This window comes from Netta rufina (genome assembly GCF_964035555.1).
Source record: "Netta rufina genome assembly, chromosome: 26".
Taxonomy (NCBI): Eukaryota; Metazoa; Chordata; class Aves; order Anseriformes; family Anatidae; genus Netta; species Netta rufina.
In genome coordinates this window covers 5,686,010-5,820,082 of record NC_140150.1, presented here as the reverse complement: position 1 = coordinate 5,820,082, position 134,073 = coordinate 5,686,010, and the positions used below count along the sequence as shown (strand labels likewise).

The 134,073-nt window shown below is 43.4% G+C and overlaps 7 protein-coding genes across 26 annotated transcripts; 3 read left to right on the top strand and 4 right to left on the bottom strand.

Annotated features, from left to right (window-relative positions):
• The first annotated feature begins 13,024 nt into the window (after nucleotides 1–13,024).
• Nucleotides 13,025–23,698, top strand: LRIF1 (ligand dependent nuclear receptor interacting factor 1). 3 transcript variants are annotated; one of them, XM_084302077.1, is made up of 4 exons: nucleotides 13,025–13,324; nucleotides 17,932–19,447; nucleotides 20,921–21,199; nucleotides 22,523–23,698. In XM_084302077.1, the coding sequence occupies exons 2-4, from the start codon at nucleotides 17,945–17,947 to the stop codon at nucleotides 22,985–22,987; spliced, it is 2,247 nt and encodes a 748-aa protein (XP_084158203.1). In that variant the 5' UTR covers nucleotides 13,025–13,324; nucleotides 17,932–17,944; the 3' UTR covers nucleotides 22,988–23,698. The 3 variants fall into 3 exon arrangements, with proteins under 3 accessions (XP_084158203.1, XP_084158204.1, XP_084158202.1); XM_084302078.1 differs by having other exon boundaries at nucleotides 13,042–13,157; XM_084302076.1 differs by having other exon boundaries at nucleotides 13,200–13,324; nucleotides 20,921–21,094.
• Nucleotides 23,699–33,401: 9,703 nt separating this feature from the next.
• Nucleotides 33,402–48,946, bottom strand: DRAM2 (DNA damage regulated autophagy modulator 2). Of its 3 annotated transcripts, none has more exons than XM_084302074.1 (10): nucleotides 48,602–48,946; nucleotides 47,342–47,483; nucleotides 44,790–44,882; nucleotides 42,170–42,328; nucleotides 41,398–41,465; nucleotides 40,696–40,835; nucleotides 38,073–38,250; nucleotides 35,271–35,353; nucleotides 34,141–34,233; nucleotides 33,402–33,704 (listed from the first exon to the last, which is right to left on the bottom strand). In XM_084302074.1, exons 4-10 carry the CDS (start codon nucleotides 42,298–42,300, stop codon nucleotides 33,597–33,599), a joined length of 801 nt encoding a protein of 266 aa, XP_084158200.1. In that variant the 5' UTR covers nucleotides 42,301–42,328; nucleotides 44,790–44,882; nucleotides 47,342–47,483; nucleotides 48,602–48,946; the 3' UTR covers nucleotides 33,402–33,596. The 3 variants fall into 3 exon arrangements, with proteins under 3 accessions (XP_084158200.1, XP_084158199.1, XP_084158201.1); XM_084302073.1 differs by lacking the exon at nucleotides 48,602–48,946 and adding an exon at nucleotides 47,918–47,973; XM_084302075.1 differs by lacking the exons at nucleotides 44,790–44,882; nucleotides 48,602–48,946 and adding an exon at nucleotides 47,918–47,967.
• CEPT1 (choline/ethanolamine phosphotransferase 1) lies at nucleotides 48,079–78,759 on the top strand. Of its 2 annotated transcripts, none has more exons than XM_084302072.1 (9): nucleotides 48,079–48,137; nucleotides 49,590–49,991; nucleotides 53,570–53,717; nucleotides 54,698–54,839; nucleotides 69,539–69,623; nucleotides 74,282–74,413; nucleotides 75,275–75,433; nucleotides 76,712–76,837; nucleotides 77,832–78,759. In XM_084302072.1, the coding sequence occupies exons 2-9, from the start codon at nucleotides 49,596–49,598 to the stop codon at nucleotides 77,949–77,951; spliced, it is 1,308 nt and encodes a 435-aa protein (XP_084158198.1). In that variant the 5' UTR covers nucleotides 48,079–48,137; nucleotides 49,590–49,595; the 3' UTR covers nucleotides 77,952–78,759. The 2 variants fall into 2 exon arrangements, with proteins under 2 accessions (XP_084158198.1, XP_084158197.1); XM_084302071.1 differs by lacking the exon at nucleotides 69,539–69,623 and adding an exon at nucleotides 62,373–62,457.
• A 9,228-nt stretch (nucleotides 78,760–87,987) lies between these two features.
• NFYA (nuclear transcription factor Y subunit alpha) lies at nucleotides 87,988–104,011 on the bottom strand. 13 transcript variants are annotated; one of them, XM_084301855.1, is made up of 10 exons: nucleotides 103,909–104,011; nucleotides 100,871–100,992; nucleotides 99,037–99,123; nucleotides 96,626–96,772; nucleotides 95,217–95,348; nucleotides 94,474–94,579; nucleotides 93,811–93,977; nucleotides 92,834–93,007; nucleotides 92,354–92,455; nucleotides 87,988–91,525 (listed from the first exon to the last, which is right to left on the bottom strand). In XM_084301855.1, exons 2-10 carry the CDS (start codon nucleotides 100,943–100,945, stop codon nucleotides 91,472–91,474), a joined length of 1,044 nt encoding a protein of 347 aa, XP_084157981.1. In that variant the 5' UTR covers nucleotides 100,946–100,992; nucleotides 103,909–104,011; the 3' UTR covers nucleotides 87,988–91,471. The 13 variants fall into 13 exon arrangements, with proteins under 13 accessions (XP_084157981.1, XP_084157989.1, XP_084157990.1 ...); XM_084301863.1 differs by having other exon boundaries at nucleotides 93,811–93,971; XM_084301864.1 differs by having other exon boundaries at nucleotides 93,811–93,959.
• Nucleotides 104,012–104,293: 282 nt separating this feature from the next.
• On the top strand, nucleotides 104,294–107,834 carry OARD1 (O-acyl-ADP-ribose deacylase 1). 3 transcript variants are annotated; one of them, XM_084301801.1, is made up of 6 exons: nucleotides 104,294–104,505; nucleotides 104,771–104,838; nucleotides 105,374–105,518; nucleotides 105,667–105,725; nucleotides 106,106–106,218; nucleotides 106,572–107,834. In XM_084301801.1, the coding sequence occupies exons 1-6, from the start codon at nucleotides 104,379–104,381 to the stop codon at nucleotides 106,672–106,674; spliced, it is 615 nt and encodes a 204-aa protein (XP_084157927.1). In that variant the 5' UTR covers nucleotides 104,294–104,378; the 3' UTR covers nucleotides 106,675–107,834. The 3 variants fall into 3 exon arrangements, with proteins under 3 accessions (XP_084157927.1, XP_084157926.1, XP_084157928.1); XM_084301800.1 differs by having other exon boundaries at nucleotides 104,294–104,580; XM_084301802.1 differs by having other exon boundaries at nucleotides 104,366–104,501.
• Nucleotides 107,835–108,555: 721 nt separating this feature from the next.
• Nucleotides 108,556–118,276, bottom strand: APOBEC2 (apolipoprotein B mRNA editing enzyme catalytic subunit 2). Its single transcript, XM_084302004.1, has 3 exons — nucleotides 118,023–118,276; nucleotides 109,773–110,320; nucleotides 108,556–109,200 (listed from the first exon to the last, which is right to left on the bottom strand). The coding sequence occupies exons 1-2, from the start codon at nucleotides 118,148–118,150 to the stop codon at nucleotides 109,780–109,782; spliced, it is 669 nt and encodes a 222-aa protein (XP_084158130.1). The 5' UTR covers nucleotides 118,151–118,276; the 3' UTR covers nucleotides 108,556–109,200; nucleotides 109,773–109,779.
• A 6,966-nt stretch (nucleotides 118,277–125,242) lies between these two features.
• Nucleotides 125,243–130,031, bottom strand: TSPO2 (translocator protein 2). The gene is made up of 4 exons (XM_084301717.1): nucleotides 129,941–130,031; nucleotides 128,153–128,356; nucleotides 127,573–127,711; nucleotides 125,243–126,625 (listed from the first exon to the last, which is right to left on the bottom strand). Exons 2-4 carry the CDS (start codon nucleotides 128,323–128,325, stop codon nucleotides 126,443–126,445), a joined length of 495 nt encoding a protein of 164 aa, XP_084157843.1. The 5' UTR covers nucleotides 128,326–128,356; nucleotides 129,941–130,031; the 3' UTR covers nucleotides 125,243–126,442.
• Between the last annotated feature and the right edge of the window lie 4,042 nt (nucleotides 130,032–134,073).

Genomic DNA, 134,073 nt, shown 5'->3' with positions numbered 1-134,073 from the left:
GTTCTTGCATCTGTATAAATAGTTTTAACAATAAATACTAGTCTTTCCAATGTGACAGATATGTGCCAGTTTAGGAATATATGTACACTGTGTGTTCACATACTCATGTTAAAAGCAAGATTTGCTTGTCTTATATAGACAGAGATTGAGGGATTTCAGGTACAGTTTTTGTTTGCAGTCCCCCATCTGGGGAGATACAGGAGAATGTAGCCCATTGTAAAATTGTGTGTAGTTCTTAGGACTTAAATAAGACTTCTGCATTTTAAAGGCATTATTGCAAAGTTTCTCAGTGGATTAAGGCTGATGTAAACTTCACCATAACTGTCCTTCCTGGCTAATTCCTCTAGAACTTTAGGATAGGTATTATATCTATCACATACTGCATGTGATAATTCACCCATCCCTTGAAATGCCTCCTTGTGTTTCACAAGGCTGGATTAGTCAGTTTTCTTTGTTATGGTTGGGGTTTTAGTGGACGTGAGAGGAGTGGAATGGGCTTTTAACCACTGTGGGTACTACTTTTGTTTTTAAAAGAAATAAAAACTATTTCTGACATGAAAATGTAAGGTCTGTAGAGCAATCTATTGTGACAATTGGCATCCATCTGTCCTCTTTGGAACTCTGACAGCAAGACAACCCTTGCATCAATCCAGTGCGCCCAGACTCCCTCGCTTTGAAGGCATCCCATGACCCAGTGCAGGAGCAGCACACGAACCACATGAACCAGAAGGAGGCCAAACGCTGCTCCTACGCAGCATCTTCCAGTGCTGCTGATGACCTGCAGGACACCTGCTGCATTTACAATCACAGTGACTGTCAGATGGATTTGAGAGACTGGTCATGTCCTCCTGCTGTGCCAAGCCTGAACTGAGCTCCTGGAGGTGCAGATGATACTTGGGATGCTCTTCTTCAGCAGACCCTACTGACTGCAAGGATGACCGGCATGAAAGGCAGTTACCCAAACCCTTGATGAGGGGAAGAAGGCCAAAGTAGTGCTTGTTGCTTAGGCAAGATGACTGCTGCTCTGGAGTCTTCCTGGCATCTGTAATTTTTTATTTATTTTTTTGCTGTGCTCAAAGGGATTTATTGCATCAGTGTCTGAAGCATTATAGCCCTGTGCAGGTGGCCACAGGAATGCAGAACTGGTTTCTGCCTCACATTTCAAGACATAGTCATTGCCTTCAAGCCCTAAATGGGCTGAGCTGTGGTTACCTAAACCAACTCTACCTTGGGGTGCTTTTTGCCACCTAAGGTTCACCATCAGCCTTGGGAGCTCTCTGGTGCAGCAAAAGACAGCTGTCAGCAGCCATTGAAGGTCTTTCACTGTTCAGTATCATGTCTAACATTGCAGTGCAGGCGATGATTTTGGGTGCTCATTGGTCATGAATGTGCATGCACCAGAGTGGTGGCCTCCCTAGAAGAGACTCCCAACCATGGAGGTTCAAGGCCTCTTTGGGACTCCTTTTGTTGCAAGGCAGCTGCAAGATCTGTCTTTTGGCTGGAAGGAGTCAGCTTTGTGCCTGTAAAGAAGCTGAGTAGGAGCTTGAGCAGGAAACTTCAAGGGCAGCTGAGCTCTAAGACATCTCTTTCTGGGTAGCAAAGTAGCAATGAGGAAGCTCCTGTGGAACAGAAGGACCAAGGTCTAGCTTATGACCTCACAGTAAAAAGATTTGCTCAGTAAAAATGATTTGCTGAAAGAAAATATTTGTTTGCATCTTCTCTGCTGTTGGGAACCTGACCTTGGAGTCAACTGTATTTGCAGGTGGAATTGGTCAGATTTTGAGGTGTGGAAATGGCATGGAGATGAGTGGTGGTATCGTTGCTGTTTGTGCCTGGGGTTAGGCATAGGTGCTGCAGCTTGGCAGTGGTAATGTCTGAATTTAGGTCATCTTCAGTGCAGTTACTACTGTAGGGAGAGGTGCCTTAAACCTGATGGTGATTGATCTTGCTAGAGTTTTTGCCACTCCTGTCCCTCCCTGGGCTCCTTCATTCCTCTCCAACATGCAGAAAACCTGCTCTGCATTTCCAGGTGATATTTCTTCCTCCCTTTTCCTTACTTGAGGCTTAACTTTTAGGTGGCTTATGTTTCAGGGGTTGTGAGTTAGGGCTGAAGTTGTCTTTTCTTAGCTCATTTCCTTTGGTTTGCACCACAGCCGGCGGAAGCAGGCACCTACGCTGTGGTGAATCACGCCATGGGTAGGTGGCCAAAGTAGGTCATCCGATTGCCTCTGGTGGTTTCCGCTTCAAGGGGCACCTTTCCAAAACAGAGGCAGAGTTTTTTTTAGAGCTGCTTTAGCCTTATGGGTGTTGATAAGCCAGCTCCTTCCTTGCTGTTGAAGAAACCTTCACCTGCTAATGCTGTTCACCAGTTCAACCAGCTTTACCGGTTGGCTTGAAGGACTGCAGCCACTCGTGCTGAAAACAGGAGGTTCATGAACCTAATCCCAGAGGACCCAGCCCCAGGTGATGCTGAGTGGGAGTTTCCCACTCCTGGGTTTGCAAGGAGTGGCAGCAGAGGGCAGGTCCCTGCCTCACCTCACCAAGGTCATCCCCAAGGCATGCGGTCAATGGGCATGGGGAGCATTGTTGTGATTGACCCAGTTTGTCCTGTGTTTTTGGTGCTGAAGCATTTGCATTCCAATGTCTTTACTGAAACAAAGCAGCAAGAACAAACACTCCTAGCTTTAGTGTTTAGTTTTTTCTTTTTTTGTTGTTTAGTTTTAGTGTTTAGTTGTTGTTGTTGTTGTTGTTGTTGTTGTTGTTTTCATTGCTCTCTGCAACTGCCTGAAAGGAAGCTGTGGGGAGCTGGGGGTTGGCCTCTTTTCGCAGATAACCAGTGACAGGACCAGAGGGAATGGCCTCAAGTTGTGCTGGGGAGGTTCAGGTGGGAAATGAGGAGACATTTCTGCTCAGACTGAGCAGGCAGGCATTGGGAAAGGTTGTCCAGGGAGGTGGGGGAGTCACCATCCCTGGGGTGTTCAAGGAGAGGTTGGACGTGGTGCTTGGGGACGTGGTTTAGTGGGTGACATTGGTAGTAGGGGGTGGTTGGACCAGATGATCATGGAAGTCTCTTCCAACCTTAATGATTCTGTGATTCTAGTCTATAATTCTAGCTGGCCGAGGGCTTTGTTGCAGGAAAGAACCACCACACGCATGTTGAACACAAGCCTAGAGCTCACCCTAAATGTGGAGTCCCCTGTTTGTGCTTAAAATGACTGATGCTTTTGGGATGGGAGGTATTTGCTGTGGACCACACAGCGTGTTTTAGTTTCGCTGCAGGTCCTGTGTCACAGCTAAGCCTGTCAGGGAGCTGAGGTCTGGGCTCTTTGGGCCATGCATCTTCACAGGCTGCAGAGTGGGAAGAGCAATGTGCCCCTTCCCTGGACAATGCTGTCTGTGTTGTGGATGCCACTGTCTGACTCCCAAAACACAGCAGGGGCCCAGACGTTGGGTGGTGGATGAAGGACCAAGCAGGCTGCTGTGGACAAGGCCCAGGCTGACAGTCCGAGCTTGGAGATGGCTTAGAGGAGAAACGCCAGGTTTCTAGACTGTGGCTGGGTTTTCCTGGTTAGCTAGGCTATGATTTCTCAAGCTTCTGCTAGTTGGGGAAGTTCTGGATATTAAGTTGAAATATAAAAGCTTTAAGTCATTCTCATAATTTTGGATTTTGGTGTCTGAGTTTAGTCAAAGTGCCTTTGCAGAACCAGACCCCCAGAACACAGAAATCTGTCACCTAATGCCTTTCATTATTTTAAATTAGTAAGCAATCAGTCGCTTTTTAAAATCTGATTTAGAATTCTTATTTACTTCTTGAATATTTTATGGGGTTTGTTATCAGGATCAATCGTTATTTTCCTGTGTGTTGTAACCACTGGTGGAAGGCAGTGGAGTGCCCACTCAAATGTAGAAAACATGGCTTTTATGCAATATTTACTCCTCCCAAGCTCTGAATTGTCCTGACAAAATTGTAGTTTACCCCTCTCTTCTTTCTTACTCACCTATATATCTATTTTTTAATCTTGAAACTTTCTACAGTTGGTCTCATTAGAAAATATTGCTGTTTAAATTAATCGAGTTTTTAACAAACCATTCACCTGTTCTAAAACAACCGCTGCTTATAAAAATGATGGTAATGGATTCTCAAACAGCTCACTGGTGTTTCAAACTTTGAATTTTGAATTTTAATTCTTTGTGGTTGTAATTGTACAAAAGAACAACAGCACAGCACAAACTCTAACAAAATAAAACCTATTAGTGAAGATTTGGTGGACCAAAATCAATGTGTAAAATTTGTAGAATTTCAGGCATTTGTTTAATGTCTAGAAATCAGAAGAGCTGAAGAAATTCTTGTGAACCCTCATGAAGCCGTATTTTTATTAAAATTACTTTTTGCCGTATCTAATGCCGTTTACTTTTCCAAGCTGTATAACTGGCAGTGAATTTAGATGCTTACCGCTTTATACTTGCAAATTTGCTTTTCATGGTTGAAAATATTAATTTGGCATGCATTATATAGAGTGGAACTGAGCCTTTGTAGGGCATGCACAGCTTTGACTTGCCACTAAAAATTCCATTGAGAAGTAGAAAAGATTTTGCAATTTATGTAGCATGGACTGAATAGGGAGCACATGGCAAACTCTCTGGTAGCATCATCTTGTGCTGTCACAAGTGTTACAAGACTCCATATTTATTAGGGAATCAGTCGTTACAAAAATCTGCCATCTTGTGATATCTCAGTGGCATCAAGTTTGGCAAAAGCAAGTCTTATGATATGGTAATTGAGGTGTTAGACCTACAAGCCAAATAATCCTTTTGAAGAGAAGACTGGGCAAACATTCAGGAAATAAACAACTTGGCAGTTTTGTGCACAAGTATGTGCTTTCATTAGGTGTGTTGTAAACTCAAAGTCAAAAATAAATGATACTGTATGAGCAGGCAGGAAAAGAATACAAACAGTTGAACTGGTATCTGCTAAAGACTGCATCAAAACTGATGTTTTGGCAAAATCTGTGTGTCTGTTTTCCAGTTTGGAGTAAGCTGAGTTACACCTTACATGACACATGTGAAATTAACCTGAGGAAAAAGTTATAACTATGAAAAAGTCTTTGAGGGATTTTTTTAAATCTGGCTTCCTGTAAATGAAAAAAGTAAAAATGTTTCTCATAGTTAACAGAGGCTGGAATATCTTGCCAATTCAAAGGAAGCTTGAAAGATTTAACAAAAATTGCTCAAATCTGAAGGAACTGTAATTTTCCAGAAGCCTAGCTGGCATCTTCTTGCAGCAAGAGCTGTACAGTAAATATCACTTGGAAATGGTGATCCTGCTGTGGCCAGAACTGCACTGCAGAGAAAACAAGTGCCTCAGACCAGCTCCCATCTAACTGGACAAATCTGCAGGGAAGGAAAGCCACTGGGTCGATAACTAAATTTTAGATCGCTTTTGAGAGACAAGCTTCCTTGGCTTTTAAGAAATGAAAAAATCAGTTAGTCCTAAAGATATGGGTCTTTGAGGTATTCAAAATTAAAAACCAACTTCTGATTTCAGCGTAGCGGCCACAACATTGCAGGCTGCTGTGAAATAGGGAAAATTTATCCACAGACCTTTTACCTGGCAGCCCTGGAACAGGGATGTGTCTGGAATGTGTCAGATGCAGCATTCCCAATTCAGTCAGATGCTGTCCCTCGCTTATTGTGATATCCATGTGGGAAGGGAAGGAAAAGAGGGGAAAAAGCTTTTGACTGGGTAGAGTGGTGATTTTTGGTGAACCCATTGGTGATTAAATATTGACCTAATTCCTATCTGGGGACATACAGAAATCATTGCAAGTAGCTTCAGGTAAATTCCTGCTATTGGTATGGCATGGAAGGACAGGAAGAGCTATAAACTTTGCCCTTTATTTGAGTTAAATATGTCCTTCCCTTTAAGGATATTGAAATGTGGGGATTATTTCCACTTTAGCCTGAATGGATTAATGCAGGTTTGGAACTTATTGGGCATATTTTCATTAGAGTAGAAAAACAACTTCATGGGTTAGGTGAACTTCCAAGATGGCACCTGCATTAATTTGGAAGAATTGTGCAGTGGTTCTTGTTTTGTTAAGGAGACCAAGTTCCTCCTCAAACGTTCACAAGCTAGCCCCTGGAAACCTCCACGACAACTTCATTTCACCTTCCTTCTTCTTCTAGCTCCTAGCCTCCATTGAATAACATTGCTAATGACTTTGGAACTAGAAAGTTCGTTCTCTACATCATCTCTTTGGGATCCTGAGCTGATTGTTATTTCACTATCTCCGAGCAGTGAAGGAACTGCATTGCTAGTCATCAATATTAAAAAATAAAACAAACAAAACAAAACAAAACAAACAAACAAACAAAAACCACAACACAAACCACACAAACAAAAAATCCCCCAATAGCAATAAACTTATTTCTTGTTTTCGTTTCAAGTATACAATACATTATATGACATTAACAATCACGGTTTATATTCTCAGGTCATCTTCAGAAAACAGGAAGACTCAAAACTGAAGGGAATTTATCACACGACTTCAGGCTGGTGTGCAACTGAAGTGTTTATTGAGTATACATTCTTGCATTTATACCCTTAGCACCTCTGCATGTGCCAGTTGTGCTACTTGGCAAGCATGCTCATTAGTGGCTATACTAGTATTCACGCGACTATCACACTCTTATTCTGCTCGTTGATTTGTTGTCATGCAAACGTGACAACAATTTGTTGCAAACGTGACGCCCATCTACAAGAAGGGCCGGAGGGCAGACCCGGGAAACTACAGGCCTGTCAGTTTGACCTCAGTGCCAGGGAAGCTCATGGAGCAGATCCTCTTGACAGTCATCATGCAGCACTTGCAGGGCAAGCAGGTGATCAGGCCCACTCAGCATGGGTTTATGAAAGGCAGGTCCTGCTTGACGAACCTGATCTCCTTCTGTGACAAAGTGACGCGCTGGGTGGATGAGGGAAAGGTCATGGATGTGGTCTACCTTGACTTCAGCAAGGCTTTTGCCACTGTTTCCCACAGCATTCTCCTCAAGAAACTGGCTGCTCTTGGCTTGGACTGGCGCACGCTTCGTTGGGTTAGAAACTGTCTGGATAGCCGGGCCCAAAGAGTCGTGGTGAATGGAGTCAAGTCCAGTTGGAGGCCAGTCACTAGTGGCGTCCCCCAGGGTTCAGTGCTGGGGCCGGTTCTCTTTAATATCTTCATCGATGATCTGGACGAGGGCATCGAGTGCACCCTCAGTAAGTTTGCAGATGACACCAAGCTAGGTGCAGGTGTCGATCTGCTCGAGGATAGGAAGGCTCTGCAGGAGGATCTGGAAAGGCTGCACCGATGGGCTGAGGTCAACTGCATGAAGTTCAACAAGGCCAAGTGCCGGGTCCTGCACCTGGGGCGCAATAACCCCAAGCAGAGCTACAGGCTGGGAGAGGAATGGTTGGAGAGCTGCCAGGCAGAGAAGGACCTGGGAGTGATGGTGGATAGTCAGCTGAATATGAGCCAGCAGTGTGCTCAGGTGGCCAAGAAGACCAACAGCATCGTGGCTTGTATCAGAAACAGTGTGACCAGCAGGGCTAGGGAGGTGATTGTCCCCCTGTACTCGGCTCTGGTGAGGCCGCACCTCGAGTACTGTGTTCAGTTTTGGGCCCCTCGCTACAAGAAGGACATTGAGGTGCTTGAGCGGGTCCAGAGAAGGGCGACGAAGCTGGTGAGGAGCCTGGTGAGGGGCCTGGAGAACAAGTCCTATGAGGAGCGGCTGAGGGAGCTGGGCTTGTTCAGCCTGGAGAAGAGGAGGCTCAGGGGCGACCTTATTGCTCTCTACAGATACCTTAAAGGAGGCTGTAGCGAGGTGGGGGTTGGCCTGTTCTCCCACGTGCCTGGTGACAGGACGAGGGGGAATGGGCTAAAGTTGCACCAGGGGAGTTTTAGGTTAGATGTTAGGAAGAACTTCTTTACCGAAACGGTTGTTAGACACTGGAACAGGCTGCCCAGGGAAGTTGTGGAGTCACCATCCCTGGAAGTCTTCAAAAGACGTTTAGATGTAGAGCTTAGGGATATGGTTTAGTGGGGATTGTTAGCGTTAGGTAGAGGTTGGACTCGATGATCTTGAGGTCTCTTCCAACCTAGAAATTCTGTGTGATTCTGTGATTCTGTGATGCAGACCGCTCATGCTGGTGATTTTCTCAACTCCTCAATTGTTACTTCTTTGACTTTGTGCTATTTGTTTTGTACCTTATCTTGCATTTTTCTACTATCTACTTTATTTCTGTGTCTAGCAGGTTCCACTGGCTTCCAAACTGAGCTCCCATATAAAACTATATTTTGAAGTGGAAAATCAGCTAAAATTATATGGCTTATGGAGCTTTAAAGAAAAAATCAATAGAGATTACAGGCCTCGCAGAAGAATTGCAAGAGATTCAGAAGTGCTAGCCATGGTACAAGCAAGCTGTTCATGAGTTCTAAGCTGCTGGGCAAGAGGTATACATGGGAGATGACACAGGCTCCCTTCTGGGCTGAAATTATGAGGTCGTTTTCCAGACAATATCCTGAAGCAGTGCAGGGTTAGGTTGGCCCTGGTCCTTCTCAGAGAGGTGACACAGATGGCCTCTGACCAACCATGGTGCCTCTGTCTGGCTTCACCTGCACTGCTGTTCCAGAAAGTCTCTGTCTTCAAGTGTCTTCATGCCACATCCATCCATGGAGATGTCGCTGGTTTCATGCTGTACAGTCATGGCAGGTTCCAAAGTCAGTCTTCTTACTGGTTTGGCATGTTGTAAAGAAATAGTAGTTCTTAAAGATTATGGTTTCTCAGGTCTAGCAGGAGCTGCACAGATCGGGAGATGGTCTAGATCTCTGTAGCAACATGCCTTGAGCTATCCTAGATAAGAGGTAGGGAGGAACAGACCGTCTGTTCATAATTTGACTTTAGATGTTATCGCAAAGGCTATTTCTGCCATTTTCCAATCCCTTGTCAAGTTCTTTTTACTGCTCTGAGTTAGTCAGAGAAGGGAATTTTCTGTTCTGACCTGAAGGTGATGCTGCTCATGGTCATTCTAACAAAATAATGGAATAGTTTAAGTTAAATGTCCAACCCTTCCCCAAAGCACAGCTGACACCAAAGGTAGGCCAGCTTGTCGGAGCTTTATTGAGTTAAATTTTAGTATTTACAAGGAGAAGATCTCATAAACTCCTCGGGCCCCTGTACTAGTGCTAAGCCACCTACATGGCAAAAATTCTATTCTTCTACCCAGCCAGAATGCAAAGAATTCCCTTGGCTGTGCCTTGTGCCTCCTGCCCCTTCCCTGTGCACCTTCCAGGAGAGTCAGGGTGTGTCTGCTCTGCTGCCCCTCAGTTAGATGCCTGCAGGCAGCACTGCTCTCCTTGAGGCTGGTTTCTCAGTCTCCCAGCATAAACCATGTGCTCCAGTCCCAACAGCCTTAGTGGCTCTCCTTTGGACTCGTCCCAGTTTGCCAATGCCTTTTTATACTGGGCGCCGGGAGGAGTGCAAAAGTGGATGACGTGCTGCAGATGAACTCTTGTAAATGCAGTTGTGGTGGGAATTCCTTGGCTGGCTGTCAGACACCCAACCAGCCACTCTCTCACTCCTCCTCCTCAATAAAGAAAATAAGAAAAAGCTCATTCATCAAGCTAAAGACAGGAAGATCGCTTACCAGTTACCATCACAAGCAAAACAGACTTGACTTGAGGAAGATTAATTTAAAATATTGCCAAATAAAATAGATTTGGGTGATGAGAAAGAAAGACAAAAATTAAAATACTTCTCTCCCTCCCTTTTTTTCTTCCTAGGCTCAACTTCAGTTCTTCATTCCCAACTTCTCTACCTATCTTCATCCCAAGGCAGTTTGTAGGGTGGAAATGGGGGCTGTGGTCAGTCCACAACAGCTCCTCTCTGTCACTCCTTTCTTCTTACACCTTTCTCCTGCTCCACTGTGGGTCCCCCATGGGCTGTGGTTCCTTCAGGAAATACCCACCTGCTCCAGCATGGGTTCCTCTGCCCCTGCAGTGCTCCTGCTTCCAAAATGGGACATGTACACCCAATACAGTAGTGGTAGTGGAATTTTGCTTTCAGATTCACAAATCCTGACACTTTTGACTCATTCTATTGCTTGGGAGGGGTGGAATTAATGAGAGATAATGGTCATGAAGCAAGAGAGAGAGAGGAAGGAACGTAAGAGGATCTGTCAACCTGTTCCCAAAGAAGAACTTCAAACTCAATAACAAGACTCTTTCAAATATAGATTTTAAATCTTCATTGATTGTATGATGTCGAGTACCATATACCACATTTGGCAACATTGGTAATTATCAACTTTTTGGCTGATGAAGTGAACAAAGCATTGTGAAGATGGGATTTGGGTTGATGCCAAGCAGGTTGTACTTCATGCCACTGAGAGATTTAGTCTGTACTCAAGAGGTGTCTTAAAATCTGACTAAATGCAGATTCCTAGCTCTGAGGCCCTAAATTAGAGGTCAGCCTCTGTCTCACCCAAGGCTTCTGCTGACCATAAAGGGAACTAAAGTCTTGGGAGTGACTGAGTTCATCTCAAAATGGATGTCTAAAATAGATCAGAAGAACCATCCTTGAAAACAGTCAGTTTTTATATTCTGGCTGCAAAGGATAATTAGCACAGACAGGACCATCTACCCTGCAGGTATCTGAAGAGAGGTGGAATGTTGCTCACAGTTTTCTATGTACTAGTCATACAAGTTAAGGCCCCATCAAAGAGAGAGAACAGAATTCTACCAAGCTGTTCTCCCACACAGGACAAGGAATCCAACATGTGCTCCAGGTTTCACGTCGCTTTGACAACCTATGGTTGGTAAAAGCAAAATTGTACCAGATTATTTTGAAAGTTTTCCCTTTTTTGAAAGTTTTCATGAAATACAACGACTGTCTCTGCAAATCTTGGAAGTTGTATGAATTTATTTATTAGGACATGTCATGGAAAGGCATTTGTGTGGCAGGATACCTCTAAGGAATTGAAGGGGAGGTGATTGAACAAAAAAGATGAGAGAAGTGAGTGCTGTGGGTAAGGTGGAGTGAAAAGGAGTGAAGGGATTGGTGGGTGGATGAAGGACTGAGAAGTAACCCAGTGTGTAAGTTTATTTGGGTGAGCTAATTGGATAAAGCAGTGCCTCCCGTTGGAGAAAATGTAGCACAAATGAAAAGGTAGACAGTACCTAGGGAGGCTGTGAGCGTAGGGAAGGGATGCTGGTGAACCTGTGAAGACTCATTAGCAGGAGGAGGCTGGAAAATCTGAGTAAGTATTGCTCAGTGATGTTGTGAGCTGAAGAAGTCGGTTGATGGGATGAAGGGAAAGTCCAGGAGGATAATGGTGACCCATGGCTGTAGACTTTGAGTGGGGATGAGTGTGGGGAAGAAGGGAAGACTGTGTATGATGGGATGACTACATGGGGAACAACAAAGGACTACTGAGATCCAAAGAAAACCAGGAAGTCACATTTGCCATGAGTGTTACTCATCTGCTGTACTGCTCTCCCAGATTTTAATGATCTGTGGATCAGGAATTTCCTGAGAATGCTGTAGGTTGTTTGTTCACGGGTGCCAAGTGCTTACCTGGTCTCGCCTCAAACCCCTTCTGAAGGGGGGGGGGAAACTGGCAAAGTCTATTCAGTGGCAGAGGCAGAGCAGATGTAAGTGGGCAGTGACTGAAGGATGCCTGGCAATGAGATGACTGAGAAGGAGTTTCAGTATGAGCTAGAAGATGTAGTTTTGAGGCAGTTAAAGAAAATCAGAGCTAGGAACATGGGGTTGTAAGCACCGAGGCACAAGCAGAGCTTCAGGAGCAGTAACAGATTCATACAAGCAGAGGATTCCTGGCGAGGAAAAGGTACGGGCAGATAGATGGAGCTCGTGAGAGAGCCGAGGAAAGCGGAGCCAGGCTGTCCTCCGCACACTGCCACCCCTGGCAGGACGCAGAAGCGCCATGGAGCTGTGAGTGCTTCACAAGCTTTGTTCCGCCATCGCGCCTCCCGCAGCAAGGTGGGCTGCGCGAGGAAGCCAAATGGACGCTCGCTGAGGGCAGCTGTTTAGATGGTGTCCCCATGCCAGCAGAATCGGGGGGAAAATACATCGGAGCATGGGCAGCTCAGTTCTGCCTTCATAAAATGCATCAAGAGTCCAGCTCAGCGCGGATGCTGTTTGTGCCTACAGCACAAGGACTCCAAAGAAGGACACGGCAACATCTCAATCACCCTTCTGGGCCAGAACAGCCACGCCGGGGGGTCAGTGGCCTGGACATGGCATACACAGTGCTCAGAGCAGGGCAAGAACAGCATGGTAACCCCAGCCCAGGAGAGCAGACGTTCGCCTTGTCAGGGAGATGTCCTGTGAGAGAGCTGGGGTCGTTCAGCCTGAAGGCTCTGGGGAGAGCGCACTGGGGTCCTGCAACACTTAATGGGGGCTTATGAAGGGGTGGAGAGGGGCTCTTTACTTGGGTAGATAATGACAGGAGAAGCGGAAATGGTCCTAAACGCAAAGAGGGGAGACTCAAAGTAGACATTAGATGGGAATTCTTTAATCAGAGCGTGGTGAGGCACAACACAGGTTGCCCAGCGAGGCTGCGGCTGCCCCATCCCTGGCGGTGCTCGACGCCGGGCTGGCCGGGGCTGTGGGCAGCCTGGCCTGGGGCGAGGCCTCCCTGCCCCGCCGGGGCTCGGTGCCGGGAGCTCCGTGAGGCGCCCCCAGCCCCCCCCCACCCCCACGGCCCCGTCCCAGGGCTGCCGGGAGCCGCTTCCCGCCTAAATCCCGGCCGCCGGAAGCGCGCCTTCCTCGCTTCCATCTACTTCCGGCGACCGCCGGAAGCGCCACCACCTCCCGCCGTACCCTTAGCGGCCGCCGGGCGGCGCCAGGCTCCACTTCCGCTCTCTGCCGGAAGCGGCGGCGGACGGAAATGGCCGCCGGGCGGCGGCGGTGCCGGTGGTGGTTGCGGTAGGCGGGGCGGCCGGAAGTGACGCACACGGCGCCTCGGCCCGCCCCTGCCTCCCTCCGCTCCGCCGCCGCCGCCGAGCGTTGTCCGCCGCCGCCGCCGCCGCCGCCATGTCCCGCCGCCCGCTGGGGGCCCCGCGGAGCCGAGAGGAGCGGCCGGGCAGCGCCGCGCAGTTGTGAGTACCGGGCCCGGGCGGAGCGGCGCGGGCCGGCCCGGCGCTCGCCCCCTCCTGGCGGAGGGCGGAGGGGGGCGGGCAGCGCAGCGCTGCCGCAGCCGCCGCCGCCGCCGCCGTGTTCCCGGGCGGCTCGGCAGGGCCCGGCCGAGCAGGGAGCGACCCGGCAGGTACGGTCCCGCCGCCCTCCAGCCGCCCCCTGAGGGGCCCGGCCCGGTGGGGGGCGAGGCGGCGGTGCGGGGAGGGGGGGGGGGGGGGAGGCCGCCGGAAGGAGCGGCGGGGCCGGGAGCGGGCAGCGGGGCGTCGAGGCCGCGAGCACGATGCTGGGCGGCGAGGCTGGGAGCGGGGAACCGGGGCGTTGGGGACGGGAGCGGCGCCGGTTGTGACTCCAGGAGCGGGGCAGCGGGGTGCTGAGGACGGGAGCGGGGCCGCCGCCGCCCTGCAGAAGTCTTCACGCCTCCGCCCGCCCCGCTCGACGCCCTCCCGTGAGGCAGTGCTGCGGCAGACAGCGGGCAGACGCTGAGCGTTGGAGACGCTGAGGCTGAAGGTCGTCCTCCTCCTGCCACACTCCCAGTCCGTAACAGCACGCGGCTGTCCGGCCGTGCTGAGGGAACCGGGAGGTGCAGCCACGCTTCTACGCCGCGGGCTCCAGCTGTGGTTGAGCTCCCCGCACATCGCGTGGCCTCTCTGGAGGTGTCGGTGCAGCGAGGTGTTCCCGCTGGGCTCCTCAGAGGCTGTGGCCATGGGGTGGGCACGTTGGCTGCGTTCCCTGTGGCACTGCCGGGCGTTTGTGGCTGGAGGGCAGTGGTCACTGATGGGCAGAGTGGCGCTTCACAGCCTGCGGTCTGCTCCCCGGCCATTAGCGTGCCCTGCAGTAATTATTCCTACTATAGGGAATATTCTGCAGGGGGTGGAAGCGTTTTTGTGCCAAGCGTAAAGTGTTCCTTCAGCCATTACTGAGAGCTGCTGGATTACAGGAAACCCCCATGCCTTTAGCAACGGCTTGTGCCTAAATTCTGGATGGGATTCCTGGCGTTGTGTGCAAACTCAGCATCGATTTCTAGATTTTGCTCAGATAATAACAAAATTACTTTATTAACGTATTCAAGTAGCACGTAGACAAAAGATACAGCTATGTAAAACGCAGTCTATGGTCACTTCATTTTATCTTGTCTCTAGGTGCATGCTTCCAATTCAATGTTATTTTGCCGCTTCCAGGATTTGGCTGTACCCATTAAAATAAATGAAGTTGGTTCTCTGGCATTTGTAGTGCTTGTGGTCCCTGGTTGATTTATTGATGTTCAGAGGAGGTGAAAGCTGTCTCTAAAGCATTATCTGGGAGTAAATGCAATCTGGAAAGTAGCTGACTGGAGTTGAAAGAGAATGTTTCTTCCAACAACTCTGAAGTGGAACTGAAGCTTGAGCAAATCTTTCTTTTTATCTCCACCAATATATTTTTTAGGTGGCAAGATCATGATTTTTGTTGCCCTAGTGGCTACAGTGGATTCAGCAAATGGTTTTATTCACTGAAAATGTGCTAAGGGTGTATTGGTATGGCAAAAATCAGGGACAGAAGACGAATCATCGTCGTCTTGTTCTTTGAGTCTGGTGCTTAGTAAGAGTAACAAACAATATGGGATGAGAACTTGAGGCAGTCTTGGACGTCAGATTGATGTGGCTGATTGTGTGAATGAATACAACAGGAATTCTGTTTCAACAGAGGAAGGATGTGGGGAATTCTTTTTGTTTTTCTAGCTTAACGGAAAAATAGTAATTTAAAAACCAACAACTTCCTGCTTCCTTCTGCTGTCTCTGTTTTGTAGGTTGCTTAACGCCATGCTACTAGTTGAGTAGGAAGCTTTTGGTATCGCTATGCAGACTGTCTATGCAAGGAAATAATGACTGGTTTTGGTCAAGAAAAATGGCATGTAGACATCAGTTTTCTCTGAATATCACAGATTTTTTTTTTTTTAAAGGAAAGCTGGCTACCTAAATTTCTGTTTTGATTTTTCTGTTTTGATTTTTCTGAAACAAAGTTTCTGTGGAGAGAAGATTACCATCCACCACTATTATTTCTTCTAGTTTATTGTCCTGAAATACTGTTCAGGGGTCTGCCTTAACGTTCAGGCCTTGGGCCGAACTAAAATCTGATGATGTGCAAGAACGGAAGTATTTCTAAGCGTTAATGTGGGAGTTTTGGGAAGTTCTATATTTGTGAAGAGTAGGGAAGCGGAGGAGGACAAAATGGAGGAAGAAAGTTCTACTTCAGCTATTATGGAAAAGACTCCCCAACTACAATTCAGTACATTTCCTGTATTTATATAATTTAAGAAAAATTTACCCATTTCCTTAACAAAATTAATCTGACATCCTTAAAGGGGGAAACTAGTGGATTTTTCATTCTGCTTAAGGAAATCTCAAAACATATTCTTCTGAAAAAAAAGGGCTACAGAAAGCAGACAAGTAGGTTCTAGATCTCGTCTTCGTTATCCAACCATGTATACAAACAAGCTGGAAATGCTTTGTTCTGGTAATATACAAAGTGTCAGTCCTGGCTATTTCTTTGTTTCTCCTGGAAGAGTCTTTAGTGAAGTGAGATAAATACCATGAAGAATTTTCAACTTGCATCTGAAATGGGGAAAGTGTTGTAGTCCCCTCCAGACAACAGTGTCTGAAGTCATTGGCAGTGACGTCTTCCCTTCCTGTTCATAGATACTGGAGTAAATACGTGTGAATGACTTCTTAGTATCTCATCTGAATGGTTCCCTTCCTTCTTTCTTATCTGTATTTTACCTTTTTCTATTTCTGCAGTCCTGTAAATACCTGCTACTTGTTTCAGGCAAACAAATGCTGTTTTCTAGAAAACAGTTATTTGGGGGTTTCCTGCTCTTTTTGCATAGCATGTGAAGATAAAAAAGCTTCATTTCTCTTCAGTGCTAGTTTTTCTCAGCTGTCCTTTCAGATTCCAAAGCATCCAACTCCATTTTACTACTAAAACCTCAGACAGCAGCATCCATCCAGAACCACGTAGTGTGTTGCCCATGTTGTCCTTTCCAGTATGCGATTATTTTTAAAACGTATCACAGAATTTCCTGCCCACTGCACTGACAAATCACATAAGCCTCTTATTTTTCACATCATATGCTTAGGAATGAGGCACTGTACCCAAGCATTGGACGTGGGAGTTAATTTTACGGTTACAGCAAGGAAAGTCATGCGTGTCTACAGCCTTTAGACAAGCAGTAGCATAGTTTTTATATCAGCTGTCAAGGAGAACGCAACCTCAGACTGTGCCAGGAACTGTCCTGCTCGGGGCGTGAAGAGCATCCTTGTGGCTTCTTACTTGTTGGAAAAAGACAATGTCTTGGCTGACTTCTTGAGCAGATGCAACGGTTGGATGCGTGAACGGTATCCGAATCGCTCTGTTCCGAGCTGAGCTGGAGGCCCAAACTATCGCTTTGCTGCCAGAAAAGCTGCCGGTGTTCCCCATGCTACTTGACAGTAAACAGAACCCAGCACTGGGAAGCACCCTCACGGCCATGTTCGCAATGGATTTATCCATGTAGAAAGTCAATAGGACAGAGCTAGAGTGCTTTTGGTGACCAAAAGTGATGCTGGCAGTTCTGCCTTTTAATCATTCTGGATCTGATGTCAAGACCGTGAATCCTGCTTCATCTAGGGAGGGATCCTGGTTTGTTCGTGTGTCTCAGCCTGCCATGTCGCCTCTGTGGGGCTTCAGGTTCTGCTGAGTCCAGGAGGTCTTTGGGAAGATGCCTGCCTTCAGGCAAACTCGCTCCAAGTGGGGAAGAGCCTCTCCGTCCTGGAACGGACCTAAGTCTTTTGTCATTCCTATCTTGGCGTTTGAAGCAGTCAGAGCTGACTTTTGGATGGACAAGGTTCTCTCTGTCTGTCTGCTGTTCAGAATTTTTGTCTTTGCAACTGCATCTGCTCTTCAGATTTCCCTGGTTCGGACTCCATGTATTCCTTCTAGTTCTTGAGGCCCTTTTCTTCCCAGATTGATGAGTTCTGTTTTCATCAATCGCACAGAGCTTCTGTACGTTCCTTGACCACATTTAATTTTGTTCTCTCCTTGGAGATGACCACCTTTGTAGTCTGTATCTGTCTAAAGAATGAGCGAGCAGGTGAGATGTAGGCAAATGGCTTGGTCACTGTTCGTCCTGTTCCACCAATGGAATGTATTCTGCATCTTATTTTTTTTCTTGTGTATGTGTCAGAGGTAATTTCTGTTTCCACCTTGCCATGCAATTAATCTGCCTATATTTTCCCAAAGCTTTCCTGAAATTCATACTTCTTAGTGCTAAGTAGGGGTATTAAAAGCAGCAGGTGGCAAAAAATATGGCTCCTCTGTGAAATTTGTCAATTATGTTTCTTCCATTTAGAAGGAAAAGGAAGGGCTCTCTAAGCAGAAGAGAATATTTCAGGTGTTTTCTTGGGTCTTTTAAGTATATATTTTTTCAGTCTGAAAAGGATGCTGTTTCTTGCCTTTCTGATGTGTAATAGTTGGATGTTGTTTTTAGACAGTCTGTGGTACTCTGAAATGCTAACCCAAAATGTACAGTAAGTAGATCAGAGTTATTTTTGCCCTGAAGTTCCTGAAGATTAGGTCTGGAATTTTTCAGTAGTTAATCTGTTTCTAAGGCATTGCAGCGTTGGGTGTACAATTCACTGATGCACATTAATTAAAATATCTGTGCTGTGTTCACTTACACTTTCTTTCTTTTTTCTTTTTCTTGTCTCTTTTCTTTGTTTTGTTAAGCATTGCAGGCTGTATGTACCGAGTAGTTCAGACGACGGGACCAGATGGAAAAAACCTTCTGAAATTACTTCCAATTTCTAAATCTTCTGGAAACTTTGTGCCAATAGTTCAGTCTTCAGCCATGTCAAATAATCCTAAAGGGAATATTTCTAGTCCGGTTCATCTTACTTTTAAGACACAGCTTGCCAATACTACTGCACCTTCATCTGTTAAGATACCTGTTTTTCAGTCTCCTAATCCTGGAAAGATAATTCTTACAAGGACATTAGACAAACAGGAAAGCGTTAGAGCAGGTTCTGAAACAGAAAGCTTAACTGCAAAATCAGCTGCTAACATCCAGAGCAGTTGTGTTTCAGTTGATAGACTGTCTTTGCAGAACATTGCTGTAACAAGTTCATCTAACCAGAGTAACTCTGCGTACATGTTGGTAAACACAAAGAATCTTCCCGCTACTATGAAGTCTCCAGTATTGCCCTCTGACCACCACCTCCAGATACCAGCTGATGCAGAAGTGAAATCTGTCCCAGCTTCTTTTTTACCGCCTGCAATACAGCAAAAAATACTTGCAGCTGCAGCAACAAATGTGTCTGGAGGAGCTGACAGTACAAAAATGCCAACTGTTATTTACGTGTCACCTGTGAACGCGGTGAAAACAGTACTTCCCAAGCGGTTGCAAACCATTTGCCCCAAAGCCGCCACAGACGTTTCAAAAACATTAATAATGACAGCTACACAAATGGCAAACTGTTCTTCTCCTGAGACAGTAACATCTGATGATCAGAAGTGCCAGCAAACACCAATGAAATGGATTGTGCAAGAAAGTCCGCAGTTATCATCGCCTTGCCTTATTCCCGTGAAGTCATCAAATAACGTGGCTTCTAAGATCTTGAAAACTTTGTCAGATATGAAGAATGTCGAAGTTAACTCTGCGAATATTTTACCGCTCTGTTCTAGTGGTCCCGGTGGAAGCCAAACAAAAATCACACCTTTTAAAGATAATGCTCTGGTCATGTACAGTGGGAAAGTCTATTTGTTGACCAAAAGAGGTTCTGATGTTCTGTCAGCCCACGTTGACAAACAAGCATCTTCCTCTTCTGATGCTTCACTTAAAAAGGAGACATCCAAGCTAATTGCTTCTACTGAAGTCACTAAAATAACCAATAAAGTGGTGAATCTGGTATTGTCAAAGAGCAAAGGAATGGTGCTGTCTCAGAAAGATCCAAAAACGTGTGCAAACGCAAAAGTTTCTCCATCAGCTGGTTTAAAAAGTGACTTAAAATCCGCACCTGCAGCTCTGGTGACACCAAGTGTTAAGGAGCACAGTTCTGCTGTAATCCAGGGGAAGAGTTTGCCCCTGACCATGAGCATTTCAAGTGGAGCGACCCCTATTACAGCAGTAGGGACACAGGAAAATATATGCCAAGGTGGCAAAGAAATGATTCATTCCCCCAGAGCAGCAAGTGCTGTTTTACCTCAGTCTAAACAAGAGTGTGCTTTCAGTGAAGACTGGCAAAAGGTAACTCTCTCCAATAAACATGCCAATCTCAGTGTCTGCTAAATTATTATATGCTCCTGGTTCTGTTGGAATAAAATAGCTGATAGTAAGTTCACAGATTGTTGTGACCGTTCTGGTCACCAGAAATGCTGGTCTGAAAGTGTAGTTCATTGGTTCAAAAATGGAAAATACTTTTTTGTTTTGTTTTCCCTGCAAAATTGCACTGGAGTGAGTGCAAGTGAGAAAAGGCATAAAGAAAAGGGCAAGGAGAAGACAATTTATCTTGTGAAGAAATAAAAGTTATGTACAGCACGTGGAAAGTACAGGAAAGCTGTTCATCTGGTAGCTCTCTGCTCTCAAACACTGATGCTGTGTTTTCCCAGCAGTTGACCGTGCTGTAGGAGTGATGTCAAGTAGAGAAGCTTAGAGCTACGTGAGAGGAGAACAAGGCGGACAAGCAGGGATTGTCATGTTAGGACGAAGGCATTACAGCTCCAGTTTCTGCTGTCTGAGAGAGCCTAAGGCAGGAGCTGCATTCCCTTCTGTTCATGCTGTGGTGTAGAGGGGTTTTCTTCCTTTGTGTCATGGCTGATGTCAGGCAGATGGAACTCTCGGGAGCTTTAATGGCAACGGTGCTTTCCCCTTTCAGGCTGTCTACATGTTCTTCTAAAATTGTAATGTAGGAAATATCGAAGAGAGAACTTAGCTGAAAATTGCACAAACTCTATGCCCATGAAGGATTGCAAGTCAAGCTTTCGGTTGCCCAGGAGGACAGAATGAATTTGTCTGCAGGTGAAAAATTGGTCTGAAGCAAGTATGTATTTGCTTATGTTGACCAGGCTGAAGAGGAATGTCAGCTAAGCATATTTATGCACATTTGAGGCATTTAATCGTTGCAGTAGGGCCTCTTTTTTTGATTGTTCCTAACCTGACAAAACTGTTCAGATAAACATTTTTTCTTGAGTGCTGTGTGATGCCAAGTGGTAGCATTTTCATTTGCCTTAGTTGTTTATAGTCCATAAATTTGCAAGGCTATGGGTGCCAGACATAGTGATGTCACCTTGGCCTTGCAGTTGAGGAGCAGTTCAGGTTACAGTGAGATTAGGTAGGAAGGCTGGTTAATAGTGCTTTGTTGGTATTATCAAAGTGGAGTGTTTTCAACAGCCTGAAAGTGACTCTGTAAAGAACACCGTCTGATCTTTCATCATCTTCCTTTGTTACTTCTAAGCTTTAGTGTAGGTTACTTTATATGGCTTACTAGTTGGACTTTGCATTGTCTGGATGTTTTACAAGACGCTTGGTGTTTTAGGTAACTCAAATAATGTTAGACCTATGATAATACGTCATAATTCCTCAAAATTGGCTTACACGTGTTAAATGCAACTCTTGTGAAAAATTGTTATTTTCCCAGTGTTTCTAGTAAACTAAGGCTTCTGTATACATGGAAGGAGAGGGAGAGAGATTCATGGTTCCCACCCTGTTTCTGTATTTCAGGTCCAGCATGAAAAGATGGATTCACAGGGAAAAGTTAATCAAATCAAACACCAAGAGAAGCCACATTGGAAACAATACTTGGAATTAAGGAGAAAATTTGGTCTCACCAAGGAGGAGAGAGTCTACCTTAAGAGAATACCATTGATAACCTCCAGTGAGAAACCAGATGAAAGGGTGTGTTCCAGTAACAACTTGAAAACGAGAAATGACTCTTGCGTTTCATCATCATTAGATGTGACAATAACAAATCAACATCAGGAATGTGTTACAGAGGAAAAGGTATCTTGAATGTTTTTGGCACTAAAGTATGTGTACTGCAAACACATTCAGAAAGCAGTATGTGTATGATCAGTACAGGGCTATGATTTTTGTGTGGACCCTTCCACCTTGGGATTCATCGGGGGAAGCCAGTAATTGTTACAGTCCCTGTGAGAATTGTTCCTACTTGGTTTTGTGCTGCTATAGAGCTGTATGATTTCAGTATGACTCGAGTGCTCTTTTTTTTTTTTTTTTTTTTTATTTAATCCTCATTTCTGTGTTCAGCTGGAGGAAATAAAAAGAACAAATGCTTTGAAGCACCCTCTAGTGGTGGATGAACAGTCAAAAGGATAGCCTTTATTGGAATAGGAACTCTGTGATTCTGTGATTCTGATTTATATTTAGCCTTCTGCAAATAGTTATGTATATCCAGTAGTGTAGTGAATACATGCAGAATAATAGAGGAATGATTTGGGAAGCTTTACCCGTGAATTCAAAATCAGGCAAGTACTGTTATTTCAAGGCACTTCAGACATTCACATGACAAAATGTGTGACTTCCAAAGAAAAGCATCCACTTGGTCGCGTGCAGTGTTATTGAAAAAAAATTGACTCATGTACCTGTCTGGTCGTTAGAGCTGTGAATGTCTTTATAAACTTAGCCCTTTGTCGTTGGCTATGGGTGTTCTTGAGTGCTTCTGGAAAGGTTGCCCTTAATGTAAGAATTTCTGTCTTAACGCATGAAATTGATTTTAGCTATCCAAAGTAGTCCTGTTCAGCTTTAGTGTTCTAAACTTTCTTTTGTATGATTCTACTCTACCCAGTCAAAAGCTTTCTCAGATTTTAATAATTCTATGTTGAGAGCCCAGCTTTAGGCAGATCTACTGCCTGCTCATAGTAAGGTACATCAAAATTTAAATAGCAAGGTAGTTGAGAGGAATGTGGTTTTGTAATGGACTTCATCTCTAACATTTAAGCTTTCTGGAAATGTCAGCCTGAAGAATGTTATGCATTTTTCCACCAAGTTAGATACAAAATATGTGGTTTACGCTAGAGTTAAAGAGGTGATAGCATGAAATGATAGGCAAGCACAGGAAGGGCAGAAGTGGACTATTGGGTGAGGAAGAAAGTTAACGTTCTGGAGTTGTTAACCAGGAATCTTTGCTAGAAAACATTAATGAACATGGAAGTATGTTTGCTCAAATTGCTAAAACAAACATCTTCCGTACAGTAATTCTAAGAAGCATACAGCAATATGTGTAATATGTGCATAATGAGCTGTGAATAAGGTAGAATGATGCTCAACTTAACAGAAGGATGTTTTGTGTGTTTCTTGACTATACAGATAATTGTGGATCTGGAAGATTCATCTAAGAAAAGAAAAATAAAATCCTCATCGGTGTCAGACAGTGGAAAGAGAAGGAAAACATCAGTCAAATCAACCACAAGTTCAAATTCAGAAGATACTGGCCCAAGTTCCATCCTGCTTAACAGAAGTGCTTCCCCTCCACCAGTCTTACTGCAGCAAAGTATTTCCACAGACGTTGTTACATCCTCTGTTGGGAGGGACTCCGAGCAAGAGACGTGCTCTCAAAATAGTGATGTTATAGACTCACATATTCCAGTTTTAGTGTCCTGTGAAGATCATACTTCAGTTTTCGAAGGTTCTTTCAGAGATGATGCTTTCCCTTTGACTCCGCCAGACTTGGATGAAACAATCCGGGATGAAAAGATAAAACGACTTAAACAGCTCTTAAGAGAACGAGAAGCGGCACTTGAAGAGATGCGTAGAAAAATGCAGCAAACCTGAAATACTGTAGGTGGTGATCTAGACCATATTCATCTTCATTTCAATGATTTAAAGAAGAAAGTGTTTAAATGAACATGAATATTTCTGGTAGACAGAGGATCCTTTAAGATTTCTTTAAAAAATTTACTATATATATTTAGTAAAGTACAGGGTTCCTGTTAAAGACCAGAAATAAAAGACGTGGATATCATATTCTGCTTCTGGGACATGCACACATATCGAAGAATGCAGAAGAAAAGTGTTTTTATTATTTTTAGTATATGCTCTATATTTTGAATTGAAGGGGTTTCTGTATTAGCCCTAGAGAATAAACTTTCCCATATTGGAAATTTGTGGCTTCTCTCTTAGAATCTGAATGCAAATTGTAAACCCCAGTTGTAAATATTTTTTGTTTTCATAATATTTTATAATGCATGACAACTTTTGTGAATCATTGAGAACTGTCAGTTGTCATAAAAGGTCAATGGTCAGTGGTTAATAAATGGTATTTAAGTGGTCTGGGGGTTAGACTTCAGGCAGTAATAATACTGATATTTATAAAAAAAAAAAAAACAAATAAAAATACTTTACAGATGTGAAGATGGAACCAGTACTAACATCTGAAGTATGCGAGTAAAGTTATATAGATATGTGTCTCTTACTGTTATTGTTGTAAGCCTTTATAAGGCTTTTGCCAGCAGTGCAATGTTGAAGATTAGTTGTGATTATTTTTTTTTGAGGGGTGAGATTTTTTTTAAAGAATTCTATTGAATCATTACTTATTGAAGCAAAAAAGGCACATTTCTTTATCTGTGAGTGGTATCTTTAATGTATCTTTAATAATTCTTGATGAATGTCTCTTCCATTAGCTTGATCAGTCTTTATTTGCATTTCTCCTGCTACCTACATTTGATGCTACCTAAATTTTGCATTGTAGGAGAGAATGAGCACTCAGGCTGTCTTTGCCACCATCATTTTTATAGATCTTTGTAGCATATTTCCCCAGCATGTTTTGTCAGGTGTTGGATGGAGGCCTTTTGCTACTTTCTCTTGGCTGTGTCATAGACTCCAATAAGTTGGAAAATGCCTTCAGTGTTTTCAAGTCCAACCATGAACCTGAACTACCAAGCCCCATTACTAGAAGATGTCCCTTTGTGCCACATTTAATTTTTTCATGTCACTTAATTTTGTTAGGTTCTCCTGCAGTTCTCCAAAGTTAGGTTTCATTGCTGCAGCTATGATTAACTTGATTAATTATGATTAATTATGATAAACTGTACTGCCAACAAAACCTGCCCTTTTTTTTCTTGTCCATGTATGGCTGTACTGAACATTACTGATCCCTGTATAACTTAGTCTATAAGACAGAGCAAGCAGGTCATATGTACTTTTTTTGTAAATGTGCAAAGCAAAGAGGCTAAGTTATGGGAGATTTATTTATTTATTGTTTTTGAGCAGTTAATGACAACAGTGGGGAAGAGATCTGTTTGTTGTCTCATCCATGCTTCTTCCAGAAAGCTTGGAAGAAGTCCAAGTTGAAGTCTTAAGTTTGTCTAAGCCTGCCTGGGAGTTGTAAGCAGTAATGAGGAGACAGTTGGTTCTGTTTTCTTTTTTTTTATTCATTATTTTTTTCTTGGTGAAAAGTGGGAATATTCCCCACACATACATGGGTGTGGTGGGTTGGCCTTGACCAACAGCCAAGCATCCACACAGCTGCTTGCTCACTCACCTTTCCTGCAGCATGGGGAGAAAAGAAGGAAGGTGAAGGAAGGATTGAGATAAAGACAATTTAATAGGGGAAGCAAAAGCTGCGTGTACAGGCAAAGTAAAATAATAATTTAACATCTGTCATCAGCAGGCAGATATTTAGCAACTTCCTGGCTAAACAGGGCCTCAGCATACATGGTTGCTCGGGAAGGCAAACATGATAATCACAAATGTACTCAAAATCCTCCTTTCATCCTCCATTTATTTGCTGAGCATGCTATCATATGGTATGGAACATCCCTTTGGGCATTTTGGGTCAGCTGTCCTGGCTCTGTCTGCTCCCACCTTGCCCACAGAGTGAAAAAAGAGAAAGCCTTGGTACTGTGCAAGCATGTTCTGTGACAGCCAAAACGCTGGTGCATTATCAACGCTGTGGGTCACAAATCCAGATTGCAGCACCATACAGGCTGCTATGAAGCATCCAGCCCAGCCAGACCACTGCGATGGGACAGCAATCAGACAAGAAAGGTAGGCAACCTGATGTCTCATCTGGTGCTGTGCTCACCAGTTGTGATACTCTTCCAACAAACATCTCTCATCTTTCCTGTCTTCTGACAAAAGTCTTTGTTTTCCAATGATCTACGAAGAAATGAATGAAGCTGAGTTTGTTTCCCCTCTGCTTTTGCTGGAAGGACTCTTGTGTTTGAAGTCCTACAGCACACCACCTTTCTTCCAGAACCTCCTTATCCCTGGCAAAGTGGTCAGTTATGCCTGGATTTTCTATATACACCGATAAAATACTGAAAATTTGAAGAGTCCTCACTGCAAGGTTTTGAAGAAACATGGCCAATAGGGTTTGGTAGAAAAAGAAGTGAATAGGCTGTTTCCCTGTGATCAAGTAATGGAAAATGTGACGCAATTCGGAAGAACACTGCCAAGCCATCTGTGGAAGAGAAGATGTCTTTTCCTGGAACAGCATCAATGCAAAGTTGAGAGGATCACAGAACTGAGAGACGGACCTCGCTGTGCTGGTGTGGGGAAGTTGCGCCACCAGCAGCAGCAAAGGGACTGTCAACTGCCAGGAACATTGCACGTTGTTGGAACTGCTCCTCATCTAGTCACAGCGTCTGTAGCACGGATTAGGTTTTTCTGCACTGTTCATCTGTTAACATCTGTGATCTGTTACGAGTCGCTTTGTGAAACAGAAGCTTGGAACACTGGCTGCAGCCCAGGAGTGAAAGTTCTTGGCAGCTTCGAATGGCAGAAGGCATTGCAAGTTACACACTGCTTGCTGTGTTAACACATAGGAATACGAAAACCGTAGATTTAGGCTATGAATTGAAATTATCACTTTCAAGGAAGAGACAGTGAAAGGTCTTTTAAGAGTTACTGGGTTGAAAGAGTGAAAGTGGCAGAGAGTACTGGACAAAGCAGGTTGGGAAGGAAAGATGGTACCGGACCAGCTGCTGACATCAACCTAATCTGGAGACTTGGGATGTTTGGACAGAAGAACTATCCACATGCAAAGGTGTCACTTTGCAACCAGAGGTCAAACCATCAGAGCACTGGCATTTCCAATTGAGGACACACATCTTGTGGAGGTTATTTAGCGTGAAAGGCTGCCTGGAAGCTGTGCGTCAGATCCAGCTTCTCACCAGCAAGCCAGCAGTCAGCTGCTGGGGATGGAAATGTGCAGAAATGGTGGAAAATGAGTTAACCTGTCGATAGCTATCACTAGGGATGTGCAGACTCACCTCTCAAACCGTGTTGGACAGCATGGAAGTGATCCTGAGTTTCCTACATATGGGATTAGAGTGGACAAGTTGACTGATTTCCAATGGCATGGTCGGCAGCGGGAGCAGATGCCAAGGCTGAATTTGGCAGAGCCCAACTCTGGTGGATGTGGCAGGCACAGAACAGTTACGGTGCAGTTCGGAGAGCGCTTCTGGCAGGTGGGGAGGGAGATGACTTTCCAAACCAAGATGTGAAAGTGTAAGTAGTCAGCACTGGAACACTTAAGATTCATCCAGCCCATTATCGCAGAGACCAACATGGAGAAGGAAATCAGAATGGGGAACTGGTAGCGGATGCCTAGAAAAGCATACAAAGATGTAATGATCACATGCAAGACTTCATTGGTGTTTTCAATATTTCCAGCAATGATAGTTCTTATACATGATATCTTCATGTTTAATACCCCTTGATTTATACTTTTTGTGCCTGTAATATTTTCCATTAACTTTTTAAGATGAATATAACCAGTCCTTATATCACCAACAAAAAGCCATTTTGCGGGCTTTTTTCAAATTCCTCTTCAGTCTTTCTTTTCCTGTGCTGGGAAATGCTGCATAAATATCCTTTGAAGAGAAATGAGCACAAATACAGGCTAGGCAGAGAGTGACAGAGAGACTGAGAGCAGCACTGATGAGAAGCTTTTTCAGATGGATGGACCAGGACTTCCGTACAGATAGATTGCATCATGGAGTTCCAATGGCATTTTGGATTTTTGTTTTGTTTTGCTTTCTACACCTCCCTAGTACCTTACATTCCAGAGCTCTTCAAAATTGACCTGATATTTTTATGATCTAATGAATTTGCTGATCTCTTTGAACATAACAACTCGTTCAGTACACGTTACTCTATATGGAAACACAAGAGTTTTTATTCATCTATATAGAATTTTATCATTTGTTTTATTGCTCAGTTATTGGTACTATGAGGACCATCTCCAGCATTTTGTCATGGCCTGAGACCTGTGCCACTTGCCAGCTTTGTCATCTTGCTTTTTACCCCTTTTCTAAATAATCTATGAATGTTGACATGCACGGGCTCCAACAAGAATATCTGGGACTTCTTCCTTTCATTGAGAAACAGATCGAATCAGCCTTTCTTTTTTTCTCTTTAAACCAGCTATTTATTAAGCTGAGGACTGCTTTTTTGTTTGTTTGTTTTTGTTTATTTTTTTAATTATTTTTTTTTTTTGCTACAGCAGCCTGGTTTCTGTAAATCTATGGTGGAAATTGTCCATGTAGATAATCAACCATAGATCTTTGTTTGGAGAAACACATTTACCATTTCCTTTGGTAAATGCTACTGGAATTGCAAGGCAGCTCTCGTCTTTGCTGAACCCACAGAGACCTTTCTTCAGTTGTAGGGAATCGTGGTTGGAAAGTGAAGACTTGTCTGGAGAGAGAGCAAACAGCCATCGGAACAGCAAAAGAAACGAGCAGCAGGAGGGCTGTGAGAGTGGCAGGGGTCAATGGCATGGAGATTAGCAGGTTGTCACCATCACAGCACATCTATCTGCAGCTACTGAGGACCTCCAATCAGGAAATGGACAGTCAGAAAGAGGCAACAGCTTAAAATGAAAATTCAAACCTTTAAGAAGGGAAGATAGGGTAGGAATCACAAGACAGTGCGATAAGGAGAGATGTAATTCCTGATGGCTCACACAAGCGGGGTTGGATGGACAGACAAAAAGGTCAATATGTCAGCACCTAAAGGGTACAAAAAGGTACATTCAGAGACAAGTCATACCCACCCAGGAGCTGTGAGGAGGACTTGGAAGCCAGTGTTGTCCTCCATGTCACAGTGAGCAACCCCAGACAAGCAGGTGGGTACAGGTGTCCTGGTGCCCAGCCACTGACCAGACCAAAGACACCTCCTTGGTATCTGCCTGTGGATGTGGAAGAGAAGAGTTTTAACTCGGAACAAGATCACCTCCACCAAGATCTCATGCTGACATCTGCTATGCTGCTGCTACAATGCTATGTTTTCCTATACAGTTGAGCATTACCACTCCCTTTTTACTGTAATTCTACCTACTCTACTGGTATGGACAGGAAAGCACTGATCCTATGGTTCCACAGATGTCGCTGGGAACCCTTTGAAAATTTGTTGGCATATTGGCCACTTTCCTGTCCTCCAGAACTGAAACAATTCTGAGTAAGAACTTATTCCAGCTGTTTCATCTTTTACTCCTTCAGGATTTTTGTTTGAACATGGGGACATAATCCGATTAATTCACACACTCGTTACTGTTTTGAAACTTCTACCTGCATCTCAGATTCAGTCAAATCTGAGTTCCCAGTGGCAAAGGCTCCCAGGGTAGGAAGCTCTTAGGCTCTTTTGTGATGCTTATAGATATCAGTATCTTACTTCTGATAGCCTTATCTTGGAAGACTCATTTTATGCTTTGATCTTAAAAGCCTTCTAGCACACTTCCCCACCCCCTGATGTTTGCAAACAAGTTTGTTGTCCCTTATATTGTCTGCCCATTTGGATGTAAATTCAGTTTATTCAAGGCTTTTTTCTAGCATCTAATGACTGCCTTAACCCAGTTCTCCTCCCTCTCCAAGTCTTTTTGGGCTTGGTGGCACACATTTACTCTTTAAACAGTCTCCAGTGACCTGCAAACATTTTGTCCTTTGGAATACTCTTTTTATTTATTTATTTATTTATTTATTTATTTATTTATTTGATTGTAGCCTCAGTTTCTAGTCTTTTTTTTTTTTTCTTTCTTTTTCAAATGGAAGACTAAGAACATAGTAAACCTTGTTTCAATGCACAAAGGATGAACCAGCTATAACAGTTTATACTCCATCCCACTCCAAACTCCTAGCTAGCTCTTGCCCCATCTCCTTGTCATGCTTCTCTAAAATTAATGCACAATACCTGCCATTTCCCCAACACATCCACCACTTTTTCATCTTTCCCATATTATTCTCTCACCAAAGCCAGTCAGCAGCCACCAATTTGGCTTTGAGCAGAAATACGTGCTTATTTTTGTACTCCAGCTATCACGCATGAGAAGTGGTGTTTAAGCTCAACAGTCTGACAAACCTGGGCTGTCCAAGTGGCAGGGCCAATAACTCAAGCCCAAGAATCCAAGCAGATTTGCTGAGAATTTGAGCAGTTGCTGGATGTTACCAACTTAGCAGGCTTTTCTATTTCTGATGGATGCCTTGTGTTGGCATCCCTGTGGATCTTAGCTGGGCTGTGACTCCTTGGCACGCTCCATCTCCCATGGTTAGCTGCTGGCAGATGCTACCATCATCGCTGTCCTTGCAGCAGGTTGTGGTTCTTGTATCAGGAGTAAGTTTTAGAGCCACCTTGCACACCAGCAGACAGATGAGAACTGTTTTCAGCTATGGCCTCACAAGAAGACACTGGGGTCACCAAACTAGCAGTTTCTCCAGCCCAAGCCTGTAGTGTACCACTGCCAGCCAGGAGCTGAGAAAGAGCAAGTTCACAAGAACTGGCAAGGACAAGAAGCACCAACGCAGCTGCTCCTTAAGGAAATGCTGAGGAACTCCCCAGGCATGGTCAGAAACATCTCACCGTGTAGGGAGCAGTGGGAGTGGGGCTGCTGCAGCCTGGGCAGTGCCCTCGCTGTCCAGGGAGCTGGGCCAGAGCAGGGTGCTGATGGCAGGACCCATAGGTAATCCTAAGCAAGATGAGATGATGAATCCAGTTCTGGGTCCATCCCAGAGTACTTGGGAGCAGCAGGAGATGTGAACAGAGACAGGATGAAACTTACACCAGAGGTGCACGGAGGATATAAGACTGGAGGAAAGTCACCTACAATCTAGGTCTGAAGCCCAGCCAAGAAATAAAGCTGGAGGCAGAATTGAAGACAAACCCAGCTGCTCACACCATGACTGGGTGCTCAGGCCTGACTTTAAGCAGAGCTCAGGGGCAATGTTCAGAGGAGGTGGGAGGAGGTCCCAGGTGAGGTCGCTCAGGGCAATTAAAGCACACTAATGCCCTCAGGGCCCTATTAGTGCTGTAGCAAGGGAAGCAGGTTCTAAGGGGGCTTGTGTTGGCTGCTTAAGCGTTCAGACTTTCCTCATCTTCTATCCTCAGCCAGCACAGGCTGACTTCCCTGCAGGGACACCAGCTGCCACCGTCCTTGCTAAAGGGGACAGGACCCGGCCCAGCCTCCGGGGACTGAGCAGCCACTTTGGCAGCGAACTGTGGGAGATGCAGAAAGGGGTGGGGGTGCAATGGAGAGGTGTAAGTAGAGCACTCGGTCAGGTGTGTCTGGGTGTTACCGATCCCCACGCCTTTAGTAAGCGGAGAGACAGGAAGAGGAGAAGTTTCTGCAAACAAGAAATCTAGGAAGTACTTAGGGAACCTGAGGGTGGTTTGGGAGAGGAGATGTTTTTTTTTTTTTTTTTTTTTTTCTTCCCCATTTTTTTTCCCCCCACACTGAAGATTGTGATGTTTTAGGTAGAACTCAAACATTTTTGAGTACTCAGACTCTGAAGCTGTGGGAATCTCGTCCTGTTTGGTGGGTTAGAAAATGATGTGATCCACACTCAGGAGGGGACTTAGTAAGGTGTTAGTGGCTGAGACCAGAGGTGTGAGGTTTGCTGAGCTTTTAATTTGCCACTGCTAATTGCTCAAGTGCTGGTCTGTCCTTGGCAGTTCATCCGAGTGGCGCCACCACAGAGAAATGCGGGGCTTTGTAGGTATTGCTCCTGGCAGGCAGCCTGTCTGGGTCTTCATGTCAAATAATCTCTGTGCCTAATGGTGATCCATGGGAGAGCGGTGAAAGGAGAGTGATGCCAGACCTCAAGGGAAAGGGGAGAAAAGCCCCATGAGCAGGCAGGGTCCTACAGAAGCTGCCTTTAGAAGCTGCATGAATGGCTTGTGGTTTTGCCTCTCTGTCTTGAGCACTAGGAAAGGGGCTCTCTTCTTCCTTCCCAGCAGGTCTCTGCACACCCAGGGTAGGGTAGGGCAGGACAGGAAAAGGCGTCATGTTGTGATTATCTGGTTAAACCATTCACCTAATAAGACTTAAATAAGGTATAGAAAAGTGCTTTCTGCTAGCTCAAACTTCATGTTTTCTGGGTTAAGCAGTTAACCAGCCACTAGGGTTTATGTATTGCCTTATTAGGGAGCATGTAGCCAAGTGTGCCACTCTCCAGGGAGGCCTCAATCCCTAGGGATTTATCAGCAACTAAATTATAATACTTGGGGAAATCTCCCCTAAGCTGTAGAGCCCTTTGGGCCTCAGTGACTCACTGTTAATCATAGAATAGCTTGGGTTGGAAGCTCATCCAGTTCCCCACCTCTGTCACAGGCAGAGATGCCACCCACCAGATCAGGTTGGACAAGGGCCCGTCCAGCCTGGCCTTGAGCACCTCCTGGGAGGGGGCATCCACAGCTTCTCTGGGCAGCCTGTTCAGTGCCTTGCTACCTTTACAGTGAAGAATTTTCTCCTACTGTCTAATCTAAATCAATCTTCTTTTAGTTTAAAACCATACCCCCTTGCCCTATCATTATCTACCTGAGTAAAGAGTCCTTCTCCATCATTTTTATAAGACCCCTTTAAGTATTGAAAGGCTACAATAAGGTCTCCCTGGAGCTTTCTCTTCTCAAACCTGGATGCAGGTCTCCAGGTAGGGCCACATGAGGGTAGAGCAGAGGGAGACAATCACCTCCCTCGACCTCCTGGTCACACCTCTGTTGATGCAGCCCAGGATGCAGATGACCTTCTGGGCTGAATCATGTCTGCTTGTCCTCTTACTCCACTGGCTTCAGTAGTCTGGCAGGTTTTTGGCTGCAAAGCTTGTTTTCACACAATGAACTATCTGAACTCCAGGCTGAGCTGGGCTGCAAGTGCTAATGAAGCCCAACTGCAGTTTTAATCTGGGAGAAGGAGGCTGCCCTGGGCAGCTGCTGTGGTTTCCAGGTCTCCAGGTTAAATTCTGCTCCTGGTCCTTCACCTGCCCCACCAGGGAACAGAGGATGTCAGCACAAGCTATTTTGGTGTGGGAGGAAACACGTTAGAGCTTATTGCCTAAGTCTACAGCTACGTGTTTTGGAAGGAAGCTGAGTCATTGCTGCTAAATAGGTCTCAAAGACAGCTGTTGATAATATGGTAGGTCTGTGCATAAACAAATACATGTAACCCTTTACTTTGCTATGCTTTGGAAGAACTTGATCAAGTGTGTGTTTCTGGGTGTGACATCAATGTGTGGGAGATTGTGAGAAAACGCTCAGTATATGTGCCCTGGCACTTCTCAGGTGTCTTGTCACTGAAAGCTTGGTGGAGCTCAGCCTCTGGAGCACACTGACACGCTACAAGGTCAGGCTGAGGACTAGCAGTGTGCTGTATGGCAGCATTTGGAAGCAGCAAGGGAAACGAGCAGATGGTTCTGTGGTTGGGGACTGTCTCAGGGGAGCATTAGGAACGTCAGTGCTACCAGGATGTACGCTGTGTTATGCTCTGTGCGTGTTTAAGAGTTGGTGCATCCGCTGTGAGTGAGCAGGACACCGCCTGCATAGCCCAAATCTTCCTAGACTTGTGCAATGGGGATGGCTCTGCACGTGAACCCTTGAACAAACCTGTCCATCAGCCCAAACGGCTGCTAGGTAGCTTGTAGCAAGAGGGGAAGCTCTTGCTACTGGCTGTCTCTTGTCCAGCTGTGGTGCCAAGAGGACTTTCCTTAAGAGTGGCTTTGGTGCAGCATGCTGGTCATGGGTCAGTTCCAGCTGTCCCAGTGGGGGAGCTGTAGGTACAGAAAGTTGGGGCTGGAGCCCAGCTCTAGGCAGGGCTGGGGGCTCTGTGCTTCCCGAAGGATTTGGCCCGAGGAAAACTGGAGAGAAGAGGGCAAGGTGCTGCGGGAGGCGAATTCTGTGCTGCCTCTCTGTTGGGTGTAAGGGAAGTGATGAGGACACGTGAGTCTTTTAATAACCTTCATTTAATTCTTTCATGACATTGGCATGTGTAGAAATGTTACAGGCTCGTTTACAATACTGATAACATTTGCATTGCTGTGTGGGTTAATAGCAAAGCCCTTCATGTCAAGTAGAATACAATCACTTCATTTTTTTAAAAAATATAAAATAATTGCAAACTGTTATTGCTATTAAATTCCTGAGTTATGCTGAGAACATGTTCTCTTCACCTTCATTAGATGCTCCCTGCTGTCAGCAGTGTCTGTTCATCAGCCACAAAGCTCTGTGGTGTGTTATAGAGGGTTCGTCCATGCAAGCTAACAACTGCACGCAGGGAAATTTTCTGTGCAGGAAAAAAGAAAGAAATCACAACTTACCAGGCTTGTAATTTGCTCAGCATGGACAGTTTCAATAGTCAGATGAAACAACAAAATGCAGATCAGCTCAAGAACTACTAAACCGGCTCCCATACTGTCCTGGATTGCCTCCGCAGTTTGCCTTGCAAGCCTATAGCAAACCTCCCCCGTGACTGGGACAGATCCTGCAAGTGAAGCTGGGTACAGCTAGCCTGGGCTGGGATCTGTGTGTTAACACAGTAGGAATAGATGCTACCGAGGATGAAAGGACCATTTAATGCTGTTCATGCTGCGGCTCTTCCAGCCTCAACAACTGACCCATACTGGTTAGCTCAGAAGCAGGTGAACACAGCCCACCTTGCACCATGTCAGGATATTTAGAGCTCAGAGAAGCAGAGCGCTTAATGTTAACATTCATTTTACCTGAAAGTCACGAATATAGGTGAGGAAAAAGCTGAGGAAGGAGAATGCTAGTGACCACTCTGAGACGGTACTGATGATGTGAGCTGTGTAGCCCTGTATAACAGTGAGAGAGAGGGGGAAAAAGTCAGTATTAGAAAGTCCTCTTGACTCTGTAATGGCACAAAGATAGCTCGCACATATGACATCCCGAATCCACAACTATTCTATTCAGAAAACAAAATTCCTTAGAGTGTCTGGAATCCCTCAGAATGAACTGCTCACTCAGTAGAAGAGTGAGGATAACCAGGAAAACACCAGCTCCACACACCAGAGATCACTCCCACTGGGAAATGCATATCCGCCTCGCAAAAAATGAAGACTCGATAAAAGCTTGATGTGGCCAGCAACAAAATCCCTTTACAGAAGTAATACCATCTTCCAAAAAAGTTTGAGGGTCTCCCTGGGTGTGAACAAACCTCACGAACACTCTGTGCTTTACAGAGAGGGAGGGAGGAAAAGCCCTCCAAAAGCAGCCTGCATGATATTTTCTCCAGCAACCTCCCATGCCTCCTGCAGTGACTGGAGAAGGAAGGGCAGGGCCAGGGATGGAGGCAGAGCCACTGAGACCTATGTGCCCTAGCCCCTGTTCTCCGTGCCATTTGGTGTCCCTTAATGCCCAGCACGTACATTTCAATGGCATCCCTAGCATCTGTATCTTTTGGCCTTTTTCTCCACCTTACCTCACCAGATAGCCACCTAGCAGCAGTTAGGATCTCTGCTTCACAGCGACCAGCTAGCACGTTTCATTGCTTACAGTTACCTGTAACAGTAACTGGGAACTTCTGATCAGTGTGGACCAGATAGGTGGCTATCCTGACAACCAGTTGAAGCAGTTCAGTTACTGCCCATCAATGAGATTAATTTAAAGTGATGCTTGAAGCTGCAACTGCTTTGCTCAGGACAGCACTTCAGCAAGCAGCTGCATGCTGGCTAAACTGCTAAGGCTCCTTTGTCCTCCCCCATCCCAAGTACATGTCCTGAAAGCACCTAGCTATCTACAACTGCAATAAATTCCCAGATATGTTATTTACCCTGTGACAAACACGCATATTTTTTTGCTCTGTTTTGTTCTGTTTTCGTTTTCTACTCACTTTTTCCTCTGGGTCCCAGTGCAACTTTTGCACTAGATTTGTGCCGTACAGGCCACTATACAAGACAAGTGAGGAAACAAACACTAAAGAAATATGTTAAGGAAGATTCAAGACAAAGATTGAGCAACTTGGAAATGTCACACTTGGCTCTGGGTTGTTTCAAGCTGGGTTTGTAAGGAGATTTCTGTGTGTTTTCCACAAGGTCTCCTCAGCATAACAAATAGTAATGGTGATGTTTACAGATTCATGTCATTCTCTTCAACTTGTAGGTTGTTCCAACAGTTGATTTGGATTAATGTCACAGGAAAAGATTAATTCTAAGCTACATCAATCACCCCTGTTCTCTGTACACTGCACCTTGTAATACCTGCTTGATCTAACATAAAATTTCTGTGTTATGTGAACCGTGCTTAGTGCTTTCAGGTTTGCAGTAGTAGTTTCCAGGCTAATAGTGTGTGCCTCCCTTTCTTTGATTGCTTTTCAGCTTCTCAACCACCTTGAACCCCTGGTGTGTGGGTTACAGGCCAAAACAGTGTACTGTTAGCAGCAGTGCCAAGAAGGAGGCTACGAGCATTCCTGCTTCTCTTTCAGTCCACCCAGGGTTCGATAACTGGTCTGGTGCAGCAGCCAAGGAGAAATGCTACATGATAATGATTCCTCATTTCATTGGAGACCTGGGGTATTTCTAGGGTAATAAGAAATGTAATGCTTTTTCAATACATTACAGAGGGAAAGTATGCTACACCAGTGCTACTGCCTTTGCAAGTGAAAATTAGAACATTAAGTTACAAAAGATCTGGTTTTCACATAACTATTAATTTCTTCAATCCTTAATGCGATTAAACACCAAAAGCCTCCTGATGTGCAAGATTATTTTTGGCAGTGAACAAGGCTGACCGTACTGGCACAAACATCTTTGAATGCTCAGACTTTCAAAGCCTATTTAAAACATTGATGTGAATAGTCAAGGGAGCTCTGTTACTGATCTGAATGCAGGACACCCAGCTCACTGCTAATTAAAATGTGCAGCTTTAGTAGCTGTTAGTTTTCTGCCTGAGTTACTACTGCAATGAAAAGAATTTAATGGTTGTGATACAAAATATCTGGCTCCTGTTCTCCACTGGTTACAGAGCAGGTAATTAACTGTTTTGCTTGTTCTGTGTTGACAGTTCTGTCTCACTCCAGCAGTGGATAAGTAGCATTTTTAGATTACCTTCTGTCATTCAGTAGCAGAAACAACCAAACAACCATTTTACCTATGGCCCTAGACTTCTTACTATCCTTCCCTTATTACATCATTACATTACTTAGGAACTACTCTAACCATTTCACTTTTATTCTCCTTCCATATACAAATGTATGTACATATCATTGTTTTTACAGCTGTCTTTACTTCCCTCTAATTTTGGTTAGACCTTATTGATTTAAAAACCTCTAAAGATTTTGGGCTTGTGGATTTTTTGGCATCTGTAAAAGGCTCTTAACTTGAATGAGTTCATATTGTTCCATTTTAGTCTTCTCCAATTGTATTTGTCCCTCAACTATTCAAAATCAAAAATACTGTTCTTCTCTGGCACCAACATTTTCTGTTATGGACTGCAATTCTCTGAAGTTTCACAGATGACTTCCTTACTCTGTATCCAGCCTCCTCTTTCTCACTTCTTTATGGAAAACCAGCCTGTGCCCAGATTATATCATCTTGCTGTAGGAATGGGAACTCAATGATCAGTGATGGTCTGTCAGTGGGAAATGGGCATATGGTTCAGTGTTAGTTTTGGCTGTCAGCCTAGAAATAAGTAAAATTGTGGGGATTAAATAGGTGGCCTTGATTCAACTGCAGAAGGGACAGCATTTAGGCAATGATTTTGGACTCATGTCTTTGGAATGTAAATCCTAATGCTTTAAGTGTTGTAGTCCTGTTTGACACAACTGAATCACAATCTTCAAAACACAACGTTTAGGTCCATCAGGGTGAGCAGAAGAACTGCTGGGGTTGCTTACTGAGTGGTAAATGACTCTGGACAGGAAAAGGCCTCTCTTTCTGAATGGGTTTGCCTTGGTTTCTGCAAAATCCATTCCTGTTTCCAGCACCCAGAATTCAAAGGTAAGGGGAAGGATGGGTTTCAGAGCCAAGGGAAGCTTGTAAGGAACGTGTGTCAGAAACTTGTATCTAGAACTCCAGGATGGGCAGGGGAGGAGCTCAGAGGTCAAATGGCTCTTCTGACTCCACCTTGGCAGTGTGCTCCAGAGTTGTCACTCTGATAAATGCCAGCACTTTAAACGTGCTCCGTGTGCCAGCTGGCATGGTGCACTACTGCTGCACACAGCTGGGTTACTAGCATTCTTTTACGCTGCATTCGGTACTTCTCTGTTCTAGGTATATCCAACTACAAAACTTGCTGCAGCACTCCTGTCACCAGGGAGCTGACACATTCATTTCTTACCTGGCTTTTTTTCCCCCCATTAAAACCATCAGTCTCTGAAGTACACTTCCCTTTCTCCCTAACAATCACAGTCTACAGTCACGCCTCTTTCTGAATTCTTATTTTGCGATTTTCAATCTTAGGTGCAGGAAGAAGGGAGAGGAGAGGGGATGATAACTACTCTTGCCTTTTTTATTGGCTTGTGACTCACTAGCTGGCTTAACCTGATGGCTCCCTTCTTCCTAGTTCCCAGGTTGCAAAACTGAACATGAATACTATGATACAAGCTGTGTGTCTAACGATGACAGACCTTCTGTGGCACACTCTGTCGTACTGGCAGGCTAAATAAATGTTGCTGCATTTTGCAGCAAAAGGATACTGCTTGCAATGCTTGAGCTGCACCAGAGTAACACGGTCAGACGGATCCAAAAGATGTCTTTGCTGTGAATTTCTGGCTGCATCAGGTAGGATAGGACGGTCTGAACCAGCATGTAAATGGCTCCAACTCCGAACGTCAGGCAGGCTCCAACCACGTGTACGTAGTACAGAACACATTTCTAGGGAAAGAAAGCGCTGCTTGTATAGAACCTGTTTTTGTTTTTTTTTAAACTTGGGGAATATTTTCTTTTGTAAATGTTTGACACTCCACCCGCTCAATCATCTTCTCATATGCCAAGCTAAAGTGTTCAGGACTGTGTCAGCATGTGGATTTTCTTGGAAATCTCAGAGTTAGCTGGAAGCCAGCACCTGCCAGCTCTCTGTATTGCTGTTTTTTGGCAAATTCTTGCGGCTAAGTTAGAGACCACAACTATATCTTAACTACAGGAATTTATAAAAGCTGCCCTCACTACCACACTGGGTGATAATATAGAAACTGGATGGCGGAATCCCTGCAGCTGCGAAGGGTGCAAGAGTGACAACAGGCTACCTGCTGAACATTTCTATCCCAGGAATTTCTGCATCTATGAAGGATAATGCAATAGAGGACAAACATGATGCACAATCCTAGTCCCCCGCAAAGAAGTTAAAGATAATGAGGTTTAGTGCTGCTCTGAATGACTCCAGTTTGAACAAGCCTTGCTTGTCAAATTAGAATCTTAGAATACTCAGAGGGAACAAGGTGGAATCAAACAGTAATAAACACGTTAGGAGAATCAACTGTCAAATAATAATCATTAAACCTAGAAGCTATTCCAAGAAAAACAATCAAACTTGAAATTTATGTTGTTACAAGCTACGTCACACTCAGTCCTTTCCTCTTATCCTTGACTGAGCAAAGTAGCCAAACACAGCAAATAAAAAGCATCTTGTCAATTGTACACCACATTGGCAGCCCTTCTGCAATCCAATTCCGCAAGTAATCTTTTATGCCCTAATGAATGAGACTATGTATGTTACTGAATAGCTATTAAGATCAGGAATTGGAATCACCCTTTCCTCACAATCTCTGTGCACAGATTAATTAAATGAAATTTAACTGCTGCATCCACAGCAGTATAACAATTTGCACGTGAATAGCCAAGCTGTAAAGGTGTGTGTCCAGTGCTGCTCAGTAAGGTGTCAGCAGAGAGGAATCTTTCTCCGATGTGAGAAATCAATAGCCACAGCCAGAACTGAGCCATAGCACTGGCTGAACACCATAAATCAAAACCCCTCTGAGCCTTGTGCCATCACTTTTACTCCCAACCAGTGAAAGCTGCCTGGGGCTCTGCCTGATGGCTGTTCCCTTTAAGCATCTTTGTACATTTTCAAATTCATTTGTCTTCATTAACTAGTGGACTTCATAGGCCTTAGCTCCTTTTGCTTCTGGGATGGCCTCTAGACATTCTCAGCATCACTTGGATATGTAGGTACATCATTTCCACTTTTTTCTTGCTCAAGATTAAATGTCACAGAAACTATATAATAAAGGAATACTCACTTTCTACATTTTGATTATCTAAAAGACGTAGATATAACCTCTCCTGACCAGTGGTGGAAGACAATCATGCAGCTAGACACAACCTGGAAGCTCTTGCTTGGTGGTTATGTTGGTAGGGGCTGTGGCCAGCGAGTCTGGCTAGAGTTCTAAAAAATACAGATTGAGGCCTCCAAAAAAAAAAAAAGTCAGCATACTGAAGTTTCTGAGACATGGGCTGCTGAAAAAATTGGGAGAGCAGTGCTGTGGGGAAAGGAGATGAGAGAAAAAAAAGGTGGAGATTTCCTGGAGCTTTTCTGTTTTTCTGTTTCGCTTTTTCTTGGCCCTAATCCAGCAGGAGCCACTGCAGCCTCTAGTGGCTAAAGGCACTACTACAGACCCCTGAAAAATCCAGCTCGTAATTAATATGATGAGGCTGGCAAGTACACAACCGTCTTGCATGTAACAGCCAGCAATCCTGAATCTAGTCCTGCTGATGGTGTGATATGTGAGAATATCTGGTTTTGAAAAAGCAAGGGAAAAAAATATTGAGGAAAAAACATAGAGACACTGGGAGAAATTCAAAAGCTGGTTGACATTGCAGTGTTTTCAACAATTGCACAGGTTTTGCAGGAAAAGATACCTAGGAGGGAAGATTTTTCAGAGTAAGAGTTCTTGTGGGGTTGGGTGTTTTTGCTGGCTTTACTTCTAGTTCTAACAGTTTTTGACTATTTGACACTTGATTCTCCCGTATTAAAATATGATATAGTTGTGGTCTTCTTATCTGGAGTTAAGGCTTTCAAATCTCCTACAAGGAGATGCAAGATGAGTTTGCTTCTTGCAAAACTTCTGATTTTTGTTTTTAAATGGCTTTGAATTTTGTGAATGTCTGCTCACAAATTCCAGTGGATAAAGCAAATAAGAAATATGTAAAGAAATTCCAAACTATTAACAGTTCTCTATAGGGAATTAGATTAAAAAAAAAAAAAAGTTTTTCCTCAAAAGTTTTGCCTTTAATAACCCCCCAGTTACTGAGACAGGTATCTCAGTAAACAAACAAACAGAACTCTGGACAGGTTCAAAACATTGCAAGCAAAGCACAAACCTGGAAATTTGCAATAATACAAAGTCCAAAACAGCTTATCAGTCCTAGTGTCAGGCCGATCTTATTAAGCTTGATGATCTTGGATTTTTCTGGATTCAAAGCATAAACTTGCTTATAACGGACATACATGGTAGCCACACCTGCAAATGAAAATCACAAATGTGTTTAAGATTTTAAGCTGTCAAGTAAACTGTTTTGTTTGAACGGCGAAGATGCTGAGTGACAGTAGCATCTACTTAAAATACCAAAACTGTCTTAGGAATAGGACAGTTGAGAATTTAGAAGCCAAAACTGAAATAACTTATTGGATTTTTCTTAGAATCATAGAATCATTAAGGTTGGAAAATACCTTATCTCTTTCACTTGAAAAACATATTGTTTTTTCCCCTCTCCGTAACTGCAGCACAAGTAAGATGACTGCCTTAACTCTGCATTTCTATTTCTCGTAACAGTTTCTTTGTTTGTCTTTTTTAAATGTATTTTTGGCCTTCTGGAATCTGCAATTGTCATGCTGGCTTTGTGGGTAAATCCCTGCAATATACTTTTCTCTGAATTACTTAAGAGAACTAGGATTAATTGCTTAAAATTTAGCTTTTGATGAGAATTATGGGATGTTTTAATGATCTGAATAAGGAAACCATTTCAAATGCTGTGCATCACAGAACTGCATGCAGTTTGCCATGGACAGCTTTCTATACTCACCCAAGAAAGCCGAAATATTTAACATGATCCCAAACAAGCATCTTTCTGGAGGTATCGTCCCTGTATCACTGGAAGAGATGAATGGAGTGATACATATCTATATTAAAAATACTTGCAATACAACTTTAGTTATTTCAGTCTACAAAGAAACCATAAGAAAGCTTGTAAAAACCCTCCCAGCTATTTTTCACTGTTTTCATTACTCAAACAATACTGTACTCGTTTCTAGAGCTCTAGAAATACATGTAAGCACAGTGAAAACTGCTATCCTTAGAACAAGAAATTAATGTGCTTGGTATAGCTATTCCTTTTATTCTGATCTTAATTCCACAATAAAAGGTGAATAAAGAGTATTAAAACTGGGAAATGAAGAACCTGGAAATCTGAAAGACCAAAATTAAGGCCATACATACAGCTTTGATGGTATGCAGTTGGCACTGTAGATTACAGTACAGCTTTACTGACAAAACCAAGCCTGGAGAAAGCAAGACGCTGTTCTCCAAACAGGGCTGGAGACTCACCCCCAGATTTCTTGTTCATTATCACTTTAAGGATACGTTCATAGAACCACAGCATAAAGGACAGATTAGATAGACAGAGAGCTTTGAATAGACTTACGAATTTGTTTAGCAATTTGTAGGCAACTTTAGAACTGGAGCTGTTGGGTAAAAGCTGGTATTTAAAGTTTGGAGTTGGGGAAGAATTCAGAAGCGTGAGAAGCCAATTCAATACTGTGATACAGTTATCAGGGCATTGTCTGCACATTACTAACCTGATGTAGGGCACCAGAGGGTCAACGTGGTGTAGGACGATAGCGGTGATGTATGAAAACACGAAAGTTGCAGCTGACCAAACAACCAAAGACGCAGGCAAGAAAGAGAGTCCTTGCTGGAACCACCACATTGCAGAGCTGACTTCTAACCTCTGAACACTGTGAGGAATTGAATAAAAAGGTTTACTGAGAATTTTTTTTGAGGCAAGCTGCCTATTCATACAGTCTACCATTGTTGTCAAGGATGACTCTTCTTTACAAAGGCTATGCCAAGGTGAAGTGGATTTGATGTTGCTCTCAGACCTGTCTTGCAAACCCAATGTGAGATTTGACTTCACAGTACGGAAGCAATCACAAAGAAGCAGAAATAATATCTGGAAGCGTTCACTCTGAAATTCTTAGGAGATCATGAGAAAAGAAACCAGTAGAGCCACTTTACTGTGCATCTCAGCATTTGCAGCTGCCAGGAAAAGGTCAAGAGAGTCACTATGAATAACTGACTATTTTCTTCTTACCCTTGTGTCATAAAATCACGGAATCATCTAGGTTGGAAAAGACCTTCAAGATCACCAAGTCATAACACCATGTTAGAATTAGTGATGCTGACAGAGAATGTGTCCCAATAGTGACACTTTAACTGATAATGGCTGTTGTAAAGCCTAAAATTTCCACTAGCAAACAACTGGGTAGAAAATGACCCAAAATTATTTTAATATCTGTACTCATTTAGTACCTGTCATGATGTGTGACTCAACATCTGTTACAAGCATCACTTAAATAAGCTCACAGATATCTACGAGCAAAAGCTGACTGCTACCATCTGTAACCTTCAGCCTCGAGGACTGCCTATTCCAGGTGGTAGTGTAGCAGCTGCTTTGTCTTTAAAGGTGTGAGAAAAAGGCCCATCTACAGTGGTGTTACACTGCTACCTCTGTCCAGTTCTGTAAGCCCCAGCCTGAGAGCAGCTCTGTGCCTCTGCCACCGGCGGTCAGAGCAGTAACGTGCAGCTGTGTCACCCCAGCGAGTTCACAAAACCGGGCTCCTCTTTGCACTGCTGCTAGAGGGAAGGAGCTTCCTACTCGCTTCAGATACGAAGTTGAGCTGAATTGATTTCTGATTTTGGAATCACAAAATGCCTGAGGTTGGTGGGGATGTCTGGGTTCATCTCCAAGCCCCAGCTCCAGCAAGGCCACCCAGAGCAGGGTGCCGAGGACCATGTGCAGATGGCTTCAGGAGATCTCCAAGGAGGAGGCTCCACAACCTCTCTGGGCAAGCTGTGCCAGTGCTCAGTCACCTTCACAGTACAGAAACGCTTCTTGATGCCCAGACAGAGCCTCCCATGGTTCAGTTTGTGCTCACTGACTCTTGTCCTGGCACTGGGCACCAGAGAGGAGCCGGGATCTGTCTTCTCTGTGCCCTCCCTTCAGGTATTTGTACGAATTGATGAGAACCCTCTAGAGGGTTTATTTTATGGGCTATGCTGGGGTCTGCATTTTATGCACAGAATGATACTCTGCTGACAGCATTCCCTTAAACTTACACCACTGAGAAGAGAGTACAGGAAGTGTTTAAGCATAGGTGAAACTGAAGCCTGTGAATGCAATATGAGACAGGGAAAATGAGAAGAACAAATAATAGAGTACAGATCCAAGGGCATCCAAAGATCAAACACTGTGTGAGAAAAGGAAAATAACATTACAAGACAAAACAGGAATAAGTGCAGGACTGAGAGGTCTTAGGAGGTGTGAATTGCTTGGAGTGTGAGAGACTCGAAAAAAAAAAGGAGAAAAGGATAAGAAGCGTGAAGATTAGAAAGTCTCATGGGAGGAAAAAGGAAGTTGGAACAAAAATGGGTGAATTTTGCACCAGATCAGAGCCGATCACCTTCTTTACATCTCACTCTGTAGCCCTCATCTCTCTGCTGATGCAGCCGTACTGCACAGGTGCTATTTGATCACAAGCATGTCTTTCCAGGGTGTATCGTTTTGCTGACCTTCTCTAGTAAGCATGTCTAGGTGAGTTTGCAGGAGGCCAGTTCAATAGATTCATCAGACAATGCGTAACAATGAATAATGAACATTGCTCATTCACCAGAAACTGGTTGCTGTCCTGTGTTTGTGCTTCTTTTAAGCCTACAAAATTAGTGGTTCAAGCCCTTGAAAATAATATGTAATTATATAAAATAAAAGCTTCAGCTGCTTGTCAGGAAGATGTTAGGTAACAGATAAACAAAGGATGTGGTTAATAAGAATGGAGTGATACAGTTGCTTACTTTCTGACCCTTAAACTTTCATTTTTAAACTAAATACAACATAACATTTGCCTTCTCATGTTGATTTTTATTTTACGACTGTAATGCAATAAAAATAGTAATCAATATAGGTTCACAATAACATCTCTCATATGAATAAATCAGGAATTTGCATGAAAGAGAAATGTGTGTTTTGCACAGCATTCTCTGTTACAGGTGTTATACGCCTGGGTATGTAACTCAAAACTTCAAGTGGTCAATCTGATGCTTGGATTTTAATTTTCCTTTAACATTTAAATGTTTATAGCCTTAGATTTATTTCTGAGCTAATAGATTTGCATGAAACCAACCAACCAACCAGCCACACACCTGTGAATGAGGACGTCAAAAGAAATGTCACCTCAAGAGTAATCCAAAGTCATCTTCCTGAAGTTCTCTGTTTGCTTCATTTTTTTCCTTAATCTTTGAGATAGAAGGGAAAAGAATCAAGATGTGTTACTTCTAAACATTTTACTCTATATTGTTTATTCTCTTTCTTAGCACCTTCTATTAGTCATTGCCATGGACAGGATACTGGATTAGACGGACTTTTGGCCTGACTCAAGAAGTTTTTTCTATGTTCCCAGTGGTTTAAAAAATGAAGCATGTGCATGGTGGGATGGTAGCAATGAGGAAAAATGGGTGTTGAGGACTTTTGGATTCACAGGACCTTTCTATAGAATGATTTAACTTGAAATGAGAAGCTTCCAGGAATAAAACAGACTGCAGCTGTTCCAATGCAACTAAAACCAATGCCTACATCACTTTTTTCACATGAGGAAGGGGACAAAGCGTGGCGTCTTCCTGTTTCATTATGAATGGGCGTCCTGACGTGATGCTGGTGCTGTGCTAAGTATGTGGCAGGATGGGTGCTGAAGCACGGCAGCACACAACTTGCATTTAAACAGAGATCCCACAGCTCCTGTCTTCTCTTCACATGCTGCCATTTTCACACACCAGAGAAGCTGTTGGAGATGAGACACTGCGCTGTGCTCCTGATAGCTGGTGAAATCTGTGAGCTTGCACAGCTGTTTGCAATAGGTGGGTGCTGGGCAGCTTTGGGGTACCAGCACCATGTGGACTGGTAGGGGTAAGTGACACAAGGCAAATTCTCTGCCCGTTGGAGTATTTGCACACGTAGACAGGTAAATTAATCTGGGCTAAGGCGAGGTTAGTAAAGCAGAGCTGCTGCTCCTGACGTGCCCCCTGGGTGTTGCTCTCCCCACACAGAAGTGTGTCCATGCTCACCAGCAGTGTCTGCTCCCTGCTGCCGACCAGCCTCCGTCAGTCAGGACCGGGAATCACAACCCATCCCGTCACAGCCTGCAGCTACGGCCTGGGCACAAATTACCACCGTTTTCATGTGGTCAGGTGTGCAGAGCAGTGCGGTTGCTGCAGGAGCACTCAGAGCTGCGGCCAGGAAGACTTCTTACCGTGCATACAGCCGCGGGCTGGCACACCTGAACGGCCTGGGGATCAGAGCTGGGTTGTGCCCTGCTCCTGCCCTTCCGTGGGTACAGCCCCTGCCAAACTCGCCTGATGATAAAACCGCTTTGTAAATTTTGTCCGCTAAATTCTCCTTCTCAGCTCTGTCAAGGTCTGTCCTGAATTCTTCTCATCTCTTTTCATCTTCTTCGACGTTTGAAGCTTTTTCAGGGTAATCAAGTCATTTTTCTCGCCGTTATGCGGGCAGACTGTATGCACCGGGCATGGGCTTTGCTCTACGCAGATCGCTGCATGCGCTTACGGCGCTGCCTGCTCGACAAAGCTTCAGGCTGAAGCCTCGTCGTGTCCCTGCCAGCTCATGGGGCTCTGAAGCAGGAGTGGCTGGGCAGGCACGGCTGCACAAAAAGGCATCTCAGAGCGCTGGCGGCAGGACGGGATTGCCTTGCAATTTGTCAGCTGGACAGCACTAAAATAAATTATTATTAGCGCCTCATCCTGCCGTATTGTTTTCAACAGTAGGAAATAAAGCACGCTCAACCTCCTTGTTTTTTCAGCTAGGTCCTTTGCCAGCTGATTATATAATGGCAGTGGATGGCCTCTCTTTCCAAGTATGCTTTCTTAAACGTTTATCCCAATTTGCAGGCATTTCTGTGTCCTAAAGCAGGGGGTCAAGCCCCAGATCAACTGTCACAGGTCCTTCCTGTGGTGGATATTATTAAATTATTACCAAGAGCAAGTCAAGCGCTTTAAAAATAAGTATCTCTGAGGTTTTTCTTTAAATGCAGGAAGTGTGCACCAGCATCTGCACATGCTTGACTTCAGCATGTGGAATAGAAACTACAGATGTAATGAAAACGAAAGTTGACTGAGACTATTCATGGCAGAAAGTTAACATAATGCTGAAAAGATGGCTGAAAGTATGTGTGGAAATTCGGGAATTTCTACATTAACGCTGACAACCCGGCTGTCAGCCTGCCTCTGCCCTGCTCTCCCAGCACACAGGCAGAGGTGAGGCCACACTAAGGGACAGCAAAACCCTCCAAGGCTGCATTGAAGGAAGAAAGAGAAAGCAAATTGCTGCATGCGCTCCTAGGTGAGCACAAAGGTTGGACGGGGACAAGCCACGGAGGGACCTGAATACGTTCATTTGTGCAACTTACTGCCGGGGTCAGCCCGACACCAGCGGGTAAAGGTCGCTAATCTCCCAGGGACTAGGAGCAAGGAGGTAGGAACCGTGTCGGCTTTGCAGGGTAACGACGGGTGACTCATTTTGAGCATTTTTCTTAGTAGAGATGCCAAAAAAAATCTCGCTATTAATTCCGTACATGGGGCTGAGCTTCCAGAGGGCTGAGGCCAGGCCCCCCACACGGTGCTGAGCCCATGGCACAGCCGGGGGAGAAGCAGGGGGGCACGGGCTCCGTGCTGCTGGGACGTACCCGTGCCGATGCCGGTGTCGATGCCGGTTTTCGAGCCGTGATGTCCCGGTGGCAGCTCGTTCCTCCGGCTGACCTCGGGCACTCGGACCCGGGACGAAGCGGGCTGGGGCTGCCGGGGGGCAGCCGCTGAAGTCCGGGAGTGCTGCGGGCAGAGCGGGGACACAGCGGGGCTGGGGGCGCTGGGGGAACTGGGGGTGACTGGGAGGACTGGGGGGGTTGGGGGGGTTTGGGGAGGGCTGGGGGTGAGGGGAGAGGGCTGGGGTGGGAGGGGGGCAGCTGGGGGGGCAACAGGGGAGGGCTGAGGAGGGAGGGGGCAACTTGGGGGGGGGGCGACGGGAGAAGGGGAAGGAGGAGGGCAGCAGGAGGGGGCTGAGGTGGGGGTCCCGGGGGTCCCGATGGGGGCACTGGGGGGGTCTCGTGGGCAGCCCGGGGTGTGTGTGGGGGACCCGGGGGGGCCGGGCTGGGGGTCACCGGCGGGAGCGACCCCGGGGTAACGGGGGCTGGGCGGGACGGGGGGGCCCTGAGGGGTCCCCTGGGGGCTCTCCCTCCCCCCCCCCCCCCCCCCAGCGCTTTTACCTCGGCCGCTCCCGCGCCGGCCCCGCGGCGGTGCCGCCCCTCGCCCCGCCCCCCCCGCAGGGCCCCGCCCCGAGCCCTGCCCCAGCCCCGCCCCCTCCCCGCCGCATCGCCCCGCCCCCAGCCCCGCCCCCTCCCAGCCCTCGCCCCGCCCCCCTCCCCCTCTCGCTTTCCGGCCGTCGCAAAAGGTGTCGCAAAGGCGCCGCCCGGGCGAGGAGCTGAGGTAAGGCCCGGCCGCCTCCTCCCCGCTTCCCTCCCGGTTCCCCGCGGCTCCTCCGGGGCTCGGCCTGGTGTAGGGCGTGCGGGACCGGCCTCGGGGCCGTGCTGCGGGTGGGCATGGGGCTGGGCGCCCCCCCTCTGGCCGGGCTGCACCGCACCGGGGCCGCCTCCCCCGGGCCGGGGCTGAGCCCGAGGCTGGGCCCTGCCCCCGCCCCCCGCCTCTGCCCCCTCCGACCCCTCCCTGCCCCCGGTGGGAGCCCCGCGGGGCGGCTCGGCCCGGTTCGGCCTGGGGCCGGGCCCCCTGGGGGGCCGGGTGAGGCGGGTCCCCGGCTTAGCGGGCTCCGGCCGAAGCAGGGCTCAGTGTGCTGGCTTTCTCCTCTTCCCCTCGCGGTTTTCTCCGTGGGAAATTGCCCTAATTAAGCAGCGGAGGGTGGAAGCGAGAGCGCTTGGTGTTGTGCCACAGCTGACCTTTGGTTTACTTAGCTTGTTTTCCCTGCTCGGTGTGTGACTTGCTCGCGGTCCCAGGGATAACTTATCTTCCTCTCTTGGACTTCATTCTGCTTAGCAGTTAGGGTTATTTACTTATTTAGGTTGACTGTACTAGATAAATACCAGACCTTCCTTTGTAGCCTTCCTTCCTTGTATTTCTCTGCTTGTCTGTGTGGGGAGTTACATGGTGCTGGTCACCTGCTGCCAGGAGAGAGGCTGCACCACAAGGCTCCTTGTTGGCACTGGGAATGCTGTTTGTAGCCCCACATCTTCTCACAGCTGGTGTCTGTAGGCTGCCTCCGACCAGCTAAAGCTTCACAGCTCTGGCATGTTCTTGCCTGTCTTAAGTGTTGAATAGACAATGAGCTTTCACCTGATTTAGGTTGGATTTGGACAAGAAAACAGCCACCATGGCAAAACTGATACAAGCATTTCTCAGATCACTGTTTCTTACAACTGCCTTTAAGTGGTTGCTGCTCCTCAGCAAAGAGGCAAAGCTGCTTCAAAGCTGTTTAACTTAAGATTTCTCTGTATTTGTTCTGTTCTTAGTGCTATCAATTGATAAGCTAAGCAGGGCGCATCAGTTACACATCGCTCACTCTCCCAGGAGAGCGATGTGCAGGGCTGAGTGTGCTGTGGTCTGTAACGCAAGTCAGTGGTGTGGTGTAAGCTTCTGCTGCTGCTGCTGAAATTTAGGCTGGTGATTGCAGGATATTTGCTTCAGTAGGCAGCAGGAAAAGAGAACAAGTGCAACTTACTATTTTATAACTGTGTTGAGAACAGTTGCTTCCTGTCTTTCCTCAGCAATTCTCCAAATATCTCTTCTAAGGGAGTGCTCTTATAAAATCTTCTTTGGTTTGCTGCTGGCAGATAAAACACTCTGTGGAGCATTGCTTAGAAAGTTCTGGTACCTTTAAATCCCCCCATGTTCTTCACCTTCAGTATGTCTCACCCCTTTATGTTGCAGGGTCTTATGATTCTCCGTAACAGCTGTTATCTGCCAAATAAAAATTCTGACGCCACCCGATCCATGAGCGGGCATCGAAACCTCAAGAGGCGATGTGGGGAGTCACATCTGGAATCCCCCGCGGGCTGTGGACACGGTCCTGCCGCTGGCTGCGTGTTAAGCAAACTAGTTCAGCTGCCTACACCTCCCCTGTCAAAGCACCAGCTAAAACGGTTAGAAGAACACAAATACCAGAGTGCTGGACGATCGCTGCTTGAACCTCTAATGCAAGGTTACTGGGAATGGTTAGTCGGAAGAGTTCCAGCCTGGATTGCCCCGAATCTGATCACCATCATTGGACTGTTAATAAATATCTTTACAACTCTGCTATTAGTATATTACTGCCCAACAGCTACAGAGCAGGTAAGTGGTGGGCTTCTGTTGGCCTTTGAGGCAGCTGCTGCGATCGGGCAGCAGTTGGCTCTGCTCCCTGGTGGGCTCCTGTGTTTGTGGGAGCTGTTCCTCCCTACCTAGCCCACGGCCCTGGTACGTTTAGGCTGTTCTCTGTGAATGGTTTTAATGCCTGGGCATCTAAATGAGTGCCTGCATGCAAAAGGAGCATGTGGGGATTTGGGGTTAGCATGCTGCTTGCTGAGTGATGTTCACTGGGTTTCCCTGAGGGCTGATGGAAGGGATGCCACGGGGCAATAGTCCCAACTTGAAATGGGGCCTGGTACCAAAGCAGCTCTTCTGATAGCAGCTCTGCTCTGAGGATGTGCTTGAGTCCCTGTACAGACAATGAAGAAATGGGTTTACATCTCTTGCGTGCATGGCGTGCGGAGTTCTTGGCAGTTTGCTTTCTCTGCTTGTGACTGGGTTAGTCACCTTTAGCTCTCGGAGTTGCCACACGATGAGCAATGCAAGGTGACTCGGCTGGCAGTTAGCTCTGTTTGCCGACCCAGATGGAGTTGCAACACAGCGAGCAGCCCTAGATCAGACTGAGCACTGGAGAGGTGTAGCTCAGGAGATAGACAGAGAGCTTCCTTCCCTGGCTGACATGCCCAAACCCCGTGTCCTGAATGAAGCGAGTGCCCTTCTGCATCCTTCTCAGGCCCCGTGTTTCCGAGTAGCTCAGGTCAGGGCTGCAGACACGACGCTGTGTGGGAACACGCAGTAGTCTCCTGGAGCAGCGAGCCACTTGCGGTCTGCGATGTGAGAAGGCTGGCTGAAAGCCAGGGCTGTGTTTGTTCTGGATGCACTAAAAGCTCATGACCTGTCCTCGTCAGAACTGTCTCAACTTCGTGTAATTCCTGGTTTCAAGGGTACAAAGTCTTTCTAAGGGATTTCAAGTTACTAGCTTCGAAGACTTTTTTCTCCCTCGCTAGGGAGAAAACTCAGAGTTGCCTGATAAGGCATAGGAGAAGACTTTCATTTTTGAGCACTATAAAAGTTCTGTTACTTGAATGTTTATTGTCTTAAAAGATACTCATATGTGAACGCAATGAAAAGGATTTATCTGATACAGGAAATAAATTACACACCAAATAGCTGGAGGAGATCTTATGGGTTCTAGCTTTTGAAATGTCTAGGCTTCTTTGTAACCAGAGCTGATAACTCAGGTTGGGAGAATGCTTCTTAGTTGAGTGGCATGTGGCTTCTTCCTATGTGAGCTCTCAAAAAAAAAAAATAGTAAGCTGGTGCATTCAGCCCTGCACATCCCAGTTCATATATGACATAGTAAAAGGATGTTTGCCTTCTAGCAATCCATTGGAATGGATAGTTTTAGGAAAAAAAAATGTGGAATTTAGGAAGTGTAAGATGTAAAGTGAATACTAAGTTTGAGTGGTGAATGCTTAGAGCAGCTCCTTCCTTGTTCAGGCAGTGCCATTGCTACACACCTTTGTTTTAACTTGCCTCTTACTCTGATAAAGGCATCAGCCACAGAACGAGAGCATAAAGCTGAGTACTGTTGTGTTCTGGTTGGTGATAAAACTTTGGAAGTACGTGTTAAGCTACACGGTTCGGAAGGTGATAGAGCTATAGCTGGCTGTATTACAGCTATTGCACGTTTAACAGCTTGAGAGTTGCCTTGTGCTTATTGAATGGGTTTGTCTTCTCACTTTAGCTGAAAAATAACTTTCTGCTGAGGTAGCTTCCAGCCTGATCTAGTTTGCCATATGGCACTGCAGCCCTGCGTGCTGGCATGACAGGGAGGATGCCAGCTCAGTGGCAGAGCTGCGAGCTGCTGCTTTTAAGTGTCAAGTAGTTGTCTGGGAAGAAAATGGGACTTCAGGCTTCCAGAAACAGTTTTCTTCTGAAAGCGCTATTGCTTTCAGATGTAAATTGGGTCTGCCTTGTAGCTCAGTCTTAGCTCTGCTTTTTTCAAAAGCAACTTGGCTACACCTTTCATCAACAGGAAGAGTCATGGGAACGTAGCTCTTGCAGCTCCACTGGTAGCCAGAGGAAATGAGACGAGTTGCTCTGCTGCATGCTGAGCTGGGGGACCTCACCTAGCAAAGCTCTGAGCAATGGGAAGACGCCTGCGCTTTTGTTTCTTAAGAAAACAAAACAGGAACCAACAAAACAGGACAAACAAAAACTCATGTAAAGGGGGAACCATGAAATCTTAAACAGATACAAATATCATTTAGGTAGAAATACCTACGCTGGTGATGAAAGCGCCAGCAGTCTGACTTCTAAAATCTGTAGATCAAATTGCACAACGCCAAAGAAAACTTGAATGTTGTGTAAAAAGTCTACATATGAGAAACAGAAATGTACCCACGCGTGGTCCTTTTCTTTTTGGGTCTCGCATTATTCCCTTATCTCTCGTTCTTGTGCTAGTTTGTATAGGCGCCTTGCTAAAAGCAGAGCGTGGTGCCAGCTTCTGAGGCAGGAGGAGCTGTTTTGCTGCTTACTGTAGTAGGAACAATGCAAGAGAATAATGTGATGGGCTACAAATGAGTCAAGGTTGCGTAGACCAAAAGAACTCAAGCCTCAGAGCTTTATGAGAGACCAGGCAGCTTGATTAAGCCTCATAGCTCTGTTTGGCCTTTGTTGAAGTGTAAAATACAGCTGCTCAGAAATGATCACTTTTATAAATGTCAAATGTGAAGATTGCAAAATAACCAATAATACCTGTTTATACACCCATAAAACTGAGGCTGAGTAACTAATGGCAGCCCTCTGGCTTCTGTGGTGGTGGTGAATGCTTGGAACAGCAAAAAGCTTGATTTGTAGGCTTTGGTCTAGCAGGGATTTGATACCTTGCTTTCTTCAGCAGATGTAACAATTGATAGACATGATATGGGTATTAAGAGTTATTAACATGGATTTGGTAAAGCTGCTGATGTGTGGTAGTCAAAAATAAAATACTTGGTAGTAGAGGTGCTGCGCTAGGGAGCCCTGAAGCTTTAGAGGTCTCAGGAAACACAGTGGCTCAACTTGAAGTCTAACAATTTGAGCACTATACGGTCACGTAGCTCTCAAATACCTCTGCAGCCTGGTAATGCCCTGTATTTGGCAGTGTTTTGGGACGTGACACCTTGTTGAGGTCTTGTGAAGATGAGCTCAGCGTTTGTGAGGCAGCTGCATGTTTTGGGGGCTAAGAAAGCATGCAAATCTCTACCTCACTCAAACAACTTACAAATTCCTCTACAGGAAATAGAAACTAGACAAGAGCTTGATTGTGCCCCACTTTGCACATGTAGTTCTGTCTTTTTTCAGATGTACAGAGCGGTTTCCTGCTTTAGAATATGCACTATACCTGTTAATCTGAGCTGTAACTTCTGTTTTATTAACATTTCACATGCCATAACCCCCTCTGCCTGCCCCTGCACAGGCCAGCTACTGGAAGGCTCATGCATGCGACTTGGTAGATTTCTAGGTAAGGAATTGTGTGCAAATGCAAAGCTGTAAAATGAGTTTAAGGTGTTTTAAACCAGAAGGATTAAGTTTAACTTTAAACTGTCTTTTACCCTCACTGATAATTTCTTTCTTAGGCACCTCCCTGGGCATACATTGCCTGTGCATGTGGCCTTTTCATTTACCAGTCTCTGGATGCTATAGATGGGAAACAAGCAAGAAGGACAAATAGCAGTACTCCGTTAGGAGAGCTTTTTGATCATGGCTGTGATTCGCTTTCCACAGGTATTGTCATTTTTACTTAAGTATGAGGATTAAGTGACTCTATTTCAGGGGGTCAAATCTGGAATAGAAGAAAATGTTCCTTTACTGAAGAAGTGGACCGCTGATGTTTCTGGTGGTTTAGCTTCTCAATCAGCTTTCTTTCAATAGATCAACTGAATGCCTTCTCTTGTGTTATGCTGAAAATTAAGCATGTGACTTATTCAGTCCGAGCCAGCAATTTTTTGTGTATGCTTTATCAGTCTTGGTTCTGCAAATTTACTAAAAAAAAAAAAAAAAGCTAAAGTGCTCTTCTATATTAATTTAGATCTAATTTATACAGAACAATTGCAAGGCACATATGGAGCCTGAACAATGGGACAGTGGAAGTCTGAGTTTGACTAGTGTCAGTCAGATCAGTTCCTTTCTAGGTAGGTAGAGTTCATTGGGCCAGCCTGAAGTTTAATCCCATTGCAAAAGAATGATCGGATGCTTTAGAATTTAAATAACTGAGAGCTCTTATGCATTATATTTCTATTAGTATTTTATCAAAGTTGTGTGTTAAAATAAGTACAAATGCATAGATACCTTATGAATCTTAAATGGTAAACCTTGGATTTTCTTAGTGGCATAATAAAACTTCAGAAAATGGGGAAAAACACGTTCAGCAAACCTTGGATACAAGAGAACCCCCAAACTGTCCACTGCATAGATTGCTCAAGTCTGCTGATGTCTAATCTCATTAACTTCAGTGAAAATGTAAGAGACTTAGAAACCCTGAAATTGAGGACTTCTGAAAACCGATAAGACTTCTAATATGCTCTTTACAGTCTGTATTTTCAATGGAAGTGATCAACTCTTAGAAATGTCTATGAAGTAAAACTCATCAGGATACCTGCGCGCTGTTGCTCCTTCTGGGTCCTTTGTTAGATTTGCTTTTGGTAAGGATCTTTACACACATACGCACTTTATATTTTTACCATGTGACTGATTTTCTTCTGCAGTCTTTGTGGTTTTGGGAACTTGTATTGCTGTGCAGCTGGGAACGAACCCTGACTGGATGTTCTTTTGTTGTTTTGCTGGAACATTCATGTTTTACTGCGCGCACTGGCAGACGTACGTCTCTGGAACGCTGCGTTTTGGCATGTAAGTACCTTGGCTGAAAATAAAACTGAAAGTTAAATGGCTTTTCTGTCTAGTTCCTCTTTGTGACTGTAGTTCAGATTGTTTAGAGTAGTAGTAAACTGTTTATGTACTTAAAGCTTGTAATAGTTATTACCTATTATTGCATTATTTAATAGCTGTTGAATCCACAGTTAATACTGAATGTTCCTTAGCTTGTTCTAGGAGTGGTAAAGTATCTTTTTTCCACCTTAAGAGCTCATAATGTGATTTAAACCTAAATAGCGGAAAATACTTGGGGCTTCAGCCCCGATATTTGGCTGCCTTTGTCAGATGGTGGCAAACTGACTTAACTATCTCTCTTGATACTCCTTGACTTTTGATGATGTATAGTTAATCTTTGCTGTTAAGCATAACTCTTAAATACGGTGTATTAATTGACATTGTGGCTGAAAGTTGAAAATCTGAGTCTGTTTTAGTAAAGATTGTGGTTCTGTTAATAATGGTGCAGAAATGCGATGCCTAGAAAGTCAACAGCCAAGGTCTCATTTGCTTGTGCATGAAGGTAGGTGTGTAAACAGCTCCCAAGGACTCAGTGAGCTGTGGGATTCACCAAGCTTCATGCAGAAGCATACGTTTGTTCTACCTCTGCACTTGTGTCATGTAATCTAATAAATATATTTCAAGTTAACAAGCTGCAGAATGAATTTGCATCTGAAAACTTCTGAAATTTGCTCCTAGTGTGGGATTTTGAAACAATGCTACAATGTGCACTGTTTACTTAGTCTGTTACTGACATATCCATATCTCAGATACTGCTAAAACATCTCAGTTACGGACATCTAGTCTGTAGCAGCTCTTATTGGCAGAATACTGATACAGATTCTCTTGAGAAGCTTATTTCTAAACTGCTGTTCTAATTCTGACTGTACCAAAGCAGAGTAGTTTCAGTCAATAGTTTCTGATACTTAGATCTTGATGACATCTGACTCATAACCTGTACGTTCTTAGGCTTTTTTTCTTTTATGCTGTAATGGAGCTCTCAATACTGAATGCTTTTTAGCTCCTTTTGATCATTATGGGGCCCTGATAATGAGTGTTCTTGTATTTTGACTGAAAACAGGAAAAAAACAAACAAACAAAAAACTTGGCATGTGCTTGACTGTACAGATGGAAGCAGCAAGTGTACCTGATTTGTCTTTGTGCTTTAGACAAATGGGTGCATTGCTCCTTGTGTTCACTGTAATGTTTGTTCTTAGATTTTGTGAGGAATCTTTATATTTGGAGACAGCGGATCCTGTGTTCTGCATGGCTGTATGTTATGAAAACCTGATGATCCATCAATATGTAGAGAAGGCAGTAAGCGCACAAATATATGTCATTATTTCAGATAACAGATAATGTTGTAAACACATCTGTTTCTTCATTTGCACAGTGTCATAAGGTTAATAGACTGCCACAAGCTGACGTTCATTTCTGTGGCAAGAAAATCTGAGACTAGATCTGAGATCCTGTTAACCACTTCTCACTTTGGTATGATTTTTTTCTGAAACTTCCACCTCCCCAGACGTAAAGCTGGAAATGCATCAGTATTGTACCTACCCTGCCAGGGCCTGATGTGTGCATCCTATCCCTCCCTGGTGGTCTAGTGGTTAGGATTCGGCGCTTTCACCGCCGCGGCCCGGGTTTGATTCCCGGTCAGGGAAAAGAGTTTTTTTTGATGGGCAGAGGCCAATAGGATGAGGTTCAACATGGCTCAGTGCCGGGTCCTGTGCTTTGGTCACAACAACCCCACACAGCGCTGCAGGGTGGCTGGAAAGCTGTGCAGAGGAAAAGGACCTGGGGGGGGTGTTGGTCAATGCTCACCTGAACATGAGCCAGCAGTGTGCCCAGGTGGCCAAGAAAGCCAACAGCATTCTGGCTTGTGTCAGGAATAGTGCAGCCAGCAGGGCCAGGGAGGTGATGGTCCCCTTGTATTCTGCTCTGGTGAGGCTGCACCTCAAGTGTTGTGTTCAGTTCTGGGCCCCTCACTACAAGAAGGACATCGAGGCCATGAAGTGTGTCCAGAGCAGGGCTACGAGGCTGGTGAAGGGCCTGGGACACAAGTCCTGTGAGGAGCGGCTGAGGGCACTGAGGGTGTTTGGGCTGGGGAAGAGGAGGCTCAGGGCAGAGCTCATTGCTTTCTGCAACTGCCTGGGGGTTGGTCTTTGCTCGCAGATAACCAGGGACAGGAGCAGAGAGAACGGCCTCGAGTTGTGCCAGGGGAGGTTGAGGTGGGCAAAGAGGAGCCATTTCTGCTCAGACAGAGCGGGCAGGCGTTGGGACGGGTTGCCCAGGGAGGTGGGGGAGTCCCCGTCCCTGGGGGTGCTCAAGGAGAGGTTGGGGCTGGTGCTTGGGGACATGGTTTAGTGGGTGACATTGGTGGTAGGGGGATGGTTGGACCCAGGTGATCTTGGAGGTCTCTTCCAACCTTAATGATTCTGTGTTTCTATCCACAGGTAAACGCAGGCTTAGGCATTCTTGCTCCTGAGTAAGTGGAATCAGAGACAGCTGTTGAAAGGGGCTGCAAAGGTCTTAGTGCACAGTGACTTGCTCCCATCTGTGTATCCTAAGTAGTAACTGAGAAACTGTCTTTAATTAGAGATCAACTCAATAGGCAAGCCATAAATGGCTCAACACAGCAGCAGGCTGATGAAGACAGGTTAGTATTTCATTCCTTAAACGCTGTTCAACAGTTAAGTATATAATTGGCTTGGCTTACTGAAAAAGTCCATCTGTAAAGCAGGAGTGTTCACCCTGAAGGAGGAGAAAATGGGATTGCTTCAGCTAAATTCCTAGAGAGTATTGCAGGTGGAGCAGGAAAACCATGAGTTTAATTGTGCCCAATTACTGAATACACCAACTACTCTGTCTCTTTTTCTTCCTACTAAAAGCATCAGGGCTGCCCTGGACTGCTCTAGGCTTGTTCCCAGCGGTGTGTCTCCATCTTTAAATGATGATTATACTTTTATTAGATCTTGGCAGCTGATGCGTTTTTCAAAGAGCAATTTGAATTGGTTAAGTAACTCAAAAAATAGCTAGAGGTCAGTATTGTGTAAAAATCCACTGTAAGGAAGTTGTTTTTTTCTTAAAACAAGTTGGGTAGGTAACAGTAAAAGTCACCGTAGTAACATCAGCAGTGCAAAGGGATTAGGACGCAGCCCGGATAGAGCTGTGTGGAAGCCTTGCTGAAAAGCAGGCATCGCATCTCACCTGGGAATGGGCTCATGAAGGAGCAGGAGTGTGCTGTACTCTTGAAGAAATAAAACAGTGGTTTGGGAATGCAGGAGAATATTGAGTTCTGAAACAGTCCAAGCATTTGCTTTTCCTGTCCTGTTTTTCAGCACAGTAACTGGTTTATCTGGATTGTGGACTAGCTGTGCACAATGCAGAATGAGTTTTGTTTCAGGCTTAGTCTTGGATGGTGCAGCATAACTGGGGCATCTCTGGTTTGGAAAAAGTGCATTTTTGCACAAAAATCAAACTGGTAAGTCCAATTGCACTGCCATGTGTCAAGGTAGAACCAGTTCTCGTATTGTAGGAACACCATGCAGAAATCAAGAGCATTCAGGGATATTGTTCACAAACCTTGAAAGGAATTTGCATACCATTATCTGGAGCCCTGTTTCGGTTGCTGGCTCCAGTTCTTCTCGACCCAGAGTTAATGTTGCTTGGATTCTGTTCTGCAGCTGCTCATCGCTCTGGCTTTAAGGAATGTATTAGGAGATGTCAGTTACGCAGGTTCAGTTCTGCATTTAACCTTGTCAGTGCACAGACAGTCTGACTGCAGCAGCTGCCTCAAGTCCATGGTAGTTGGAAATGAAGCAGGAGCTATCAGGCTCCGTCAGAGCTGAGCCAGGTTCTGTACTGCACGCACCTCAATTGCTGCCGTAAGGGGCATGAACCACAGCTTGTGGCACAGAAGGACAGGTGAGGACCTTGTATGCTTGGCCATGCTGGGCTGGGGCAAGCTAAAAATCATATTGTAAAAACCCAGTGGGCACCCATCAGAGGGTGCTGCTGCACTGTCACTTCCAGCATTTCTCCTGTGGGTTATCTGACTTACCCCAACCTTTCTTAACTGAAATATGGAAAGTTGGCAATAGTAGATGTTGTATATACAAACAACGAGATGAAACATCCTTAGAAACTAATTCCTATAAAGACTTACCAGTAAACACTGAGAGGAAGGAACAGTTCTTACTAGCTTTCATAGAACTGACAAGTTAAAAATGTTACTTCGCTGCTTGAATAACAATCCCTAGAGAAAGAAGAATTCAAGCTGTCTAATGAAACAGCCATTACTGAGGAATGTTGGAGAACTTGGGGGAACATTCTTCTTCAGTGATGCTGGAGCACCAGTAAAAGCCCACTTGATAACAGGATGGTTTCAGAAGGGAGGAAGATTGAATTGGTTAATCTGAGCCCTCCTGTCAGTACTACCACTGAGATAGATGGGAGAGACTAGTAAATAAGGCCATATTTCAGGAAATACTAAAATGAAACCTTCTTTATAGCAGTTAGAGAAGGAGCTAGTGTGTTGTCCCAGACAGACAATTCACACCAAATGTCAAAATACAGAGATGGAAGCCTTCCAAGCCAAGGAAGCTTACTTAGCACATGGAGTACTTGCTGTAGGGAACGGTTCCAGGATATTGGGATTCCAGGAGATAAGGCAGTAATTGCCATCATCGTAGGGCTCAGTGCGTGCAATTTTGAGTTTTGCCAACAGTTCTTCAAGAACAACAACACTTGTTATTTGCATAGAGGAGTTTGAAGCTTGGTCTTGATATCAGGGAGGACTTTGTTTCTCTACGCTTGCGGGAAGTATGTGTTGAAGCACAGTTGTGGTAGGTGGTGTTTGCTGCTTGCAGCCAGCCTTCTGTGTACTTCAGTTACTCATTGCCGTGTGTGGCAGCCTTTCACTAGTGCTCTGTGTGTCATAAATATGCATAAGTTCCTTGCTGCAGCATGATCATACAGTTTAAATTCCTGAGGGCTGCAGTTAATGGTGAGGGGGGTTTTCCACATCACTATCCTCTTCTTCCTCTTCCTTCCCCTGTCACAAATCCCTTCACAGTATTTTAAATCAGGAACCAAGCAGTTAAGAGCTGAAATGCTGATGATGATTTTCTGCCCTTACCATTGAAGCAGTCTTGTTGCTCTGTGAAACTGATTTCCAGCATTATAACCATTGTCTTCATTTTGTTATTTGAACAGCACAACTTTTATTCTACATTAACAAGTGGCAAAAGGAAAAACTGACATTTCAAAGTGTATTACAGAAGGGGAGGGTTGAAAAGCTTTGGGCCCACTTTTCATTTTATTTTACCTAAAGATGAACTTCCTGAGCTGGAATTAGTTTTAATACACTTAAGCTTTTATTCCTTCTCTACAGTTTGCTTGCTTGATTTTTTATTTCATTACATCCAAGTGAAAATGCTAGATTGAAATGGGTTAAGATTAAACTCCATACTACCCTTTAAAAACTAAGCATTTGGAATTCTAGCATGTAACTCCTAGCCTTTTTCTCTCGTGCTGTGATGATGAACATTCTTTTCTTGGTGTAGTGCTTCCCTTAAGAAAACAATCTTTTGTCTTATGCTGAGATTTGTAGTTTGTTGGCCAGCCTGAGTAATCCCACTTGCACACTTAGAAATGGATAGGACAGCTGGGAGAATCATCACTTCTCAGACCAGAGTGCTGCTGTGCAGAGTATTTAATTATAACTGTAGCCCCTCAAGTTTCCTAGCCTCATAAATTCTATTTTCTGATGAGGCATGAGCGTTTTTCTTGTCTGCTTTGTTCCACTACACAGGGCTATCTCAAGGAATTTTGTATGTTGGGGAAGAGGAGGGTACATAAATGCTTCCCCCCATTAGTTTTACCCAGTATTAAAAAGGCTGTATTGGTACTGATTGACTTGATTTCAGAGCAATCTACAGCATTAAGTATCTATTCCCTGTTGTTCTTGGTTGGTTCACTTTCTTGGGAAATCTCTTAGCTTTGAATTAAATCCGTTCAGTTCACCGTTCTGTCTCTAGACTTTGAAACTTGATTCAGGGTAGGAATTGTGAAGTCGAATGGCTTGTTTAATCAAACAGGACCTCTTAAAAATTGCACATTGAATATGCTCAATAAATCAACACTGACAAGTGTATATTCCCTATGTATGACTAATCAGTTGTGTGTTAATTGGCTCTTACAAGCTCTTACCAGCTTGACAAGGGAACCTAGCAAAGCAGACAGCATACAAAAGGCTTGTTGCTGCCAACATCTAAGTAGAGTTAAGCACATGCCAAGGTCGATGGTCCCTTTTTGAGCTTTCCCAGATAATGTTTAGAGAAAAAGCCACATCTAATCTGGAAATATCTCTTAAGTAACGTAGGGAGAAAAGAAACTGCAGTTGTCTGAAAGTACCAGTTAGCTGTGTTGTATGTGTAACTCTCTTCCTGTATTTCCTAAAATAAGAAATATTTTTTCTAAGCATATCCTATATTATGTTCTGTTTATAATTAAACAGAAAATGATTATCAGATGGAGATTCAGGCATGGGACTGCACAAGATACTGCTTTTGTTAAGCTCTGACAGTGCAATTAGTAAACCTTGTTTCTCTGATGTACCTTGCTAGTCAATTGGCATGTAACTTGATGGCAGGCTGCATGTTTTTGTTCTAATTAACTTTGATAAGCACTGCCCTGAAAAAGACCTGTTATGACTGAAGTTCTTATTGCTGAAATGTTTTCTGATGGGATGTTTAATGTAATTAATTTGATCGTCTCAAAATACTTGAGTTCTAAAATGCTATAAATCTGTAGTGTACCATAAGGATTATTTATGATGGCTGTAGCTCGGCTGGCTAGAGCTTATTTTTCATCTCTTTGTCAGGGGTGGAAAATAAATGTGTACAGAACAGTTCAGTTACCACTGAATGGGGATCTAGAGCTCATTTGGCATCTTTGGCATTATTTGCTGAGAAGCCGAGGAGTTGCACAAGCAGGGAGGGGAAGGGCTTGGCTCTCCCTCAGAGGTGGTGAACTGGAGATGCTGCAGTCCCTGCTTCTGCTTTGAAAAATATGAAAATATTTTCATATACAAAAAATACATGTATTCAGTGTCATTTGGGCACGAGCATGGGATAGGGAGTGAGGTCTTGAATTGTTTTATTTGTTGTGACGTGAAGCAGGGAATTTATTTTCTCATCTATACAGTAATGATTGAGTTTGCCCATGTGTTGGAGTAGAACTGTAAAACTGTAAATTGTATAATCTCTGAATGGGGTTCTGAGTGTGCAAAACACTACTTGGGTTACAATATTTTAAATTAATACACTCACTCTGAGGTTGCTCATTCCCTTCCTCTCACCCTTTAAACTTTATCAACAGTGACTGTTGTAATGCTGCTTTGTATTTTTCTGGATCTTATTTTACAACATGAATGAAAATCTGCTCTGATGGGTTCACTTAGCTGAAGTGCTCAGGAAAATGTTTTGAAATGTTTCTTTCCCTTGCACATAGATTTGATGTTACAGAGTCTATGCTCTGTACGATAGCAATCCAGCTTCTCACAGGAACTCTGGGGCCCTGGTTCTGGAACTACACGGTAAAGCGAACGTTAATGCTACCCAGCACAAATGGCATGGACTAAGCAGCGACAGCACCTTTGTCATGCACATAGTAACTGGGATATGAGAGCATCTTTCTAAGGGTATTTCACAAGTGCTTTAATACGAAGGGAAAAATGTTTACAAAGTATGAATGAGCAGTAAAAATCCAATCTAACTGGAAATGATTTTTTTGGAAGCATCATGTTTTTACTTGAAAACAAAACAAAACTGCCTGTGAAGCAGAAGAGCTTGCTTTAAGCTTTCCTGTGTTGTCACAGTTCTGGCTTCACCTAAAAGATAACGAGGGCTGTGGAAGCAGCTCTATGTGCGTGGGTGTAAAATTGTGTTGGAACTACTTCTTAAAGCTATACAGACTTCTATTTAAATTCCTTTCCACAGGAAAAAAAAGACTTGTTTGGCTAGTTGAGGGAGCTGTGTGCTGTGCAGTAGCTGAAAGTTGCCAGTTGCTGGTTAAAAATGCCTGTTTTGAACTATACCACTTCATCCTCATAGTCCAGTCTCTCAACTGTGCTTGTAGCCTCCTTGCTAAGTAACTTCATTTCCTGGCTGTCTGGATTTTGCAAAATGCTTTTCCTTATGGCTGTGTTAACTGTGCCCTTCTCTGTTCTTGGTTGCTACTCTTCAAAAGAACTTTCTGTTCCTTATTTTGGCTTTGTTTAGTATGGTATACACAGGTGGTCCCCCTGCTTCCCCGCTGAAATGGTGCAGTTACCAGTGAGTTAGGTTCCTTGAAATTTCTTGTGCTTCCTGGATTACTAGCCAGGAGTTTTCTTTGAAATATTCAGGGATAAAAGGATGAGTTTTTAATAGCCTTCTCAGAATTGCCACAGGTTTTAAATAAAACTGTTTATTTTTTATGCCGTCTTCCCCATGCAGGGTTTCAGCACCATCTCTGCTTCCAAGATGCTATTAAAGAGTCTTTAATTACCAGTTCTACTTTAAATCCACCGAAAGCAGCAACCTGGTGGTTCAGTGTGTGTCATGTCTGACACCTCAGGCGCAGGGTCAGTTGGGTGTGCTCCGAAGGGTCAGATGGGTGACATCACTTTTGAATACTTTGACAGCCTATGAAAGGCTGGAAATGCTTAGTTTCAGTGAATGGCAATCTAGTGACTAATAACTTGAAGGAAGGGAGAGTTTAATCGGGATTTTTATCCTGTTGTGATAACAGCATTATGACCATGCCTGAGAAGTCATTTAGGAAAATATTTTTTTCTAAGTTTCAAAAGATCTGGAGATTTCTGAGGTCACCAATTGTATGATAGTTATGCAGGAGGAAGCAATTCAAATTCTGTAATGAAAGTGAATCAATTTAAATGGATGGCAATAAATCCCTGCCTAATGCAGGGAGGGGGGAGAGTTCTAACTTTTCCCACAGGTGACCTGGAACTAATCGAGATCTCAAATGCTAGACTCCATCTGTGGTCTCCACTTTGGAAAGAATGACTTTGCCTTGAAAGAAGAAATGTTTCACAAATACAGTGGTTGGTGGAACTGGTGAGTGTAGCGGATGAGCCAGGCAGGGTGTTCTGTCGCCAGCAACTGTTGTCTCCAGCAACAGTGTGCTAAGGGTTTGCTTGTGACAATTTCCCTCAGGCACACTAATTTTAGACAGTTATTAAGCATACTGAATTGCAGAATAGATTTAATCATCTTCTTAAATTTTTGCATATGTCACTTCAAATGCCTTCTGGCATCTTTATTTTTAGTCTTAACTAATAAATAAAGATGATGCTGCTTCCAAGTAACTTGCCTGGAACACAGAAAGCATCATAATTATCTTACAGCTTGAGGTCAGTGGTACAGATTTTGTTTCAGTGTTGCTATGTTTCTGACATGGATAAGCTACAGGAAATACATATTAACAGAGTTTTTCATCTGAGCTGTTCCATGTGGCAGTTACTTTTAATGAAAAAGTCTAATAATACAGCCTACATGACCTGGCAAAATACGAAGTGAATAGGTTCTGATTCTAGCACCATAGATTAACCTTGTACTTTTCAAGCCTTGGTACCCAGCATGTTTTAATTAATCAAGGAGCAAAATCCTGAAAACTGCTCATGAGGTTTGCTTATGTTTTTTAGCCTTTGGAGAAACTTATTGAGATGATCACCTAGCTTTTTAATCAGTAAAAACCTCAAAGACTTTGGGAATTATGTTAGAACAGACTTCCTGTATTTGAGTGTGAGGGTGCTGCAGATCTCTGAAGAGCCTCAGCTCTGCATACCTACCTCTTCTTGCAGCTCTGCAATGTCGCCCTTCAGTGCTTGTAATGTTTTACCTCACACTTAGGTGTTTTTTGTGAACCAGAAGTGGGCAGTTATAACTGTGATACCACAGTTCAGCACGACATACGTCACGTCTAGTGGATTGAGGGAGCTGCAGATGAATGGACCTGCCAAATACTCAGCCTGTTACAAAAAAATGTTAAAATAATTGCGTTCTTGATAATCTTCTGTTATGATAGAAAACATAAGTTACCCACATTTATGTTTGGCCTGACAGGGAAGGACAGATTAACAAGTAAAATGCATTGCAACGTCTGGTAAACTCATTGCAGTCTCACTGCAGGAGTTGGAGAATGCCTTCTGCAGCTACAGAGGCATGCTGCTACATCCTGCTATCTTAATGAATGTGGGCAGACAGGCAGCAAGGGATGAAATGTGCATTTGAAAATGCACAACTTCATGCTTTTGACTTTATCTGAATTAAAACACTTGGGTGTTCTCATTTACAATCTTTGTTTAGTTCTCACTGATACCTGCTGCCATTGTTGACATTGCTTGACCAAGTCCCTGCTGTCCTCTGCTCTGCAGAGGTGCTGTTTGTTGTTCCTTCTTAACATCAGTTTGCTGTGGAATCAGTGTTTTTCAGGTCACTTTCAATGTTTTTCCCAGGCTTGCAGTTAAATGTTCTGTCTAGGCATTTTGAGTTTGTGTTAAACTACTGAGTCTGGTTATAGCTTCAGTGTCTGATCTTTGTTCTTTGCCTGGATGTTCTTGCTGATTTTTAAAAGCCTGATTTAGGGTCTTCTGTTTATTTTCTAGAAGATGAAAAAGGCCTTTGGTTTATTTGAAAAGGTGGTCTTTGGAATTAGACTGCTTTGTGTGTGTTGAGGAACTGTTGCAGTAACTTTACATCCATTTGTTGTAGTGTGGGCATGTCTCAAGGAAACGTCTTCCATTTTCCTCATTTCATAGGTATTAGGGCACCACTGCTATGTACTGTCTGATATGTCTCTGCATTATCCTAGCAACCTGTTTGGGCAGTGCTGCCGTGAGTCAGTTCATCAAGGCACATCTGTCAGGTTAGGGGGAGTGTGGCCCAAGTGACTGATGAAAATATCCCAGTTCAGAGGCTTTAAGAACCCCCTTACTTGAGCTGCAGAGCTTACACTGCTTGCTTTTTCCATTTGTTTTTCTTAGGATATCCACTGTAGCATTTAAACAAGTAAAATACAAATGCAAGGAGAAAAATGAGTCAAACGTTGAACTGTCTGATTCCCTTCTTGCTTTGAAATATTTCTGCTTTCCTGCAGCCTGTGTATGGCACGGGGCTACTGGGGGCGTCCATCTGCCCAGCTGACTGCTGCAGTGATAGCACTGCAGGTCTGCAGTGTGCAAGGATTTTTCCCCAGTTTAGATTGCCAAAAGCTTCTTTTTCTCCTTGTGGTATGTCACCTATTTCTTTTTTATTTTTATTTTTTTTAAGTTCAAGCTAAAATATTGTTCTGCTGTTGGTCAATAAATAATCCACGACTCAAGCTCACGCTTTCTGCAGTCGTATCATAGGAAGAGGCGCTTCAACGTGCAACAGAACTTTGCCTGAAAATAAAAAGGCTCTATTTATGGAATATTTAGGCAGGAATTGTTCATCCCCCTGCTTTGCAGATAATTTCCCTAACCCTCAAAGCAGACTACCCATGCTGACCTTTTGAGTAAAACATATGGGTAGTTCAGAAGGGCTTTAGTCTATGTTCAAGCAGCTTTTCCCTGCTGCACAGCTTTTGTCTTGTCACTTTTAGGTACCTTTCCAGTTCTACCAGAGCTTAAAAACAATATGATGACTGAGGCAGTTTATGGACGGTTTTTAGTGGCACATTTTATCTTGAAGCAATTCATAAATACAGGTTAATGATTAAGGTCTAGGAATGAATGTCCTCCAGATTGCCTGGCATTTGCTCATGTTTTCCAGGCAGTGCTGTGCGTTGCCTTTTCTCAGTAGCTTTCTTGACAAAACCAATGTTGCTTTAGTTTAAATTGCAGAGTATTTTCTTTCAATTTGTTTTATTACTGTGATATGTTTAAAGCTTTTATGAACAGTAGCAGGCCACTTGCATTACATTCAGAAGCCTGAACTCATTCCCACTTATTCTCCCTTGTAGTTGGAGCTGTGGGTGCGCTCTACCCCAGCATGCAGTCCTGCTGCCAAGAGAGGCCGTGCAGACCTTCCCCTGCCCTCTGCACTGCTTGCGTCATTCCTGGGGCCACCCACTATGCATAAGGAAAGCTGATATGCTAGAAACTGGGGTAGGGACTGTGTCCTTTTTCTTTTTTTGGCTGGGTCACTTTAGCTGAGCCAATTTCCTGACCCAGTCAATGGTGTGTGTGAGACCTTAGGGCTGGCACAAAGGGGAAAGCAGACCTGGGCAGTTGGATTTTGGGGGAGAAAGTGGCCGGCCTTTGGAGATGCCAGGAGGACTGCGCCTCTTAAAAGCAGCCTGGATTGCTTCCACTTCGTGCATCTATGGCATGAATCCTAGTTACATGAGTAGAGGAACAGCATGGCTCCTTTCCCTTTTTACCCAGCTCCAGTTTCCTAATATTGTTCCATTTTGTGGTCTAGTTTCCAGGAGTTGCTCGGCTGGATTCCTCTATTTGGAGGTTTTTAGGTATTGGCCATCTGGCAGTAGTATTCTGTAAAAAATAAATAAATAATTATTAATAATTAACTGGGTAATTCCAGTATCAGGCTTGTACTCCATTGATACAGTGTATCCTCTAAAAAGTCATCCAATAGTGATTTTAATTAGTATAGGTGATAAGAGAATCCCCTTTAGGTAAGATGTTCACAGTCACTTGTCACCCTCAACATTAAGAACTTGCACTTTAAACACTCATGACTGTTCTTAGAGGTAGCTTGGGTGATTCTTGTATCTTTGCCTTCTGTCGGAAGGAGGTGTCTAGTGCTAAAAATTATCTCTTTATGTAGAATTGAAGTTAAAACTCATTTGTTTTGCAATATGAGATTCTTATTGCAAGCCAGAGAGGACTTTTTAACCAAACAGGCTTGTAGTTCATTGCTGAACCCTTTCAAGCCATTTTTATTTGAGCTGGAAAGGGGCAGACCTAAGGGCAATGGAGTGAAGGTTGTGCCATGGCTGTGTCTAAGCAAGACAGGGCTGTCTCCCTAACCTGAATTCAGGAGCTGCTTCTGCAGATTTGGTCTGGCTCCCAGTTTTGGTTAAGAGTTTCTCCAAAAGAGACCTCATCTTCTGTAATTTGAGATGTTTTCCACTGCGTGACCTTACTTTATTTGCACTGACTGCAGTCAAAAGAAACCTGTTTTAATGTCCAAGGAAAGCTGCAAACTTGAATTACGTACACTAGTTACTAGCCACTGTTTGTGTGAGCTTTCTCAGTTGCTTTATTTTCGTCTAAGGTCATTGCCAGAGGTGATGAAACAGCTTTGTGTTTAACCTGTGCAGGTTGACTGAGCTTCTTCAGCCCTTCCTTGGTTGGACATGCAAACACATTAGATGCAAATTGCTTCCTCCTGGGTTTTAGAATTAGCATGGAAATCCGATGTTTTATTGGCATCTTCTCTACCTTTTGCTTTGACCAAAGTCTTCCCTGCTATATGCTAAGTCTGGCTTGGTCCTTCCTGGGCATTTCCTGTGTGCATAGTGTGCTGCTGCTGCAACAAAGATGTGTTTTAGCCAGGCTGGGAGGTCTTCATATGACAGGATCTGCTCTAAAGCTGGAACAAAGGCTGTAGAAGGAACCTGAGACAACCCACGCAGGCATGATATTAAACTTGCTTATGTGGTCTTGTCACTCTTTTAAAACAAACATTAAAAAAAAACTCTTCACTCTCAGCCTATGCAGCTGTTACCAATTTCAACAGTACCCTTAAAAGAGCTAAGCATGCATTCACAAGTGATTTTGAGTCTTTTAGGTAGAACTGTGTGATTAGAGCTAATATATGTGCATAAGTATTTCCCGTTGGCCCAAAGGATTATTTTTGATGCAGTATTCCAGCATGAGACAATATTACATAGCTTGGTAAACACCCACGTGTCCATCCTCATTGTATTTTATGTTTTTCGTTTGACTCCCATTTCTGGAATTGACTCATGTGGCCTTGCTTTTCCTTCTTGCTATCTTAGACTTTGTATGATCTTTTAAACAATACCTTAAAATCTGTCTTTTCTATAAGCTTTTCTATAAGCCTTTCCGTCCTGCCCTTTTACAAGAGATACTGGCTATGCTAAAACCAGAAGTGGTTTCTCTTCTTGCTGCGTGCTGGATACTGAATTGTTTAATCTCTAGCAATGCAGCTGATTGTACAGTTTACATGTGCATCAGGTCTTCAGGAATTCATGTTTTGTTTTCAAGCTTGATGCTTTTCGGAGAGAACATTCATTTAAAAATAAATATAGGGAATTTAATAATGACTAAAGATATTAAATGAATTTTACAATCTGGAATCAATTTGTTTTGGTGGGCAAGGTTAAAACTGAACACTTATTCCTGTGACTGACAATGGTCAGGTAAAAAGTTCCAACAGTTCCTTTTGATAAAATGGATTTTTATTGCATTGTAAAATTAAAAAAAAAAAAAAAAAAGAAAAAAGAATAGCACAGCATGGCTCTTACTTTTTAACAAGAAAACTAAAATATATTTTTGCTTTCCAAAGTATTGATGTCTTCTATTTTCCTTGTGTTTTCAAGTTTTTATACTGTGCATGATAGAGGAGAGCTGCCAAGCTTGCAAATAATTGACTTGAAATTGCTTTGAATAATTCTGCTTTTCTTGGCTTTTTGTACCTAATCAGAATTGATGTGACTGAAGTGCAAATCTTCATAATAATCATGCATTTACTGGCAGTGATTGGAGGACCGCCTTTTTGGCAATCTCTGGTAATTTTGTTCATGTTCTTATTTATCCTTTTTAAATTATTATCCTTTTTTAATAATCTAGTATGTACCTGGAAGAACTACCTGCCTCCAGTAGCATGGTTTCACTTATGAGGGAAGGGTCTTACTTTTCCTCATAGTAAATACGTACTTTTGAGAATGGAACAAATGGCAATAACCATGCATTCTGGTTTTACCGGAGCTGTTCAAACAAACTATTATTCTAAATCTTGTGTTATTTTGCAGGTAGAAAGTTATCAAACGTTTTACAAACTTAATATACCTTCACTGACATCCAGCCTCCTTTGAGTGAGCTGGCCAAAACTTGAATGAATTCATGCAGCAACCTAAATCAGGAACAGAAGAATGCTAAATTGGATTGCTGGTATGGGGGAGATTCTCGGAGAGCAAGCAGTTGGTGTAACCATCAGGAGATAATTCAGCTTGAGCGTGCTAGTCAGCTCTTATGGAGGAGGGGGGCAAAAAACCAAAAAACAACAAATTGCCATGTGGCTCTTTTAATGATCATTCAAATCAAGGAAGCTAGAGATCCTGTGGACTTTGTAGAGGCTCACCTGGCTAAATCAGCTGGCAGCTTATATGCTGTTGCAAGTTGATGTTGTCTTAAATGTTGTCATATTTTATATATTGTTATATTAGCACTCATGAAGCCCCACTGGGCATTTGAATACAGCATTGCCGAGATAAAGTATGTATGTACATACATTTTGTACATATATCACAAACAAAACAGAAGTTGAGAAATAGCTTCTAAATGATTCATTTCCTGGAAAGCTTCCTGAGTATTAATCTTGTTTGTGTACTTGATGAACCCAGTTCTTAAGGTGGATAAAGAAATCTTTGAAGTAAAAGAATAAAACCAAGAGATGGTCCAAAATTACTGAAACTTGTCACCCCCAAATCACTGAATTTCTAATCTGCTTCATAAAACTAGAGAAACGAACCCTCTAATGTTGTAGAAAATATCTAGAATAAGAAGCTAACCTTGGTTACCTCAATTTTGCTACGTGTTGTACTTTCAGGTTAAACACAACAAAAAAAAAAAAAAAACAAACACTGAAAACCACCAACATTCTCCTACCCACACAAACTAAGCTGCAAAGTGCATCCTGCCTTAAGAGTATGTCTGGATAGAATTATCTCTTAAAAAATAAGATTGCAAGTCAGCTTATTGGTGCCAAACTCTTCCAAGGAGATCAGTGTGGCCAACATCCACACAGCTATTGTTAGACACCACAAAAAGGGATTTCCCAATTCATGCTGTTACTTTCCTTTTTTCCCTTTTTTTAAAAAGAGGAGGGAGGAAAAAAAAAAAAAAACAAAAATAATTGCTGCAACAGCAACCTCTGGCACAATTCAGTTCAGGATGAAGTTTGTGCAAGAGCTTAATAATTGTTCCCTTGTGCTATTAAACATTTTTCAGTAAAATTTTAATATATTTGAAGTTCTGTGTTGTAGCAGCATTTGGCTAAGTAAATTCCCAAATGATTAAAATATTTTGAAGTCTAGTGTTGGTTTTATAGAGGCATTTCTCTAGAGAACAAACTTCATCAAGTTTCCTATGACAATTAAGATTTTTCCTTTTTCATTCAACTTGATTTTTGTTTTTGTTCACAGAAATAAAACTTTATTACTTACAGAGCAAAATATATCAGAAAAAAGTGCCTGTATTCCTTTAATGTTTCCTGTGACAGCAAAATTGGTGGTTTGGTATTATTGATCTGTTTCTATTTGGGGGAAATTAATGGAATAAAACTTGTATACTCAAACATTCCACTTTCTAATACTAACATGGAAAAAAAAAAATTGAATTTGCTGAATGCAAAATTGTGTATTTTGTCAATTGCTTTCATTAGCTTTTTTTTTTTTTCCTCTGTAAAATAGTGTATACCTGTACTGGCTTCCTTCTTTGTCAGTGTAGATTTTCTTTAAAGTGTGTTAAAATGCTGTTCTGCAAGGCTCCTGGAGCTTGGTAATTTCAGTGGATGGTGAGTAGTACTGCAGCTGAGATCCTCACTTGTAAAATGTGAGCAAGCTTTGGTGCAGCTTCTTTGATGCATTGATTAAATGAAGGGTTTCTTCCTCATTTGAAGTGAGAAAAGTGCTGCAATTGCTTTAGCTTTATTCCACGACTTAATACAAACTTCACAACTATAAAGCAAGCTTGATTTTTGCCCACCGAGTTATTCCTCTTGCAGATGTGACTGAAGTGCACATGCCTACAGCTCAATTGCAGCTGGAGCCCAGCTTTGTGTGAAGGACCAGCAGGAGGCAGTGATTGCACAGCTGGCTGTGGTGTCTGACTGAGCTAGCCAAGAAAGTGCCACTGTGTGGATGTGTGCTCTCCTATCTGCTTGTCACTGCTGCTTCCCTAAATCCAGATGTGCTCTTGCTCTGTTATCCTTTTTTTAATCCATTCATGTGTTACAGAAAACTTTGATGGCATCTAGAAGAATCAAGAATGAGTTTAGAGGCCTCAAATTCATTTTTCTGTTGGATGTTTTACTTCAATTCATTCTGTAGCAAGCGTTCTTTAATCTATTTTTTGCCTGCTGCTGCTTGTTTTTATTAACACGCGTGTTTTTTTTCAGTCAAAATTTGGTGTGCTTGCTAAATCAGGGCATATGCCCTGTTTCAAAGGCTTTCTGTGCAATGTAGCATTTCTCTTCAACTCCAGAGGATTTAACAGAGAACATAGCTTGTCTATAGAAGATCTGGTTTGTGATGCTTTCCTGCATTGTGGATGTCGTCTTGTGAAGTTCTGCCTGCTTCTGACTTCTGATGAAGCTCATAATTACCAGCGAAATCAGAATGATTGCATGGACAGTAGTGATGGTAATGATGGAATGCCAGACAAGGAGGTCCTGTTGTTTGTCCTATGGTGTCCTCTTATTAAAAAAGCCAAGGGCTTGCATTGCCAGCTTGTAGGATAATTTCTGAGCGCGACTCCATCCCTCCCTCTGCTCAGTTTTTTTCCATACTGTTTCCTTGCCCTTGCTGCTTCTGTTTTGTACACAAGGCAATGTAGTAGGCACTGCATTTTTATAATTCTCCCGTGACCTGCTGTTGCCAAATATTTGCATGTAGCTTTGTTTCCTTTTACTTAGATTGCACTTACCTGGCAGAAATAATACCTGTCAGTGATGCAACTGTCATGGAACAAAAATGTGTTAATGTGTAACTAGCAAAACTGGATGTTATAACAGTATAACATCCTTCTGCCTCTCCTGAGCATCATTCTCAGCTGTGTTAGTAGTAGTTTGGAGACACTTTTTCCCCCAAAGAATGCCTTTTTCTTTGAAAAACCTCAACTTTAATCTCCTGATTGCTGTATGAGGCTCATGACTGCCTTCCTTTTCCTGTAGATGAGCAAATTCACCCCATTGCTTAAGTGCCTTCCTTTATCAGACTGAGGTGAGACCTTCAGAATTGCTGTGCCTTGTAACATTCATGGATTATTTCAGTTAGATTGCCACAGGTTGGGCCTCTGTCTTTTGCTTAATAGTTATTCTTTCTTCGATGCCTTTCTTTTGATGCCATACTGAATATTTGGCCTAAGCAAGGGTGAAATATGCTGGAGTGTCATGAAACCACGCTGTCCAGCTGGAAGTTGGCGATGATTTGGAGGAGTGGGCTGGATGCCCGTCTGGAGGCTGCCCCAAAGCAAGGCACCAAGAGTTAACGCTGGCTCTGCCTCTTGTGCCAGGCATATTCCTGAGAAGATCAAGAGATAAAGATTTTAAGCACAGCAGAAGATGATTAAAAATAGAAAATTAGTAATCTTTATCTACGAAAAGCTACATTGAGTGTAACTGAAGTAAAATAAAACCAACCTAACCTCATCTGGGCTGTAGTTAGACGTGTTGCTGGGGAGCTGATTGTGCTCATTCAGTTGAGGGCTACAACTGCAGATCCTCAATTTAGAGCCTGAGAAGACTTTCAGTGGTTGCATAGACAAAAGTTGGAAAACCTTTATTAGGTAGCTCTTTCTCAGCACCTGCTTCCATAACGTGCTTGCTGTGGCTTATGTTGACCTTTTTCTTCATTTCTGGTTTCCCCTGTTCTGCTCACAAGACTGCTGTTACATGAAGAAAACGATTGCCTTTCAGATCTGACTGCGCTTTTTTTTTTTTTTTTTTTTTTTATCTTTAGCAACCCAATTGCTTGCTTGACTCTGAGATGACTTGTCTGATCTGTTTGTTCCCCTTCTCTTGCCTGTAAGGTAGAATCCAGTTTCTTAACGGTCTTTGTTTAATCATCTCCAATGCCTCTTGCTTTGCCCAAGTGATCTTGGGTGGCAGCTGTGAGTTTTCCAGCCAGTTTCAGAAAAGATTACTGACGCATTTCTCTTGATAGATGAATTATTAGCTAGGGAGCTTTTAGTTTCTACCAGTTCTTTGCTTTTGATAGTGGGACTCACCTTTAGTTACCTGAAAAGAACTATGTGGGAAGCTTTATGGAAGTATTATTGGAAAAATACATATTTTTCTGTGCTTTGCAAAAATTTAAATCTCTGTGTAGCAGAGAAAGAAAATCAAATGTGGTGTTGGAAAGTGGAGTGCTTGAGTGCGCTAGAAGTACTAAACCCTGCTTTAGTTTACTTGTGCATCTTTTAACTTGTTTCATCTCTTCCATTAAAGATTCCAATACTGAATATTCAGGTGAAAATATTCCCGGCTCTCTGTACTGTCGCAGGAACGTTCTTCTCCTGTACAAACTACTTTGGTGTAATCTTCACAGGTGGAGTTGGCAAAAATGGATCTACTATAGCAGTGAGTACTTAGTTCTGCTGCTTTTAGTTCTTCCGTAGCACTCTGTGGCTTTCCAACCATGACTTCAGTTGTTATTTGACATACCTCCAATGTGTGAAATATTTTCTGTTCAGTTCCGTGATGGCATGGGGGGAAAAGTTAATATTGTCTGCATAAGAATAGTTGTTTTAGAAGTCAAGAGTTTTAAAACTGAGTGATTAAAATGCTTTAGTGTTTTGATATTTACTTTTCAGTTACTCATATAAAACAAGTTATGTGAATACATACTCCCACAGAGTTCACAGAAGTGAAGTGCAGAAATTTGTGCAGAAGGAAGTTGTTCAAGAAGACTGGCTATGGCTTTGCTCATTCTAGAACATCTGTAATATGTTACTTGTAAATATATATATATTACATATGATTGGAGGTATCTGCACCTTCTGCTACAATAGGAAATTGATTTTGAAGTCCAAGGAATTTTCCAAAAAGCCATTCTATACTAGCTTCTTAGAAGGCTGTTTTTGTTGCTTTCTAGCTGGCACAGAAAAAGACAAGTATTGTCTTCTGTTGCTTGCTAACAGCATCCACTGTTGCCTGCGTGGCAAGTGTCAGACCTGTGCAGTTCTTGCTGTCTAAAAACCTTGTTTTGTTGCCCAGCACAAGAAAGGTTCAACCACGTTGTCAGCTTGTGTCTGTTTTAAGTTTTACCACATTTTGTTCCTGTTATTACTAGTATGTGGAAAGACATGTTTTTAACGTGTCTTTTAGTTAAAAACAAAAACCAAAACCTGTCTGTATACCACATGAATGTTCGGCTTATTGGGGTTTCTTGGCAACATGCATGTTTTGTCAACCTAATTCTTTAACTTTATCTCACTGTAGGGAACGAGTGTCCTTTCCCCTTTTCTTCATATTGGGTCAGTAATCGCACTAGCTGCAATGATCTACAAGAAATCTGCTGTGCAGCTCTTTGAAAGGCACCCCTGCTTATATATACTTACTTTTGGTTTTGTATCTGCTAAGATAACAAACAAACTAGTGGTAAGTACCCCAGAACCCTGGAGTTCCTAGTTATTACAGTAAAACTTCTTGTAGCTTTTAAAGTTTCCTGGTTATTCCATCAACTAACTTGCACATATTTTGTGTGGTGAAGTGATACAATATTTGACACTTACTTCAGTAGCTTGGAGGTGCAGGGAATGGAGTGTGAGTCTGTCTTCCATTTGAAACTGAAGAGGTAAATGTCAAGCTGATGCAGTGGTTATACAGTTAGTGCCCATACAGCTTTCGGTTGCCTGAGATCTTTCTTCCCCTTTCCCAGTTGTACATTTGCAATTCTGCAGTGTGTTTGTACCCATTGGCAATGAGCAGGACTGGAACAGAGCTGGCTGAAACCCTCCCCAGATGCATGTGCAGAAGGGAGGGAAGTTTGTTGGGGAAAGGAGAGAAAGGGACAGAACTGAAGTTTGAAACAGTTGCTCAGGGTTTAACCTCTCCAATTGGAGAGAAATAACAGTTAAAAAACATTTATAGGGATGTACTGGGGAACATAGGAGCCCGTGTTGAACAGAGTGAATGAGGGATTAAGCAACCACTGCCACACACCATCTCAGATGCATGGGCATACCCTGTGTTGCCACATGAACTGAGTCAGTGTTGGGTGTAACTCACAACAGAAGAAAAGGTTATTGCTAACCAAGACCAGCATATTATGCATTTACACCAACAGCTGTGCTGGTAGAAGTGAGGATGTGGTGTAGGACAGCCTTTGCACAGGGTATAGGTGTGCATGTTGGGGAAAGTGTGAAGAATGCAGTTGATCATAAAAAGCCTTGCTCTTTTTGTGCTCGTCTCTCTGATTTGTGTCCTGCAAGGATAATCAGAAAGGTGGTTATCCTTGCAGGACAGAAATTAATAGGTGGAGTGAGATGGGCACCAATTATCTCTGGTTTTGAAGATCTTGTAGTTGTGAAATTTTATTTCTAGGCTGAACTAAACCTAAAATTTACCACCCTATTTCCATTTTACTGTTTTGTTTCTGGCAAAGGAAAAAGTTGTTTGCTGAAAAAGTTAGTTTTTTTTCTATAGTTATGTTTTGTTCTGAATGAAAGGAAACTTTTGCAAACCTTGCATCTTGCTTAGCTGTAGACTTCCATGGCTAAAACAGTATTGCTGCTGCCACTTTACCTAAATATTTGATAATATTACAGTAATGTGGTTTGAACTGTAACTCTTCTGGCTTTGTGCATTTTTGAAACCATTCTACCTTGGCTGGAGGATGTTTATTTTTTAACCTGCCTTTTTTTTTTTTAAATGCAGGTTGCACATATGACCAAAAGTGAAATGTATCTGCAGGACACAGCTTTCATAGGCCCAGCACTATTGTTTCTGGACCAGTATTTTAACAGCTTTATTGATGAGTATATTGTACTCTGGATTGCCTTGGTAAGTGTGGACTCACTATGTTTGCCAGTAATCACTGCAAGCATTTGTGTGTTCTTTCCTAAATACTGTTTGTGTTGGTTGAGCCAAGCTGACTCATCTTGAGGATGGTGGGACTGGGAACCTGCTTTACTGAGTTGATTTTTAAGTATCATTATGCAAACAGAGGTAAACAGGGTTTGCTTGTTGAATAGTTCAAATGATGTTAGAGCAATGTAGAAAATATTCAGAGCTTAGAATAGGATATTTTGAAAATCTGTGTTGATGCACTGTTAGCAAGGGAATATATTAAGTGTGGTGCAAGGATGGCTGTGCTTTCATCTCTTCATGGAATCACAGAATGGCCTAGGTTGGAAGAGACCTCCGAGATCACCTAGTCCAACCTCTGACCTAACACTAACAAGTCCTACACTAAACCATATCACTAAGCTCTAAATGTCTTTTAAAGACCTCCAGGGATGGTGACTCCACCACTACCCTGGGCAGCCTATGCCATGTCTAACTACCCTTTCAGTAAAGAAGTTCTTAATAGCCAACCTAAACCTCCCTGGTGCAACTTTAGCCCACTCCCCCTCATCATGTCACCAGGCATGTACATCTGTCATGACCAGTAGCACACAGTAGGGAAAATATCGTAACATTAAACTTGTATGTGCTTATCAAGCACTCAATGTATCTACCAAAATGCAGGGTTAATCTTTTAGTAAAATTGGCAGCTCATGTATAGTTATCCCCATTTGGAGTTAATGGGGCATTTCAGTGTCTGTTTAGCTACTGTAACTTTTCCCCTCTCAGACTGTAGAGTTAGTCTGTATTTTATAAAGCTGGAAGATAGTCTAGCATCTTTAGAAACTGCCTACAATGATTGTCTATTCCTACAGAGTTTGAGATCCAGCTCTTGAAAAGACCCCAGTGCTTTTTTCTGAAGCAAACAAATAGTGTTACGCTGTCTTGAAAGCATAGATCTAAACGTGTACCTTTTCTTTTCCTTTGGCAGATCTTTTCTCTGTTTGATTTGCTTCGATACTGCGTCAGTGTTTGCAATCAGATTGCTGCCCATCTGCACATCCACGTATTCCGAATCAAGTCCTCCTCAATGCATTCTAATCACCATTAATAAATGGGGAGTCACCGTAAGGAAAAACAAGAAAAGAGTTGGTTTTCTACATGAACAGATGTCAAGATGTGTAGGAGACTAAGGCAAAAAGAGGATAAGAACAAAACAATTTATAATAATCAATGTTGTATAACTTTTATTCTTTGTTATCAGTAACACTCCTTAACTAGTCTCCTGCCTGAGAGAGTGAATTCCAAGTACACCCTAGTCAACTCTACATGTAGTCAACTCTGTTGGTTCCAAGTCCAGGAAAGCATGCAGGGAGTAATGCTCTCTTTGTAATTACCTTGATTACAAAATAATCTATATATGGTGAATGGATCCCCAACAACTGAAGTTTCTAATGTAGTATAATTACAGCTGCAATATGACTTGCTTTTAATTTTAATATTTCATCATCTCTTAGTGAAATACTTGTTTAGTGTCCACTTGAAATTCATTTACTAAAGACCTGAGCTGGTAACAACAGATATCGCACTAGCTTGTGTAGCTGAAGCAGCTGTCAAGGTTTGAGTCCAGGCTGATGTGGTTCATTTGCTTAAGAATTGCTGATGAAAGCAGTTTCTTGCTGAAGATTATGTTGAACAGGGTTCTACAATTAGAAGGGATGACCGGCATGCAAAATAGTGTGGTATCTTTGTCAATTAATTTTATTTTTTTAAATAAACGTTATCTAAAAGACAACTTATTTCTCAATTTTCTTCAGTGGAAGGACTTTAAAAAGAAGATTTTACTGTTTACTTTTTTATGTATAAAACTTAAGCAAAATTTCCTTTCTGCTCTTAATAAATAAGAATTCTGAGAGCAACAGTTGTCTTCAGATGTGTGTGTTGCTCTGTCCTCTTGGGTGAAGTACTTAAACTAGTGAAGTACAATCCTGCTTGCTATTTAGAAAGCACTGTTCTAATGCTTTAGCTGTGAAGTGCTGTCATTCTGGGATCTCCCAAGAATATTCTCTGCTGTATAGTGCAGTAAGGTCTTTTTTGGTTGGTGTTTTTAATACCATTTACAGTATGGTGAACTAAGTTAGATTTAATGGATGGTTTTAAGTGTGCAGAAGTGAAGTGTTGCAACGTGTGCCAGAGGTGCTGACACTGAGGGGAATTTCAGACCCTGAACAAAGTGCCTACGCTTGCTGTATGGAGCAGGGATGCTTCCGGAGCAGGGTCTGCTCTGTCTATTGGGAACTGTCTATCTGCTTTGGGGACAGTTGGGGAGAAATGCTGGGAACCTGGTGGCTGAAATCCTAGTCTTCTGACCACAAAGTATCTTACTGAAGGTGGTAGGAAAATACCTCTGCTTACTGGGGTTGTAGAGCACCAGCAGTACCTGAAGACAGTTGAGTTTTTGTTCTCTGAAGGAATTGAACACAGCTCACTTTAAAAAAAAAAAAAAAAAAAAAAAAAGGCAACAAAAATAAATCAAAACCTCCTTTGGCCATGGTAAGTGGTGATATGTATTTCCTATGACACCCTGGAGATTAGAAAACTCTTGCAGGAAGTAGAGAGAAAATTCAGTTCCTTCCTCAGCCTAGATAGTTTTTAAACCCCTTCATCCATCTCCCTAGGGGAGGACCCAGTGTCAGTGGGGTCAGGCTTCCCAAGTCATCTATGGAGAGGGATGCTGGGCTTCTTGGGCTGAAGAGAGAGAATGCAGAGCAAGAAAAGCTCTAGTTTAGCTGGGGTGTTCTTTGTTGAGAGGGAAGAACTAGGGCTGGCCCTGATCTGAGATGCAGGAGGTGGAGCTGAGCTGCTGATTTCTCCAGCTGAGTGTGTCCAGCTGCTGGAAGTTCAGTCTTATATTTTTCTTGGTTGGAAGAGCCTTGCACCCTTTCTTGCAGGGTGATACCGTTTTAACAAGCGCATTACAAATTTGTTCACATGAGCCTACAGAGTGTGCCTTGGGAAGGGGTGCTGAAGAAGGGAGGAACTCGTTCAGGGTGAAGAGGAGATGAGCAGAGGCCTTCCTGCTGCCTGGAGGGGCCCATGAACTCCCAAGCCCCTGCCAGGCTGAAGGTTGGAGGAGAGTTTGGTTCCTGCACACCCGGGGCACAGTGCTGAAGTGTCCTGGAAATGTGGTGTAAGTGCTGTGGTACGGGGAGCACCTCCAATGTGTGAGGCAGCATCTGCGTGAAGGTTTGATCCGGATAGTCCAGCCTCTTGCTGCTGCACTTTAAGTAGTGAGAACGGCAGAGTCTGTGGGACTGGAAGGATTTTAAGTCTGTCTTCACAGGCTGTGATTCTTTTCATCAGCATGAAGTGCATGCAGAACTCAGCAGCTTGAAAAGTCCCTCCCTGGTGTGTAAGTGGTCCAGTGATGCAGATGAAGAGAATCATGTTGTCAGTCTTCAGGTGTTTAAGACTAAGCTCCTTCAAATAACTTACCACTGACTCTTGTGACTGATATGATAAAGAATCCAAATCCTTAAGGGGCTGTCTAGGACCAAACTAGAAAGTTTCCATTGATGTTTAGGAAGCATCCATTGATGTTCAGGAAATGTGATGTGGTACCTGTTCCTGAGCTACCTGAAAACTTGAGTGCCCACAGTCTTCAGCCAGACAGAAAAAAAATCCCAATTCTGTCCCAATAAAGTTTGTGTTACCAGGGGATAGTTTCCCCTTCTTAAAAAATGCTACTGCTTGTAATCCAAGCCATGTAAAGCATCGCTATGGATATAGGCATTGTATAAATGCCTGCAATAAATAATGGAATAAGTGAACTTTACCCTGGCACTTGTATATTACAGTCCTGTTGTTTGTGATCATAGGTTATCTTAGATATGCTTGTAGACCTAGGGCTGCTCAAGGAGTTGAGAAGGGGAATAGTTTTTATGCTTGGCCTGATCTTGTGACGTGCTTTTTCACTTTCTGTTGCATTCAGAAGACACAGAGGAAGAAAAGCTTTTGCAACAGCAGCTTGTTGAGCTTCCTGGAACACCTCTGCCTGAGTATAAACCTTACATTCCTTCAAAACAAATAACAAGCTTTCCCCTAAAACCATAAAAATAAGCTGAAAAATTCAGGTTGGTGTTGGAATTCTCTCTTGTAGTGATCGGTAAAGGAGTTCCCTGGCTTTGGCAAGGTGCTTGGCACCTGAAGAAGACAGGCTGAGATACCTCAGGTCCTGCTGCTGGTTCATCTGAGTGCCAGTTGTTTCATACCAGTGTTTTCCTCTTCCTACCCCGCATGCACCAGGTACACCCAACACTGCTCTGCTCCATCTTTGATTTTGGAGTGGAGTTATGGAGACGTTTAATCACTTCCAAAGAGCAGGAGGTGAAGGCTGCTGCAGTTTTCAGAGGTCATAGCCAGGTGGGCAGTGTTCTAAGGCAGGAGCCGTCTTTTATTGTACTGGAGTAATCTGACAGTACTCTGAAATAACAACTGCATTGCCTCTGGTAGGTTAAATATGCCCAGGACTATTTGCTGGCACTGAGGCCAGCTGGCAGAGAGTGACACATGCCATAACACGAAACGTACCTTCCAAGCAGGGCAGTGGCGTAGCAGGAATGAAACCGCAAATCAGGAGCAATTCCTGAGCTGACTCCCAAACCATGCCTAGGAGTTGTTTGTACGAGTGTGAGTTGGCTAATACTATGCTGGGAGCTATGTTAACAGGTTAGCAGAATAAATGAGTACTTTCCAGTTCAGGGAAACAATTCCTGGCACTGTTTTATTTACTGTTGCAGACTTAGATCAAACGTTAGGCAGATCCTGAGCAGGAAGAAGGTTTTAAAAATATGCTGTGAGTTTTGCTGATACGCTGCAATGTGACCTGGGCCCAGCTGGATGTGCTCCCATAGGGAGGGAAATCTGTTGCTTTCTCCAGATACGTGATGGGTGAGGTATTGTGAGCAATGTCAGACAGGCTAGCTGCTGTTTGCTTTCTTACTGCCAATAAAAGTCCACAGAGAGAAACAAACTGAATAACAGTGGCAAAAGGGTAGTGGCACCCTTTTTCAAGGCTAGGCATGGATGTTTGTTTATGCAAATCTGCAGCATTAAATAGCTCTTCTCATAGTCCCAGTGATATTCGTGGTATAACGTAAGAAAAAGTGACATACTAAGATGAGATTAGTTCTAGCATGAATTTTCCTTTTTTGAAAGGATCATGCATGCCAGGTGGCATGCCACACACAAGTGTTTCTGCAAGTAGAAGGAGACTCCTTCAGAGCGAACTATTCATAGGATGTACACAAGCATTTACATGAGGAGAAATTCTGGTGCAAGGCGCTATCAGAAAAATATTGTCCAGTCTTACACTTGAGTTTCCCTTCAGAAGAAGGGATTAATCCTAACTGTGCATGGCATCATCCTGGTCACAGAGTCCACCGAAGATTATCAAGGGCAATATGAAACCACAGTATGTGTCTGCATGTATCTAGAGGTGGAAATGGCCAAGAAATTACTTTTTTTTCTGTATGAAATCTAAAAGCATCAAAGGGAAAGAAATAATTGTTTAAAAAAATTACTATCAAAAACCATGAATACAATTTTGTGGGATTATACTCATCAAAAACAAATTTGTTTAGGTTTGGGACAGAAACATTTCAGACAAGGTGGTGAAAACTAAAAACAAAACAAAACAAACAAACAAAAAAAACCACTCCTTTTTTGTACAAAATCTTCTACTTTGTTAAAAGCATTTCCCAGTCACAGAGACCTTTCACACAGAAAGGCTTTGATAACCCAAGTAGCTGATTTATTAAATCACAGAATCACAGAATTTCTAGGTTGGAAGAGACCTCAAGATCATCGAGTCCAACCTCTGACCTAACGCTAACAGTCCCCACTAAACCATATCCCTAAGCTCTACATCTAAACGTCTTTTGAAGACTTCCAGGGATGGTGACTCCACCACTTCCCTGGGCAGCCTGTTCCAATGCCTCACAACCCTTTCAGTGAAGAAGTTCTTCCTAACATCTAACCTAAAACTCCCCTGGCTCAACTTAAGCCCATTCCCCCTCGTCCTGTCACCAGGCACGTGGTAGAACAGACCAACCCCCACCTCGCTACAGCCTCCCTTGAGGTACCTATAAAGAGCGATAAGGTCGCCCCTGAACCTCCTTTTCTCCAGGCTGAACAAGCCCAGCTCCCTCAGCTGCTCCTCGTAGGACTTGTTCTCCAGGCCCCTCACCAGCTTTGTTGCCCTTCTCTGGACTCTCTCAAGCACCTCCATGTCCTTCTTGTAGCAAGGGGCCCAAAACTGAACACAGTACTTGAGGTGCTGCCTCACCAGAGCCAAGTACAGGGGGACAATCACTTCCCTAGCCCTGCTGGCCACGCTGCTTCTTATGCAAGCCAGGATGCTGTTGGCCTTCTTGGCCACCTGAGCACACTGCTGGCTCAAATTCAGCCGACTATCCACCAATACTCCCAGGTCCTTCTCTGCCTGGCAGCTCTCCAACCATTCCTCTCCCAGCCTGTAGCTCTGCTTGGGGTTATTGCGCCCCAGGTGCAGGACCCGGCACTTGGCCTTGTTGAACTTCATGCAGTTGACCTCAGCCCATCGGTGCAGCCTATCCAGATCCTCCTGCAGAGCTTTCCTACCCTCAAGCAGATCGACACACGCACCTAACTTGGTGTCATCTGCGAACTTACTGAGGGTGCACTCAATGCCCTCGTCCAGATCATTGATGAAGATATTAAAGAGAACCGGCCCCAGCACCGAGCCCTGGGGGACGCCACTAGTGACTGGCCTCCAACTGGACTTGGCTCCATTCACCACGACTCTTTGGGCCCGGCTATCCAGCCAGTTTCTAACCCAACGAAGCGTGCGCCAGTCCAAGCCAAGAGCAGCCAGTTTCTTGAGGAGAATGCTGTGGGAGACGGTGTCAAAAGCCTTGCTGAAGTCAAGGTAGACCACATCCACAGCCTTTCCCTCGTCCACCCAGCGCGTCACTTTGTCGTAGAAGGAGATCAGGTGTTAAAGGTGTTAAAAGACTTGTGAGGTGGAGCAACACCCTCCTAAACTTGAACACACTGCAGAGGTAGCTCTATGTCACAGCACCTGGGGGATTTTACAGCAATGACAGCCCTGGAACTTGATACCAGGGTCAATAACTTCCATGTCTTTTGCCAGTTCTCTTTGTGCTAACGTTTGCTGTGCTCCTTTGTTGGGTTAGATGTGTTGTGGGGATTACATTTTCCTGTCTTACACCCCTCTAATGAATCACCACTCTGTTGTCTTTAGAACCTGTAATGACATTTGCAAAGAAAGGGAAATCCCTGTTCCGTCATTGCTCCTATTCTGTGACAGTCAACATTGGGAAGCTTCAACATTTCAAGTAGTGCAAAGTGGTGTCCCAAGTTAGATGTCAACCTCCTATCAGAGCTAACACTGATCAAATTATCATTAAAGTAGGAAGGACTGAAATGATGAATGACTTCTCATGGAAAATGATTAGAGTGTGGCTGAAAAATCAACTTAATGACTCAGGTGAATACCATCTTGAGAGCCATTTCCAGGGGAGAAACAAACTACTGAAGAGGATCATGCTGAAAGTTTTGGGTGAGTTAATCAAATAATTAATGACGATCCTCTAAAAGTCAGCAGTTTCTTAGTACTTGACAAGAAAGACCCCAGGGCAACGTTAAAGAGCTCTCTTCTGAGCCTTGAAATGTCCTGAGATACAGATAATTCCCAATTTTCTTTTCTAGGATTTTTTGATACCTACTAATGGTAGAAATTGCAGCTAATTCTTGGGAGGGAGGCAGTCTGGTTTGGCTTCATTGACTAATGAAATTTAATATTCACATCAGCAGATGAAACAGACTCTGCAGCCTATGCTGAAATAATTGTTTCTTCTTTATCCACTTCAACAGCAGTAAACAGTAAGAGGAGTGTTTTGGTCTCTAATAGGCAGTAAAGGTATATCCATATGACTAATAGCTGGGCAGCTTCATTTGCTCACTGCAAAGGGCTCTTGCCCTAAGTGGACTATAAGAACAGAACAATCGTATAATAAATTATACTCTAGAGATTCTGCTACAGTCACTATAGTACAATGCCTTCCAGCAGCAGTTTTACAAATTGGGTAACATTTGCCATATGGATGAGAGGCCACAGAGATTTGAGCAAAAGACAGATGAAAAGCATAATGTTTTATTAGCTACTATAAAAACCATCCAGTTCTGCTCCATGTCCTGAGAGACCCACAAAAAAACAAACAAAGAAACAAACAAAAATGGGAAAGCAAACTGATTTTTGGATTATATTGCTTGGGAGCAAAACTACAGAGATCAAGGAGTATCCTGCTGACAAAATTAAATTGGCTCCTTCATACCTTTCCTTTTCCTCTGGAAATCATGGAAACAAAAGAACACTTTTGGAACATGTTTGTCTCTAGCGCCTCAAAATACAAAGAATCAGCAACGTGTTCTTGCATGAGGAATGTAAAGAATAGAGAAACATCAACCATATCCATTTCACATTAGTTGTACAAAGTTTTGTTCATTCTATTCACTCTAGAATACCTGTTAGATTGTTTTCTGCTTCATGCCTTACTTCTCTCCCATCCCCAGCAACTGTAAAATATAGAATACCAGAAAGGAAAGCTAAGCAACATAAACAGGATCCTGGCAACCATGATTAGCCCAAGATTAGCAGATATAGGAAATTCTCTCCAATGTGAGAGACTGCTTTAAATTAGTCTGCTCCTGTTCTTTTAAAGGAACTGAAAAGAAATTCAAATTAAGAATAAAGCAAAAAGCTGTAAAAATCAGTATATGAGTGGCTTTGTAATCAGATAACCTATTACATGCTATGGGCATTCCCTCCAGGCCCATGATGTCTGCTTAGTCCCTTGGGCTACTGCCCTTCCTGCTCTTCTGCATTCATGATTCTGCTCTATTTACCAACAATCACACTTCTAGTATTTCTGCATTTCATCATGATTGCAGAGCTGCCAACAATGCAGTATCAGAAATCTGGCCAGCTTTCTTCAGGACCCACACAGTGTGCCTGCCCATGGGGGCTTTGCAGCACGTAACACTGTCCAAGCTAAGAGGCCAGATCATGTTTGCTTAGGATAGAGAAAAAAGGAATTTTTCAGAAGAAAACTCCAAAACAGCAGGACTGCTGTTCAGGATGCTCTGAACTGCCTGTTGGAGGTAATTCTCTCTACCTCAGCTCTCTGGACACTATCCCCCCAATTTAGACACTTAATATAGGCAGTATGGCTACAATCCATTATAACCAGCATTTGAAGTACACCAATTTTCAGCTGGAGCTCTGGGACCATTTCAGCATACCTAAATACAAACTCATTCGCTATCCCCACATTGTTTCACAGCATAAAAATGTCACCCACAGTTGGTTCACGTGGAAAATATTGTTAAGGCATCCAACACAGTGCTTGGGGCAAAACTTGCCCGTTTTTGTTCTGCTCATTGCCAGCTGGCGATGCTCACGTGTGCTCTAGCAGAGAGCTGCTTCTGCACCAGTGAGGGTAGAACCAGGCTCTGGGAACCACAGGAGTGCTTACAGTTCTTCCAAGAATGCAGCATATAGCTATAAATACCTACAAAGTTTGGTGTATCCCTTCTAAAACAGAGTACATCCCCAAAACACAGAAAATGGAATAGGCTGAACATAATATTATTTATTTATTATAAGGCTGTTATCCCATAGAGCTTTGTAAACTCTGTACACACACAAGAATTGTTTCAACGATACTGTGATAACGTACAACTACTTGATAATACCACACAAAAAGACAGCCTAACAGTGCAGGACCTTAGGCTTGATAAAAGTATTTATGTTTTCACTGCTTACATTTAAGTTCCAATGCTGTTGAGAGAGCCTGAGCAGCACACGTGGAAGGAACAGCAGGTATGTCTGATAGGTAGTAGTAGGCAGACATGGAAGCTGAGTATTTCTTAAAGCTTTGACAGCCTGCTCAATCCTCGTAAGAGGAAAATTTCCTTTTGCACCAAAACAACAGAGCTCTTTTTAATGGTCTCCATTCCGTCATATTTGGCCAAAAAAAAAAAAAAAGATAATATTTATACTAGGGAGTTTGGGGACAAGAATAAACCACCTTTCTGGAATATAACCACGAATATAAAGGAATGAATGTCTTGGAAAGAACAGCATTTCAGTAACAAAGTTAGACGGTCATCTCTCATACTTCTGCAACCCTGAACAAATTCCATCACTGCACCTGCAGGACAATCCCTTCTGTATTACCTCTGGATTCTTCTGTACTACCTTTCTGGGATAATTATTCAAGGTGTACAATGACTCCTGCGACAAGCATGAAAGAGACTGGAACGTCACCCTGAGCATTATGCCAATGGGCACCCAGGAACTGGCTAGCTAAAGAAGCAGGATAGTGTGACTCCTGGGCAGATTTCCCTTTATTTTGTTTCAATCAAAAATTACCATTCTAATGAGCGTGCAGCTTTGCTCACAGCCCAGAGATTCACCTAACACTCGACGCACACACAAAAGGCACGCTGGTGCCATGTCAAAGCCTTCCTTCCCTCCTCCAGACCAGTGAGGCCACTCCAGGAGGGTCTCAGCAGCTTCCCCAGCCCCATGGCTGAGGGCTGGGCCTGCCCTCCATGCCACCTGCAGCCCTCCCTCATATAACCCAGTGCCTGCACGCAGGCTGCCCCACAGCCGCCATCTTGAGGCTGCCTCAGCCTGTGAGGGAAAGCAGCGGGACAAGATGGAGGCTTTCTCCACCACCCAAGCAGAAGTGTCACAGAGCAACACCCACCCAATGAGAACCCATGGTGGGAGGCCTGATTCCCTCAGTCAGTCAGCTTCTACCACCTGTAGGGCTCCAGGCCTCCACCTGCAGCCACTCAGGCAATGGTGGGATGGGGATGGAGCAAAACAAGGTGCCAAGCTGCCTGGGTCTGTCCCATCAGGGCAAGAGGGCAACAGACAGGCTCAGGGGCAAAGACCAAGCTGCCTCAGGATGCCTCGATGGTGCCAGAACCGCTGCCTGCCCTCACACCGCCGCTTCTGCCACTGGACTGCAAGGAGCAGAAGGATGCAGTAGCAGAGCCAAAGCTGGTTCTTGGTTTATAAATTTTTATTAGCTGGATAGTGTACACAGTACTTACAATTGCATCTATTAAAGACCAAAATACACTTGAAAAAATGCATTATATAAAAAAAATTATAAACTTTTAACTATATACAAACTTTGCCTTACATTACGCAAATCTCAGTACACCCCCCACCCATTCACATGAACATTTTTTCCACCCTCCCCTCTTTTTAACATGCAAAGCCTTGAAGCCGTTTAGCTTAGCATCACTTGAGGACCATTTTCTACATCTCATTCTTTGAACTTGTGTACAAGTGTTTTTGATTTTTTAATAGGTTCACTGCTCCAGTGTTCCTTGATCAACCACATTTCACATTCTCCCCAAGCCTATTCTTTTATCCTCATCCACACTTCTATGCACTCCCAAAGTGGAGATTTTGCTCAAGTGTAGCCAATCCACAAAGAATTCTCATTTAATTACTAGAGAGGTTTGAACTTGGTGATGTCTCCAATTTAACAAGTTTACCCAGGAAAAGAAAGCAGACTCTTCTGGTAACACGGGTCAATCACATTGACTGATACCTCCAATCTGACCAAGCAAACACTACTTTTAGAAGTGAACACACATAACCTAAAGCAAATGAAAAACCTGACAGTAGCATTCAGGCTTTCACATCGCTATTTAAAGTATTAACAGTAAGACTTCCTAAATAACACAAATCCGTAGGCCTTAATACACTTCCTACAACAACAGATCAGAGAACCTATACATGAAGGGCTTACTGGGAAAAAAAGTTCTAGCTGTTCTGAAGAAGTTTACAACTTCTTTAAGAAAAGACATAATTACTCACAACAGAGAGAAAAAGAAAAAAAAGGGAGGGAGAGAAAGAATTAATGTCAAAGCAATAATCTCTGCTTCTCTAACTCCCAACTGTCTGAGGGGGCTCTCCAGGACAGAGATCAGCTCTCAGTTGAAGAGCAGAAATGTTATGGAGAGGCTGTCTTACTTCAGCACATGAATATTCTACTGACAAAATGTACAGATGCTCTAAAAAAGTATTTACAATAATGCTGCAAATTCAACTAAAGCAGAAGTTGTCATTCCTTCACTGAAAGACCTGAAATGGGTGACCTCACAAGAAATGCCAGGTGCAGATTTTGTAGTTGCCAACTGAAGAAAACAAGCACCAACTGGCCAAGTATTTTAAGGCGGAAGCAACCAAAGGCACCAAAGATGCCATCAATGCTTTCTGAAGTTAGAAAAAGCCCTCATGTAAAATTTGTGAGAAGAGTGTTGGATTACTAATATAATTTAAGACAAAATTCAAAACTAAAGATTTGGAACTAGGCTTCCACCTCCTCCTATAGCTGCAGATGTCCCTGCACAGAAGAGTTTCTCAGTTTCAGTTCACTGTGTCAGATGTAGTAAGGATAAGAACACCGAGCTACAAGTTCAGAAGAGAATGAACTTCATTTAAAAAATCCAGCTAACTGTAAATACCAAATCTGCTTTTCTTCTCCGTACTTTCACTAGATACTTTACAGGTGACTGATCAAAGCACTGTCTTCCTTAATAACTAAGCAGGCATACTCTGCCTCCCAGATTGCCTGCTGACAGTGTAGCATCTAATGTTTCTCTACATTCCTGTTCCTTCCTCTTACATTTCTTCCCATCTTTTCTTACTTGTAGGTTTAGTGTATTTCTCTTTTCTTAATAGAATGGTCAAAGCTTTGTCTTTTTGTATCCTCCCAGCCTTTTAGCACTTGCTGATTTCTCCATTTTGCTTCTAGCCATAAGCTTTCAGTAAATGGGAAAAATGTAACAGCGAGATAATATAGTTAGAATTTTCTAAGTTGCATTTACTTCTTTTTTTCAGGTGGAAATAAAGTTCACCAAATTTAAACCAGTCTCTCATTTCCTTGGCTATTTTCCCCACAATAAAACCTCTCCCCTCTGACACCTTCCCTTTTCATGTTCTTAATCAACACCCTCCAGACCCCCAGTCACATCTGGCTGTATTTCCAAGCCCATGCTTAACTGCGGTGACTCGGTTTTAACTACAAAACACAAAAAATGGAAGAGAGGAGACTATGCAGGTGACACACAGCGAGTCTGCAGAACTCAGTCAAGATTGGAGAAGATGGGCATGGAAAGATGTGTCATCTGTTAAAAGACTTATGAACTACAGCTTCCATCACCGCATTTCAAATCAGTAAGAATGGAGCAAGCTTAAAAATCTGTAATGGGCAACTGAATGAAAGATAAAACTATGCTTTGTCAAAATATGCAGCCAGAAACCAGCTATAGGTCATGAAAAATCCCTTTAAAAAAAAAAACAAACGCAACTACTCCTCCTTCCTTAAGTGCCACTTTTTAAATTTTTAAGAGGATAGCCTGTAAAAAGCCTGAAAGGTTCATCAATATCTGCCTTCATTTAACAGTCCTTCAATTACATCAGGATGAGCTGAATTGTCCTGAGCTTCTGCTGTCATGAAACAAACCCTCACTCTGCATAGGAGAGAATTTTTAGAACTGACTTAGAACAGACATCAAGAAACACTGTCAGAAAGATGGTCAAGTGCTATCACTCTGAGACTGCAGATTTTATTTCTTTTGGAGAAACCATGCACTGGACTAGCAGGTTAGAAGAAAGATTAAAAAAATAATCCTTTGGAAGATTTTCACTTGGAAGTTTTAATCCTTTTATACTACCATCCACTCTTCTTTCAAAGCACCAACTGCTAGCAATAAACATACCAAAAAACACCAATAAATTGCTTTTACTAATTAAATCTTTATCCTCACAACAAACCTCTCCCCTTACTTCTTGGACCAGATACACAATAGATCAAGTCCTGTAATAATCTCAACCTACTTCTATTATTTTGTCTTGATGGCTGAACTTTTCCCAGAGCAGAGCTTGCTGTTTACATATTTTACAGAGTAGAGCTTAAGAGAACCCCCTTCAGTTTCTGTCAGTCTAACAAGTGCAAATGCAACAGCAGTGAACAGTTCCGTTGACAATTAGGTCCAAAGGTGTAAGAAGTGGATGTAAATAACAAGTCTCTACTGGGAAAGTACTGTGGTGTAGTCACATCAGTGCTGGTTGCTATAAATTGGATTATGTCTCTGTACAGAAGGGCCGTAACTCCAAGAGGTCTTTGCTGGCCCTGCTTCAGCATGCCAGTTATTGCTGGTCAGTCAGTGGCACACTCTCACCATGGCCAATCTTAATGCAAGAGATGTTATAAAGAAAAAAAGGCATGAGCAGTCAGACTTTGAAATCCCTGTGCTGCATCAGAAGAGTATACCAAGAAAGTCATTAAGTTTCTATTTGTTGAGTCAACTGCAGTTAAAATCTTGACCACACACTGAAAACGTGGTGTTTGCTCTGTAGAAAAGGATAGGCTGTGATATGGCGATTGTCCCATTGAAAGACTTGCTTGATACACTTGTAAGGTAGGACAGACTTGCAGAAGGGACAGGAATTCAGTTACATTTTTGTTTAAGCAGTGATTAGGAGACTCTGATCATCTGTGTCATTGCTTCTTCGTTGGCCTGAGATGGATCCTACAGATACAAAATACAAGTCATGTATTTTATACATGTCATACACTTTTCTGTAACAGCGGATAATCACAAACCTATTTCAATAAAACATACTCCTATAACACCTCCTCTTATGTTCTCTAATCAGGTCACGTTTTTACTGGGTTTTATAAGCCATTGTAACAGAACAGGGATATATAAACTGTTTTAATTCCTAATGTGTTGTTTCTGGTATTTGGGAAAACCTACTGCTGGTAGGTCTAGGTCTGATTCTGGTATTTGGGAAGGATTTCATTTTAGAGTGAGAAACACTCTTCCACTGAAGCCACAGGACTGCTTTAAAGCACTAGTTAGCAACAACTGTTATTTCTACCCTATTATATTCTTTCCTTTGAAAAACCTTTCTTGTGCTTTTTACATTAATCAGTACTCTACTAAGAATCAGACATTAACATTTTTGAATTTTCTATCATGAGCAAGATAAAGCACCTCTACCCTTAACACATGTCCTAAAAAGGAGACTGCTGGTATGCTGTCAGAACAGCCGCACAGACTATATTTCTCAGGACAACAAATACAAGCATTCTCCCTATCTGTGTAACAAAGTGAATACATTTCTATCAACATTACTATGAATGAATTACTCAAGGCAAATAGATGCTTGTTGTCTGCAAGAAGAGAATGTTTCTTTACAATGCTTGAAACGTAAAACCAAGGGCAGAGAGGGACAAAAGTCAGCAGCCTAGCTCCAAAAAAAGAACAAAGAAAACAGTGGAAATACATCCCTAAAGTGCATTCTGAATAAACAGAAGTGTCATCTGTCCAAAGGACAGACAAAACTCTGCTTACCTGCATATGAGGGCTGTCTTTTTCCTTTGGTGAGAAGAACCGTCCACCTTCTCCTCGTTTCCTGGCCATGGCGTGACGATGTCGAGATTCATGCAAGTATTTCTGTCACAGTACAGAAGAGGAGAGTAATGAGAGCAGTCTGCACTTTCTAGTTCAGTAATTCCAAGTAAACGAGAACACTGGGGAAATTTCCAACTCACTAAAACAGCCTACCCAGATCCCATCCTTTCCCACCCACCCCTGAGATAAAACACTTACAGTAAATGCCTCTTTGCAACACAGTTACATACCTATTCAACAATTAAACATATGGAAAAGTATTACTGCCACCAAGGGACACTAAGAAATTACTCTGATGTAGCTTATGAACAAGAAAAAATGAAAAATACTATGATTCCAATCCTTATTTTTCTGGTAGAGATGCTTTTCTGTGCCTTTCTCATAGAGCAGCCTTGTATCAGATTCGAGTTACGTTCTCACCCTTCTTTCTTTGGGAATTTTTCCCTCTGCTTCAAGCTTCGCACGTGCCTGCCTCCTCTTAAGGATCCGGTGATACTGTTTGGCATTTACATACAGGGGCTCTTCTTCAAGCATCTCTGCTCCAGGCAAAGGTATTCGCTGGATAGCTGGTACTGATCCAGCTCCAGGTACCATCTATACAGAGAAGAATGATTTTAGTACTTGTAGGCGGAAAAAGTGAATGCAAAAATAATTAAAATAAAATATAACGTTTAGAATGGAAAGGGTTTGTTTTTTCTTCAGGTAATGTACCTATTTAAGTTGAAAGAAGTAATATAGTTGTTCTCAAACTGCAGGACAAATTTAAACAAATAAATCACACATCATCATCCGTGCTTGCTTTTTTCCTGACAATACTAAAAGTTCAATACAATATACAATTCTATGACCACGTTACTGCTTCTTGTACAACTTGCATCCATGACATGCCATCACTTCCCTTTCTTTCTGGTTATCACTTATTTAATTTATATGATAATTTTGTTAACATTTCTTAATCATTTATTACTTGTAGAGATGCTGACATCTAGTGGAGATGAACAATAAAATTCAAGTTAAAAGGTATCACACTACAAAGAAGTAAGAACTGGCAGAAAATGTGTTCGTATGAATCAGAAAAAAACATTAATAAGGCATCCTCAAGAAACGGAATAGTCAATTAAATCTTTCTAAAATGTCTGCTTATTAGTTAACAGCTTATTTTGAATTTCAGCTTCTAGATTTTTGAACTCAATTGCTGTAGTAGAACAAAAGTGCAGGAATACATAAGTCACAATAGGACATAGGCCACTAAAACTGAAAACTTGTATAATTTAAACTCCTGGTAGCTACTGAGAAGACTGACCATATTAAGTTGACAAGAATCTCTGATAGTGTCTTGTGTGCAGATACCTCAAAGCTCAACCTTTAAAAAGATCAACGGAAAGTTAAATACATACCATAACCATTCCCCCTGAGTTGACAACATTTCCAGCAACTGGCAGCGTCACTGTAACAGTCCCTTGTCCACTACTGGTGGTATTGGTGTTGGCTCCCGCTTGGACAATTTGTGCTCCAGCCAAACTGGCTGCTGGAATGGTGATCATGCCTGTAACAGGGACTGTAACTTTAAGAAAATAAAACACAAAAGAAGAAAAGAAAAACAAAAACACGCACACAGAAAGAAGGGAACACCATTAGTCCCACTTCTGTTTTTCACTCATTCACCCTTCCGTAAGATGCAAAAGAATTCAGAAATGCATTGTGAGTTCTTAACTAAATTCCATCACCTGGTCCTCATGCTTGGTATGTTTTGTATCTGCACAGTAATCTCAGCCTCAGGTCTGAAGTGTAAAACGCAAACTCAAGTGTTTCTATCCTAATAGAACTTGCCGAAGAAAAAAGCAATTTTTGATTTTTCTGGGGAAAACAATATCTGCTAAATTCCTGTATAAAACAAACATTTCTTCTTCCATTCGCTATGACAACAATTCATACCAAAACAATCACAGCATTACCAACCAACATTGTAACTCGCTGTTTTCGTTGGCAATAATTACAAGGCAGTAAAATCTGTAAGACAGATTTGGAGAAGTTCTGAATTTTTGCACCAAAGCTCCTACCTTGTTGGAGAATGGTTCCATCAGCATTAACTGGCTGATAGACTATGGTCTGGCCTTCAGCCGTTTGTGCTACCTGTTGTCCTTGAACTGCTATTTGTTGCTGAGTCTAAACAAAACAAAGAACACAGTAACATTTATAAACTGCTTCTTTCCCAAATTTCACAATTCCTGAATTAACACAAAGTGCTTATGATGTTTCAGGCATGTATTTCTTTTGCTTTATTACCAGCATAAAGAAATAGGATGGAGCACAAACCAACTGAATTGAAGAGAAAGTACCTGAAGCACGTTTAATAAACTTTTTCTAACACTGCAGTACTTAACATTCAAAGAAACAAGTTCTAGATTTCCTGTCTCACTAGCAATATATTAAAGGAAGAACTAGTCTGCTCAGAAATTTAATTTTGGTCCTAAACAACAAAAACAGCAGAAAACCCAGGTAAGACTAGACTATTTCACAAAATGGCGAAAGTATGAAATTAGCAATATTTTGTCAAATTTCAACAAAGAGATGAAAACAGCCATGAACAAATATACAGAAACACGATGGATAAAAACATGCAATCTATTCATTCTGTCCCAGAGTTATGCATGAAAACACTACAAAAATATTAACTTTATTCTCAAGTTCTCCTCAACATTAATAAATATTTTTTCCTTTTTACTTAACCACATCTTAAGTCATTTGTCAAGTTTCTCTTCCTACGCCTCTCAAGAAAACCCTTTCATGCTGGTGCAGTTACCTGTGTCTGGCCAGCAGTAACTGCAGTCTGTGGCTGCTGTATAATGATCTGCTGGGTCTGGCCCTGCTGCCCCTGTACCTGCACAGCCTGCCCACCTTGAATCTGAATCTGACCTGGCTGGACCAACTGAATCTGTGGAAGAAAGAGTCAGAAAGGAACATTAACTATACCTCTTATTTCTCCCTCCTTGGCCTCAGCATTACCACATCATCTCTGAGGATGATTTACTGTTACAAAGAAAGCACTGATTCTTCTCATTTTTCCATTTTAAAACAAAGAGTTTTAATTTATTCCTCTCTACGACACAGCAGTCACTGATGCAACAGCTGTCAGGACCGTACAGAACAGAGGAAATGTAACATGCCAGTGTCATCATGCCCTAGCAACTCTCCGCTGCTTACAGAGTAAAACGGCTGAAGAAATAAATTACTCACGTGAAACTAGCAACAACAACACTCAGGTCAAAGAAAAAAAAGTAGAGTAAGATTTACAGTATCTGTAAAGCGTTAATTATCCAGCATACAGAAATACTCCTGGACATATATAAAAATATTTTCAGCTTTGCGGAGAAGTCTATCCATCAATGTAAATATTTGTGTGATAAAAAGAGAAACTGGAATATAGGTTGTCACTTCTGCTTTAAAAACAAGTTACAGACTTTCCCCAACAACTAGACTGTAAAGAACCTAACCTGAAAGCTATTGTCTTTCAATCAAGGAAACTGAATTCAGTAACTAAATAAACCTCTCAAGACACCAACACAACGTGTGCAACCTGAACTGTGTAGAACTTTATTCCTAAACCTCATTCTCTAATCACTAGAACACTTTCATTAAGCTGCCATTACAGTTCTTCCCTTACTTTAGAGGAACACACGTTGAGCACCTGCTGAAATTTAAAAACTTTAAGTATTTAAAAATAATTGTTTCTAATAAAATCATCAGATTTCCTTCTACACTATTACTTTCTTTGCAATGGAAACATTTAAATGCACCTTCAGCCATCACATAATAGATGAGCTCAAGCACAAGGATTTACTTCAAGAAGCTTTAATTTTCTTAAAAATAATTTTTAAAATCCTCTTTCTAGCCATAACTTGAGTAGGCACCAGACCACCAACTATACTGTAATGGTCAGTTAAAAAAAGAAAACACCAAGGTCTAGCTATATTTTGATGGACTGCACTTAAAAGGTTTGCACCATCCCTTACAATATGAAAACCAAGCACAAAGCACATTTTAGTTGCATTTTTAAATAGGCAGCTCATTGTGGCAGATCCACAGCTGGAAAACAACCAGAGCTGCCCAGTTTATTTTAACACTGCTGAGGCAAACACACTATCTGACAGGGTAAGAACATCACAGTTCATTCTCTGCAATTAATCTTCGATAAAATTAGAGTTATCTCACCTGCTGCAGTCCCTGTGTTCCGGAAACTGGGACTTGCATTATTGTCTGGCCCTGACCCCCAGGCACTGCCTGCACCATGATGGGCTGGCCAGTTGATGTGATCAGCTGGCCTCCGCTTACTTGCACCATTAACGGTTGACCCTGGACCTAGGAAACAGGAAAGAAAGAAAAAACAAACACAAACAGAACAATGAAAATGTCTGGTGGTATGAAACCAGAACCTAAAGCAACTACCACGTGAGAATGAGTGCTTACCTATTGGAATGCAGTGACAATCACTAAACTGGGCTGATAATCAGCGTTAATACCTTTAGTTTCTAAAGTTTTTTCCGTGCCATGCTGCTGGAGTTTTCAAATTAACTTTTTGTTTTTTTCAGTCTAACCAGTATCTCCCATCTAATTGCAATAAAGCATGAAAGGCATGACGTATGTTTTTAGATACAGTAACTACGTTCATGCACAGCCCAAGAGCAAAGTGTTGTAAAAGAAACTTCATTAACCACATCACTACTACTAATCTTTGACTGGGGCTCCTAATGAGAAGAGCTCTAAATAAGCCATTCTGGCAGAGAGACTCTGCAGTAGCTTCCACTCTCTCCAATTAAGTGCTTGAACAATTTCTGTTTCCTAACCAGTATCTATAGCAGGTGATAATCTTAGAGAATCTCTTCATGGTTACTAAATGAAATTATTCATGTAGCAACACAAAATGTAGTTCAGTAAGGAAGAGCAACACAACACATGCAGCAGCTACTTCTTAGACCAACAAGGCTTGCAGCCTCTCTAAATTCTGCATTAAAAGTCACTGCAGCTGGCCACTAGGAAAAAGACTAATGAAAAGAAAGGCAAGGGGAAACTTCTCTCTTTAAACATCTTTACCTGCTAATTCCCCAAACTCCCCAAAATAAATCTTCGAAAAGACCACAGGAAGCTGAAATGTGAGATGAGGCTTGTGAAATAGGTAACAGGTAATCACCCTTAGCCATGCCCCAAGTTGTGTTGTTTTTGTTTCTGAACAACAAAGTCACTGAGTTCTTGGGTTTTTGAGCTATAGGTTTCAAGAACATGCAATACTGAATGTTTGCTCTTCAACCACTCTCACTGTAAAGCACCAGACTGAATATCAGCACAGATTTTCATCACATTCTGAATGCCTAAAAAAAAAATAATCTTCACTTCACATAGTTGAAATACCTTAACGAATTACATGTGAACATACATCCAGCCACCACCACTGTGGGACCTCAAGAACCAGCAGGCTAAATAGAATATTGGGGCTTCACAGGTCACCCCACACCCCTGCTACATTGTTCCGTTCCTCAACCTTGTTACTATCACATAGGAGTCACTAGCAAAACTGGTAGTACTTTATTGAATTACAAGAGATAAAAGCATGCTCGTGTCAGCCAGAGAAGCAGTCAGCAGGACTACACCCAATAAGCAGAAAGATAAATGTACATTCCAAAAGTCTTGTTAATGCATTAGAGCAAGCAAAAACAACAACAAAAACAGGTGGGTGGAACTGGAAGGGCACAGTGACCCAAGCAATTCAAGTCAGCCAGCTTTCCGTGTTTCAATTCCAAACATAAAAAATGCTGTGTTCAACTTTACACCTGGCAAGTCCATTCAAGCCTCAAACAAAACCAAAACACTGAGTGAACAACGCGCTAATAAATTGCTATAACTGTCCAGGGTTTATCAACTCCTTTAAAAATCTCCTCTGTGAGCTAATAAAGTAACATTTGTGAATGCTTGCAAGACACAGAACACTTCACGCTGAAATAAATCAGTGTGAATAAAATCAAGTGTGAAATAAATCAAGAAATGACCTTGCTTTTCTCTCCAATTTCTGATGCATTTGTTGTTAGAACACATACTCCTGGGTTTCTGTGTTGTTCACGTGTAAATAAAAAATCAGCCATCTCAGTCCTGCAGAAGCTAATACTATCCCCAGGTACCTTTTCCAATCACAGATGAAGAAGTTTCACTCTTCAAGCTGGTGGGTCATCTGCCACCTCTGTCCCTTTCATGTAGGGAAGACACAGAACTACTCACAGTGGGTACCAGAAATCCAATCCTTGAAAGCACGGAAAATCTTTGGGTTGCATCACTTCAGTTCTGACTTTTGAGTTCATTATCTTATACATATATATTTTTTAAATTTCCTTTTGAGTCCCATTTCAACCACTATTTACTTTCGGAATTACAATGGCTGGAATTCATGAATGCATCTGAGATCCAATGAAAAGCTGTAACCCCTGCTCTTTACGGAAAGCTCACATCAAACATGTAGTAATGGCCACCAATTTTCCTGCCCCTATTTCAAACCCTGTAAGAAACACAGCATTAGATATGTGGTGATGGGGAGAGTCATGCAGTGCTCACATAAACACAATTAGAGAGATCACCACTACCTGGAGGGTCTGGACTTGCTGGCCTGAGGCGGATGCCACCTGAGCCTCAGTCTGCAGCTGGACAGCAGTGACACCACCCTGCTGCTGGGAATAGGAACAGGAATAGCTTGAAACATGGAAATGCACAGCTCAGACAAGAGACAACCACACTTTGCTGGAAGAGGATGAATCTTAGAATTCATATATGCTGCTCTCAGAACATACGGAACGTGATTATACTTAGCAGATCTAAGAACAGAATGCTGGCAAACCTGTGTATGATACTGACAGCCTTCAACATCCCAAACAAAAATCAGTTACAAAGAACACGGGAGGTCATTTTCCAGAACTCAAAAGTCTCTGCTTCGTTGTTTTAGGCTCCTACCTTTCTGCATAATGTCTCCTTTCACTGCTTGACTTTTTATTGCAAAATGGTCCAGATTTTTGTCCAGACTTGTTAGTTACAATAAAGGCCATACATTTCTTCCTGCACAGAAGAGCAGCAAAGACTACAGGCTTCATCTGTGTCACCTCTGCATCATCGCCTCTTCCCACCACTGACCTTCAAGGATGATCTTGAGAGGTTGCAAAAGCAGTTAAGTCTAAAAGCCTCATCTATCTTTAGCCTCTTTAGTAAGAGTCCCAAAATAATCAATGTTAACTGCCTTAGCTTTTGGGGAGATGTACGACATCTCTCTACTAAAAGCTGTACTACAGCTGGCCTATTAAAAAATCTTAGAAAAATGTTTCATGTACAGTACAACACTGGCTTTGAGAGTATGAGCTAAAATGAGAGAAGTTCATGTATGTTTAATGCCCTTTACCTACCTTTGGTTTCATTGATGCCTTTGTATCTTTGTATCTATGCCTCTGTATCTTTGGTTACCTGCTGGAAGCAGGTATTTTTGATAATTCTTAATTTGTCATTTTCCATCCTTAACTATAATCTTGTTCTCCTACTAAATTCAGTGGAAGAAGCTGGTCCCAGCTATCAAACCCTCAAATAGGCTGATACCAAAGCAAAGTACGTCTCATTGGGAACATAACCCAGTGGTTCATCCATATGCGAGACAAACTAAGAAGCGCCTCTTGCCTTGGATGAACCTAAGATGCAACAAAAATTCAGCAACAGCACAGCTCATCTGAGACTGTATTATCCTATGTGAATAGCTTAATAACACTAAAAACCTACAAGCCTTAAAAACAAAACAAAACAGAACAAAAACCAACCAAACAGCCTTCACAGTAACATGTAAACTAGGAAGTTCATTCTGGAACAGATGAATTCATCCAAAGATACAAGGTGGTTTTCTTTTAGTTATTTTGTTTTTCCCCCCAATTCTTGTATTGTGTGTTTATTTTGAGCTATCTATAGTACTAAACTGAAGGATTTCAATTTGAGAAAGCTAGAGAAACGCTCTATTGGCTTGAACAAAAATTTACTTCAATTTGGGGGGAAATCTGCATTGCTCCTTGCGGACAACTGACTCTTTGGATTAGTATTTTGTTTCCTCTATTTTCAGAGGATTTGCTATTTTCTTCACATCACTTCCAGTCTGCAAACTCCCCACTCCACTGAAATTCAATAATATATACCATAAAATTACATTAATAAAATTACAAGGTTTTTTTTTTTTTTTTTTTTTTTTTTTTTTTTAAGAAAAAAAGCCTATTTACTCTGACTTCAATGAAAAAACAACTCAATGTTAAACTGCTCAACTGACCCAAGTCAGGTAAACACACATCCAGACAGTATCATGAAACATCTCGCTGATTCTGCGGAACTCTGAGAAGAAGCAGGTTTGCAATTCAGCACTGGCAGTGCCAAATCACCCACTTTAACTTCCCGTACCTGCTGCTGAATCTGCCCAGCTTGCACAACGATCTGCTCGGTGGAACTGTTACTGTTGGCTGTGTACTGCTCCATAGCGCTTCAGTTCCAACGCTGAACAAGGCACACCTCAGTCCGTGTAGCTGGCAAGGCAAGACAAAAAGCATGTGATAACTGTCCCAAGGCTGAAAAATTAGCATCATCCTATGGTAGCTGGAAAGCAAACCACCTGCTACCAGTGAAGTGACGCCTTGGTCACAGTCACAGAGTCAGAGCCGCTGCTTCACCAAGGACTTATCTCCTTCATGGCACTGTACTTTAATTTATTAACAAAGCTGGCATTTTTATTTAAAAAACACATTATTATCTCAAACTCAATTCTGTAATTATCTTCAAGTAATAGCTATAAACCTGCTTGTTTCACTCTGCATATTCTGGCCTGTGGACAGCTGCCTACAGTGCTTACTGGTGGGGGAGAGCGGCGTTTGCTCTTAAAATCACAAAATGCAACGGTTAGGTGCAAAACTGAATGAGATTTTAAGACTTCAACAAAGATAAGTGAAACAGGCTCTCCTTCCCCAACTACACAGCACTGCCTCCTTTTATCTCTTCCTCCTTCTCCTCCTTTCTTGTATTTTCAAAACAGACAGCAGACCTCTCATTTCTTGGACTCTTGCCTAGCCACACAAACACAGAGCTGAAATAAAATACTTGGTTCCAAAACCTGCTTCTCCCTGACATTTCTTCTCAGCTGATCAACAAAGAAAGGATTCTTACTGCTACTTTTAATGATGTACTTGATTTAACCTATGGCTGAGCATGTACCTACTGCTCCAGTGAAAAACCAGAGTGACTTTCATTTTTTTCAACCACAACAAAAAAAAGCAACAGGCCCCTTCAGTTTTCAAAGAAATATATGAAATGCAGTCCCAACTTCCTCTAGCTGTAATAGACACTGCAGTAACTACTGTAACGACACCGCTTATGTTCCCTGCTCCTTGGCTTTACAACATCCTTTGTACTTCAGTGCCTTGAGCTATCTTAGCAATGCTACCTTACTCCTGTAACCTTATAAAAACCACAATGATTTTATTCACCACGGATTTCTTCAGTGTTAACACCAAACACTGCATAACTATGAAGAAACAGACAAAAAGCAGTATGTAACAAAACAGATCAGAAGCAGGTATACTGCAGGGGCCACAATACTCAGCTGTAGTAGAGTAAGGATCAGATCTGTTGTTCACAATTTGGATGCAGCAACACTAACCCTGGAAATCACATGGATACTCTGAGTCCCAGTGCAGAAAGGCTCATTTGGATGCAATATTGACTCCATCCTTGGTCCATTTAGTAACAGTTTTTCCAGAGATTGCCAAAATATACTTAATTTCTGCCCTAAATGCTTGTGGGGCTATCAGGAAACAGCTCCCACATCTCATTCTGCAGGGAAGTTTTTCAGTGACAAGCATGGGATGCCACTAAACTATTTGCCAAAAGTTCTCTGGCTTTCTTTACACCAAACACTAAATTAAGCACAGGGATATGTATATTTGGGAACGGTTCTTCTCAGACCCCCGTGTCATGCCCCTATCTTGTTAGCATAAAAAAACAGCAGCATCGTAGTCCTAATTCTTTGCACAAGCTGTGGCTAGCCAGTGTTATAGAAGGTTTTACACATGCCAGATCGTCATCCTCCGAGTGATTACTTCATTTCCTTCACGAAAGCAGAAGAGCAGCAGCGTTACTCTATCAGAGTTAAATCGCAACGATCAGGTTCTGCTTCAATGGGCAAACTCCTCCCACTGATCTCACTTGTCAGCTCCTCCTCACTGGGCCCTTGTCTGCACTGAAGATGACTTCAGAGCTCGTTTTATTCACATGTTCACGTGTTTGCGTGCGACTGAACCTACAGGAGCAGTTCCCTATGCTAGGGATTAGTCAGCACGAAAGTACCGTTGAGAAACACACCCCACATTTGGAGGAAATCCAAGGAATTGGCACAGCTCTCCAGGGCTGATCACAGTCCTCAAAGGACACCAGCAGAGGACAGCCGCCCCCACAAAGCCGGGGACAGCCTTTCACTGAACACCAGCACAGAGATGCCCCTGCCTCATCTCCCGCTGCTGAACGGGATCCAACGTGTGGCACCCATGTGTTGTTTGTGGTCTCCGTACCCAACTTGCAAGGCAGGGAGGTTCACACAGAGGCATTTTTACTGTGTGGCAGAACAGCCTGAGCCCTGGGGCTCTACTCAGTGGGGCCACAGCTCCCTGGGGGCAGCTCCCTTCAGATGAGGGCTCACAGCTGCCATTTGGTGCCTGGCACTGGGACTCCTGGAGTGGGTGGTGGGGCTGCCCACCTTGGTAATGGGATGGGGAGGGAGAGAAGGGGATGAGGAGAAGAATGAAGAGAAGGTGCCCATCTGGCAGCAGGAATCCTAGAATCACTAAAGTTGGAAAAGACCTCCACGATCATCTGGTCCAACCTACTGAATGGCAACCCCAAGCACCAGCCCCAACCTCTCCTTGAGCCCCCCAGGGACGGGGACTCCCCCACCTCCCTGGGCAACCCGTCCCAACGCCTGCCCGCTCTGTCTGAGCAGAAATGGCTCCTCATTGCCCACCTCAACCTCCCCTGGCACAACTCCAGGCCGTTCCCTCGGCTCCTACCGGGGGACATCTGCCAAACTACAAGGCTCCCCCTCCCGAGGGCGGGGCCCTACCGCCCCCCAGCCGCCCCGTGCAGGCAGGACCGGGCCCTACGGGGGAAGGGACGGGCAGCAGGGAGGCACCGACGGGACCGGGCCGTGCCCCGGGCCTGCCCCGCTCCTTCCCCTCCACCCTCCCAGCACCTCCCGGTGCCCTCCGCAGCCTCCTCCCCGCTGCCCTCTCGTCCCCCCCAGTACCTCGCGGTACTCCTCCGTCCCCCCGGGGCCTCCCCGTCCCCTCGGGCCCCCTCCTGCCCCGGGGCCGTTCCCCGCCGCCGCCCCCGGCCCCCTGCCCCCGCCCGGCCCCGCCCGGGGCGCTGGGGGCGCCATCTTGGCTGCTCGCGCTCACCCGGGCCGCGCTCCCCCGGTTGGGCCCCGCCACTGATTGGCTCCGCCGCCGCCCGCCGCAGCCCAATCAGCGCCTCCGCGCAAGATGGCGGCCAACCCCGGACAAAGGCCGCCTCCCGCCGGCCCCGCCCCCCGCACGTGGCCCCCTCGGAGGAAGGCCCCGCCCACCCGCCGCCCCCGCGCATGCGCCGTGTGGAGGGAGGGCGGCTCGCGGGGCGGTGGCGGCCCGCAGTGCGCACGCGCCGATCCGGCTCCGCCCCCTTCCTCCCGCCTCCACCTCGGCACCGCCTCTCGGCGCCTCGCGCGTGCGCCGTGGGGCGGCCGGCGGAATGTTCTGGGCGGGTACCATAGAGAGGGAGGTCCTCCGGGCTGCCTAGAGAGGCGGCCGAGGGGGCGGGGGGCGGCCATTTTGTGCGGGAGGCCGAGCGCGGCCTAGCGGCGAAGCGGGGCCGGGCCGGGCCGGGCCGGGCGATGTGGGCAGCGCTGGGCAGGCTCGGGGCGGCGCCAGCCCCGCTCCTCCGGCTCTTTCCTCGCGCCCTGCCCGCTGGGGTTTCCCCCTGCCGCGTCTCCTTCCGGCCCGGAGCAGGATCCGAGGCCCGTGGGTGCCGCTTCTGCGTTAGCCTCGGGCTGGGGCCTGCTGACGCCTCACGGGCCGAGCTGTGGGGTGCTGCGGGTGCTTCATTCCCCCCTCCCCCACCCCGCAGCTGCTGCTTTTCTCCTCTTTTTTCTCCTCCTTTACCAAGGGGGTGTTTTGTCTGCCTACAGTGGCCTATAAAGGCAGTCTCAGCCCTGCGCCTTCTGTCACACGAGTTTATTGCCTAGTTTGGGGTTCTAACAACTTTTTCTCTCTGTCGTCTTTCTAGCCACGGGAGTCTTCACCATAGCCCACGTTACCATGGCCACCCAGGTCTTCAAGGAGCAAGGGGAGAGAGTGCGTAGAAATTGGGTTGTGTGGGCTATCGCTGTGATGCGTCTCTGTGAAGAGACGTTTTGTTCCCTACTAACGTGAGAGGTGGTTGTACCACGTAGCTTTGGGGAGGAGAGTGACTGCTATTCAAGTTATTACTAATTTTCTTTTGCTTTTGTACTTCAATCGGTGAAATACATATTTCACATCAGCACAGAGCTTAAGTGTTTGAATATCTGGGTGCATGGAGCACTGCCATACTGACAACGTGTTGAGAATGTGCGCTAAGGCACTTGTACTCTGTATTACATAATTTTCCTTTATCAGTTGTGTAAAACGAACTGCTGAGCTGGCACTCGATTCTCATAGCTGATCCTGTAGAAAAGATAAGTTATCTTCTTGTCATGTTCACAACTCATAAAAAATCAGTTTACTTGTAAATGGCATCTAAAGCTCAGTGCCTCGCAGGTGTTATCATATGGGCTTGCCTAGCTGCAGGTGTGTTGTTATCATTGTCTGCCCTCTAAGCTTTCCCCTTTGTATTTGTGTTGTTCTTCAGATCAAGTGTGTTAAGGGAGACCTTTTCTCATGCCCCCAGACGGACGCCTTGGCCCATTGCATCAGTGAGGACTGTCGCATGGGCGCAGGCATAGCTGTTCTTTTTAAGAAAAAGTTTGGAGGCGTCCAGGAGCTGTTGGATCAACGTGAGTGATACATGTGGGGTAGGCATGTGGGGGCTTAAGGGTTAAATGGTTCCCAGCAGTAAGGGTGTTCCAAGCTAGGGGGGTTGCTGGGGTCATTATGTAGTGGACTTTAAAAGTTTTAAAAATAACGTTTTCCTTTTCTCTTTAGAAAAGAAAACTGGAGAGGTGGCAGTTCTCCAAAGAGATGACCGGTATATTTACTACCTGGTAAGAGGAGGACAGGACTCCAGCGCTTCCCTGTAACTAAGCTGTATTAGATATTGTTACTAGGGCTTTAAGAGTTGTGAGGGATTTCTTGAGTATGTTCTTATAAAAAAAAAAAAAAAAAAGTGAGATGCATTACTCAAGTCTTCCTCCTTGAGGAGAAGCCAAGCTTCCTTGTGTGTGCATGTTCATACTTTGAAGTTCATAGAATCAGCTGCTAATTTATACTGCTTCAAGCTATGAAGTGTAGTTCTTTTTTCTTTCATAGTAGCAAATCTGAAAGTAGAGACTCTTGAGTGTGGTGGAGCATGCTTTGGAAAAAAAAAAAAAAAGTTTCAATGATTGCACCAAAGGCACAACTGACCTTTTATATTTATACTTAGATTACAAAGAAGAAAGTTTCTCATAAACCCACTTACGAGGATATGCGGAAGAGTTTAGAAGCCATGAAAACTCACTGTCTAAACAACGGAGTTACGGACATTTCCATGCCCAAGTAAGAATGCCAGTTAGTGTGCTATAAGTAATATAAATATAAATCCGCTATAAGTAATTCAGCGTTGCTCAGGTAGAAGCATTTTTGAGAGATAATTCCCTACTATGAGATAAGAGTTCAAGTATCCCCTTCAATATAACCCTTTTATTCAATTGTATAAATGAAGCGTGCGTTTCCCAGTGGGTTTAAATGATAGCAAAGCATTCGGGCTTGGTTATTTCTGTATTTTATCTGCATTATGTTGATTTGTGGTGAGTTAGTGCCACATAAAATTGTAGCTGCCTGAAGGGCTAGTTGTTCATAGCATGCTCCAAAAGAGCTCATTACAGTTGTTTTGGTGTCTTATTTTCCAGGATCGGGTGTGGACTTGACCGCTTGGATTGGGATAAAGTTTCAGCAATACTTGGGGAAGTGTTTGAAGACACAGATATAAAGATTACCGTTTACACTCTGTGAGCAGAAGAGTTCAAAGATGGCCTCGTTTCCCTTGCTTTCAAGAATGGCAACTTCTTAACTTGATGAGAGGGGGAAACTGCATGCTGAGCACATTCTTCTGAGTATAGCTCACTCCTGTGTTGGCAGTGGCTTAATAGGAAAACAAAAAGAGCAGAAGTCCCCGAGCAGCTAACTTAAGATGCTGTGTTTAGGGAGGCTGTGTTGAACCCTCAGGGAGTTTCTGGCATGTCCCACGAAGCCACCAGATGTCACTGGTCCTCCACAGAGCACCTGGCTGTGCACTGGAGCTTCTGTTGAAAGCAGACAGTTCCTGTGCAGAGTGAAATTGGAGCTGCCTGCTGCTGCTTATTAGTTGATTTGTTCTGGTTCATCAGGATGAGCTGTGGAGCCCTGCCATTTCTATTTTTTAAAGTTTTGCTGTGTTCACATATAGTATAATTACTCTATAAAAGATTGAAAATTTTTATCTTTTGGAAGCAAGTATTTTTGTTATGAGACTGTGCCAAGGAGAATTGTGCTGTCAACGCGAAGCAAATGTTTCCTCAGTGCTCTGCTGTCAGATCAGAGCACAGTCCTTGCAAAGAACATCCCTATGTATATGTTTTGGCTGTACACAACAGGAGGAAAAAGATTTTGAAAGGGGATCCTGGAGACTTGTAAAGACACCTAGTTGGTGTATTTTGTGTGATATGTCTCATATGGCATGAAGAACTCAGTTTTTTGAGTCTTCGCATATGAATGACTGATGGGCTGTAAAAAAAAAAAATGGTATGGAAGGCAAGGTTTGCTTTTTGCCTTTTTTTTGTTTTAACTGCTTTTGTGGTTGAGCTGTTGTATACGTTTTGGTGTTTGCTGTCACCAGATAATCACAAATCAGTGTATTAGACCGCTGCTGTACACTGGAGTTTGGAAAATTTGCTTCCAGAGCTGAAGAACTAACCCACTCTCAGCATTTCCTTTGTTTCTTTTTTTCCCCACCGTCCCGTAATACCAAATCTTTTGACTTCTGTCATACTGAATGCTTGTGAAAATGCAAGATATGTTGAATAAAACTAATAGATGAGAGTCAAGATTTTGTTGTTGTAAAATAGGGTTCCTAGTTACTTTTTATGACCTATTAAACGTATGGAGCCTTTTCTGTTTTGTGTGTTATGGATGAATCTGTATTGTATGTTTTCGTTATTTATGCAGATCTGCAAATTCTGCTTGTCTTTAAGAGCTTCATATTCTTCCTCTCTGACTATCCTTTTTTTTTTTTTTTGTGAACTTATTTTTTTGCTATAGCTAAATCCACAACTCAGAGAAATAAACTGAGTAAAGCAAATAGGAACTCGGAGTATTGAGCTGATCATGAGTGAACATCAGGATTGTTCATTGATTTAGTTCCTGTGCTTATTTATGTTTGTTTCTTAGAGCCAGTGGCAAAGACATGAAATCCACAGTGGCTGCACAAAGGTGTTCTCATTGCTGCTTGTTTTTGTTGCCTGGAAAGTTTGTGCCAGAATTGAGTGCAGGTTAGTGAAGAGACTTCTGCAGTCAGGGTGTGTGTGGGTGTAGCACCATTCCAGCCTGTGACTGCAGCAACCAACATCAAAAAGTAATTGGAAGAGCAACCCCTGTCTGACTCGGTTTTCTAGCTGATGAGCTTCCCCGTGACCTTTGGTCTGAGCTTTGTTTTACATAGGAGGACTGTGCTTTGCATTTCCCTCTGTGTCTCCATGCTTGCTCATGAAACTCATGAAACTTTTTGGCACCTAGTAATGCTCCCTTCTCATTGTGCTGCACTTTGGAAGGAAATATTTCACATGGGGCTGTCCCAGGATGTCTCACTTGCCAGATTAATTTTAGGGCCTCTTTGAAATGGAGAAGGAATAACAATGCTTTACTTCTTTTCAGTGGCTTCCAATTTTATTTCACTTTCCTTTTCCCAGTTTTATATCACAGACATCATGGAACAAGGGGAAAAAGGTATTTGATGCATTTGAAATCAAGTACTGTTGGCTTCATCATAATGGTACAATTGATGAGTTAACCCTAATTTAAATCACAGTTACTATTATTGAGAAGGACAAAGAATATTTTTTTTTATTCATCCTAACTCCCTTTCTTTCTTAACATTTATGAAGTATATTCTTTCAAGATACATTTATCTAATCAGCAGCTTTGTTCTATGATCTCTTCTCCTAAAGTAGTCCTGGTATGTGAGGCCTACACCCTTGTCCTGTTGATCCACTGCGATCCATTTTGTTCAAGGCTTTAACCATGCAGTTCGTTGCCTTTTCTTACAGCAGAGGCAGCACAGGTTTGTTTCAGGAGGGGGGAGAGGGAAGGTTGAGTGCAGAAGAACAAAAAATAAACCAGAAAATCCCAGACACCAGAGGTGTTGTACATGTATTGGTAGTCCATCAGAGCCTAATCTTGCAGGAGTTAGTACTGCATCTGCTGGAGTCAAAGCTTCGGAAAGCAGGAGTGTGTTAGATGTCAAGTCTGCCACATCTCTCTTTGCAGATCTTTTCTGAATTGGTCCTGTGAAGAAGAGAGAGGCGTGTTAGAAGCTTCACATGCTTTTGTGTTTCACTACTTAAATAGGTGACTCCAAGATGATACTATCCCTTAAAAACGGAATTGTAATGATAACTGACTTCCTTGTGTATAATTTTTGTTTCGGTTTTGTTCCAGAGCGCTAGAGTTTGGGGGCGGAGGAAATTCTATTTTTTTGTATATTTCTGTTGTGCTTTCACATGCATTTGAGTATCATGCCTGCAGGAAACGGGTATTTTTATTGTGTCTAGTGACCCTACCTTTTAAATCTTTTTTTTTTTTTTTTTTTTTTTTTTTCTGGAGGTGTTTACTCTGAGGGGAGAAATGAGCTTTCAATCCCTGCTGTGAAGAAGCCAATTGTATCGTTAATACCTTTGAAAGGGGAAGGTACTGCCTAGGAGAATTCTCAGTATTCTGGTACTGACAAGCATAGCTGGGTACATATGGGAGTAATAGTAATTGGAAATGACTCTGTTATGCCTTGAACAACCTGAAGAAAAAGAGGAATTTAATATTAATGTAAGGAGCTAGGTGAGCAAATGGAAATCCTCACTCACGTGAGCTTCAGTGCAGAATTTCAGCCAGCTTTTCCTCATAATACTGGAAGTTCTCTTGAATGTCCTCCCATGGCACGAAAGCCTTTGCTTCCTCTCCTTCCTCCTGTTCCACAAAGTTCTGCCAGACATACTCAAAGTCTTGAGGCTTCATAATCCTCAGCTTGCAGCCAGCTGACTTCATTTTTTTCAGAGCAGCCTGCATTTCTGGCTCTTCCCACATGAAGAGACGCCCTACCATGATCGTCAGGCGCAGGTTCTTGTTCTTCCTTAGGGTCTCGGTTATCCGATCAGCACAGGTCACGCAGGGACTGGAGGAGACGTACCAGGTGACGTTGTAGCGGAGACTTGATTCACACTTGGGCAAAATTGTGTTAAAGAAAGCCATTTCTGCGTGGGCAGCTGCGTGCTCATCTTCCAGGTAGCCCCGAGAAGTCACTGACTCTTTGCCTTGGGTCTCGATAACATAACACAGGAAGGTTTTGTTCCTGCCTGAGCTGTATTCCACGTTCCTGAACTGGAATTTGAAAAATATGGCTGGGAGGCGCTCCCTGTAGAAAGTGGAGAGGAGAGAAGCATCTCAGAGGCAGATAATAAAGGGTTATAGCATTGGCTTAGTTCCTGTGTGGTCTTGGTCCAGTTCAATCTATCATGGCTGTCTTTTGCCATGTGTTGAAAGGAGATGTTTCCTTGGAAAGGACAAAAACACATTAAAACCAACTGGTTGGTCAGCTCCTTTTACTGGTAAGGCTTTCAGACCCATTCTGAACACCCAGTCTTTTTCTCTGAATTTTGACAAACTTGGGCTGTGCTTTGCTGCTGTCTGCATAGAGGTACTTGAAGAACTAGTTGCTGCTTAAATACATTTCTTGAGATTTCTTGAGACTACAAAATTTACTGTACTCTGGGCCATTTATACTCTTCTGTCAGTATGTTTCTGCAATGTTAATCTGTGAGATCTGTTGCCCTAATTGTTCAGGTAGCTCTGGCATTACTAATTAATGTTTTACCCTCAGTGCTTCTGCAGTCTGAATTTCCTTTGAGTAGAGGCATGTGTGACTGACTAGCTGCAGTTAGTACGTGTTCTGGTTTTATTCTTCCAGAACCAGTTGAGTGCTAATATTCAGTAGGATTATTTTGTGGCTTTAGCTAAATGTGAGTATCTAAGATCAAGAGTGATTTTGCTCTGAAGGAGTGTTTTTCCCACTGAAGTTTGATAGTATCCATGAGGCAGCTACTGATAAACTTCAGTCACTTCTTTTTAATTTCTTGTGCGACTTTTTCCTTTTGGGTTTCTAAACTATCATAATTCAAAGTGAACTATCACAGTGAGATGTGTTTCCAGTTCTTTCACCCAAGCAGGGTAGTCTGCTGTTATGTAGAGAAGTTGAAAGTAGCTCCTTAAAATACTGTGTATGCTTTTATGTACTACTAATTGAAGAGGTGAAAAAAGAAAGCTGCATCATCTCCAAGTACCTGTTTCTTTCTAATGGAGTACCAGCTTTTCGTGATTGTCCCCTGTAGCATCAAACTGGAGTACATCAGTACAAGAACCAGTGCTCGAAGGATATGAGATGAAAAGATGCTGACAACGTGCCTTGCGACCTGCTAAATGCTATGAAGGATGGGAGTGAAGACTGCAAAGTAACCAAAGCGAAATAATGAGAAGTAGTAACACAACATTTCATTTATTGCATGCTAATAATCTTCCAGGATGTTGTAATCTTCTCATCTGAGCTTTAGGTGGACCTATAACCTTGATATTCCCACTGAAGCTCTAATGAATCTTTGTAAAACAGTGATAGTCTTAATCTTCCCCATCTCATCTCCAGTCAGATTATAATGTCAGACCTCTCCAGGATGTACAGAGGATGAAGGTCAGGAGACGTTCTGAGACTCCTGGAAATTTTAACTGGGGAGAGCAATGAAGCTGCAGGAGTAGGTGGCAAAGTGTCGTTCTGCTGAGGGGAAAGAATTTGTGATGCAGCATCATACAAGGTTTCTCCAGAGATCATGGAAACAAATGGTATGGGAAAGAGTGAATAGACTCAAGATCAGTATGCTGTGCTCCCCTAGTCCTGTGGGATTAGAGGGACTGCACTGTCAGCTTGCTTGTGTAAACCCTGCTTTGCACCACAGTGAAAATGGGGGGTGGTTGCAGGTCAGGAATCAGGACTGCCTGTGAAGGGCTGAATCTGATGCCCTATAAAATCAGTGGATGTCTTCCTGTAGAGTGTAATGGATAAGGCTACGCTCCTACAGGGTGTAAGGATAGGACTGTATGAAACACCTGAAACAGCATGGTGTTCCCCAAATCAGGGTGATTGGAATGGGAATGGCTCAACAGAAAGACCATTGTGGGGACCAGGCATTGAGGAGTTCATGTAATACCTGGCTGCAAATGCTGCAGTATGTACTGAAATCAAATGGATTTTTGCACAGAAAAGGGTTAGAAATAATGTGGTATCTAAAAACATAACTTTGAGTAAATTATAGCTATCATCAAGCTGCTTTAGCTGTGCTGCTCTAAACACCTAAATGCATTCTTCCATAAATGTTTAATTCCACTTAACAGAGTTTCAAAACTTCACTGGTATGTATATATTCATACTTGTCGCAGCCAGAGATTCTTGCTGCCAAAGTCCTCTGGCTTTTTTGGCTTTTGAGAAAGTTAAACCATAAAAGAACAGCCTCCCTATTTAATATTTTATGATACTACAGTAGTATCTAGGGTGCATTTGGGCCTGCTACGCACATTCGCAGTAAAAGGCCTGGAGTTACAGTTCACACTTCTGGTTTGGATTTCCCAACAGCACGATTTTACAGATGAACAACTTCACTTGGAATATCAGTGTGCTATACCAGCCAGATAGCGCGAGAGTTGCTGTGGTTAGGTTGGCAGTTGTGCTCTGTACAGAGAGAAGAAGATTATTAGTCTTCAAAATGTAACAAGATGTATGAGTCGAAATGATTTAGTTCAGAGCGTTGCAGCTATGCTGGGAATATCTACTGTTGCTGTCAGTCAAGGAACACCACAATTCTTTTTGCATTTCGTTGATTCATAACATTGCAAGTTCAGAGTACAAGTCTGACTTGAAAAAATATTACTAGAAGCAGGTTTTCAGCTGCTTTTTTAACTGTATTAAGTGCTTACACTGTTCAGTTCTGCTACGATCAGTTCTATACAAGATGGGACTTAAACAATAGAAAAGCCTGTTTGGGACCCTTCCATGCTGTTACTGTTTTAGCTGGCAGTGTATTAATGAGGGATGAGAAGCAGTAGTGTGGATACAGGCTTTTATTTTTATTAATAAGCAAATAATCATTCTGTTCTGGTGTGATTTGGTTTGTGGTTCTCTGGCTTGCATTGAGAGTTTCCACAGGCCTACGTAAGGGAAGTTGGCACTGGTATGCAGAGCTTCTAAATTACCCAGAAAGACTGCTTTAACTTCAATTTCTTAGTGTTTTCCATCTGTTCCCTTACTTCATATGACTTACCTAGTCTCATTTTCTTTAGGATGAATTGCAAGGCTTCCATTGATTTCATTAAGAGTATTATCAGACTCTAATTCAGCATAGCACCTCTTACTCCCTGAACTCCTTTTGTCTTGTTCTTTGAGGCTATTAAAAAAAAGTACATCCTTTGGAGAGTAGCACGATTCCTGCTTTATATCGTAGATAATTAATGATTCTTCAGTTAATGATTTAATTATTTTTTAAAGATATTTTTGAAAGTCCAATTGAGTGTGACCAACAAGCTACCCATTGCCTTGTTTCAAAGATAAGTTTGTGAGGCTGCAGTAACTTGTTTTAAAATAACATCATACATCTAAATGTATCGCATCAGAGTCACACGGGAGTTCATTCCTGATTTAAGTCTCTTGACCGCAAAGCGGTGACATCAGTGATGAAATTAAGTCTGTATGTTTTGATGAACAGCTTAAACAACAGTGGACTGCTCCAGGATGTATTCACTCACTGCTGGCTTTAGCTGGGCTTTCTAGACAAACTTTTTGCTTATCGGCTAGGTGTCTAAGATTATCTGCAATGTTTACTTCAATCTGTTCTCCTAGCAGCATGGAATATGCATCAATTTAATTAGTAAATTTCTGATAAAGAACTCAAACAAAGCCAAGGACATTTTTCAAGTCTAAGTAATTGGCTGACAGCTTGGAAAACTTGCTGATCATGGATACAGAATCAACCAATAAACTGTTTGCTAGTTAGCAAGAATCTCCTTAATCCCATCTAAACCAGACAAGGGAGGACATTTTGGCACAAGTGTGAATGGTAAACATGAACCCTGGCTGGGCTTAGCTGCGTCCTTGCTACGTGACTCTTCCTACCAGTGGGGACTCGAGGCTGGCGTCTCTGCGTAACAGGAAAGCCCCACAGCAAGTGATGCAGCAGTGAAAGAATGGGAAAGAAGGAACCATGTGTGCTGTTAGATTGGAGATGTGTTTGGATGCTGTGTGCTGCATAATCTCTCCTTGGAGTTACAGAGTGCCTGGCAGATGACCCTAATAACTGACTGCAAAATGAAGTATCGTGGTGTTTACTTGGGTAGCTTAAGACACTTTACAAGCAATTGCAAATCAAAATACATCCCTGAAATAGCTGTGTCATCTGCTATGAAAAACAAAGCCTGCTTCTTTGGAAACTGAGATCTAGTTTTGAATTGCTTTCTTTCTATTCCTGAGTAAATCACTAGTTCTTGGCAAGCCTGTTTTCCCATGATTGAATGGCAGGTGGCTTATGAATGTTAATATTATCCTTATTCTACCCTTTTTTACTCTTTTTTTTTTTCTTTCTTTCTTTTTTTTTTTTTTTTCCCCCCTAACCTTAGAGAAAGGGAATGCCAACAAAATATAACAAGGAGATGCAAGTCAGTTCTTGTATTTCTTATGCTGGAAGCTGCACTGCTATAGACGCCAAACATAAAAATTGTGTTGTCTTGCATGTAACTGTATAATCTTATTAAAATGCACGAGTACCACTGATTTCAGTAACTAGGCTAATTGCTTTTCTGCCTTTTTTTTTTTTTTTTTTTTTTTTTCAGTTAGAGAAGATGTTTTGTTTCCATTTTGCTCTCCTTACTGGCATCATATTTGTTTTAGGACTTGCACATGAGGTTTATGTATATGGAAGGTTCCTTTAAATTATTTACAGGCACCAAACCGTCGGAGTGCTCCTAAAAATCATCTGTTCTAATGATAAGATGCAGGTGGTCACAGCTCACTTGTGGTATATGGGAAGATAAAAGCTGAAATATTATTTTTCCTGCTTCTGTGGAGGTCATTAAATGGTGCTCTTTAGGGGTTTTCTAACCATCTCAAGCCTAATTTATCCAAGTGCTTGTCCTGGGTAGTAGCAAGGCTGTTTTGTGATCTGTTAGATCACATTAATATGAAAATATTGAAACTTTGAGGCAAGAACCTCAATCTGTAATGTGTATTTAAGTACCTTGAAATAAAGTAGACTGGAGGAATGCAGCAGCTGCCCAGCATGGTCACAATGCCCTGTGCCATTGCATGGCAGGTAGGAGAAGAGAATAAGAGAATAACAATGTGGGATTGTCTAAAAACTGCAGTAAACTAATAGGACATATTCTTTACATTTACATGGTTTTTTGGTGAGTATTTATACTTGGTCTTAAGATACTGGAGCCTATAAAACAGTGTCCTTTTGCTTGCTCTTCAACAACTGTTCACAAATAAACATACTCATGCTGGGCTCATTGATTATAGAAAGTCTAATGATCAGCTCTAGGAGAAACCAAGGGTTTATCACTGCTAGGAGGAACCTCATTTACACCCTGGGCAAAGTGTAAATAAATGCGTCTCCTTAAATGTCATGAAACGTACACAGCAGGGGCTTATATTTATCCAGGGCTGTGTTGACAAAAAGCACGGGGGAGCTTAATATTCTTAAACAGAGTGATTAGGTTCCCAGCTTTTTTCATGTGAACCAGCCTCGGCTGTAAGCCTCAGCTTGAAAACTTGGCTGTGTGTCACAAGATGCCCCTAATCCAAGGGCTAAAACTGAAATGCTTGAGTAGTAGACAGTGTAATTGAATTTAAGTGCTTGCACAGTTACAGTTATGTGTTTTCTCATAATTCACATAACTGTCTTTATTGGCTGAAAATTCCTAAATAATTAGAAAATCCAAACAGTGATCAAACCAGGTTGAGGCACAGCCTGTACTGACGGGGTCCTTAAAATGAAAGTAGAAATTGCTGGCTTTTTCTGTATCTCTTTCAGGGCCTTTTGGGATTTCTGCTTTACTTCCTCATTCTCACATTTAATAGCCAGCATACTGATAATAAACTAATTATCAGGGGATACTTGGTCATGAGTCCTGCAGGAATTCACCAGATTTTTCTAAACACTTTCCAAATAGTGTTACAATGATCACAGAACAAATAATCACATACTGACAGCTCTAGGGTCCCTCACCAAATGTGCCAGTACTTTCATTTTGGAAACTTAAATTCTTGTCTTGCTTGGTATCAGCATATGAAATGGTACTAGCTGATTTTCACAGCTTAACATACGTAGATGCCACAGCACAGACTTTAACTTATTCCTAGAAAAGCCTTACCTGAGACTGCCTTGTGTCACCTGGGGATCTTGCCATAGTCCTTGTGCCCTGGTAAGGTTCCAGCAGTGTGGCTGCCTCCTAAACCTCAGGAATTTGCTTTCCTATTGTTAACCCTTTCTTTCTGCAGACACATCACCCCTCACATTCCTGCTGCTGCCTTTTAAGTGTAGAAAGTCCTGCCAAAATGTGTAACAGCATTGTAATTCCAACAAATCTTTTCATTGCAACATAGCACTATGAAAGTTTTTTTTTTTTATTATTATTATTATTTTTCCAGCCACAATTAGCACACCGGTTCTTACCCAGGTTGTTGGGGTTAGCAAGGAAGTTTGAAGATACTGCCCAATTCCTTGGCAGTCCTAATTGCAAGTTGAGTGCTCTATGGCTGAAAAAACATAATTTCCTGATGAGATTCATTTAGTACGTGTTCTATGCATTTAGGAGTTGTCACCACGTTTGTCATTAGTCCGGGCTCAGTTCATAGCAGAGGAATGTGCTTTTCTGTCCATGTTCTAGCAGATGTATTATTTGCATGATTGTGCATGACAGAGAGTAAAGGCTGTGAACAGCCCCACCATAAGAAGTGATTTTCAGAACATACGCTTTTTTAAGAAGAAAATTGTTTTTTCACCCCCATACAGGAACATAACCCAATTGTGTGAGATGAAACCTCATGCATGCTTTTCAGAAATGCCAACCAAATTTTATTTGTGGAGCTTTTCTAACCAGTAGCCCTGTCACAAACAGAAAGATTCCAAGTGGGATTTTAGAGTCTGGCCTGAGGTTTGCATACTAGCAGCTGGAAGAAATCGTGGTTTTGGGTTATATGCCGGGAGCACTGCCTTGGTGACTTCTGAGGGAGTCTAGAGGGAGGAGCTACACAGGGCATCTTGATACTACCACAACGAGCATTTTGAAATGCTTAGAGATAGCAGATTACACAGTTTTTTCTACTTGCAGCTGTCAATTACATCTGACAGAGTTCAGCTTCCTCGCAGATCTCCATTATATCTGCCTCTTTCAAAGGCCAGGCTCCCTGGAACAAAAGGAGCTGCTTGCTGCTTTGCAGTCTTGAAAACTGCCTATTGTTTTGGTGCCCTTCTGTGAGTTAGGCTTTTTGAAAGTCAGGTTCCAGCTGTAGGTGTGGAGCCCTTGAAAATGTGGACTTTTGACTCTCTTGAAAAAACTGTCCCTTAGGTCCATAAAGTAAATCAGCCATAGCAGGAGTATTTTTCCTAATCCACAGACAGAGAAACTTTCAGACAAGAGCCACTGATCACACCAAGAAATCAATATTCAGCATTCATCAAGGACCCATACCTTCCATCCCTTCATTGTCAGGCAAGTCACCCCATTGCAGTGCACTGCGAGGGAATTGGTGAGTACTGTGGAAACAGACCTGCTTGCATGAAAACAAATGGATTTGGCTGCCCGCCTGCCTGGGGTGAATTCATCCCCTGTAAAATGCACTGAAACTTTTAACAAAATCCCACAACGAAAGCTGTACTTAAACCATTTAAGACTACTCAGAAGTGCACTGGCTTAAGGTACCACCTTTAATTACCCAGCACCACAGCTGAGGCAGGGACCTTTGAAGATCCCTGCCAAAAAGTTTCAGTCTTTTGCACCCTCTTTATAGCTAAACCTCTTACCCTGTCACAATTTCAAAGGGTGGCAGGTCTTCCCGCTTCACCTTCTTCTTCTTTTTTCCCTCGCCCTCTTCTGCGTTGTCAGGTTCACCGTTCTGAGCGTTGCTGGGCTCCTCCTGCTTTTCTGCCATCTTCTTTGGTATAGGGACAGTAAGTTAAGGCCACGGGGAAAAATAAAGCAATTTCTGAAAGCTCTCAGGGAGCAGAGACAGCAGAGGGGGGAGGGAAAAAAAACAGAGCTGGGAGTTCCTGCACTACACACAGTTGTCAGGGGCTAAATATGGAACAAAGCAGCAACGACAGAGGCTGGATGGGGTAGGGTGACCCAGGGCTCTCAGATGTCGTCTCCTTCCCTAGCTTTCACTAGGCCTTTTTATCAATCCCTCGTGCTCCCTTTTTAATTTAAAATTAAGTGACGACTTCGTTGTGGGCGGGCTAAGCAATGGATGGAAAATCATGGAATCATCAGTGTCTGTTTATCCATTAGCATGACAGATAGCTGGCAAGGTGCAGAGCTGGCAGGGTCTCCGTCTCCCTTCATTTGCCAGCTTATTATTTTATTAACCTTGAAGAACCACTGTTTTGGCTCAGGCAAGAGGGGAAAGGGGTGGCCCACATTTGATTTGCTGAAAAATCCCCATTGCTGTGGATTCAGCCTCATGAGCCACCTGGAGAGTCACAGCATGGGTGCCTAGAGGAGCAGGAGTTATATCCTTCCACCCTTCTGTTCCACGGAGGGACATAGAAAACAGGAGCTGAACAGGATGAAATCCTTGGGCTTGTGGAAGTTGGTGTCACAGATCGTATCAGCATAAATGCTAACCAGACTTTATCCTAAATATACTGAAATCAGGCTTATAATTCACAGCGGGACAGTATTTCTTTTGCAGGAGCTGAACATCTGCACATTGTTCTGTTATTTTTTCTCATCCCTGCCTGAATGCTTGAAAAATGCCCACTGCACTGGGTGTGATAACATAGCTAAGAGTAAGGACTTGAAAAATTGATGGGCTTAGTGATTCCTGCAGTATTCTTTTGTTTCTTTCCTCTTTGCTGCTGCAGTGGTTGCAGGTGTTCGATGAGCGATTGCACAGGAGCCAAAGAATCAGAAGGACAGGAGGCTGTGGAGGTGTGATGAGAAGTGAATTGTGTCTGTGTGAGGACCTGGAGGTCGTGCAGTAATATTTGGGCCTGGTGTGAACAGTGTGTTAAGAACAGAATACTGGAGACATTCGGGTAAGGTGATTTGTCTGACCTAGTGTGGGAGTGGAATCTGTCTTTTGTACAAAGAAATGAGAAGGACTATAGGGACTATATATTATCAAAAGTTGGGGATGTTTGGTCTGCTTGGCACTATATCAAGCAGATTTTTTTGAAGAGGCTGCAGTAGCTCAGAAGGATACTCAGGGTTAATCTAAGATTCACATGAGCTCTGAAAAGGGTTTTATATGTTTGGTTTGGGAGGATTGTCTCTTTTAAATTCAGAATTATATGAAATTCTTCCAATTTCTCACAATTTAATTCACTTAAGGGTTGTATAAATCCCATATGAGCCAAGCCTGATGAAAACTTCAGTATGATTTTTCTCAGAGACTAATCCTGCCATGACACGAGACTGGAAGTAAATAGAAAGTATGTAGTTGTGCAGAACTCAAGTTTTAGCCAAAGCTTATTTGAAATCAAACCTCCAGGATCCTGGATTCTGGATTTAGCTCAGAACCCACCATCAAGACTTGGATAAATATGCAATATTAAGCTATATTTGAGTGTTCAGTCTGTACTTAGTGGGAAACCTGCTGTTTGATTTAAAGATGGATTGCTCTTTGCAGAAATCAAGCGTGAGTACCTGCTTTCAGCCCAAATGCAGTCTTTACAATACCATTGGAGGCAATTCCTAAGGGTTCTGCACTCTCACTAAAGTGAAATGAATTTATGCCATTAGGCAGATAATTTGCCTTCTGACTACTTTTTCAAGCCCCTTGCTAACAGCAGCCTGCCTTTCCGCACTTCTGTGAGAATCACAATACCCTTTGTAGTTCATCATTAGTAGCATCGTTGAAATGCACTCTGGGGACAGGGCACACCACCCACCCTTTTACTCCCACTCTGTTTGCTAGTGATGAGAAAGTTGTTTATTTGATGACTGGCATAGCTGGCACAGAGAGTATTGTGACAACGGCGCAATGAAGGATTTGACAAGTTCCAAGACATCCTATCTGCAGAACATACATCTTTCATTTTCATGGTGCAAGGTTTTATTTATTTTTAAGCTTAAAATACTTTCCTGGAGAGCAGGTGTAGTGTTTTTCCTCTTGCCTGGTAACTATGTTCAAATTCCAACTCCCTTGTCCAATTTCTCTCACCTTTGACATTTCAGGCAGTATTTTTGGGGAAGGGGATCCTCTCTTAATGAGTGACAGCTTGTCTCCTTCTCCCCCCTGTATTTTGAAAATGCACTCCAGCCCCTCTCCAGTCCCTCTGACCCACTTTTCTTTATTTTTGGAAGCTCGCGACTGTTAGGGTCCCATTTTTTCCTACAGCCTTTAGCTTTAACTGGCCTGGCCCTTCTGTGGAGTTCAGGCCTGAGCTCCTATCTAATCTCCGGAATGTGGCACGGAGACTCTACCTCTGTCCAGCCCTTCCCCAGCTGCTTCGCAGCTCCATCTAGGGCAGTGCATGATCCCCCCCCCTACAGCGTCTGCCTGTGCCAAAAATATAAAGCGACACCACCAAGTTGCTGTCAATCTGACATTTTGCATTAGAGCCTTAGGAATGAAAGCTTTGATCAGTTCTGTTCAGTTGTTTTTAAATGACCCTAGTTCCCCCGAAGTGTGCGTGTGTACAAGAGCGTGCGTGCATCGGCCTAATGACACAAGTCAGTGATGGAAATGTTTTTCCCAGTAGCTATTTCAGAGAAGGAGCTGGGGCAGGGACGCAGCTACCCTCACGCAAGGATCTCCCCATGGCACTTAGGGTAACTAAAATCAGTGTGCTTCCAACCAGAATTTTTACCCAGGCTTCCTTCCCCACTGCCCCTCTCCTCATTGATATAATGGTTTATTTAGTTGCCTATGAATTCTGTGTTGCTCTGAGAGTCCTGCACAGTGGAATTGCTGTTCGATCACGGAAGAGGTACACGAGATCTGCACGTGTCAGGTCTCACACAAGAATCAGCCCACTGCCTCTCCTCATTCACTCCTCTGCAGCAAGGGCTAAATCCTGCTCGTCTCCAGCACTGCCCTGCAGCCTAGCAGCTGGATGCAGCTGGTAGGTGAGGACTCTTCCCACTTAAACAAATCCCCTGCAGCAGCTGCACTTCATGTCTGGGGAAACCTCCAACAGCCCTGCACTGCAGACACAAGATCGGCCATTCAGCTGCTTCCCTCTCAGGGGCACAAACCCAAGCTGTGTGTTCCTGCCCAAGCCCATTCTCCATCCTGTGGCAGATCTGTCCTGCAGCATCTGGCAGGCTGCCTCCCCTGTATTTTAAAGGTTCTGTGTTTACCCTTTTGGGGCATTGAGGCCAGAATGCCTGAGCAGAGCTAGATGGAGTATGGAAAGGAGTAGACCTCAAAGTCACCAAATCCGCAGTAAGACTTGAAGAGCTGTCTGCAGTGGGAAAGCTGCCAGCAGAGGGGACTGCTAGCAAGGGAAGGCTGAGGTGTCAGCCTCTTCTGGGAGATTTGATTCTGGCTTTGCTGCTGTCTTGCATGTTAAGATCTGATTGTGCATCTGTCCAAGTCCAGACGAGTTTTTCCACTGACTTTACAGTATCTTGAAATAATCTGATGACTTTTTCTTGTCTTAAAGGAGTATTCCCTTGACCTCTCAGGCAGGTTATCTGCTGGTCCTCTAATTACAGCAGAAGTTCCTTTCCTGAAGTTAAAATGCTTCTTCTCCTTTGCTGATCACCTGACTGTGAAAGTCCTTGCCAGGAAAAGGAAGCTTTTATTGCATTCTTGGGCTGAAGGAACATTTTTGGCTAAATGGGAGAGTGAAATAAGACACTGGCTGTATGAGTCATGGCTCAGAAGTGCTCTCTATTCCAAAGGGACAGCTGGTGGCAGTAACAAAACATCTCCCTAGCTACATTGTCTGGCAGCAATCCCCTCCTGCTTTTTCCGGCTGTAACTACCGTTACGTGATAAATAAATAAACACTCTGACAGTGATGTGCAGAGGCAGCTTTCCTTCCCTCAGCCCCTGGAGGCCCTCACCTGTCCCTTTCACTGCACTGCAGGACAATACTGCCAAGGTTTAGGGGAAGGGGTAGGGAAACACTTGTGTCAGCTGCTGCAGAATCCCACAGGGTTCAGCTCAGCCCAGCCAGGGCCCATGTCCCCCTGTACAGGACGTGAGTTCCCTGTGAAAAGAACTACACCAGGGCTGAAACGAGCCATGATGCATGCAGAGATAAGTGATGCTCTTGCCTCCTTGCCTTCCTTATCTTCACACTTGAAACCTGGGTGTCCTTGGCCTATGATCCCAACACTTGCACACCCGTTACTACACAACCGTGGAGCTGGGAAGGAGTCTGCTTTGTTGGCAGGCACTGCTGGCTGTCCGATTAATTCAAAGTCCAACTGGAAGGTAATGGCAGCTCCAAGCAGCACATCCTCCTTCCTGCTGGGAGTCTGCTGCAGTTTTCTAGGGAGCAGCTCAAGAGGAAGGTCAACCCCAGCCATGCTGCAGGTGCTCAAAGCCCCAGGAGTTGATGCTCAGCACCACTCAGTGCTAACGAGTCAGCTCTTTAAAGTTTACACACACACAGCAGCACATCCTCTCCAGCACTTGACTATATTTTAACATAGCTGCAGACACCAGCACGTCAATTAAAGTTCCTTACTACCAAAGCCGGAGTATTTTCTGGAACAGCTGGTAAATTATTGAATGAGACAAGGGTTAGGGAAAGAGGCTGGGCTGAAAGGCAGAAAGATTTTGCTTTATGCACAAATACCATGTATCCAGCAAGCAGGGATGTGCCTTTTGGGCTAAGATCAAGTGTACAGTCAGTTTAATATCAAATACAGCTTTCTGGAAAGACTGTCTGAGGCCTGAAGAGAGGGATCATCATTAGACATGGTGATCTGAGAGGTGGCTCTTCTATAAATGCCACGACCCTGTGAAAACTGTCATGAATGCACGGCCTTTGTCTGAGTCACTGCTTGAATCATGTAGACCACGACACGTCCTGCCGTGGGTTATGAATGTTCCCTGACGCTGGGGCAGGATATGGTATCCATTCCCAAAGCTAATTTAGGGGGGCTGGACAAACACCTTGTGTGCCTGCTAAGGTGATACAGATCCAGCCTACCAGCTGCCTACTTTATGGTGGCATAAGCAAAACTTCTCCATGCTCTCTCTGGGCTTTCCTGGGGAAAAATTAGGATGAGCCCCATTAGGTTGCACTGACACGAAACCACAGCCCCTGAAGCCCACAAGGGCAGGGTCTGGGTCTGCTCTGCACTGCACAATATAAATAAGAAATCTTCTAGATGGCTGACTTTGGAACATCATTAACTATTTTTATGCAAAGGGTTTCAGTATAGCTGCTTAAATTGCAGATACGTTAAATGGTGCTTTAAATATTAATACAAGAGGCTGCTTTGCTGAATTTAACTTTGCAATTGATGGCTAGCTGTTATGTATATTACACATAGGAACACTTGCTATTTTTGCTGCCTGCAAGAAAATGCAAGCAGGAAAGAGAAACTATTAGTGTGCTTTCAGGTGGATTGGAAAGAAGAAGAACTGAAATAAAGACAAGAAGTCAGCTAGTCACACCAACTGGGAAAAAGGGGAAGACAAACATGAAAAGTTAATAAATATCTATTATTTTTAATTCAAGATTTTACTTTACTTTCAGGAAATAAAATAGGAAGAGGGGAAAAGTGGAGTAATTCTGAAAGCTGTTCAAATATCCATCCATATATTTAATTTGGGACTGTTATAAAAACATTGCAAGTTTGAACCAGGTCAAAAGTCACTTAACAACTTAGGTGTGATTTAAATAATACTCTTCCGCTTTTGAAACATGGAGAACACTGCAAAGACCTGCCTTATTCCTCCTGGATTCACTAGATGGCTCTGCTCATCTCTGTTCTCCATGGCTTTCCCGTGCTAACTAGGAAAGGATAGGCATGATGGTGTTCAGCTACCCTAAATCATTCTTAACTCCACTGAATTGAATCTCCAGGCCAGATATTAGTTTCTGTTTAGAAAGCAATAATTTATGTCTTCATGTCCTTTGGCATGTGGCTTTCTGGAAGACACAGACATGGCATCACTGTAAATAAGATGAGTGGTAACACACGGTTATATAAAGTCCCGAAATATGTAAGATTTATTATTTTTTTTTAAGTTTAAAAAAGTGGCTTATGATTTTCCTGGTGCTGCTTGCAGTGCTCACTGCTTTATAGTCCTACTGCTTACAGTCACGTCTATTCAATGGCCTGTTCTTATGCAGCTTTTACTCAGGAGATTACAGTAATATGCTTGCAGCAGCAGTCCTGAATAAAGGTGTCCTTTAGCTAGAAGGGAAAAATAATGGATGGGATCAAAATGACAGAACAAGATATATGGCCAAATTTTAAAAAGCACCACAAATTTCATCTGCACTCAGCTGCTGGTATTTGTTTCTCTTGGGCTTAGCTTTCAGTCATGCTGAGCACCTAGCTATTCCATTTACAGGAGTTGGACACGGGAACATTCAGCATCTCCGAAAATCAGGCTTGACATGATTTGGGAAGGACCCCAAACCCAGAGCTGCTGCTGTTTAAAGGGGCCAGCGAGAATTAGGTTCCTTACCTTGAATGTGTGGGTGAGATATAATGGAAGAGCCCATTACAGGGATGCAGCTCCTGCATCCCTGCAGCGTGGGAGTGTCTCTGCTGTGCAGGACCCCAGCTGAAGGCACCTTTGGGACTTTTAGGCTCCAAACCCACCCCATTTGCTCCTAAAACACACTGAGGAGTGAGTCTGGCTGCTGGAGCCCTGCAGAACCCTGCTGCTTATCCCATTCTCTTTGGTTCACGAGCACAGCCCACAGACTCCAGGCAGATTCCCTTGAATTTCTTGAGTCCCTTTTGCAAAACTAGTGCCAAAGCAGTAAAACAAGAGTAACTTGGATTTATTTATTTTCCCAAACAAAAGTGGCTTGGTTTTATTGAAAGCAAATACATTTATTTTTTTTTACATCCTCAGCTAAGCCTCTGTACCCCCAAACCTTTGCAAGTAAACCCACGCACCTTAATCTAGTCAGCTGCCAGAGAGGATTCACTTACTACTTTTCTTCACATAAATTGCTTCTATTTATTAAAAAAAAAAAAAAGTAAATATTTTCTTAGATGGCAACATCTAACGTTCAGATCTCTCAAATGCAAGGGCCAGAATAAAGGATAGACAAGGGCTAGTCCATTCACATTTCATATCTGATTCTGTTTCATGGCTTGGTCCTATTTCTTTAGAAATGCTTGTATTTTAACCTTTCCTGATGAATAATATTCAGGAGTGGAAAGACTGGGATGAGGTACCTGTACTGCCTCCTACAGCCTGGGCATGAGACTTTTTGCCAGTTGTATAATTACAACCTTCAGGACAGGGTGAGCAAGTTCTTGAATTTTAAAATAGCTCTTGTGTTTCTGTACTTAAGAAAACAAACATTTTAATGTGTTCCCCCCCCCAAAGGCACTTGTATTAGTCTTTCTTTTCTGGTAAGGAATGGTGCACAAAGGTGGAGGAGGTTTTCTCTGGGACAAGCATTTACATTCTAATCATTGCTGCTTTATCTTGGAGCATGAAACTCAACAAGTGCAATACTCCACAAATTGAAGTCAAAGTACCAAGTCCCCTTTCACTAGCAGAGCAAGACAGATTACTGCTTTCTCAGTGTCTGACTGATAAAAAGCTAATGGTATAGAGCACAAACCAGGTGATACATGAAAACGAAGCAACAGCAAGAATAGCAAAAACTCAAGTCCTTTAAAATTGGTGTGCATCAGTGAAGGGCATTTTTGTTTGGTCCAGAAGAGGAGATAGGATTTACCCGCATGTGTGAACAAGTTCTGCTCTCTGGGGGAATGGTAGCGGTGCAGAAGGATGTCCGGGACTGCTACTTTGAATTTCCCTGGTATCATGAGATGCTAATTTGGCTAATGGAATTTGACCTGATAGCATTATGGTCATCATACAGCTGTAGCCCCAAAACCTCAACAGTGGTGGGAAAAAAGTTCTCAAAGAAGTGTGGTTATTTTACAGGAGCACACAGGTGTTTGATGCAAACCTTTGTTTTACACAGCCATGGTGAAGGTGGGAGGAGGAGGAGGCATGTTCTGCTTGTCCCAGAATGGATGCCCCAAATTATTAGATCTTTGTTCACATCAGCATAGTTTGATTTCACAATATGCCTTCATTTCTGTCCTGCTCTTATTCACTCTTTCCTGGTTTTTGCTCGGGGTTGTCCTTCCAGATGCGAATGGTGAGACAAGTGGCCATGGCCAGCCAGCCCAGGTAAGGCACCATCAGCAGTGTCGCTACCTTGTTGATGCGGTACCAGGAGCACACCATGCCTATCGCCAGGCTGTCTAAGCACAGGATGTCAATCAGTGCCTGGAGAGCAGAAAGAAGAAAATTAGTGCGATGCTCACTTGTGGGAACATACAGCAAGATTATAAACACTCCTACTAAAGGTGGTGAGAAGGAATAGGAATCAGGAAGATTTAACACTGAGAAGTCACCTATGCTGATCCTAAAGCCTGGACTCAAGTGAGTGAGACCTGAATGTATCACACCAGGAGCAAAGACCAATGTTAATTTTTTGCTATCAGGTTCCTCAGATGAATATACTATGCTGTTTGTGTTGATCACTGGCCCCTTCTGCTGATAATGCCTATGCAGACAGATCAGAAATATGCTTATGTCAGTACCAATGGTTACTATCACGTAAACTTTCTAAATGTATCTTTAACACAGAGAATGGCAAAATTCAGATGGAAACACACATCCCACTCTGTGATCTCCAGGCCTTGGCACCTGAGATAAATGCTTCTTGGATATAGCACATGTCCAGCTCTGCCATGCTATGTCTAAGCTTCATGCATATTCCCCCAACAGTCTCTGCTATGCACCTTGCATTGTATCAGTAAGCTCAATTATTAAAATAATTGCTCAGTAAGCTGCTCACAGCTGGTCTGCCCCCACAGAGATGCTAATTTAGCTGCTTGCTGGGACAGGGTGTGGCTGTGAGGGGGCCTTATCTCTCACCCCAAGTCCTTAACTAGAAGATGCAGCAGCTGAGCTATTGACTTTTGAATCTCCCGCCCTGCTCTGGTAGGGCTAGCTATCTGAATTACAAGACAGGGCAAGGAGTGGAAGGGACTGATACCATTGTCTACAACCAGGTGCAGCATGAATTATATCAGAGTAAAAGCTCTTCTTGTCGCTCTCTTTACAGCTGTGTAATGCTAGGTAGAAATCCTCTAAACAAGCTCCAAAACCGTGGCAGAGATACCAGCAAACAAGCCTCCAACAGCAGAATGGATGGACAGATACATTACCATCTTCAGGTTGCGTGCACCGAAGAAGAAGGGCGGCCAAGCCCAGTTCAGGGCCAGCTGAGCCCCGTAGAGGCCGAGCGGGATGACAGCTTTGCTGCTGCATCCGCCCAGGTCATTCCATATCAGGTAGGAGGCATAGCTGTGAAGAGGGAAACATTAGTGTTTTGCTGTCCTGAAGTGAGTGAGCCCACAATGTAGACGAACTCTTCTCAGGGAAGATTGTCCCGCAGTAGGGATTTGTTATATTTGCATGACAGATGCTTCCATGCCCTCCCTGCTCCCAGACCCATCATCTGTGCCATACTGGTGTAGCTCGTATGATTTCCCTGGGGCAGTGGCTGTTCTTAGTAACCTGTCACAGTGCTAAGTGCGGGCTGTGTCCCTGGCCAAAAGCACAGCCTGCAGCCCAAACCTGAGGAACTCAACTCAGAAGGTGGCTCAGGCTGTACTTCATCATCTGGGAGTAAGCATACCTGATGTGCCCTGCTGACTCAGAGAAAATGTGTCTCACAAAAGCAAATGAGAGTTTGAAATGACTGACGACAGTAGGACGAGATGGGGAGTGGTAGGCAGAACTTACCCCATGCCAGTGTACAGGACTGTCCAAGCAAGAGGAAATACTTTGCGGGATGGACACCATGAAGGCTTTTTCAGCTTCTCATACCAAACAGGTATTTCCTTCCGATTAAAGAACCAGCCAAGGAAACCTCCAACATGAGGCAGGACAGTAAAACCAACAGTATAAGCCCACATCCTTCCTTGGCAGCTTGAAGTAGTCTTTTGCCTATTGTAGGTTAAAAACAATAATTGATTATCACTTTGAAGGGATATTTTTTCCTACTTTGATCTTCCAAGCCTTTTCTCTAATTGCCTATGTTCCACTTTAGTGGCTAAGATAAGTATTTAATATTGTATTCAGCACTGCTACTGACTTCTCTCTGCCCAATTTGGGAAGTAGGGATAATTATTTCTGTCATGGTTACATTCTCTCCTTGATCTACTAACCAAAGACCCCTCACCCCACTGTTATTTATTTCCCGGGTTCTTACAATCTATATGTGGCACAGTTCACCTAAGGTGGTTATATTCTTGGAAGACAAGACTGCGGTTACTTTTATCATTCCTCCTCTGAATGCCTAAGTCAGACAGCATACAAACTTCAATGTACGTTCACAGAGGCTACGCATCTCAGTAGAGCTGTTATCTCTCCTCTGCATGCTCTTCTGAATATGAAAACCCAGACACGGATCATGCCCAGAAAACCCAGTCCATTCTGACTTCATCTAATTTGTCACCATATTTTAAATGAGGTCTATAACAAGACAATGTCCTTACAGCAGATTTTAGGTGCTCAGTGAACCTTGTTTAATCCTTCCTACAGTTCCAGCAGGAAGAGGTGGATTCTTGCCTCTGTAAACAGGTAAACTGAGGCACAGGATAAGTTTCTTAATTTGCTCACAGTCTAACCACAGCCACATCGCATAAAAAGAAGGAACAGAAATTTATTTTAATAATTACATTATGCTTCTGCACAAAACAGCTCTAGTAAAGTCTAGCATTTCATTTCCCTGTCATTATCCTCAATAAGGCTGTGAACCTGACAGTCTTGTGTCCCTCCTCCATCTGTCTCCGTATTTGCCTTCCCTTTTGATCCATGAAGGAATTTAAGCCAAATTAGCATTCATCAGGAATAACACATAGGATTCTCCAGGAGCATAGAAGTTTAGTGCATCAGCACATAAAGCACCTGAACAAATACACTCAGGAAAGATTTGGTTTTTGCAGTGCAAGAAGAGAGAAGGAGGCACAGAAAATTCCCTCATCCTGAGAAACATCCCTCGCATTCTGAACACCAGTCGGAGGAGCAGGGAGCACAAGGAGAGGACTGATCTGCATATGCTTCTCTGTTTGGGATTCTAATCCACAATTAACACTTTGCTATAGCCTATGCTAATTGTTATTATTATCATCCTGCTACAAAGCGTTCGTCTTCAGAAACACACACAAGCCAGTTTATACATCAATAAGGAACAAATACGCCAGACACTATCTCTAACTAACAATTCCCTTACCAGACAATTTATAGCACTATTAAAGCGTCTGTGGGACCAGAAAATCAACCAGACACTGAGAGAAATAATAGCCGTTAGTCCTGCTTTTAAAGTGTAAAACAGCAGCAGCTGAGTTTCAGTTCTTCCATGGTACTTCCATAGCAAACTGGGTAAAGCAGATTTTTACCCCTTCCCAATTCTTTTGAAGCTGGGAGGTTGCAGAAGTAACTGAAGGTTGTAAATAACATAGTGTTTTTATATCTTGTTTTGCCTCATAGTTGGTGTAATTATGGAGTTCGAGCTATAAAAAAACTTACCGTCTCTTACCACCTTTCTCTCCCTCGCAAAGAAAAAGGGTTGGACATCCAAGGCCAGCTTCTGTCTGTAGTGCTGGTGCTTCTATACAATGAAGAGAACATCAGCTGAGTTTTACCTAAACAGCAGAAAAAAGGGTGTGTATCCGTGCGCACTGGTGGCTGTGTCAGATTACACCACAGAGCCCAAATTCAGCAAGAGTTACAGGGAACCTCAGCAGTGGGTGAGCAGCTGGGGGGGGGGGGGGGGGCAAACCTAGCTTTTGGCTGCAAACACCACAGCAATGCCACAAGTGAGGCGCTGGGCTTGGTTTGAGGATGAGCATCGTGCCTGTAGGACAGAGGGCGACTTTATGGGACAGAACAGCACCCTTTGGTCTGGCTGGGAATGCATTGCCCATGCAAACATACAAAGTGTGTCATGCAAGAGCGTGCTAATTGTACAAGAGCTTTGGGCAAGGGATCCAGTGCATAACAGTATGAATTCTGTGCAGGGGTATGAGCTATACTGATTTACTCCACCTGAGGATCTGGCCCAGAGTGTGCATACATCCAGGGGTGTGAGTGCGGGGCAGAAGGAGCCCACTGTGCCTGCAAGGGCCTCTGCCATCCCCAGGGAATGTTCAACAGACCGCTGGTGAACCAAATGCTTTCCATGGTTGCCTGTCCACCAGCCTTTGGGTTAAAAATCGCTGGGAACCACTTGAATTTAAAATAAAGACATTACATGAGCATGCTAAATGAAAAAGAAAAAAGCTAGAAATCAATTTCCATTAGTAAGCTGTCTGCGAGGGATGGGGAATTAAACACTAATTTACTTCGGTTATGGGTCATTACCTGAATTTCATGGCCGGATGCAGGATGGCTGGTTCCTAGCAGAATGCAGTAGTACTGTTATGACACAGAACCAACGAGATCTTCTCTTTTATTGGGCTCAGAAGAAAATTATTTTTTGTGGGAGGAGAAAGGAAAAAATAACCACAAAGGTTTTCAGCCAGCACAAATCAATACAGTGCTATGGAGGTAGCGTGTTTATATACTGTAATTGCCCCTTTGAAATAACAGATGCCACGCACATTAATCAAGCAGTAGCCACCTGCACATCCCTTCAGAGTCTGTTGCTATTTGTGACTGGAAACTCCTGACATACACTGAGGCGGCTGCATTCTGCAACACAGCATTTTGCACTGCATGTGGCCACTTTGCCACTGCCTGGGTGCTGAAGCAGCCATCCTGCAGGGTGCTGGTGGGTGCTGCCTTCTGGACGCCTTGGCAGCCTTGTCACAGAGCCAGCAATTTGACAGGTTTTAGCTGGTAGCATTTCCTTTCCTGGGCTTGAGCACAGAACTTGATTACTTAGCTGCTCAAAATGTAATGGTTGAATTCCCAAGTTATTTTAGAGGCTGCAAGAATTAAGAACTGGGGGTTAAATCACAAGGATTTTGGTAACCCTGTGAAGTTGGGGGTGATACTCCAACTGCAAAAAGGGGAAATGCAAAAAGGGGAAAAAAAATAACCTGTAATTCATGTATCAGTCTTACTTGGGCTTTGTAGCAAAGAAAGGGGTAGGAAAAGACATGGAGGTACCTGGAAAAATGGGATATGTAACGGATCTGCCCAAAGTGGATCACAGTGGGCTGGATTGTAGCAGACGAGGTGGCATTGCCTGGGCAGGTGTCTATTTCCGAAACACAAAGTTAGGGCATGCCTCACTCGTCTGGACTTCTGAATAGCATCTGTTACGGTGTTTATGAGTTGAAGATGCTGGCAGATGGTCGTAGGGCTGCTGGTGGTTGCACAGAACAGACAGCGAGAAGGAGTGGTGAAAGACAAGGATCAGGTCAGGGACAGCCTTTGGTGAGCCCCAGACCGCTTTCAGATACAGCATGGGCACACGTGCAGGCACACTGACACGTGTGTGCACATGCTATGGAACAGAAGAGTCTTGCAATAAACCAGAAGGACTTTTCTCTAGCACAATACTGGTTTCCCTTTGTTACCATAGATTTATGTCTCAATATTTCTGCTTTGATTCATTTTACAGTAAGACAAGATGAGGTAATATTACCTCTTAGTAAAATCAGTTCTATATTGTATCTTGATGTGCATCTGTATATTAAAGTAATATTATTAGTGGATTTTAGGTCACTGTTGTATCACTGCAATATGTTTTCATGAAAGAAGAGACCTGGGAGAGCTGAGTTACACAACTGTGTTTGTTTTCTTCTTCTTAGCAACCTTCGCACGTTGTCCCAAGAGGTTTTCAGTCTATGCAAGATTAATTGCCCAAATATAAAAGCCCTGTTAACCTGAATATATTATTGAAAAACAGCATATTTCAATCTGCCCTAGTTTTGAAAATAGAGATGCCAGGTCAGCTCCTGGCATAAATCTGCAGTGCTCCACGAAGCCAGCGGAGCTTCTCTGATTTACATCGGCAATAAAGTCGGCCTGTTTTGTCTGCCACTGATCAGACAGTGCGCTCGCAGAGCTGCCGCAGAGGACACGGCGGTGGCCAGGGAGGAACACTTGTAACAGTCACCACGCAACTGAAAAACTCAAACCTGTCAGCCTTGGCATTGCAAAATAAAATACTTCATTTTTCAGGTTCACATGTTGTTTTGTTCCAAAAATTAAAATAACAATAGTTTTTTAATAGAAAACAAAATTGTCCTTAAAATTATTGTTCTGTTAAGTTAACAAACCGAGATAATATGGAATGATTTACGAGTTTTCATCCGGTCAGTTGTTCCTTTTCTACTTGGGCTGTGCAGCACAAGACCTGAAAGCCACTGGGAACTTGGGTGTGGATTGCCTGGCTAGCAGAGCCATGCAGTTTGAATTTCCACTTTTTCTCCACTAGAGGGAATTTTAAAACTGATATTATGGATAAAGTACAGTTTTCCGTATCTCTTGCGGGACATTGCTGCGTGCAGCCTGGGCTGTATCTGGATGCACAGTGGTATTGGCCCCTCTGTAAGACACGAGATCCTTTCTCTGTCCTGGCTGATTATGGCTAATCACAGGAATAGCTCTGTTCGGAGATGAACAGCAGAAAAACCTCTTTTATTTCCTAGGGCTCAGCCTGTGCTTGCTCCCTGCCTGCAGGGAGGAGCAGGCACAGCCGTGGCTGCAGCTCCGGTGCTCGCCCAACACGCCGTCGTGCACGGGACTCTGCATCCTGTGGGGCTCTGTTTGGGGCCAGCCATAACCAAAAGGCCAGACCATGCTTCCAGGTAAGTTTTGAATGCTGGAGCCTCTAATAGTGTTGTTTATTTGTCAGTAACAGTGCTGGTGAAGACTGGTGTATGGAGCTGCTCACATGTGATAACCCTAAGGGGAATGGTGCAGCCTTATCTGCATGCAGAAGTTACCCTGCAGGAGCCAAATAAATTGTAACGGACACAGCTCAGCCCCTTCTTTCTCTTCAGGAGTAGCTTAGTGTGGGGACAGGCCGATGATTGCAAGCAATTAAGCTATACACTTCACAAATTACCACTTTCAAGAGCTGAGCCTCTTTAATTAACCACGTGCTCAGACCTAGCCCAGCATTACTGTGACATAAAATATTTTGCCTTCACCTACCATGACCGGTAATACCTGCTTTACCAGGGTGCTTGGAGGCACTGATTTTGACCTGCAGGAGTCAAATCAGTGAGAAGACACAGCTCAGGGTCCCCCTGACCCCACGATCACCCCCTGGTACTGCCCCGGTGCCTGGTAGGATGCTCCTGGTGCTGCGCAGGTGTTACCCGTGGGCTGTGTGGAGGGCTGGCTGCTTGTATCCCGGGCCTCAGCCTTTAACTCAGAAAAAAAAAAGCAGGAATGGTACAGAGTCACTGGCAGGGAGGTGTATGGCAGGGCGTTAGGAGTTATCACAACTCAGCCGTGTACTGCTGTCTCGTGAAGTCATGATCTCAGCCCTTGGATTAATGTCAGATCAAGGGTATCGAGTTTAAAGTGAGCCAAAATAATGGTGTTCGCAGAGGGTTTTGTAATAATGCCTTAATATAGCACTTTAAAATGCGTTTCAAGGTCTTTCCTAAATGCAGAGTTGATTGAGAAAAGCTATTGCAGTTTCAAGTGATGCTCTCACTTAAATCAAGTTCACTTTTCTGTGCTGTTATGCCCTGAAT

Bases quoted from the DNA above. Each gene is read 5' to 3' on its own strand.
- OARD1 (XM_084301800.1), top strand. From the start codon at position 104,379: ATGTGGGCAGCGCTGGGCAGGCTCGGGGCGGCGCCAGCCCCGCTCCTC. The intron at 105,519-105,666 runs GTGAGTGATACA...TTTTCTCTTTAG, and splicing joins CCAGGAGCTGTTGGATCAAC to AAAAGAAAACTGGAGAGGTG. The intron at 105,726-106,105 runs GTAAGAGGAGGA...ATTTATACTTAG, and splicing joins ACCGGTATATTTACTACCTG to ATTACAAAGAAGAAAGTTTC.
- NFYA (XM_084301855.1), bottom strand. From the start codon at position 100,945: ATGGAGCAGTACACAGCCAACAGTAACAGTTCCACCGAGCAGATCGTT. The intron at 99,124-100,870 runs GTACGGGAAGTT...TCCTATTCCCAG, and splicing joins CTGGGCAGATTCAGCAGCAG to CAGCAGGGTGGTGTCACTGC. The intron at 94,580-95,216 runs GTAACTGCACCA...TGTTTTGTTTAG, and splicing joins TTACTGCTGGCCAGACACAG to ACTCAGCAACAAATAGCAGT.
- CEPT1 (XM_084302072.1), top strand. From the start codon at position 49,596: ATGATTCTCCGTAACAGCTGTTATCTGCCAAATAAAAATTCTGACGCC. The intron at 49,992-53,569 runs GTAAGTGGTGGG...TTTCTTTCTTAG, and splicing joins GCCCAACAGCTACAGAGCAG to GCACCTCCCTGGGCATACAT. The intron at 69,624-74,281 runs GTAATTTTGTTC...CTTCCATTAAAG, and splicing joins CGCCTTTTTGGCAATCTCTG to ATTCCAATACTGAATATTCA.
- TSPO2 (XM_084301717.1), bottom strand. From the start codon at position 128,325: ATGTGGGCTTATACTGTTGGTTTTACTGTCCTGCCTCATGTTGGAGGT. The intron at 127,712-128,152 runs GTAAGTTCTGCC...CCCTCTTCACAG, and splicing joins GTCCTGTACACTGGCATGGG to CTATGCCTCCTACCTGATAT. The intron at 126,626-127,572 runs GTAATGTATCTG...TCTGCTCTCCAG, and splicing joins GTGCACGCAACCTGAAGATG to GCACTGATTGACATCCTGTG.
- APOBEC2 (XM_084302004.1), bottom strand. From the start codon at position 118,150: ATGGCAGAAAAGCAGGAGGAGCCCAGCAACGCTCAGAACGGTGAACCT. The intron at 110,321-118,022 runs GTAAGAGGTTTA...CACTTTCTACAG, and splicing joins CCCTTTGAAATTGTGACAGG to GGAGCGCCTCCCAGCCATAT.
- LRIF1 (XM_084302078.1), top strand. From the start codon at position 13,093: ATGTCCCGCCGCCCGCTGGGGGCCCCGCGGAGCCGAGAGGAGCGGCCG. The intron at 19,448-20,920 runs GTAACTCTCTCC...TCTGTATTTCAG, and splicing joins TCAGTGAAGACTGGCAAAAG to GTCCAGCATGAAAAGATGGA. The intron at 21,200-22,522 runs GTATCTTGAATG...TTGACTATACAG, and splicing joins AATGTGTTACAGAGGAAAAG to ATAATTGTGGATCTGGAAGA.
- DRAM2 (XM_084302074.1), bottom strand. From the start codon at position 42,300: ATGTGGTGGTTCCAGCAAGGACTCTCTTTCTTGCCTGCGTCTTTGGTT. The intron at 35,354-38,072 runs GTATCCTTTTGC...ATATTTCTTTAG, and splicing joins CAGCTCAAGCATTGCAAGCA to TGTTTGTTTCCTCACTTGTC. The intron at 33,705-34,140 runs GTAAAATGAATG...TTTCCTGCACAG, and splicing joins CCTATATTCGTGACTTTCAG to AAAATTTCCCTGCGTGCAGT.